Source organism: Brachycentrus maculatus, unplaced genomic scaffold, assembly GCF_059751285.1.
Source record: "Brachycentrus maculatus isolate JH-2025_06_01 unplaced genomic scaffold, ASM5975128v1 h1tg000109l, whole genome shotgun sequence".
NCBI lineage: Eukaryota > Metazoa > Arthropoda > Insecta > Trichoptera > Brachycentridae > Brachycentrus > Brachycentrus maculatus.
In genome coordinates, this window is record NW_028280862.1 from 215556 (window position 1) to 359734 (window position 144179).

Genomic DNA, 144179 nt, shown 5'->3' on the forward strand with positions numbered 1-144179 from the left:
CTTTTGAAAGTATAGATTTATTTAATATATTGTTATCCTCCTTGAAATATGTACTTTCTCAGCATTTCTTCTCCATGTTATAATGGATAAATTTAAACGTTGTGTTTCACTCTCTCTTACAGCTCGCCGATAGTGTTTGAAGGAGACGTGTATTTACTAGTGCTTACATCTTGTTATTATTTTATTTTTTATTATGATTTTATGTTATAAGACTATTTGTTACAAAACTTTTTGTTTTTCTATTAGTGTATTCATCAGTGTATTTTTAATTTTTATATTAGATACTTTATATATATATATATTAAATGTCTCATCTTAAAGGCTTCAGCCGTTCAATAAAAAAAATAAACTAAAATATGCTTGAATGTGGACGAGGCGAAAAATATTTGAAAATAGAGAGAGGTGTGGCGTTACATTCTCTCAACCCGATGCCACCATACAAATTGAGGAATATTTATTAGTTTTGTTTATTAATTTTACTTTGCGACAGCCCTGCCGAAAATAATTCCAGATTGATGGGCGAAATGTTGTGTTAGCGACTGCGGAATGGGATTGGGAGTTGTTTGCCGTTATTGTTAGGGCTCACGCATTCAGCAGGACTCTGCTATCTCTAGGTAGGTGGAGAGGATAGAACGCGAGGTCAGAACTCTGTTATCTACCTTTAGACATTCTACCAACCTATGAGATTACAAATATAATGCTTCAAATAATGTTTAAAACGACTCACGGCAATACCATACCGATTTTTAACAAAGAAATTCATAATCATAATACACGAGGATATAACAAAATACATGTGGAGCCGATAAAACAATGCTAAATTTGGAGCAAGGTCCTTAAAAGGGCAGAAAGTGATGTTTTTGCATTTTGAAGAAAAGTTATTGTTAAAGATTGATAAAGACTTAGAAAGGAGAGTGAATGCTGGGAACAGAGTGAATGGTGCACTAAAATCAGTTTTAGCAAATAAAAATCTATCAGCGGAAGCTAAACTGGCAGTACACAATGGAGTTCTGGTTCCAACCCTTATGTATGGAAGCGAAGCATGGAGTTGGCAAAAGAAGGATGAAAGCAGACTGAATGCAGTCGAAATGCGATCCCTCAGACGAATGTGTGGCAAAACGATGTTTGATAGATGTTCGGATGATGAAATAAGGAAAAAATGTAAGGCTGAGATAAGCATCATCGATAAAATTAAGAAAGGTGTGTTGAGATGTGGAGCGTATGAGTGAAGAAAGAACGGTTAAACAAATTTATGGAGCGAATGTAGTTGGAAAAAGAAGCAGAGGACGACCGAGGAAAACTTGGCACAATCAGGTATGTCAAATACTTGAAAGCGGCCGGGTCAGGAGTCGTAATAATCGTCGGGTATGTATGAGGAGATGCATGAATGTAGAAGAGGCAAAGAATGTTTGCAAAGACAGAGTGGTGTGGCGTTCGATTCTCTCTGCCTACCCCTGCGGGGAAGCGGCGTGATGATTAGTTAGTTAGTTAGTCAATATTTTTCAAATGGAGAAAAAACCTTCAGGTTTTACCTAAAAAGATCTGTTGCACAGTAAAAAGTCCAATAAGTGGCTTGATATTTATTTTTAATACATTGCATTATATTTTTAAACATTGAAAACGTTCTCCTGAAAAATCAAGTTTTTTGATTTATGACGTTCTTGAAAGGAGTGAGTGATATATAAAATATAACCCATTCAGGGATCCAAAATGAATGATTTGAAAAAATAATTTAAGGAAAGATATACATGTAGTGATTAGTCATATTTTCTTATTTTGTTTTTATCTTATGTTTTTTTTTATATTTTCTCATTTGTTTATTTTAAATATGCTTCTTACCTTATGTTTTTCTCATTTATTTGCTATGCTTTATATGCTTCTTATGCCTATTTATTATACCTGTTTATTGTTTTCATATTTTGCCAAGTATTAGTTTTGGTTATTTAAAAAAAATCTCTTTTGTTACTTCATTATTTGTGTTCCAGTCTTGTTAACCTTAATCCCATGTCCCAAAATGAGAAATAGAAATTACTCATCGGGAATATTATATAAATGACTTATGTATGTAACATGTTTTAAAAATAAATAAATAAAATATCTCTAGGCAAGTGGATAGAACGCCAGATTTTCTCGGGCAAGTTTTTCCTTGCTCATATTTCCAACTGCGTTCGCCTCATATTTTTTATTTACTGTTATTTCTTCACTCGTTTGTTCCACATGTCCAAACCATCTCACCACACCTATCTTTCTTAGGTATTAAATAACTTTAAAATTCTAACCCTTATGTGCACCCAATGGTGCATAGGTGATCAGCCCTCCGCTTCAGGTACCAGTCCAAGGTAATATTGAATATACATATATTATCGACGGCCTCTACGTAAAGTACTCTATCTGCAAATCTGCAACTTTACAGGAGAGAACTTAGAAGATTTTTTCAACGTATTTTTTTTTTTAAATTAACGTTTTTATCTGAAATTCTAAACTAGTATTATACATTCAAAAACACGATAAAATAATGTATTTAAAACTTTATGCCTTGTCAAAATTACGTAGTTCGCGTTTTAGGAGTTCAGTTCATTTCGACAATTCGATGAAGATAGCGTTTTATACGCCTGAAAACTAGGCATAATTTATTTTATATATACTTACTTATTATTTGTTTTTTTTTTATATTTGTAGATAACGGTCAGTAGATAACGTACACCAAATACCTCAAAATTGACAAAAATGTAGTTAGAGCACTTTACGTAGGGCACGTCGAAATATTAATTTAAAATTTAAACCCTTTCCGCAAAAACTTGTAAAAAGGGAGTTTACTGTACTGCACGCTTTCCTAGATGAGTCAAGATTTGAAATTGTCCTGCAAAACATTTTTTTTAAATGCTCTTTTTCGTAGACGCTTCATCTTCCATTCCGCTCGCTATTTATTTAAATTAGAGCATTTTAATTGTCGCCTCACTACGTCATCAGACAAAGGACCTTCGCATTGTGAATTTTAATTCGACAACAGATGTCACCAGAATGCTGTGGATTTAATTTTACCATGTTATTACAAAAGTTTAAAAAAACTGACAAAATTTATAACCACGTTTTATTTTTTTTGTCCGCCTCCGTAGTGTAATGGTCAGCATGCTCGGCTACCGTTCTGGAGGTCCGGGGTTCGATTCCCAGGGGGGGTCAAATAAATATAAGTGATTTTTTTCACTCTTATATTAATTCAATATTACCCTGGACTGGTACCTAAAGCGGAGGGCTGATCACCTTTCCTTCTTGTATTAACGATCAAGATAACACTGCGTTTATATAATGCAGTGCCCTATGCATCATTGGGGTGCGTATAAGGGTTTGAATGAATTTTTTTTTTATTTACATTAATTGTATATACTTATTTATTTCAAAAACAGTTAAAAACATATTCAAAATATTTTTGCAGAGACCCACCAAGCCACGTTGTGCGTCTTGTCGGTGGAGTTTTTTTTACATACAATTTTTTAATTGTTTTTATCCATTTTAACTTAATATACACACAAAAAAGAGAGAAAAAATTTTAAATATACACTATTTTACAATTTTCAAAGAATTAACTCATTTACCCATTCCTTTATTTTGCCTTTGTTCCATATTTTATTTTGACCTCTAACCTCCGTCGGCGACAAATCAAAAATGTTTGGAACGATATATTGCAGTGTTCGCTTCAGTGTGTTATTTGATTGTATTCATAAGGCCAGATTTTTTCAAGTCGCAACTTAATTTTCCCCATTTTATTTATTGTTTCGGCATTCATTTCGTGGTAAGACAACTAACGACTAGTTTCGGAAGCTATGCTTCCATCTTCAGGTCTAAATATATGTTCATATATGTTTATTTCGACAAGAGATGTCACCAGAATGCTGTGGATTTAATTTTACCATGTTATTACAAAGGTTAAATAAAATGCTGTAAAAATTTATAAAAATGTAAAACTCTGTCATTTGACGGTATTTTATTGTTTAAAGCCCAGACTTCGTGAAGTCGCAACTTAATTTTCTCTCATCAATATGTAACTTTGTTTTAAAATCACTATAATATATTTTTATAGTGATTTTAAAACAAAGTTACATTTTAATTATAAAATGGGAAATCACAAAGTGCTTCAAATTTACATTGTATTAATTTTCTATATTTTGTTTATTGTTTCGGTATTCACTTTGTGGTATGACATGATAAAATTGTAAAAGAAAAACACTTGTTTTTTTTAGAAGTGTAATATATTGACTTGGTAAAAATGACTAACTGCATTGATGTTTATTTTGTTGCCAAGCAAAAGTGACTTAAACGGCCCTCCTGAACATTCAACGTTTTGCTAGTTGGTCACTTTCTCCCGTACGACTACGATATATTCTAAAAAACAAAAGAAATCAATATAAATTCTTTAAAAAATCTGGGTGTGATTAATTCTGTGTTTGCGAATATCGCCTTAATTGATCCGTATATATTATAGACCTGTAAAAGAGACGAAGAAACTATGATATTATAAAGGGTGCCCGGGATTATTAAATACATACAAGTTACAAAAATCAATTTCATTTAATTTCATCATGCAAATAATTTAAAATTACAATAAAAGTGAAATTTCCCGTGCCGAGGGCACATTTTACGGTACTTTTTTTTTGACTATTTGAAAGAAAATTGAAAATGATATGCAAGAAAATACGTCATGGCCGAATGATGCGATCAGTTTCAGATCTACCCGCTTCCATTATCCAATTTATGAATAGCTCTTTTACACTTGGTTATTCTTTTTAATGACTTTATGGATATTGATAGCAGGTTGTACAACTTTATGGGATAATAATAATAATAATTCAAAGTTATTGGTATAATTGTTTCATCAATATCAGAATGGTGAACGTAACATAAGTCTATTATTTCGAGAAATAAAAATACTTTGCGTTTTGATCCACTCACATTTTTATTAACCAACTAGTTTCGGCAACAACCTGTTGCCCTCTTCAGGGTTTAATTTATATATAAATTAAACCCTGAAGAGGGCAACAGGTTGTTGCCGAAACTAGTTGGTTAATAAAAATGTGAGTGGATCAAAACACAAAGAATTTTAATTTCTCGAAATAATATATGAATATGATCCACAAAGTTAATGCTTTCAATATTCAAAACGTAACATATAAGTCACTTATGTCGGCCGATGACAGTTCGTAAGCCTTATAAATGCAGAGAATTCCATTCATGTAAAAAATACTCCATCTACATTTTTTTTTAAATATTCACATACTTAATTGAATAATTTTTAAATAATAATAATAATAAAAAAACCCTTTTCCACACCCCAATGGTGCATAGGGCACTGCGTTATATAAACGCATTGTTATCTTGATCGTTTACACATGAAGGAAAGGTGATCAGCCCTCCGCTTCAGGTACCAGTCCAGGGTAATATTGAATAAATATTACAGTGAAAAAATAACTTTTATTTGTTTTACCCCCCTTGGGAATCGGACCCGGGACCTCCAGAACAGTAGCTGAGCGTGCTGACCATTACACTACGGAGGCGGACATAATTTTTAATATCTTTAAATTGTATTTCATTGTCCTAGGGGTTAATGGGAATAAAAACATATTTTTCTTGGACAGTAATTTATTTTTGGAGACAAATATTAGGTACATATATTTTTTTATTTTATTTTTTATTCATTTTTGTTGTTGGTTGCAGGAAATAAGTTGTGGTAGAGTGGAGGTCGAATCTAGACCCTCTAAATGTTTTCAATTTTATCTAACCTAACACATATTTAATTTTCATTCATTCAAACCCTTATCCGCACCCCAGTGGTGCTTAGGGCACTGCATCATGTAAACGCATTGTTCCTTGATCGTTAACACATGAAGGATAGGTAATCAGCCCTCCACTTCAGATACCAGTCCAAGGTTATATCGAATAAATTATAAGGGTGAAAATATCACTTATATTTATTTGACCCCTCCCCCCCTGGGAGTCGAACCCGGGACCTCCAGTATGGTAGTCGAGCGTGCTGACCATACACAACGGAGGTAGACTTAACAGAACACTTACATACGGTACTTAACTATTTCTACTTTTCGTATTATTTTTTTGACATCTCATCAAAGATGAAGAAGAATATGGAAGTCTGGGCATTTCGACCGTCATAGGGTGGTTTAAGTGATCATTTTACACACGTGCAACATTCACCGATTCATCTTTGATGAGATGTCAAAAAATAATACGAAAAGTAACTCTTATAATTGGAGATAATCCAGATTTGTGAACAAGTATTTGTTTCACTTTTATTTATTGTTTCGGCATTGACTTTGTGGTAAGACATGTTACAATGATTAAGGAAACACTTGTTTTTATACCGCTTGAGTTTTATTAAAGACTTCTAGTTTCGGAAGCTAAACTTTCATCGTCAGGTCTGAATAATAACTAAAATAAAATAAAAATGTTATTTTCTGGCGTCTCTCATGTGTGTGATTATAATCCAAGATTCGGACCTCACATACTAATATAACAGTTTCTGCTTAGTAAAAAGCTTCTTTACATCTCACCAATAGATGTCTCTAGTGAAGTTCTAGTGATTCAAGAACAAGGTTTTTAATTGGTTCATACATATAGAGCTTCCAAGAATTTGAGTAGTGTGGTTGTCAATAATGGGTAGAATTGGTGAATGTTACACGTGTGTAAAGTGATCACTTAAACTAGCCTATGACGGTCGTCAGCCCCGTAAATGCCCAGACTTCCATATTTTCCTTCATCTTTGATGAGATGTCAAAAAATAATAAGAAAATAACTAAAATATAAATTTTTTCTTTAAATAAAGAGAGGGGTAAGTTAGGGGGAGGGGGTTAGTCAAGGGGCGGAGTTTGAAAATAAAGGAAAAATGGAAAGCAAAGGTGAAAAATTTTGAAACAATATATTATTTAATAAATTATTATTACACATAGTTCTTATAACTAGTTAGCGTCCGGGGATACAAAGACTTATTTTTTGATGAACCAAATTCTGTGTAGACATGGTTACGTCATAAAATCCTGGGTGATGATTCAGCCGGACATCCGGTAACGTCATGAGGATTAGGTACGTCACAAGCCCTTATCAGTTCTCCGTCCAGTAGTAAGAGGCACACTGGGCGCAGAGAATGACAAGGGATCGGTGACGGTACAGGCAAGATGGATGCTGCGCAGCATACAGAGTACAGTGCGGGAGAGCCACTCTTCGTAAGGTCTTCGGTAGCGATGTGATGAATCGGAAGACTGATCGGGTTATTCGAATGATTTCATTCGATTGACTGATGACCTATTCAGAGGATATAATAAGACAAATCGCTCATTTCTTTGAACAACGTCATATATCAAAAAACTTGTACACAAACATAACTAAATCTTTTAAAAAACGTTAGAAATGTCGAATCTTAACATTTTTTATTAATTACTATTAGTATAGGTATCTCAATTATATATGAAGCATCTCTCGTTCATATAACGCTCACTCCTTTCAACAACGTCATATATAAAAAAACTCGATTATTCAGGAGATCGTTTTTAAAGTTTAAAAATATAATAAATGTATTCAAAATATATACATCAAGCCACTTATTGAACTTTTTAATGTGCAACAGAGATCTTTTGAGGTAAAACCTGAATGTTTTTTCTCCATTTGATAAATATTTAGTATAAATATACTAAATTCTTAAATAAGAAAATAATTAAACAAAACCTTTTCTTCAAAATGCAAAAACAACACTTTCTGCCTGTAGCGGGTAAATATTATGTTAAAAATATGCCGCTTTTGCTGGGATAGTGTACGTTTTCTGGGCATTCCGAAAACATGCACAACTGAAAATTTATAATTTTTTATATATATGACGTTCTTGAAAGGAGTGAGCGCAATGTTTATTTATAAAACTTCTTGCACATAATAAATATTTCGCATATTATACAGGGTTATTGGTAATTCGATGTATGACATTAAACGTACAAATTACACAAAAAACATCCTCGTTTCACAAGCTTTCCAAAAAGATATAAAACCAATATTTTTATTAGAAAAACACATTAAAAACTAATTTTAACTACTACAGATAATACAAGAAAAAACATAAACATTTATATTATTTGCTACATACACATATTATTATGTACTTAAAATTGTAGTGGTTATTCTCACCACAGGATTCATCTACAATTCGCTTCTTTTTGTCGAAGTCGCCATACTTTTGCATGTTTTGCATATTTTCCTTATCTGGTTAAATATTGCTAACGGTACATGAATATGTACCTACAATAAAAGTGCGAGCGAGGTATTGCTTCAGGCTGAGGGTTGGGCACGACGAGATGAGGGACAGCTGTTTCGCCTGCCCGCAGTGGCCAGATGCGTTACGTCACAGGGACACTGGGCGGAGAAGTGGTTCCCAAACGTCAGCAGCCATCTGGAAATCGAATGGGGAAAATGTTAGCCGAAACTAGTTGGAAATGCATGACGGTCTTACATTTCGTTAATAAGACATTTTCACTGACAGCACACTCGATAGAAAACAATATCTGATGACCTTAAAAAAATGCTTGAGACATTACTGTCATCTTGGATACTTTCTTCTTCATTCATCTAACCCTTCGACTTGAGCGTTGATCTTTCCCTTTCCCCCTTTTCCTCCCTTCTTTCTCTCTTCCAGGTATTTTTTTTTTTCATTTTTTTTATTTATTTTATTTATTTCTTTAATTAGCTTATATTACCTACACTAATATAAACTATTATTTACGCTAAATTAACATCATATAAGTATCTATATTTACATCTTTGTACCGTAAACAAAACATTTATTTTTAAATTCTTTCAGACTCTTTTCATTCTTCATACATTCAGGCATCTCATCATACATTTTTAAACCCTAATTTCAAATCAAATGTTTACAAATTTACAATCTGGAATAGCACAAGTATTTCGTATAACTCATTTATATTTTTTTAAATTTATATCATTTAATAAATTTACATTTTTAATAGAATTGAATACAGTTTCTATGTATAAATGATACAAATGGCAAACATATAATTCTAGTTTCGCTGTGCTTCTCCAAAAAAGAGACTGAGCTCTTGTGCTTGGAAAGGGACTTACACTTAAGGTTTATTGTTTTATTTGATTAATGGTATAATAGTCTCTTTCTTTTCTTTTATATATGTGAACTACTTGATTGATGTAACTATCATGTGAAATTCCCAAATAAAGAAAACATATTAAAATTAAAATAAACATAATACCTATTTCTTTTAACATATTGAGAACCTGTGTATTTCTAGTAGCTACTCGTGTCTACAAAAGGTCATCGCACAGTGGCTCATCAATATACAGTCTAGGCCCCATGCGGTCGCTACTAGGGGTCCGGCCACCCCGCTAGCGAAACCGGTAATTGATTATTTGGATATTGTTACTAAAAAAAAACACATATGAACGAAACTATCCCTCTTCGACATCTATAATCTAGCTTGTATTGAATGGGCTGAATAGGGCCAACGATTTTTTTAAATTGTGTATTTAATTATTTCTTGGCATGACGCACGAAGGGTGGTTACTCTGTATTGTCAATGCTCGTTTTAAAACGAGATTTTAATTAAGAGGCATCGCGATATTGTATTGTACATTCATGCGTAAAATATTTATTATGTCATAAATTTTTTTTTACTTTAATTAACATATATCGCTCACTCCTTTCAACAACGTCACGTTTCAAAAATCGTAAATTTTCAGGTGTGCATGTTTTCGGAATGCCCAGAAAATGTACTATATCCCAGCAAAAGCGGCATATTTTAAACTTGATATTTACCCGCTACGGGGCAGAAAGTGTTGTTTTTGCATTTTGAAGAAAAGGCATTGTTTAATTATTTTTTTAAATATTCTTAATATTTTTCATATGGAGAAAAAATCTTCAGGTTTTACCTAAAAAGATCTGTTGCACAGTGAAAAGTTCAATAAGTGGCTTGATATTTATTTTTAATACATTTTATTATATTCTTAAACTTTAAAAACGATCTCCTGAAAAATCAAGTTTTTTGATACATTACGTTGTTGAAAGGAGTGAGCGATGTATGGGATTGATTTCATAATTGTTTACAGGGATATTTGCCAACGTAACTCCAGCCCGCATACGCACAATAGTCCGTATTAATGCCCCGGACTTCCCGGATCTAGCGGGTAGCCGGTATCGCACACATGTACCCGGATAACAATGACGGCACCGCCTAAATCCCGGGTAGACAAATAATTGGTTTTAACAGGAAAATTATAACGTACGACGCTCCTGGGTGTCCTATTTCCTTGTAAATCCGCCAACATGCTATAGATGGTAATTTTTATAGTACACTGAACTCCATCTTTACGATTTTTTATACGATTTAAAAATGATTAAAGAAAACACTTGTTTTATACCACTTGAGTTTTATTAAAGACTACATGTTTCAGAAGTTAAACTTCCATCATTCAGGTCTGTATAATAACATATTATTACTGTCAGTTATTATAGAGACCTGAATGATGGAAGTTTAACTTCTGAAACATGTAGTCTATAATAAAACTCAAGTGGTATAAAACAAGTGTTTTCTTTAATCATTGTAACATGTCTTACCACAAAGTTAATGCCGAAACAATAAATACGATTTCAAAATATCACTATGTAAAAATAGTAAAAAAATAAATAAAAATTAATACTAATTTGGAATTTCCTTCATCCCTCGTATATACTTACTACTCAATACTATGCGGATAATGTTTATAACGTTTGATTTTTCTATAGATTTATTTAATTAATTATAAATTTTTAAAGTTTTTTTTTTATAAATAACATTAAGTCACAATAAAATAGTTACTCAGTTATGATAAACATTATTACTTTATATATTTAGATATTACTTTGTATTGATCACAAAGAGTAAACCCACTCACAAGCAGGAACAGGCTATAAAACTTATAAAATTGGAGTCAAAGTGGGAATATTATACGTTGAGTCATTTAGGTTTCCTCGCGCAGCCGGTCGTGTATTGTATATTTGCGAGTACATCCTTAAACTACATGGACCAAATCATTTCCTACATGCGCTGTAGCAGATACGCCGAGTCGAAGGGAAGAGCGGTAGATAGAGTGGATGGAGACTGACCACGAAGAAGAAAACCAATCATAAAGATTGTAACCCACGAAGAAGACGTTTAATATAAAATTAAGACACCTATAAGTCCCAATGTACGATAAATCGCAACTTTATTTTTATTAAAGTCAAATAACATTTGATGCAAAAACACTGTTTTTGCATTGAAAAAAAAGTTTTTGTTAGAAATAAATATATTGTTTAAAAAATGAGAGTTATTTAATTGTCAAGGGTTGAAAAATTATAAATATATTTTTACAATGTTTAAAAAAATAAAATTAGAATTCATATTATATACTATTTTTAAAAATGTATACGGAGACACGTCTGACACCTCGTGCGGCCGATCGCTCAACGAAATGTTTGTTTGCGAGTACCCCCTTAAATCCATCTGTTCCGAATTTTAACCGCGCCAACATTTCGACCGGAATCCGCCAGACCCGGTGGTATTATATATTCAGAATCGCAAATCAAAATATTACGCGATTACTTAGTGTTTTAATAAACCCGCATAAATCGCCCGAGGGGGGTGGGTAGGGGCCGCCTCCCTCAGGGCGGGATTTATTTATTTGATCCAAGGCGGGGGCGGTTAATAATATTTTGATTGCCGGCCGCGCCGGATTAAGGTTGCGGAACACCATCGAGCTAATCACGGCGGGGATTTCCCGACTGCTGGCGGGAAGACTGGGCCGCGGTTTTAAACATCAGAATTTAAAATATATAAAAAAAACAGGAGAACCTAGATCATGGGTGGCCAACGTTTTCAGTAGCCGGGCCAGATTTTAGATATGAGATATCCTACCGGGCCATACAACAAAATTAATAATTTATTATTCAAAGCAAATAAGATTTATATATATATTTATATTCTGTATATATATATATATATATATATATATATATATATATATATATATATATATTTGTAGGAAGGTTATTGAAATATTTGATTACCAAATTATTTTATTGCATTTTTCTATTGTCAAGTCATTTTAGTATCCCGAAGATAAGCTGGTTATTCCGAAACCGGTCATGGAGCAGTGTTTTAAGCGGTATTACACAAAATGAACAATGAACGATGAAGAGAGTGAGAAAAAATTAAATAAATAAAACAGATTTCGCCGTTTACTCATCCGGTCTTCTTCAAAATCTCTTACTTATAACCCTTATCCGCACCCAATGGTGCAAAGAGCACTGCATCGAATTGACGCAGTGTTATCTTGATCATTACTTACATGAAGGCAAGGTGATCACTCTTGCGCTTCAGGAACCAGTCCAGGGTAATATGAAATAAATATTACAGTGTAAAATCACTAATATTTATTTTCAACCCCCCCTGGGAATCGAACCCGGGACCTCCAGCGCGGTAGCTGAACACGCTGACCATTACACTACGGAGGCGGACAAAATCAAATCAAAATCAATATCTCGGTCAGACAAAATATAAATACACATACATACTTACTTGTATATTGTAAAATGTCAGTTACCCCTTAACGTGCTTAGTACGGCGGTATACCCAGCGCCGAGAGTGGACTTCACTCCGGCGAGGGTCGATGTAATATGAAACGAGGTGTCGAGAGAATAGTGGTAATAAAACTGAATTATTACCCGAGGAACGGGGAGGAGAACGAACACTTTACCCGGAAAATAGGAGAGTCCACAAAAGGAGCGGAGTGTACGAGAAATAATCAACGGGAGAATTGCGGAAATTAAATATTAAATAATACGGGAATATTTCGGGAGTGCGGTGCCATTGTTGTATGGGTCTATCTGCGAAAATGATTCATTTTAAAGGTAACTATCCGTTAGGGCAGGGGTTCCCAATCATTTACAACCCGCGGCGCACTTCCAAGTTTAGTATTTTATCTACTTTAGCAAGCTATTAGGAATAGATAATGTGACCAAACACATATGTATATATATATTATAGTCGAAAGAAATAGGTATCTACCTACAATAATAGAAGTTGGGTAGAAAGATGCTAGCTCTCAAAATAGAAATTGTTGCTTTACCCGTGAATATTTGTGGTTTCGGATAGTGATAAGAGGATCGACTCACGGCGCCCCTCTTGACTTTCTACGGCGCACCAGGGCGCCGCGGCGCACACTTTGGGAACCCCTGCGTCAGGGCGTTTCTGCACTACCCGTAATTTTACTGTCCGACAGTCCGGTTTTGAAAAATGAAAGCGACTACGACTAAAAATATATTTTACTATTCTTTCTTCACTCATTCGTTCCAATTCCACGAATCCAAACCATCTCAACACTCTTTTCTTAATTTCACCTATAATTCTTATCGGAACCTTGCATTATTTGCTTATTTCACCATTCGAAAATTGCGCGTGGCGAGACGTGTTGCCATTAGGGCTGCCGGTCGCTTACTGAATTCTATGGTTGCAAATAAGGCCTTAAGAAAAAACTAGAAAGTAAAATTGTCACCCCTGCGAAATTACCTTATTTGCAGTTAAGATAGTTCTGCGTTCATGTGACGATATTATAATTTAAACACAGATGTAGGTACTATATATAATTATAATATTCATGAATGTATTTTGATGTATTATGTATACACTCGGATTCGAGGGCCCACACAAGGTGAAAATGTTCCTTAAATTTGCGTCAAAAACAAAACAAACCCTTATAAAATTACGTTATGGGTTTTTCGCGCGAATAAACTTTCTCTCACAAGTCCACACGGTGACTAGTAATTAGTGGTACAATGAAAAATCGTAAAAAATAAATAAATGAGGAATGAACTGAAAAAACTAAAATTATGGAAAGATATTTCGCCCACTCCTTTCAAGAACGTCATAAATCAAAAAACTTAATTTTTCAGGAGAACGGTTTTAAAGTTCAATAATATAAAACAATGTATTAAAAATAAATATCAAGCCACTTATTGAACTTTTTACGGTGCAACAGATTTTTTTAGGTAAAACCTGAAGGTTTTTTCTCCATTTGATACATTTTTAAAATATTTAAAATAATAATTTAACAATACCTTTTCTTCAAAAAGCAAAAACAACACTTTCTGGCCTGTAGCGGGTAAATATTAAGTTAAAAATATGACTCTTTTGCTGGGATATAGTACATTTTCTGGGCATTCCGAAAACATACTCAACTGAAAATTGACGATTTTTTATTTATGACGTTCTTGAAAGGAGTGAGCGATTCGTTTTGGTGATTACTTATATTTTCTCTTTTTTTCTTTAAACATGTTTTTTTTAAATTACCTAACGTCCAAGTGACTCTGAAATCTTGCTACGGCTTATGCAACACCGTTTATCATGTCCCTATTCAGGCTTCAACTTTATAAGTTTCATAGCCTATGCCTACTCGTGAGTGGATTTACTCTTTATGTTTAAAGTTACTATAATTTCATGTAATTCATGAGTGAAAATTCTAGGCAAAAACACTCGCTTTCTTTAAACATGCTTCTTACCTGATGTTTTTATATGCCTATTAACTGTACCATTGATTGCTTTATATTTTACATTTTGCCCTGGGTTTTCTGGTTTGTTTCTTGATTATCTGTTGTCTGTCAGTCTTGTTAACCTTAATCAAATGTTCCAAAATGAGTAATGGAAATTACTCATCGGGAATATTATACATATGACTTATGTTCGTAATATGTTTAAATAAATAAATAAATACTGGTGTGGCGTTTTACTATTGGAAATAGTTCCAAGTACATTCGCATCGTAAATTTGTTTTACCGTTGCTGGCTTACTCATTTGTTCCACATGCCAAAACCACACACTCCTTTCTTAATTATGCTTATCTCACAGCATTGCATTCCTTCCATATTTCACCATTCGGACATGTAGCTCACTTCTTTCAACAACGTCATGTATAAAATAACTAAATTTTTCAGGATATCGTTTTTAAAGTTTAAAAATATAATAAAATGTATTGGAAATAAATATCAAGCTACTTATTGAACTTTTTACTGTGCAATTGATCTTTTTATGTAAAACCTGGATGTTTTTTCTTCATTTGAAAAGTACTTAGTATATTTAAAAAATTAATTAAACAATACCTTTTCTTGAAAATGCAAAAACAACACTTTCTGCCGTGTAGCGGGTAAATATTAAGTTAAAAATATGCCGCCTTTGCTGGGATATAGTACATTTTTACACAACTGAAAATTTACGATTTTTGATATGTGACGTTGTTGAAAGGAGTTAGCAATGTATCATACGTCGTTTTGCCGCACATTCCTCTGAGATCGCATTTCTACTGCATTCCACCCACTTTCATCCTTCTTTCGCTAACTCCATATTTCAATTCCATACATTGGGGTTGATACCAGGACTCCAATGTGTACTGCCAGTTTAGCTTTCCCGTTAAGCTTGATTTCGAAACTACTAATATTTATTTTGACTATTATTGGCAATCGTTTGCCCATGGCTGGGCAAAGGCAATGCCCTGATAAGGCAAATGAATCATTGGAAAGACTTCAACTAATTTAAGATTCCTATGACGCAAGAACCGCTTCGAAATGACCTAACCAAAAGGTAAAATAAACAGTCGTTGTTGTCTCAAAAAATCTATATTCCGATTATATACATACTAATGCGACACTCGAAATGTATTCACTGTTTTTATTCAAAGTTTGTTCAACCTTTGCATTACAATAAAGCGTTTACATAATTTCCGTTGAACATTGGTCACCTAAATTATTATTCGTTCGATCCACCAAAGGTTGACCTGGTGTAAAGTTCACTGGCAAGAATTGTATAATTTTTATCGGACCATTTGAGTAAAAAAAAAAAAATCAATTTTGGTAGTCGACGTGCAGGATCGAGTACAGTAAAACCTCGATATAACGGACAAAAAATCCAAATAAACGTAATTAAAAAAAAACAATAATCTGTTAATATTGCAATTCAAGAACAAGGTTTCTAAATTGGTTCATATATATATAGAACTTCCAAGAATTTGAGTAGTGTGGTTGTCAATAATGGGTAGAATTGGTGAATGTTTGAGTGTCACTTAAACCAGCCTATGACGGTCGTCAGCCCCGTAAATGCCCAGACTTCCATATTCTTGTTCATCTTTGATTAGATGTCAAAAAATAATATGAAAAATAACTCCTATAATTGGAGATAATCCAGATTTGTGAACAAGTATTTGGATACCCTCAAAATGTTTTTTTTTAATTATTATTGACGCATAATGTAGATACCTTCTAGTTTAGTCACACCGAGTACAATGAGTGTGTTTTGTATAGTGAACACAAAGTGTAGCATCGTCCAGTGTAAATATGTGCCGAAATCGTAAATTCTTTAATGGGCAAATAGAGCCGGGCCGGTGCGGTGGTGTCCAGGGTTGGCGGGTGGGGCGGGTGGGGCGGGTGGTTTTTGGGGAGGGGGTGAGGATTTAGGCGTTGCGTAAACACTAAGTCATCTCCTTTTATAATGCTCACATAATGTTAAGGCGGGCCGGTCTCATTAAGCCATAATGGCACATAGGACGGTATTGAGAATTATACTGAAAAATAACGAACGAGCGACACGGTGTTTCAATATGCGAGGAATGAAAATTTGGACGCACTCAAAATGTTAAAAATGCGAATCAAATAACTACAACATTTTGAGTGTGTCCAAATACTTGTTCACAAAATCTGGATTATCTCCAATTACAGGAGTTATTTTCATATTATTTTTTGACATCTCGTCAAAGATGAAGGAGTATATGGAAGTCTGGGCATTTACGGGGCAGACGACCGTCATAGGCTGGTTTAAGTGATCATTTTACACACGTGTAACATTCACAAATTCTACCCATTAATGACAACCACACTACTCAAATTCTTGGAAATTCTACATATATATGAACCAATTTTGAATTATTATTCTTGAATCACTAGAACTTCACTAGAGACATCTATTGGTGAGATGAAAAAAAGCTTTTTTCATCTCACCAGACTTCCATATTCTTCTTCATCTTTGATGAGATGTCAAAAAATAATACGTATACTTCGACTTTTGACACGACCTTTTTTTATTATTTTAGGTTCTTTAATATTCACGTATTTAAAAAATGTCGCATCCATGTACTCGCCTTTCACCATTGGTCGCAGCTGCTAAAAGAAGATACATACACCTGTTTGTTGCACGGCCACTTGTGGTATTGTGCAGTGGGAGGGACTCGAACCTGGACCCGCCCCGCGACACTCGACTCGCTCGGCCACTCGAGGCAGGTAGCGGACGGAACAGGTAGATTTATTATTTATATATTGGTGGTATTATATACACCATAGCAGTTTGCGATTGGTCGGCCGGTATAATTACGAGTGTGTTGTAAGTACCTGTTCGTAGCAACGCGACGGTTGCCAACGACAACGGTTGTCACAACTGAACATAATCCCGGATAGTGCGCAAATACAGTGTGGTCCTGATAACCGGCTTGCTTTTCACCCTTAACCCTTTCAACACTATAGGGACATATCGCTCACTCCTTTCAAGAACGTCATAAATAAATAAAAACTTGATTTTTCAGGAGAACGTTTTTAAAGTTTGAAAATATAACACAATCTATTAAAAATAAATATCAAGACACTTATGGAACTTTTTACTGTGCAACAGATCTTTTTAGGTAAAACCTGAAGGTTTTTTCTGCATTTGAAAAATATTTAGTATATTTAGAAAAATTATTTAACAATACCTTTTCTTCAAAATGCAAAAACAATACTTTCTGCCCTGTAGCGGGTAAATATTAAGTTAAAAATATGCCTCTTTTGCTGGGATATTGTACATTTTCTGGGCATTCCGAAAACATACACAACTGAAAATTGTTGATTTTTGATTTATGACGCTCTTGAAAGGAGCGAGCGATATTGTCCCAGAGAATTTCTAATAATTACTTAAATAATTTAAATGCTTACAATTGCATTGGGATCTGGGATTTTAGTACTGTACGGTCATAGGTTCGTGGAAACAAGTCCAAAGGTGTCTGCTTTGTTGCTGTTTGTTGTCGGTTTTTTTTTTCTTTTTTATTATCATAAAATACTGTTGGGACACATACGACCCACTCACCAATACTATTGGGACAATATGTCCCAATTATTATTTTGCAAGAATCATTAAATAATGCGATCATTTTTTTTTAATATTTGTATTTCCCGTCAAACTAAATTAGCAATAAATATTTCGTGCTTTAAATATTACATGAATTATTAAAATAATAAAAAATCGTATTGAAAGGGTTAAAGCCCAATGTTCGTTAAATAGCAGATTGATTTTCTTAAAATCCAAGTAACATTTGACGTAAATATTTTTTTTTCGTTTTTGTATTGAAAAATATGTTATTCATAGAAATAAATACATGGTTTTTAAAAGAAAAGAGTTATTGAAAGGTAATGAGAATATATATGAGGAGATGATGCATGAGCGTGCAAGAGGCGAAGAATGTTTGCAAAGACAGAATGGTGTGGCATTCTATTCTCTCTGCCTACCCATTCGAGGAAGCGGCGTGATGGTTAGTAAGTTAGTTAGTCAATCTTTAAAAAAAAAATTGTTTTTGAAATTCGCGGGAATCGAGCCCGCGACGTCACTTTCGCAGTCGAGCGTTTATCCAACTACGCCGCGGCGCCTGTTGGAGTGTTTATTATTTTTCGTGTGGCATTCTATTCAATCTGCTCATCCCTGCGGTGAAGCGACGCAATGGTTTACTTTAAAAAAAAAAGTTAAATTCTAGCTCACGTTACCTGGCATTGATAGTTCCGTTTAAATAACTAACTAACTAACCATCACGCCGCTTCCCCGCAGGGGTAGGCAGAGAGAATAGTACGCCACACCACTCTGTCTTTGCAAACATTCTTCGCCTCTTCCACGTTCATGGATCTCCTCATACATACCCGCCGATTGTTACGATTCCTAACCTGACCACTTTCAAGTAATTGGCATACCTGATCGTGCCATGTTTTTCTCGGTCTTCCTTTGCTCCGTTTAAATAATTTATGAAAAATATAATCACCATCATCCTGATTGTTGTTAGAATTGTTCCATTACGGTATCTGTAAAAAAAAAATTATACAAATTAGGAATATTTATGTGTAAAATAATGAAGACAATTCTAAAGGGTAATATAATTGATTTTATTTAAACATATTACATACATAAGTCATATACATATAATATTCCAAATGAGTAATTTCTATTTATCATTATATTACATTTAAGTTCAACTAAATATTAATATATTATCTACCATTTAGGAGTTATTTTTACATTTAGACATCTCAACATAGATGAAGAACCCAGATATGTGATACAACGTGTACAAAGATTTGGACACGCTTAAAAATGTTCTGAATAAAATCATCCGGTCAAATTAAAAGCTGCATAAAAATTTTAAATTAGTAAAAAGTTCAATAAGTGGCTTGATATTTATATTTAATTATCTTTATTATATTTTTAAACCTTAAAAACGATCTCCTGAAAAATCAAGTTTTTTGATATATGACGTTGTTGAAAGGAGTGAGCGATATGTAAACAAATATTTGGACACACTCAAAATGTTGCGAACCCAGATTTCTATTAAAAAAAAATTCGATTACATTGGTTTACGTTTCCTGTGAAGTGGCTGAAGTGCGCGCGCACAGGTTGAGCTCGCTAATGACCGATCAGAGTTCGAATTTTAGCCGAGCTGACGAGGCTGGCAAATGGGTTTATGATTCAAACTCGCCCCCCGACTTGCGTACCCCCGCGTGTGCGTACGTACGTACGGCACATGGGCGAGCACGCACGTAATGCGGTAAAACGTACACGGCGCGATTGTTTAGCGCCGGAGCTGTTTTTAATCGGCTCGACACGTGGCCGTGGCTCTATATGGCCATTCAGCAGGTAGAGCGTTCGGCTGGAGCGGATAACGAAGATAAATGCGGGTTTAAATAATGCCGAAATTTACATAACATTGTTGGAAAAAATATTGCCCAGAGCGAAAATGGGCGACTAACGTTTTTCGGGGTGTTTGTACGGTGTGGTGTGTATTTTTTTTTACGGGTTTTGGATACATACTAAGGTACAGTAAAATTTATTTATATATGTATATATATACTTTAAATATACTACTACTACTACCATCACGCCGTTTCCCCACAGGGGTAGGCAGAGAGGATGGAACGCCACACTATTCTGTCCTGACATAAACTCCTCGCCTCCTTCACATCCTTACATCTAGTCATACATGCCCTCCGATTACGCAGACTTTTGACACCGCCAGATAAAATAAAATAATTCTTTAAATATATACACAGAAAAAATCTTATTACGTATTATTTGATCATATCAGTACCTTATTTATTTTTTTACAAAAATGTTAATAAAATTAGTATATAACCACTCACCGAGATTTTTACGTCTACCGGTTTCGAGACGTACCCGTCTCTTCGTCAGGACAATCACTAACACAGCATGCAAACAATACTACCCTTCACCACCATAGCACCATTTACACACTCAAAACTACACAAATTGTCTAACACATGCGATTTTTGGTCGACCCGAAGACCAACATGCACTATAGTTTTCAATACAGACATGCGTTACGAGCCGAGGTTAAACGTATACGTTTAACCTCGTTATACGTTTAACCTCGGCTCGTAACGCATGTCTGTATTGAAAACTATAGTGCATGTTGGTCTTCGGGTCGACCAAAAATCGCATGTGTTAGACAATTTGTGTAGTTTTGAGTGTGTAAATGGTGCTATGGTGGTGAAGGGTAGTATTGTTTGCATGCTGTGTTAGTGATTGTCCTGACGAAGAGACGGGTACGTCTCGAAACCGGTAGACGTAAAAATCTCGGTGAGTGGTTATATACTAATTTTATTAACATTTTTGTAAAAAAATAAATAAGTAAAAATGACTAACCACAAAGTAAATGCTTTAAATATTAATAATATTGAGAATATCAGTACCATCCGGCACTGAAAAAGGGTTACAAAAAATTAAATAATACGGAGATCTCGATAAATCTGTTTACATTTTCTTTACTTTTTTATTTGTGTTTGATTCTTGTGTATTGTTTAACTATTGCTCTGACTATGTTTTTTATATTTTTATTTTTATTTTTACTGTATTCCACTCTTATCTTGGTGTGATTTTACGTATCTTATTTACTTTGTTTCAAAATTTTGTTATTTTTGTAGGTACCCTACCCTGTTAACATTGATCATAGAATGAATAATGGAAATTACTCTTGGGGAATATCTTCGCAGCAATAAGCCCGCCAATGCACTTTTATTCTGTACTTGAAGTTAAAATAAATAAATAAACACATATTAATACATATATGACGGTCGTCAGCCCCGTAAATGCCCATATTCTTCTTCATCTTTGACGAGATTTAAAAAAATAATATGAAAAATAACTCCTATAATTGGAGATAATCCAGATTTGTATAGACAAGTATTAGTATTGTATATTAAGTACAAGTAGTCAGAGAAGTATTTGGACACACTCAAAATGTTGTAAATTAAATAAATAAATTTCATTATTTATTGATTCGGCATTAACTTTGTGGAATGACATGATTATTTTATTAAAATTAAACACTTGAATAATCCACTTTATCGTTTTATTTTTATTTACGACTAGTTTCGAAAACGACAATTTCTTCTTCCCTTCTTCGTTTGCCCTCCTTATTATCGTCTTTTGTTAATTTTTGTTTCTTTTTAAATGTCAATTTGTAATTTATGTTTTTTTAAATGTTCAAGTACTATCTGCCCACTGATTGCAAACGGCTATATTTGGGTATCAAACGTTTTGATCAATATCACTAGTCCGTCTTTGGTCGGTTGGAAGATATTGCTTTTTAGCAATAAGCCCGCCAATGTACTTTTTATTTTCTGTACATGAAGTTTAAATAAATAAATAAATAAATAAATAAATTTAATGATGCGCTGAGAAGTTAGTCCAGATTCTACACCCTTAGATAAATTCTGGCAGACTAGCTTAAATTTAAAAAAAGGCAACAACAAAATTTGCGAATTGTGTTTCAATTTACTTTCTAAGTGACCGGGGTACTGATTGATGGTTTCGGCTATTAGTTAGGGGTGGGGGTGGCTGGCGACTAGTGGGGGGAGGGGGTGACATGGAAGAAATGTGTAAGTCACCCTGTGCGAGAGGGTCGTCACTGTGACCGGTACTGCATTACGTAGCGCATGTGTGAAGGAAGAAAGATCTACATAATTAATTAGACAAACTGACGCGTTAAGTCTTCAAGGGAGTATCCAAGAAATATTCTGAACTGAAAGTTTGTATTTGTGGGGGATGGATATCAAAACTAGCCTGAATTCAGTCTTAATTTGACAGTAGTATTAAGGGAGGGAAAAAAATCACGTTCATAAATTTTTCGCATATTTCAAATGCCGCATTTAACACTCACAAAGGGTTGTTACTGAGACGCTATTGATACCTCAAACAAAGATGAAGAAATGATCGAAATGGATATGAGTCTAAAAATTTCAACAAGGAAATTAACAGCACTGAGATTAATCAGTTTTAGCAAATAAAAATCTATCAGCGGAAGCTAAACTGGCAGTACACAATGGAGTTCTGGTTCCAACCCTTATGTATGGAAGCGAAGCATGGAGTTGGCAAAAGAAGGATGAAAGCAGACTGAATGCAGTCGAAATGCGATCCCTCAGACGAATGTGTGGCAAAACGATGTTTGATAGATGTTCGAATGATGAAATAAGGAAAGAATGTAAGGCTGAGATAAGCATTATCGACAAAATTAAGAAAGGTGTGTTGAGATGGTTTGGACATGTGGAGCGTATGAGTGAAGAAAGAACGGTTAAACAAATTTATGGAGCGAATGTAGTTGGAAAAAGAAGCAGAGGACGACCGAGGAAAACTTGGCACAATCAGGTATGTCAAATACTTGAAAGCGGCCGGGTCAGGAGTCGTAATAATCGTCGGGTATGTATGAGGAGATGCATGAATGTAGAAGAGGCAAAGAATGTTTGCAAAGACAGAGTGGTGTGGCGTTCGATTCTCTCTGCCTACCCCTGCGGGGAAGCGGTGTGATGGTTAGTTAGTTAGTTAGTTAGAGATTCGTATTCAAAATGTAAAATTTTCACGTCGAATGGGATATAAATAAAACTTTCATTCGTTACCAACTTACGAAAAACGTTGTTTTAGTAAGTTGGTAACAAATGATGTCACAGAAACGAATCCACAGTACTTTACAGCTCTATAAAGCAGATACATAACGGGATACGTCCCATAACACACCCGATGACGTAAAATTTGATGACGTATAGCGGTGTCCGTTTTCGTTTTATTAAAATATCTCAAGTTTAAACCTTCGTATCTCCCTTAGTTCTCTACAGATTTCAATAAGAATGTTACCGATAGTTTTGCGATTTTTCATATTAATTTATTGGCCAATAATAATACATCACGAAATTGATCCGTGCACTCAATAGCTGTCGTAAATATATAGGTATTTTGCATACATTAGTGCCCGCGCGCGCGGGGTCTAATTGTACCCCGGCGGATTGCCTCGAGCCAGACGCGCCGTTTACTTCAATTTTGGCCGCGATTTCAATGGAGAGTAGTATTGGACAAGTGCCTAATTCGCCCGTCGCGCTTAGCATAGAACGCCAGTTAACCGAATTTTGTAATGGTCGCGCATTCAATAGCGAGAGATTGGATCAAATAGGTGTTTTTTTAAGACCAAAAATATTGGTTCGCTCTGATCATTGGATCGATCTGCCGTGTTCTCGCAATGAAAAAACACGTTGTTCCAGCGCAAAAAAACTATTGATATTGTAATTTAATTAATTATTTTGTTTTATAACAGACTATTCGTTGATTCTCCGCAGAGGTAGGCAGAGTCAATAGAACGCCACACCAATATTTCTTTGCAAACAATCTTCGCCTTTGAAATTCTGAATCCTGCCAAGTTTTCCTCGGTCATCCTCTGCTTCTACTACCAATCACATTCGCCTCATAAATTTGTGTTACTGTTCTTTCTTCACTCATTCGATTCACATACCCAAACCATCTCAACACACCTTTCTTAATTTGAAAGACAATGCTCATCTCAGCCTTGCATTCTTTTGTAATATTACACCATTCGGACATTTATCATACAAACAATATTAATATTGTATTTAAATTCAAGAAAGATTTATTTTCAATTGGTCTGGGTGATTGTGACGTATTTTTCACGTTTACCTTCCCTAACTATCCTACCTGCAGACAAGCCTCTTATGGCTTTGCGGATTAAATAATAATAATAATTTTGGATGATTTATAAAGCGTCATTTTCGTAAAATACTACCTCAAGGGCGCTTATACAGAATGGATTATGAAATAATAATGTTAAAAATATAAATATATATATATATATATATATATATATATATATATATATATATATATATATGTATATATATATATATATATATATATATATATATATATATATATATATATATATATATATATATATATATATTAAAGAAAAACGTCGTCAATCCGCTGAGTCTGAAGGGGGTATTCGGCTGTCCAAACTCAAAACACAGTAAGGGACATTTTTTGTAATACGTTTTTTATTGCATTTTTGGACTAAGTATATTCTACTTAGTCCAAAAATGCAAAAAAAAAGTACTGCAAAAAAAAATGTCCCTTACTGTGTTTTAAGTTTGGACAGCCGTATTATTCCTTTACAAAAATTAATATCACACATTAGATAATTATCAGAAAGTGAGCGAAAATTTACATAATTATTACTAGACGCTTGGCACCCTCGCTTGAAGCAAGAAGTACCTTTGTAAAATACATGGTTATAAACGAACCCTTAGTCCTAGTCTAGAGTCGGTCGGTTTGGTGCAAACTTCAAGGGTTATAAACTGTAGAAAACACACACGTATAACTATTACATTGTTTGACTAGAATCTATACGGCCCGAGAGTTCGTCGGAGCGAGAGAGTTGGTTGCGAATCGGTTGCGCGGTTCCAACTTCATCTTTGTTTCTCTTTCGGACGTTTAGTACATATTATATATAATGCGGGGTAATTACTGCAGCTAGGTAACTCTTACATAAACCCCAGTAGTCGTAACTTAATTTTCTCTAAATCCAGGTAACATTTTACATAATTGTTTTTTTTTTAAACACCGTTTTTGCATTGAAAAAATAAGTGTTTCTTCGAAATAAATAGATGTTTTTGAGAAGAAATAAGTTAATTTTTTTTTTTCAAAACATTCTAAAAAAATCATTTATAACATTTTTTTTAAATCGCGTTCGGAGATACGTCCGGGTTCTCGCGCAGCCGATCGCATACTGAATCATCCAGATTCCTCTTAAATAAAATGTGGTGGAAAACTTAAATGTAAAATTGTGAGCTATTTGATGGTACAGTTTTTCAAATATTAATATTTTTTTTAAATCATGAAAAAAATCCTCGATTATTTCAACGGTTTTAATGTACATATATTTGACACATATACAGTTAATGGATTCCAAAGTTACCTAGTTGGAGTATATGAAACAGTTAATTAAAATATCGAAGAACCAGTAAAATATCAACATTTCAAGTGTGTTCAAATGCTTGTTCGCAAATCTGGGTTTCTCCATATAGGAGTTATCTTAACAACATGAAAGTCTGGGTATTTAAAGGACTTATGACCTGTCATAGGCTGGTTCATCATGTTTTCAGGCATCTCCCAGTATGTAGAATGTTCCTTTTAGGATCTTGCATACATTTAAAATAAAGGGTCTACCATATATTCTTCTTCATTTACGCATTTACGTTGAGATGTCAAAATGTAGGAAAACATTGATTATCCGTACATAACCGTATCTGTTTTTTGGTTATGCGATAGAAATGATATTCGTTTTGTTTTCCCGGTTTATATTATGTAAAGTCGCATTTAACAGTATGAAGGCTCTGTCTGGAAATCGGATTTATACTCGATGAAGACCAAATGCCGCCTATACAATGCCTGCATTGCTCCTGTTCTCTTATACGGCTGTGAAACATGGCACCTTACAAGGGCCCAGAGTAGCCGTGTACTAAGCTTCGAGAATAGGTGTCTGCGGAGAATCTTAGGCGTGCGGTGGTTTGACTTTGTGAGGAATGAAGAGATGAGGCGTAGGACGCAGCAAATCTTGGTCACAACTGTCGCCAAGAAAAGGCGATTCAGTTGGCTTGGCCATGTACTCCGCATGCCTCCCGAGAGCCGCGATCAAGCTTGCCTCTTTTACAAGGCATCAGGTTCGGCCGCCCAGGACGACCACTGCTGACCATTCGTCGGCAATTCTCGTCAGAACTTCGGGACGCGGATCTGACTTGGGAGGACGCAAGGGAGCTGGCAGCCGACAGAAAAGCCTGGAGACAGTTTGTGGACTCCATATTTAATGCTTCACCTAGGAAGCGGATATGGTTTAATAAATAATAGAGTCGTTCATATCAAATTGCCAATTATATCAGAAACTAGAATTATGCAATACGCGAATTTGTGCATTAATCAGCGCGATATCTTTAAGCGAACGAATTCAAAACCGAATTCATTCAAAGACATTCAATTCGGTGTTTTAATTCGAACGGCCATGTCTACAAATAACGTGGTATTATTTAGTCTCTTCAGACTTCCTCTCGAAGCAGATCAGGTGGGGAGGCAGGAAGCGAGCGAGGCGGGTATGCCTGTACCGTTTTTGCAGCGGATCCGGCTAGAGGTCTCCGAGGGGCCGGGGGAAGTTGAAGATAAATGAAATGTGGGGGGAGGACCCCGCAGGGAGTTTAATGAGGCGTACCGTGACCCCCCCCCCCCCTACCCGATGTAAACAGGAGCACCGTTTCTTCGGGTCATTTGTTGAATCTTCGCCAACTTTTGGTGTGATTAATTAAAGGACCAAACTTGCTATTGTTACTTCGGCGGGTACGTGTGTGATGTGAAAATAGGGTGTAAATCCGCTATTCGTTTTCCCGTCGGCGAGCGAAAAACGTTACTCGTCATTCGTACTGGATCGTGACTTTGCAGTAGGATATTTAAGATTTTATTAATTTATTATTATTTAAGTTTTCCTTGGGAAATACCACTGTTTCTTAAAATCGATTGTGACAAGTTTCGATGCATTCCGCATCATTATCAAACACCGTTTGTGATATTCTGAATATTATTAATATTTAAAGCATTTACTTCGTGGCTAGTCATTTTTACTTATTTATTTTTTTACAAAAATGTGAATAATATTAATATATAATCACATTTTTATGTCTACCGGTTTCGAGACGTACCCGTCTCTTCGTCAGGACAATCCATTTGTGACGCTTAGTCTAAATTTTAGAGTTGCGTCTACAGATTTACGGAACTAACGACATGCCATAGGCTGATTTAAGAGAAACCCAGATTGCTGAACGGGGATTTGGACACACTCTAAACGTTGTGGACATTCCATTGAAACGACAATCACCGGGGTGGGTGGGTAATATTGCCACCACCCCTGATGAGGGTTTAATCAAACGCATTAATCACGGGGCGGCGGCTGGCGCTGCGCTTCGGCTGCCTCCGCGATGGATGGACGCGACAGCCGATTGGGTACAATATCATTTCATCATTTCATCGTTCATCGGAATTCTGTTACTGTCATGTGACGTCACGGATTGTCTATATATCCTCCGGGTCTACAATTAACTTAATATACTTAACACATTCGACATGGTAAAGTTTGTTATAGAAATGTAATTTAACGGGAGCGATATTAGATCGATATATCGACCCATACTTAAAAGAAAGACAATAAATTAGACGTCTTACAAGTGTTTTTTGTATATAAAGCTGAAGGTAACCGAAATGTGCGACCGGCTGCGCGAGAAGCCACACGTGTCTCCGCGCACATATATTTTTAAATGAATTTATATTGAAATATTATTGTTTTTTTTAAGAATATAAATTGATTTTATTAACTCGTTACCTTTCAATAACTCTTTTATTTTCAAAACCATATAATTATTTCTAAGAAAAGCTTATTTTTTCAATACCAAAACGGTTTTTTAGGAAGAAAAAAAACAATTCCGTCAAATGTTACCTGGGTTTAAACCCTTATCCGAACCCAATGGTGCATAGGGCATTGCATCATATAAACGCAGTGTTATCTTGATCGTTAGTATGTAAAGGAAAGGTAATCAGCCCTCCGCTTCAGGTACCAGTCCGGGGTAATATTGAATAAATATTAGAGTGAAAAAAACACTTATATTTATTTGACCCCCCCTGGGAATTGAACCCGGAACCTCCAGTACGGTAGCCGAGCGTGCTGACCATTACACTACGGAGGTGGACTAATATTTTGTAAAAAAAATTAAGTATGTCTGGTTACATCGTTTTCTGGCTCCGTTATATTTTAGAGTGTACGAGTATGTACGGTTACATCGTCCTCTGGCAGCGTTACATCATCCTCTCCCGTTCCTGCAGACGCAGTCTGCAGGACGTAATACAGTCGCGGGCTGCCAACGTCTGACGTAAATGGTGACGTGCGTGTGACGACAATGCCGACCGTCGTGACGTTAAATCACTGCCCGATATCAATCCCGTGTCGGTGCCAATGTGACGCGATGGCAGCCTCCAGCCCAGCTGCGCCTATTTATTTGTGACTTAGCAGTCACAGGAATCTCGAAGGTGTTAAAGTAAAACCTGGATATAATGGACCAATATAACGGACTAATATAACGGACTGGGGGGTGGGGAGGTGTCCGTTGAAGTCGAAGGACTATTATATGAGTTGACGGTCGTCAGCCACGTAAATGCCCAGACTTCCATATTCTTCTTCAACTTTGATGAGATGTCAAAAAATAATATGAAAAATCCTCCTATAATTGGAGATAATCCAGATTTGTGAACAAGTATTTGGACTCAAAATGTTGTAAATAAATTGTCTTCGGACATTCGTCGCGAAGTGACGTTGCTGTTTGCTATTTTCTTCTTCTTTTTTTTAATGGCTTTTTACCCATCTTGGGTGTTATAGCCAGTGTCGAGTTATTGCTGTTTGCCGAATCAAGATCTGTTTGCTGTTTTGAAGTTTGCTAATCTTTTTCATAATCAAATCTAACGAAAGAAATAAAAGTATATTAAAGGCATTTCTCATCTCACCATAGATGGCTATTGTGCACTCGCGCATACTACGTTACTAGTTTGATCAATATATCTAGAATTTTCGAAAATTTGAGTAGTGTGATCGTCAATCATGAGGGTGACTGAGGAATGACTGAGGAATCAGAGAGGATGGAACGTAGTGAATAGTATTGTGAACGTTGAGTAGTGAAATTTAAAAGAAAACCCTTGTTTTTTTACCACTCGAGTTATACTTATTTTATTTTAACTAGTTTCGGAACCTATGCTTTCATCTTCAGGTCTAAATATAAACTGAGTAATGAAGTAACTAGCGTGAGGTGTAATGAAGTTTCATATCGCTCACTCCTTTCCAAAAAACTTGATTTTTAAGGAGAACGTTTTTAATGTTTAAAAATATAAAACAATGTATTAAAAATAAATATCAGTCCACATATTGAACTTTTTACTGTGTAACAGACCTTTTTAGGTAAAACCTGAAGGTTTTTTCTCCATTTTAAAAATATTTAGTATATTTAAAAAAATAATTAAACAATACCTTTTCTTCAATATGCAAAAACAACACTTTCTGCCCTGTAGCGGGTAAATATTAAGATAAAAATATGCCTCTTTTGCTGTGATATAGTACATTTTCTGGGCATTCCGAAAACATGCACAAATGAAAATTGACGATTTTTTATTATTTATGACATTCTTGAAAGGAGTGAGCGATATGTACGAATATCCCAAACAGAGCACAGCCGCCTGTATTCGCAGCGCCCTTGTCACACTACCACCGCACCCGCACGTCACACACGGAGCGGGTGCGGAGCGGTGCGGAGCGGGTGAGGAGCGGTGCGGAGCGTAAGCCAGGTGACGCGGGGTGACGGGCGCCCGACAGGCCGCCAGATGGGGACACGGCGCGCTTTATTGGCCCGGGTTTATATTCATTAGGCCCCGCGCGCACGGGGTCGATTTATTTCCGCGACGCGCCGTCGGGAAAGCCGAGCAGCAACGTGCGATAGGCGACAAGTATTGCGAGACATTTCTCATGGTTAGACGGTGGTAAAGACATTATTAACGCACTGTGATTTTCGGATCATACCTCGAATGTCCCAAATTGTAATATTTAATACTGCTGAAAATTCGTCGGCAGTTCTCGTCAGAACTTCGGGACGCGGATCTGACTTGGGAGGATGCAAGGGAGCTGGCAGAAGACAGAAAAGCCTGGAGACAGTTTGTGGGCTCCATATGCTCCACCTAGGGAGCGGATATGGTTTATTATTATTATTTTTATAATGTTGAGATAATAGATGATGAACAATAGATGTCTCTAGTGAAGTTCTAATGATTGAAGAACAACGTTTCTCAATTGGTTCATATATATAGAACTTCCGAGAATTTGAATAGTGTGGTTGTCAATAATGGGTAGAATTGGTGAACGTTACACGTGTGTAAAATGATCACTTAAACGCCAGCCTATGAGGGTCGTCAGCCCCGTAAATGCCCAGACTTCCATATTCTTCTTCATCTTTGAGGAGATGTCAAAAATAATATGAAAATAACTCGCATATAATTGTAGATAATCCAGATTTTGTGAACAAGTATTTGGACACACTCAAAATGTTATTATATTAGACATAACAGGTTTAAAAAAAAACACACGATGTTGAAAGAGTTCGCAGTACTACATTATAAGAAACTGACATATCCATACTTTAAGTATGAAAATATACGATTTCTAGGAATATGAAAATATAGAGAAAGACGTCGCAATGATACGGGGAATAGAGCGAAATGCCGACGGAAACACCGATAAAGGCAAAGCGTACAATCCTTTTCCGCGAACCGCCATTTTCCTCGTGTATCGCCCCATTCCCGCGCCGCGTGTTTAGCGTCGCAAACCGATGCCGTGCCGACACACGCGCTAATATCCGGCGTGGGCGTGTGCGTGTTCCCGTAGCCAAACTTAAACCTACCCGTTACGTAGCGATGTAGTGAGTAGGTAATGTGTACTTTGTAGGTAGGTACTTACGCGAGTACCTACGTGCGAGATGCTGCCTCTGCGGGCGTCAGATTCGCCCCAGAAGAGGCCTTAGTATATTTGGAAAACATAGCGCCAACAAACCTACTTCAGCGTTCTTCTTTCCGACCGAGTTTCTCCAGGGTATGCTTGGCTACAATAGTTAAGAGACTAGAAGGAAAGTGTATTTTATTACGCATTTTTTTCGATTGTTGCGCGGTATGATCGATAATCCTGAAATTATCCGGAGCATTGGTCTGTATGTTCCCGATAGTTACCTTAGACAGCGTCGGCATAGATTGTTTCACATTCCTATACACAGGACCAACCTGCCGATGGTTAGTTATGCCTGTAGGAAGAGCTACCGCTATATTGAATAATATCACATTGGATATTGATATGTTCCATGTGTCCGAAGGAGTTTTCCGAAGCGGGATTCTTCTACACATTTAACAAGAGTCTTCTAGCTTACTTTTTAATTTGTTTTTTTAATGTATACGCCTTAAATGTTAGTTTGTAATGTATATATTAATTATTGAATACATTTAATTGAATTCTTGCATTGAACAAAGGCCTCCCTCTTGGACTTATTGGTATTAGAGGTAGCTCTTCCTACAGGATGGTTATGTCTGTAGGAAGAGCTACCGCTATGTTGAATAATATATTGATCTGTTCCATATGTCTGAAGGAGTTTTCCGAAGCGGGATTCTTCTACATCTTCGAGTCTTCTTGCTTACTTTTTAATGTATACGCCTTGAATATATTGTTTGTAATGTATATATGTATTAATTTTGAATAAAAAATTGAAAAATTGAAATAGAGCTTGCGATATTAGATTCACTGATGCGGATCTTCTAAATGATCGGATCATATGTACCTATATAAGTTTTATGTATGTATAAAATAGAAACTATTTCTCATACAAGGTATATAATAGGACAAACAATATTGAGGGACTATTCCCACTTTTTGGTAAAATCTATCTAACTAACTAACTAACCATCACGCCGCTTCCCCTCAGGGGTAGGCAGAGAGAATAGAACGCCACACCACTCTGTCTTTGCAAACATTCTTCGCCTCTTCCACGTTCATACATCTCCTCATACATACCCGCCGATTGTTACGACTCCTAACCTGACCACTTTCAAGTATTTGGCATACCTGATCGTGCCATGTTTTTCTCGGTCTTCCTCTGCTCTTTTTTCCACTTACATTCGCCTCAAAATCTAAAATCTATCCATATTTAATTAAGGTTTTACTTAGTAAATACTTATTGCTTTATATTTTAAATTTTGCCCAGTGTTTTCTTATTTGTTTTTCAGTCTTATTAACCTTCATCCCATGTCCCAAAATGAGTAATGCAAATCACCAATAGGGAATATTATGTATGTGACTTATGTACGTAATGAGTTTAAATAAATAAATAAAATATTAATAAAGTCCGGGCCTGACCCCTGCCCCAGTCCAACGTTCATGACAAAGTACGAAGTCGCTTTTCCGAAATAATACATCGTAAATTTGGCCCAATCGTGTGTTTGCTGTTTCGGCGGGTTGCGTCACCAACGATATTGATGACTGGATGATACGATGCGTACGCTATCGCATTTTAATAAAACAATGAGACCTCCGGTGAAATTTGTCATTTTAACAAGTAATGACCTTATCGAATACAACCAGTACAAATCAAATCAAATGGATTACTGAAAATTCTGTATATAAACGCGTGAATTCTTTAATGCTGATTGACGATCGCTTTCTAACATAATGAATATACGGAAAGTAGACTGAATGCAGTCGAAATGCGATCTCTCAGAAGAATGTGCGACAAAACGATGTATGATAGATGTTCGAATAGTGAAATAAGGAAGGAATGCAAAGCTGAGACAAGCATTATCGATAAAATTAAGAAAGGCGTGTTGAGATGGTTTGGACATGTAGAACGAATGAGTGAGGAAAGAACGGTTAAACAAATTTATGAGGCGAATGTAATTGGGAAAAGGAGCAGAGGAAGACAGAGAAAAACATGGCACGAACAGGTATGCCAAATACTTGAAAGTGGTCAGTTTAGGAGTCGTAACAATCGGCGGGTATGTATGTGGAGATGCATGAACGTGGAAGAGGCGAAGAATGTTTGCAAAGACAGAATGGTGTGGCGTTCTATTCTCTCTGCCTACCCCTGCGGGGAAGCGGCGTGATGGTTAGTTAGTTAGTTAGTTTTTATTAAGGTAGAAGTGGTCGGGTATTCGCGTCTCTGATTGTATAATATTAATGTTAGGAAATCTAGTTAGTCAAGTCATGAGCGGGCGCACTTCCCCGTAGCGCCCTGCGTCATTATTAAATCATATTCCGCTACTAACTATTTTCACCCAAACCCGGCGTTGTGCTCTAGCGGGTGAGTTATTTGTTATTGTTTTAATAACCACCCGGTACCGTATTTATCGTCGACGCGAATCCGAGAAGGTGGCAGGAGACGTTCGTCTGACGAAGACTGACGAGATGTGTTAAAAAATTATTACTTCTATTAATTATTATTATTACATATAAATTTTTAGGAAATAGTGGTACTAATTAAAATGGGTAGATTTTATTACAAAAAATATGTTTAGTGCTAAATGAGTTAATATATTATTTCATTAATGGATTCAGCAGTCACTTTGTGGTAAAATCTATCCATTTTAATTAATGTTTTACATGGTAAATACCCCTATTTCTTAAAATCTACTGCGACACGTGTTTCGATGTATTCCGCATCATTTTCAACGGTGTTTGAAAATGCTGCGGAATGCTTGAAAACACATGTCACAGTAGATTTTAAGAAATAGTGGTATTTACATAGTAAAACATTTATTAAAAATATATTATTTACCTATACTTATTTTTTCATAATAGAATGTTTTGGCATGTTAATAGCGTGTTAAGAATTAACTTAAATTAAGAATTAGTAATATCAAATTATTTCTCATGAGAGATACATGGAAATAAAAGAGATCTCTAAAAATGCGAAAAAATCCGTTACTTTGGGCTATATATTGCATCGAGGTTCGACTGTATTTGTGTGAGGGTGCTTATTCTATATACTGACTCGAAATATGGTTTACAGATTTTTATTTTATTTTGATAACACAAATTACACATAACACAAAGACGATTTTTTAATAAATTTCATATGCATATGCCTTTAGCTGTTTGCGAGTGATTTACGCTATAACAAACAAAATACGTTATAATAATAAAAAAGAATGTGAGAATTGATAGAGAAATGAAAAAAAACATATGAACAATTAGCTGCAATTAAAGAAAATATAAAATAAATTATTCGATCAACATTAATTAAGTCACATTAAAATGTGGTCATTAAAAGTGGTTAAATTAAATGTAACTATGAAATATGGATCATTTTCATATTCACACACATACATACACACATGTATACACATACACATACATACATAACACAGCAACATTTTGAGTATGTCCAAATACTTGTTCACACATCGCTCACTCCTTTCAATAACGTCATAAATCAAAAATCGTCAATTTTTAGTTGTGCATGTTTTCGGAATGCCCAGAAAACGTAGCAAATAGGCATATTTTTAACTTAATATTTACCCGCTACAGGGCAGAAAATGTTGTTTTTGCATTTTGAAGAAAAGGTATTGTTTATTATTTTTTTTTAAATGTACTTAACATTTTTAAAATGGAGAAAAAACCTTCAGGTTTTACCTAAACAGATCTGTTGCACAGTAAAAAGTTCAATAAATGGCTTGATATTTATTTTTTAAAACATTGTGTTATATTTTTAAACTTTAAAAACGTTCTCCTGAAAAATAAGTTTTTTAATTTATGACGTCCTTGGAAGGAGTGAACGAAATCTGGGTTTTCCCCACAGATGGGATTCTATTCTCTCTGCCTACCCTAACAAGGAAGCAACATGAATACACGCATACATTAATAGACTCTAAAAGGAGGCATTCCGAATGTTGTAGAAACATTATAAAGACGGTTAGATGTCAGAATTATCTTCCATATAATATACAAAGTTGCGCTTCTAACCAAGTTCGAGCCGACTTATAATTTCGCCGTCATATCGCCGTGTGCAAGGGGGTTTACACATATGTACGTATACATACGTGCGTTCGTAATCCGGTTACCGAATTCGCTATTCACCGCCTCGAGCAGTGAATACGCTACCCGCAATTGGATACGAAGCAGGATCCTTCCGTCTGCTGCTGTGAGACCTTTCACAACTCGGCCACATTTCGCTAACAACGTACACCGATATTTGAAATACAGTAAAACTTCGATATAACAGACTGATTGGGGGGAGGGGGTGTACGCTGAAGCCGAAAGTTTGTTATAAAAACATAGGTTTTAAATATATCATTTCTTGTTGTTGAAAATATGAACATTGTATTTAGATATATATGAACAAAACAAAATTATATTTTTGGTCTTGGGACACTCGTCGTGAAGTAACATTGCTGTTTGATATCGATGTGCTTGCTTTCGGTAATCCTGTCTTGAACAAGGAATGTTTGCGCTTTTGAAGTTTGTGTTTTTTATTTAAATATCAACTCTCTAAATTTTTTAAAAACTTTCTTATTGGTGTTTCGGTCTTGTTAATCTTAACTCCATGTCCCAAAATGAATAATGGAAATTACTCATCGAGAATATTATATGTGACTTGTGTGTTATATGTTTTAAAAATAAATATATTATTTATTGATTCGGCATTAACTTTGTGGAATGACATGATTATTTTATTAAAATTAAACACTTGAACATACCACTTCAATGAATTTTATTTTTATTTACGACTAGTTTCGAAAACGACAGATGTTTTCGAAACTAGTCGTAAATAAAAATAAAACTCATTAAAGTGGTATATTCAAGTGTTTAATTTTAATAAAATAAATTAATCATTTTATTAATTAATTTGGCAGTCACATTGTGGTACAATCTATCCATTTTAATTCAAGTTTCTATTAAAAATGGATATATTTTACTACATAAACAATATAGTTGAACTTCGTTATCTGACGAACAGTAAAAAAATTACAGAATTTTTTGTCCGTTAAATACAGGTCCGTCATATCGAGGTTTTACTGTATTTACATTACGTCAATCCCATGTGCGGCGGTGGAGTTATCGCGCGTTGCACGCGGTTGCGGTCGCGCAGTGTGAAAACACACTAAGTCAGTCTCCAAGTTTCGCGAAACTTTTAGCAATACCAGCTCGCGTGTGAGGGAACAATACCACTTCTGGTTTTGCGGCGTTTTCTGCTTCATCGTGCAAATTTCTAATGCAATTATCCGATGTCACCCGAACCGTTGATGAAAGAGATCGCGGTGGACGCCAGGGAGAATCACTTATCGGGTTGTTCAATCTGACGTAGAAGCGATTTCGTTCAATCCATAAATTCCTACTTCATATTATTTTTTGACATCTCATCTAAGATGAAGAAGAATATGGAAGTCTGGGCATTTACGGGGCTGACGACCGTCATAGGCTGGTTTAAGTGACTTCATAGGCTGGTAATTGGTAGCCCCGTAAATGCCCAGACTTCCATATTATTCTTCATCTTTGATGAGATGTCAAAAAATGATCCTCCTCTAATTGAAAAAATCATCCTATAATTGGAGGTAATCCAGATTAGTGAACAAGTATTTGGACACACTAAAAATGTTGTAATTCCTACTTCTGTAACAACATCGACGAAGTTAGTACAAAAGTCCAAGTGCCACTGTGCGAAGGAAAGAAAAATAAGGGAGTAAGAACATTAAATTGGTCAGGTCATGAGTCGAAATAATCGGCGGGTATATATGAGCAGATGCGAGGCATTTACTAAAAATATTCAGGCAAGTAAGGTCCGATGCCTTGTGGCAGAACCGCCGCGGGATTAAACTGTGCCTTCTGCAATGATTATTCTACTACTGACCCTTATCCGCACCCTATGGTGCGTAGGGCACTGCATCAAATTGACGCAATGTTTAATATAAGAAAGCGAGATGATCAGTCCTGCGCTTTAGGTATCATTCCAGGGTAATAATAATGATTAATCTTCACCTCCTTCCAACCCTCATCCGCACCCCAATGGTGCAAAGGGCAATTCATCATAAAAAACATCTGTAGTTTTATCTTGATCGTTAACACATAAAGGAAAGATGATCAGCCCTGCGATCCAGGGTAATATAGAATAAATATTAAGAGTGAAAAAATCACAAGGGAATCGAACCCGGGACCTGTAAGAGCGTGTTGACCATCACACTACGGATGCGGACAAATTAAATATACCAAGTAATAATTATAATGAGCAATTTACATAGCGATTCATGGAAAAACACTTTAAAAGAGCTTTAAAGTGTATTTAACATTTTTCAAATAAGACATTTACGTATAGATAGTTACGCAATGCATATACCTCATCATCTACTGTAAATTTACATAAACGTACATTTTACATTTACGTAAACATTTCGTAACATTTCCGCTAGCACAAAAATCCACCACAGCAGTTAAACGAATCGCTTCCGATGTTTTCTACAATCCGATTTTTTTTTCATATAAAACGGATTTAAAGCCCAGAAACGTCACGTCTCCCCGAATCAACTCTGGCGTGCTATTGTTTAGATAGGAGGGGGGGAGGCTTTGAAGGCAAAATACGCGACGGGGTCGGGAAATAAACGGAATGATACAAAAAAGAGAGTAAAAGAAACACAGCGTCGGAGCTGATGGGGATTCGATCGTGATGGATGCGCGCGGGTCGGGTACGGAACGCGGAGGCGCCCGGGGCTAACATGCGCGGGTGCGGAAACCGACGCGGGAGAGGAAAAACGAATTGAAAGCTCAAATAAAAAAAATACAAAAAAAAACACTTATCGGCGGATTAATCCGCAAAGTGTCCAACTCCGGCCGGGCTTACTTTGCAAAGAGGAGTAAAAAATAAATGAACTACAAACGGTATTTATTATTTCCAAAAATAAACTTAATTATGAAAAAAAAACTTCATAGTTCAAATTGGAAAAACGAGCAGAGTTAGACCGAGAAAAACTTGCCACGATCAGGCATGCCAAATACTTGAAAGCGGTGTTAGGAGTCGAAACAATCGGTGGGTATGTATGAGGAGATGCATGAACGTGGAAGGGGCGAGGAATGTGTGCAAAGACAAGAGTGGTGTGGCGTTCTATTCTCTCTGCCTACCCCTGCGGGGAAGCGGCGTGATGGTTAGTTAGTTAGTTAACTTCATTGTAATTTTTTTTTATAAAATACTCGTAATAATATAATTTTGTAATCAATTACCCAAATTAACATAGAATTTTGAAATGGGTGTATACGTTAGCGAACTGCGTATAAAAATATGTATGCGTTTTAAATATATTCAATGAGAGGTCAAAATAAGCATAAATAATAATTGTAATAAAATGGATAGTAATGGTTAGCGTGTTTAGCTACCGTGCTGGAGGTCCGGGTTCGATTCCCAAGGGGAGGGGGTAAAATAAATACTCTAATATTTAATATTTATATAATATTACCCTGGACTAGTCCCTAAAACGCAGAAGTGATCGTCTTGCCTTCATGCCAGTAACGATCTAGATAACACTGCGTCAGTTCTATGCAGTGCCCTATGCACCATTGGGTGCGGATAAGGGAAAGGAGAAGAAATATACTTTACTTCTCTTTGGCTCCGAATGCTGGACAATGTATAACACCTATTCTATGCAACTAGAAACTGCTGAAATGCGAATGCTGGAGTGTCTCTTAGAGATAAAATAAAGAGTTCACGCATTTGTGGAAGCCTGGGTATAAATTGGCGTCAAAAGTAAGGCAGTGAAAAGGCAATTGAGATGGTATGGGCACATAGGACGCAGAGAACCTGAACATATTGTATACCAGGTGATCGCCATGGATCTTCCTCGAAAGACATCTAGAGGAAGACCAAAATATTCATGGATGCTGCAGAAAGATAACATGATTCGAAGGCATGGCCTAGGTGACGTTGTAAATGATAGAAGGACCTACAGCCTGAGGACGAGGAGAGCTGACCCCAAAAATCTACAGACGATAAGCTGGGATGGAGCTAGGAAGAAGAAGATGTTTCTTACCGAATACAAGCAAAGTTAAAGATATCTATCTACATCACGCGTTATCTTCCAAATGCGATTGATCTTCAAAATGGAGTTCAAATTTTTGAGATCTTCTTCACTTCTTCAAACCCTTATCCGCACCCCAGTGGTGCATAGGGCACTGCATCATATAAACGTAGTGTTATCTTGATCGTTAACATATGCAGGAAAGATGATCAGTCCTTCGCTTGAGGTAGATTTTTCAGACAGTTAAGTTAATTTATTCGAAAACAAAGTACTGAATATTTGTAGCTTAAAGATTGAATAAAGAGAGACCGCGTTTACTTTTAGTGATTTATTTTACAGAGAAGAACAGGAGAGGCAAAATCAAAAACGTCCCATTCATGGGCACTCTCCCCTACCATTCCAGGCTAATATTGAATAATCTTGAAATCAGATACGAAAAACATCGGAGTAAAAAAAAAATGCTTTTTTTGAGTGACCGAAATCATATAAAATATTTTTCAGTTATAACAGGTTTGGAGTAGCCCTTACCGATGCACAGTGAGTGGCAATTCAGTGAATAAAATATGGAATCGCGCAAGGCAATTTCACTCTGTATAATATGGGCTGTATTAGTAGTACCTACTGTAGCTTCGAGTGGAGTGTGCCGACGGAAAAAATATATACATTGGAAAAACCTGGTACGTTTTTTAAACATCACTTTAATTTATTAGTGCGAACACCGAAAAAAAACTCTCAATTCATTGGATATTTATGGGATTTAAAAGGTCTAAGTGCTTTATGTACCTGTATTTCTACGTAAACGTAACACACAAATATGTATATTCGTTATGCTGACAGAAAGGTCTCTTTTTATGCGTATTTTTTAACGCGATTTTATAGTTACGCGGTGTATATTTCGCGCTAATAATTGAGCCGAATATAATTTGTCCGCCTCCGTAGTGTAATGGTCAGCATGCTCGGCTACCGTTCTGGAGGTCCCGGGTTCGATTCCCAGGGGGGTTTAATAAATATAAGTGATTTTTTCACTCTAATATTCATTCAATATTACACTGGACTGGTACCTGAAGTGGAGGGCTGATCACCTTTCCTTCATGTGTAATCGATCGAGAAAATACTGCGTTTATATGAAGCAGTGCCCTATGCACCATTGGGGTGCAGTAAGGGTTTTATTTTATTATATAATTTAGAATAATAATTTTCGGCTTACGAAAGTATTCATAAATTTTAACATTCGTGTATACTTATAATAATAATATAAATATGTCTCTTTAAAAATAAAACTGATTGTTCAAAGTTGAGAGATGAGTATTTGAATTATTTGATTCGATTTGTTTACGCAAAAAATCCTGCTGTACAATTTCCGCTTCCATTGTGTGATGGTCAGCGTGTTTGGCTAAGTCCCGGGATCGATTCCCAGGGGGGGAAGGGAGATCAAAATAAATGTAAGTGTTTTTTGATGATTTTTCGCTCTAATATTTATTTAATATTACCCTGGAGCGCGGTAGCGCACCAATGATCATCTTGGCTTCATGTGATAAACTATCAACTTAGCAATGCCCTGTGCACCATTGGGTGGGGATAAGAGTAAATAGTAGTGCAATAGTAGACTTTTGTATGTATCCTGTTAAAACAGAAAATCAAGTATTTACAAAACCTAGTAAAAAAAAAAGATATTAAAACCAATGTATTGTTTTTCAAGTAGGTACCTTTTTAAAGTATATATTAACTATTTATGCGCAAAAAATTACATATTTACATAAATAATACAAAAGACGATTTATATGAAAAAAAATATTCTAAAATCTTTGGTTCAACAACTTAAGTTCTAAGCGATACCGCCCCCCGTTGAGCATTGGAAAGATATTCTAAGAGATACAAGAAGTCCTAGGACACACATAATAGAAATAATAACTTTTTCATCTTTTTTATTTTTTAAGTATTTAATTTAATTTTTTATTATAATTTTTTTTTGTTTTCTGCTAGTCAAGTATTTTGTATTTTTTGTATTTTATATTAACACTTTTATTCTAGTTCTACTTATAATACCCATACCCTTATACCCTTTACTATGACCTAAAATATATTGTATACCCACACACATATATATTATATTAGTATTTATATTATGCTGTTTGATGCAAAAAAATATATATCAAAGAAACAAAAAGGAAGTGGGCAGTATATTTGTATTCCTTCCATCTCTGTACAAGGGGTGTCTGTCCTGAATCGACGTAACACTTTAGCGGAGGTTCCCGACTAGAAAAAGTTTGAGAACCCGTGGTCTACGATATATGTATGTAATCGTATTTTAAAGTGCAAGCGATGTGAAATGACCGCCCAGCGACGAGTGCAGAGTTCAGAGATCGAGTAATTGAATTGGAAATACGGAACATATTTATTTGAAACGGGAAAAATACACATATAGAACCAATTGATTTCGTTTTTATTTTTTACATAAAAAGATTATTAAATCGGCATTCATTAAACCCTTTCGATAAAATGGGCAAAGTGTGTTTCCTTTATGGGCGCTTCAAACACTTAAATTAACATAGAGTTTTGAAATGGTTAAAAGGTTAGCGAACTGCGTATAAAAATATGCATGTTTTTTAATGTATCCGATTGGAGGTCAGAAAAAGAAATAATAATAATAATGATAACGCCATTTTCGTAAAATACTCACTACCTCAAGAGAACTTCGCTATGTTATTATATGATGCATTGTTTATTCCTGAACAAAATAAAAATTATGTTTATATTATCCACTGACACTGCGTGATGGAATTGCATTTTAATATATTATTAGATTAAAACCAATATTTTTAGCTTTTGCACTTTATTTTTATTTGACCAGCTACCGGGTTTCGTCTTTACCGACATCATCAGACTGGTGGGAGGCTATACAAATTGTTATGTTATATATAAATTATATAACATAATAGATTTATATTATCCACTGACACTTCGTGATGGAATTGCATTTTTAATTTATTATTAGATTAAAACCAATATTTTTAGCTTTTCCACTTTTTTATTTGACCAGCGACCGGGTTTCGTCGTTACCGACATCATCAGACCAGTCTGATGATGTCGGTAACGACGAAACCCGGTCGCTGGTCAAATAAAAAAGTGGAAAAGCTAAAAATATTGGTTTTAATCTAATAATAAATTATATATAACATAATATCAACTATATAATATGTTATTGATAATATCAACTCCTGCCTTGTTTTATATATAACATAACAATTTGTATAGCCTCCCACCAGTCTGATGATGTCGGTAACGACGAAACCCGGTCGCTGGTCAAATAAAAATAAAGTGGAAAAGCTAAAAATATTGGTTTTAATCTAATAATATAATAAAAATTATGGTTAAAATCGAATGTTTACTTTGCTTAATAGCGTCAGACTACCTAGTAAATTTGTCGCGTCTAGCACATTTAATCATCGGATGTTCTTATATATTTTTTTATAAATATAGAAAGGAAGATAGATACAAAGGTAGAACATAGCTACTTCGACAATTCGGAGTGAAATTAAATTGGTAAGTTAGCATTAAAACTTACTTAGTTTTTTTCAAAATTTTTGATGAGGTTTGGTTCTCAAATAATATTTGTATTTATGTGAAAGATCTTACCTTATATTCGAATAGGGCAATATAAAAATCCACATATCCTCGGCGCCTAGCAGAGATTCAAAGGATGACGGGATAAAAATCTGTAAATAAAAATATATAATTATTAACAAAACAATCAAAATACACAAAACGCTCACTCCTTTCAAGAACGTCATAAATCAAAAATTGACAATTTTCAGGTGTGCATGTTTTCGGAATGCCCAGAAAATGTACTATATCCCAGCAAAACAGGCATATTTTTAACTTAATATTTACCCGCTACAGGGCAGAAAGTGTTGTTTTTGCATTTTGAAGAAAATGTATTGTTTAATTATTTTTTTATAATCTATATAAAATTTTCAAATGGAGAAAAAACCTTCAGGTTTAACCTAAAAAGATCTGTTGCATAGTAAAAAAAGTTCAATAAGTGGCTTGATATTTATTTTTACTGCATTGTATTTTATTTTTAAACTTTATTTTTAAACGTTCTCCTAAAAAAATCAAGTTTTTTTTTATTTGTGACGTTCTTGAAAGGAGTGAGCGAAACGACACATTTTGGTTGTGTCTTTGTCAGGGTCACATCGGATTTTCCTCGAGAAGATGTATTTTAAAAATAAAAATCCTTACGTACGCGATTCAATAGTGGCTTTATTCGGGTGCAACCTCCGCAGACTTGCCAGGGGGCACACTTAAAAATCGCTGACGAGAGCTCATTCACCGACGCAGGCGAGATTCGACCCTAAGGGTGGGGACGGAGATTACTCGGCGCCCCTATTTCATATTTCCACCCCGACAAGAGCGATCCGCAGCTTCGGGAGCTCGCCTCGATCGAGTCTTTGATGTATGGAAATATATTCATGGACGTATGACACCATGAAGTGTGTGTATTATACATCTTCTGACTTCTTCTCTGTAGGTAGGTACAAAAAGACTTTGAATATATGATAAAATCATAGCGGTAGAGAAACAGCAACGTCACTTCACGACGAGTGTCCGAAGACAATAAATACATCTATTTATTGATTTGGCGTTTAATTTGTGGAACTCCATTTTAATTTATGTATTAATTTTAAATCAAACACAGATATTTTGAGTCTACTAGGTTGTATTTTACTAACAAAAACACATAAAAAATAATATTGTGACAATTTTTAATGTGTTTTTGTTAATAAAATACAACTTAGTAGAGCCTCAAACAATCTGTGTTTGATTTAAATTGATATATAAATACATAAATTTTTCAATTTAAGATTTACATGGTTAAAAAAAACTGTGTGTCATAAAATCTATTATGACACACGTTTCGATGCATTTCGCATCATTTTCAAACACCGTATGTGAAGGTAAGTCTAAATTTTAGAATTTTTCATTAATCGATTCGGCAGTCACTTTGTGGTAAAATCAATATTTTTAATTCAAGTAAATACTACTATTTCTTATTGCATTCAGCATCGTTTTCAGTGTTTGAAAGTGATGCTGAATGAATCTTAACACGTATCACAATAGATTTGAAGAAAATGTGGTATTTACTAAGTAAAACTAAAATTAAAAATGGCAAAATTCTACAGTTGTGTCCTTGGTACGTTGAAGGTTGAAGAAATAGCGGTACTTAGTAAAAAACACAATTTCTTCAACCTTAATTTATGGTTTAAACCCTTACCCGCACCAAAATGGTGCATAGGGCACTGCATCATATAAACGCAGTGTTATCTTGATCGTCAACACACGAAGGAAAGCTGATCAGCCCTCCGCTTCAGGTAATAATATTGAATAAATGTTACAGTGAAAAATTCACTTATATTTATTTTACCCCCCTTGGGAATCGAACCCGGGACCTCCAGAACGGTAGCCGAGCGTGCTGACCATTACACTACGAAGGCGGACATTCCTCCATTACTGCGAATAATAATTTTACTTCCACCGATAGCATCGGGAGAAGATTTCAAACAAACGAAATTGTTCAAATCAGACATAGACAATGGCTGTAGGACCTTCAGATAATCAAAGGACATAACAACAGCCAAGCCCAAACTATAGAAATATTCCACAATAAGTTTTTTTTTCTTTTCATCGGGATAGCATCGGGAACCATGGGACCAACTTGAGAGGCGGTTTAAAGGAAATGGGATTATCTTAGAAAAAAGGTGTTCCATAAATATCAATAGAAATCTAAATACAATAAAATAATTATCTTCACCTTCTTCGTTTACCCTTATCCGCGCCCCAATAGTGCATACGGCACTGCATCGTATAAATGCAGTGTTATCTTGATCGTTGTTAACACATGAAGGAAATGTGATCAGCCCTCCGATTCAGGTACCAGTCCAAGGTAATATTGAATAAATATTAGAGTAAAAATATGTATATATTTTTATATATTTGACCCCCCCCTGGGAAGGTAGCCATACGTGCTGATCATAACACTATGGAGGTAGACAATCATAGCAATTATAAACTCTTTTATTCGCATTTTTCGGGCATCAAAACGGATTGTATGAAAGTGAAGCATGGAGTTGGCAAAAAAAATGAAAGTAGACTGAATGCAGTCGAAATGATGTAAGGAAATAATACAAGACAGTTATAACCGTTATCGACAAAATTAAGAAAGGTTTGGACAATTGAATCGAATGAGTCATGAGGCGAATGTGGTAGGTAATAGAAGCAGAAGACCAAAGAAAACTTGGCCCGATCGAGAATTTCAAATTCTTGAATGTGGTCAAGTCAGGAGTCGTAATAATCGGCAGGTATGTATGAGGAGATGCATGACTGTGGAAGAGGGTAAGATAGTTTTCAAAGACAGATTAGTGTGGCATTGTATTCTCTCTGCCTTCCCCTGCGGGGAAGCGGCGCGAAGGGGTTATAATTCCATAATTTGTTATAAATGAAAAAATATTCGTGATTCTATTGTCTTTTTTTGTTACAGCTGTTTCGCTTTACGAGTAAGTGCATTGTCAAATTGCATAAACAAAATGGAGTTCTAGATTTTTTCATTTGAATATACTTATATGGAAATATCTTATTTAAAAAAAATACATATAACAAAAGCAAATATTCATTATCCGTTATCATTAAAAATGCCGTTGGATAATTGTTAGTAAACTGATATTGATATTCATGCGACAGAAACAGGACGTAATTTTTAAAATATTTTCACAATCTTATCTGGAACATCCTGTAGGTGAATACGAGTAACGTACAATCTGTATATTTATATATATATATATATATATATATATATATATATATATATATATATATATATATATATATATATATATATATATGTATATATATATGTATATATATATATATATATATATATATATATATATATATATATATATATATATATATATATATATATATATATATATATATATATATATATATATATATATATATATATATATATATATATATATACATATATATATTTACATATATATATATACATATATATATATACATATATATATATACATATATATATATACATATATATATATACATATATATATATATATACCCATATTTGTATATTTTATGAACAGATTGTATTGTATATTGCAAGTAAAAGTGAGGGCAGACTTCGCCCCATACACCCACACCACAAATAAAATATTCCACCACATAATTTTAAAATACCATTCACTTTAATCAAAGCTTTTTTACAACAAGAAAAATAATATTCTTCAAGCCCCTACCCTCGAAGTTAAGTGGCTAATATGTATGACTACCGTGAATTTGGTTCCGGAATCGTATCCTGGGATGATCAAATTAAATAAAAACTAATTATTTATGAAAATAAATAAATTATGTAATTAAGGAATCATGGACTGATACCTGAGGCAAATGGTTATTTGTGGTAAAGCACCTTTGAGGTAATAATATAAGAAAATGGTGTAATATAAATTATAGAAAAATTCTTAATTTTAATTATAATTATCTCTAATTTATTATTAGATTAAAACCAATATTTTTTACTTTTCCACTTTTTTATTTGACCAGCGACCGGGTTTCGTCGTTACCGACATCATCAGACTGGTCTGATGATGTCGGTAACGACGAAACCCGGTCGCTGGTCAAATAAAAAAGTGGAAAAGCTAAAAATATTGGTTTTAATCTAATAATAAATTAAAAATGCAATTCCATCACGAAGTGTCAGTGGATAATATAAATCTATTAAATAATTATCTCGCCTTTTAATTTACGGTCAACCTGGTAATGCAGCCATCAAATGCAATGCGCTACGAATCTTTGCATGTATGTAGATAAGGGTTAGATGTGAAGAAAAATATGGAATTCTGGGTATTTACAGGAATATGGCCTAAGTGTAAATCATGTTTTCAGGCGTTTCCCAGTATGTAAAAATCCGGGGTTGCATACGAATAAAAAAGGGTCTCGGCTGAATAAAAGCTTTCCAACATAGGTGGCCTCTGTGAACTCGTATGTACAATGTCATAAGATAGATCAATATACCTAGGAGTTACAAAGATTTGAGTAGTGTGGTTGTCAATCATAGGTAGGTTGGTAAATGTTGCACGTGCGTAAAGTGATCACTTAACCAGCCTATAAGAAGTCATAAATAAATACCTACACTTCCATATTCTTCTTCATCTATGTTGAGAGTTAAAATAACCTCCTAAGTAGAGAATTGTTTGGACACACTCAAAATGTTGATATTTTATTGGTTCTTCGATATTTCATACAATGTGTTGTAATATTACAATGTTGTGAACTGTTTTTAATATTTTTTTTTCAAAAGTGTAGTGAAAATTAGTAAAACTTACGTTCTTCCTTTGTTGAAATTTCAGTCACACAAATATTTTCAGTATGTAACCGTATATTTTACTCAAAATTGTAACTTTTACATTCGGTGACTATTTCATACACTGGGGAAAAAATATTTCCCATTCTCAAAAAAGATTTTCGCGACACTTTCAGTAGAAATCGGACACAAAAAAAACACAACGACACAACCCGTTCTCCACAACGTCTTCTAAAGGTGGAGACTGACCGGAGTATTTCGTCGTAACATAACGTCGTAACATCGCTCGCGGCGAGCATCTGAAACTATGGATGGAGCGAGCTCGGCTCGCTGTACTGACTATACGAATGCTCGCATCGTAACGTGAAAATTCAGTTTTTTCCACAACATTCGGCGACGAAACCACTAAACCGATTGATAAATTAAACACAGCTAGGCTTGATCCGCGATCGGCGATATTTTAATTCTCGGTGCGGCCGTCTCGCTCTCATCACTAGCGGTGAAGAGGGATGCACGACTCGATTTGGGAGTATGTACCATATGTATATCGGCTTGTCGGACAAACATGGCAATAGATAAAGATGGAGAACGCCAGATAGCTGTTTAGGACAGCGCGGTGTGTACACAACAATAAGGGCTCGTTCGCACGGTCGAAAATTGAACGCGCGTTTTCCGAAATCGCACGACAAATCGAAAGAAATACCTATTTGCAATCAATACAATTTTGATAGTAGATTTTAGTTAATTACTGACATTTCTTGGTGGAATTGCATTTTATACAATAAAATAACAACTGTGATTTATTCCACTTTTTTATTTGACCAATGACCAGATTTTGACGTTACTGACATCATCAGATTGGTGTTATACAGATGTTGTTGTATTATTTAACTATGATAGTACTCACAATAATTTTAATTTATATTTTATTGACATCTTAACATAGATGAATATAGATGTCTGGGCATTTAAAGGGCTTACGACCGTCATAGCCTGGTTTAAGTGTTCACTTTACACACGTGTTTACACAGGACTTCTAGCTTGTAAAATTGTTACGTTTTGGTGCGATTTAACGATTTCATATTGGTTTAAAACAGGATTGGTCACGTTTTGTCGCAACTTTAACTAAGATTTCGATAGAATACAGTAAACAACAGATTTGCATTCAAAGGATTTTTTGTGCAATACTGGAAATGTAACTTTTTGGTGAGGACCTCCACAAATATAGTAGTACGTCATTTAGTAGATCCGAGAGATCGTGCGAGCGAGCCCCCACGACGCGACGCGACAACGCAGAGTGGTGGCCGCTGCGATAACGCCAGATAACGGATAGCTACAGATAACAGTGTCAGTATTCGGCGCTAACCGCCAACATGGGCCCAGTAAGTGATATATGTACCACGCATCATAATGTTTGTATACATCACTGTATAGTATGTAACATGTGATCGGTGTCGCACATTGAAACGAGGGAACACGGGCGGGTACTTGATGACTCGGCAAAATGGAAATGTTAGCACTGAATATTAACACGCTCCTTATTTTTTTTTACATCTCAACATAGACGAAGAATATAAAAGTCTGGTATTTACGGGGCTTACGACCGTCATATTTGGTTTAAGTGATCACTTTACACGCGTGTAACATTCACCAATTCTACCCATTATTGACAACCACACTACTCAAATTCTTGGAAGTTCTAAATAGATGAACCAATTTTGAAACATTGTTCTTGAATCATTAGAACTTCACTGGAGATATCTATTAGTGAGAAGAAAAGAAGCTTTTTATGAAAGCAGAAACTCTTTTATTAGTATGTGAGGTCTGAATCCTGGATTATAATAACACACATGAGAAACGCCAGAAAATCTCATTTTCATTTGTATTATTTAAGCTTATTATTTGACCAGATAATTTATTTACAACATTTTGAGTGTCCAAAATGAAATTATTGAAGATAATCCAGATTTTATTAACAAGTATTTGGACACACTCAAAATGTTGTAAACAAGGAAAGTATGTAAGGCGGAGATAAGCATTTTCGATAAAATTAAGAAATGTGGATTGAGATGGTTTGGACACGTGGAACGAATGCGTGAGGAAAGAACGGTAAAAATGTGATCAATTAACCAAGCCTATGACGGTCGTGAGGCCTGTATTTACAGGCACCCAGACTTCCATATTCTTCTTCACTAATGTCTTATTCTTCTTCTTCTGCATCTTGTTGTAGGCCTTGTGGCCTGTTTTTAAGAGGGATTAGCCTCCTGCGATGTCGATTCCCAGCTATCGACCCATCTCTCTGGTGGTCTGCCCGGGAGTCGTCTACAACGGGGTTGGCCGTACAGTGCGATGTGGGGGAGTCTGGATGGAGTCTTCACCAATGTGATGTAAAAAAACTCCTAATTGGAGATAATCCAGATTTATGAACATTATTTGGACACACTCAAAACGTTGTAAATTTATTATTTTTAGCAAAAAATATCAAAGCCTCGAATCCTTCTCCTCACTGCAAAAGTCCGACCGGGCCACAGCCTTCTAGACGTACTCATAACACGTGCATACCAATATGACAAGCACAATAAAGTCCCACGACGAAAAAGTGAAATGACGTCAGGCGGAATGGCCACAGTATCAAATGAATGTCAAAGTTGAAAATCATCCCCCAATGTGTGGAGTCGTGACGTCAGCGGGGCGGGGTCGCCGACCTCGCGAGTGGACCATAATGATGTCACATACACACACGTGCACCGAGGACTGGGCACCTACTGTCCGATCAGGGTTGGCGCATTTTCCGACCGGACGTTCCGAAGGGACACATCATATTGAAAGATTTATGAGGAAAAAGATATTAGGGCGTAAAAAATTTATATATTTCGCATTTTTAATAACTTTTTTTGGTTCACACAGAAGAAAAATATATAATTATTTGATCCTTTGGTTTTTCCTTTCAGTCAAAATTGGCGACGGGGGTGTTTTTCGCCGATTGAAGACTGCAGCGATAAGATGCCCGTGAAAACTTAAAAATTACACGTAAACGATCGAAGGCTTAGATATATATATATATATATATATATATATATATATATATATATATATATATATATATATATATATATATATATATATATATATATATATATATATATATATATATATATATATATATATATATATATATATATATATATATATATATATATATATATGAAATAATATTTGAAATTGAACTACATTACTTTCTTTTTCTTCTAAAAAAATCGCCAAAAATGCAGTCTATTATGTAGAATATTCTGATGCAGGACACCGCTTAACATATATTCCTGGTAACTGTAATGGGATTACGAGTACTTTTGAAGTAAGCAGTCTTAGATTTAATATTCAAATTATAATGAATTATAAAAAGTGAATTAAATACATTTAAAAACAATTTAGAATATGTAAACTTGTATATATTTTTTACTGTATATCAATTGAACATTCCTTTCAAAGGCAATCTTTTGGCATCCTTTGAGGACCAAGAGATAATCATCTTCTGTGGTCTCAATATTGTAGATTGGTCATACGCCACCTTCTTCGGCTCCTCTTTATGAAGAGATTATATATCAAGCCCAATGATGCATAGGACGCTGCATCATATAAACACAGTGTTATCTGGATCGTAAACACACGAAGGAAAGGTGATCAGCCCTCCGCTTTAGGTACCAGTCCAGGGTTATATTGAATAAATATTAGGGTGAAAAAAATCACTTTATTTATTTGACCCAAACTCTGGGAATTGCACCCGGGACCTCCAGAACGGTAACCGAGCATGCTGACCATTACACTACGGAGATGGACAAAATTGTAGGCGATGTACTAAAGCATATTTACAACTAACTAAAAAAAAACTAACTAACCATCACGCCGCTTCCCCGCAGAGGTAGGCACAGAGAATCGAACGCCACACCACTCTGTCTTTGCAAACATTCTTCGCCTCTTCTACATTCATGAACACACTCGACGATTATTACGACTCCTGACCCGGCCGCTTTCAAGTATTTGACATCCTTAAATCAATGATTAAGGAAAACACTTGTTTTATACCACTTGAGTTTTATTAGACTACATGTTTCAGGAGTTAAACTTCCATCATTCAGGTCTGTATAATAATAATGATGGAAGTTTAATTTCTGAAACATGTGGTCTTTAATAAAACTCAAGTGGTAAAAAAACAAGTGTTTTCTTTAATCATTGTAACATGTCTTACCACAAAGTTAACGCCGAAACAATAAATAAAATATCCTTAAATCGCATGTAATTTCTTTTATTGCAACATCTAATATCGGCAACCCTGATCGTGTACATATGGTATCTACATACGGGCATGGGGAGGCGGTAATACGCCATGCGGCACTTGATGTGTCATTTCTCATTTCCTAATATAGATGGTTCGGCAGACCGGCCAGTGTATGACATGTATGTTACATGCAACACGAGTACATGTGTGTAGTGTACCCGCGCTGCTCATGTCGCGGTCATGTCATCATTCAGTTAACAGGATTGCGCTGCAGTCGAAGCTGCCGTACATACTTGATTTGATGATGAAGTCAGAATCAATGGGCGGAATATGTTGCAAGACCCTACAAGGTTGTCCCCTAAAATGTTGAGATGGAGACCTTTGGAGAATAAAGGAGACATCGGAAGACCTCAAAAAAGATGGTCGGACGACATGGCCGCTGATTAGAAATTGGCTGCAAGCAGCAACAGATCGAAAAAAAATGGAAGGCTACGGAAGAGGCCTATATCCAGCAGTGGAGGACTGAAGCTTATCATTCTTTCGCTTCAGGGACCAGTTCAGGGTCATATAAAATACATATTTAAGTATATTTATTGTAACTGCAGACAGTTGGTAAAATTCCAAATTGAATTGTTGGGTAATATATACAAAATTTAACACGGTAATTGGATTGAATTCTACTTTTATTTACATATACGCTATGTAACGCGTTTCGTCTTATTATCGCGTGTTTGATAATGTCTTCATAAGACGAAACGCGTCACATACCATATATGTAAATAAAAGTAGAATTCAATGCAATAACCGTTTTTAATTTTGGATATTACCGAACAATTTACATACATACATTAAAACAATTTTTTTGGTCATTAGCCCCGTAAATGCCCATTTTATATTATTTTTCCATATTTTCATATTATTTTTTGACATCTCATCAAAGATGAAGAATATGGAATTCTTCTTCATCTTTGATGAGATGTCAAAAAATAATATGAAAATAACTCCTGTAATTGGAGATTAACAAGTTTTTGGACACACTCAAAATGTTATTTTTTTACCCCCACCCTGGGAATCGAACCCGGGACCTCCAGAACGAACCATTACACCACGGAGGCGGACAAAAAATTGTAATTACTGTATAATTTAAAGAATGAAATATTTACGTCCATTTTTCATACTTTTAATCCGCTATTTTCCCAACAGCTACCGACTGGGTAGCGAGAAAAAATTAAAAGCTTCCAAGTCCACAAAGGTAGGTAGGTACCCACACGCATTGTTCTGCGTCTAATACAGGCCCGGGAGGGAGGTGGGGGCGGATGAGGTTGGTGACATTATTTATTATTATTTTCCCGCGCTAGCTACTAATGCACGACTTCCTAATTTAAATTTGCCGGCGGCGATGTAGAGCGCATATTCACGTTTCGGTATAAGCGCGCGAGAGCGACGGAGCTTCGCTATTCGTCCGCCTTTCGAGATGTGCACGAATGGGGATTCGTGCACATCTCGAAGGGCAAACTTATTTTTTTTGGGAACTTTTATTTACAATGCGGAACGACGAGCGGTTTTAAAATGGCGAAACAATAAGATTTTTAATTGTAGACATTTAGAATTAGAAAGTTAACGCGTTATCGATGCCCGAATGTGAGGCTTGAGGTGTATGTGTTGAATGCTTAAAACTGATAATATCTGCAAAAGTTCTCTCCAAGCGTTAAAATTTGATCATGATTTTTTTCGTAAGACAGTAAAGCTAATTAAAAACATATTTTTCTCCATTAAAAAAACTTTAAAAAATCAATTACTGAAGTATGTTTTTAATGAGTCAGTTTCATAATTAATTAATCAAAATTAGCCAAACCCACTAAATATAAACCAGACAAAACAGTATTTTTTGTTACAGGCACAAAAAAACTTTGAAATTAATTTAATTGCTATCATTTATTTAAAAGTCCCTTTTTTCTTATTATTTACGGCCTTAGTAAATTTTACCAACAACAAAATATATAAAAATGAAAAGATATAGAGATACATAAGTGTAGTAAACATTTCATTTTTGAAATTAAAGAAATATGTACTAAGGAAAAGTGATTTATAATGCTGTTCATCGTCGAGTTATCAAAAAGTCGGTAGGGATATTGGTCTGCAAAGGGTAGTACGTGTATGTAATTACGATTGCCGTAAAGAATTCACAAGTATATACATTATAGACACGTGTATCGGAATCCTATTTTTGTATTAAAAAATGTCCCCATTATTATTTCTTTTTACTTACGTCATAATCATACAATAGATTTTTGACAGTTTTTTGAAAATATACAAATAAACAAACAAAAAAAAAACAAAAATGAGGACATGGGTCCTTTGAAAATGAAAGGACGCCAAAAACGATTTTGTTTTTCAGCAAACCATTAAAAATTAGATATAATATTTACGAACATATATCGCTCACTCCTTTCCACAATTAATTTAAGTTTTATTTAGTGAATAGCACTACCGAATCATTTTGTCATATATCAATCACTCCTTTCAACAACGTCAAATAGAAAAAAAAACGTAAATTTTCAGTTGTGCATGTTTTCCGAATGCCCAGAAAATGTACTATATCCCAGCAAAGGGGCATATTTTTTAACTTAATATTTACCCGCTACAGGGCAGATGTGTTGTTTTTGCATTTTGAAGAAAATGTATTGTTTAATTATTTTTTTAAATATACTCAATATTTTTCAAATGGAGAAAAAACCTTATGATTTTACCTCAAAAGATCTGCTGCATAGTAAAAAGTTCAATAAGTGGCTTGATATTTATTTTTAATACATTTTATTATATTCTTGAACTTTAAAAACGATCTCCTGAAAAATCAAGTTTGACGTTGTTGAAAAGAGTGCGCGATATATGAGACACAATGCACCATCCGTGGATATGCATAGGCATCCTGCATAACCCGGCCGTAATCAGCTGAGAGGTTTTTCTCCAGCGTAGTGGATTTTCATTTTAATGAAAGAAAATGTCATGCTTCCCGGGCGGTTTAATTAGAGGGGGAAGTTCTCTGAAGGAAAATTGTCTCCCGCGGTACTAAATATATTCAGTGTGCAAATTAAAATTGTTCAACGCGGTAAAAACTGTTTACGGGGGGCATCATGTTTGATTAAAATGGCGTAATTTTGATACATTATGCATTTTTCACTTCAGCGTAGGGCGAGATCGTTTGGCCGCGTGGAGAGAATGGATCGCGAGAGAGCGATATATATTTTTTAAAGCGTGTACGAAGCGACACAGTTAAACCTCGATATAACGGACTAATTGAAGAAAGGGGGGTGTACATTTCCTTTTTTTTTAATTGAACGGCTAAAGCCTTTAACACAATACATATATACAGTAACTTATATAAAAATACACTAAAAGAGAAACAAAAAGTCCTATAACAAATAGTCTTATAACATAAAATAATAATAAAATAACAAAAAGTAAGCACTGGTCAATACACGTCTCCTTCACACATTATCAGAGAGCAGCGAGAGAGTGAAACATAGCGTTTAAATTTATCCCTTATAACATGGGGAAGAAATGCTGAGAAAGTACAGATTTCAAGGTGGATAACAATATATTAAATAAATCTATACTTTCAAAAGCATTGGAAAACATGTATTTGTATACATATATGGTATGTGTTAATGATATAAAATATCTTCTCTAAAGTGGTATGGACATGTGGAGCGAATGGATAACGAGAGAATGACAAAAAATTACAAGTGGCAAATGTGAGCAAGAGAACAGAACGAGGACGACCGAAAAAGGCACGATTAGATAAAATCTGGTGTTGTCAAAAGTTTGCGTAATCGGAAGGCATGTATGACTAGATGTATGGATGTGAAGTAGGCGAGGAGTGTATGTCAGGACAGAAGAGTGTGGCGTTCTATCCTCTTGAATTTCAACTGATTTTAGTCGATATTTTAATCAGAAGGAAAATTGTATCTTGGAGTGGAGTTCCATTCTTTCTGCGGGAAACGGCGTGATGGTAGTAGTAGTAGTAGTATATTAATAAATAAATAAAAAAATTGATATGCGGATGGGTTAAAATTCAGTAGCTACCCGGTGAAATTACACACTGCCGAAACACTCGACAAAATTCGTCATACATTATTTCACAGATGGGTCGTTCAACAAAGAACTCCGCGCTCTCAATTATATCAGGGCAGTGGAGGGGATAGGAGATCGGCCGAGTGGGGGCGGGGGGGGCGGGAGGAGGAATGCTGTGTTGTGTAACTTTTTAATTGGAGAGTGGGGTCCAGCTGACCCCTGCCGCTGCGGCTAATACAGTGAGGTCACAAGTCAAGAGAAACGCACGAGAAACGGCGTAATCTCTGGTAGTGTAGGACGCAAAGTGGACCCGTAACGAGCACGCGTCGTTCCGTGTGTCTGTCAACCGTCACGACATCTCGCCGAAGGAGTAAGCAGAAAGGACAACATGTCACAAGTTTTTTAATCTGTTCAGGAGTATTTCTTTCTTATTTTATCTTGATCGGGTCCGTTAGAGCGCTTGTGCACTTCACGGAATTTTATTGTCCGGCAGTGCACAAGCGGGTTTAGGGTCGCATAACCATCGAACTAACTTTTTGACACATTTAACGCCAAACTCGCATTAATAAAACTCAGTTGGCTTCCGGCAACGCACAGAGCCGGTCGTCGGGTCACACCCAACTTTCTTTTAGAATACATATTGGATTTTTTTGTAACGATAATAATTATATATATAATTATATTTTTAAGTAAAGCATAATATTTTCTAGCAAATCTCAAGTTTTTTTCCACGTTAACTAAGGCTTAAATTATTTTTGAAGAATAAATAAACTGAAGAAGAAATGTTTTGTAATATATAAATTAATACAATCGGATTCTCGTTTATTTTTTTCTTTCTTTTGCAGAGCAGGTTAAAAGAAAATCAGAGTGCCTGGATTTTAGAATTTCTCGAATCTCTATAAACGAATTTTCACAAAAATAAAATATTTTTGTAAATCAGTCCAAATACAGTTGACAAGGTGACAAAAAAATGCATTTAATTTGTACATATTTTCAAAAAACGAGAGCATATTTTCTAAACGTTACAATCGCTTGAAACATATTAGAATGAAAAAGATTTACCAATTTTTAAGACGGAAAGATTTTACTAATGATCAGTATTGCAGAGGGTTACTGATTTTTTTTCTTTAGATTTTTTGTGGTAGCAATGACCAAAACACGTGTTGATAGTTAATAGCTTCCATAACTAGCGTCCCGGTACGCATATCATGACATCAGCCATTCGGTTTCGGGGCATTAACAGACGCCGTCTTGTAATGGCCGTGTCGAGTGACGATAAATATCCGGGGAACTAACTCGTCTACCACGTGGGAAGAATCGTATTTCAGACAAAAGTGTACCCAATTTCTTTTAAAAAATGTTGGTAATCTATGTATATAGTGTCATTTTCAAAAATGCTACAAGTTATTTTGGTGGTTAGGAGATTATTGCAAGTTAGTCGTACACATTTGGACTATAGAGTTGTGACTAATGGCATTTTTTTTGCTTTTCGATTACACATTTCTCGTCTTTTAACGTCCCAAAGGCATCGCAAACGATATTTGATACCTATTGTATATTTTAATACTAAAACCAAACACACATTTTTTAGGGTGAACAAAGTTGTATGATGTATTTTTTTAAAAACATAAAAATATTAAATAAAAATACGTCGTAACAATTGTTTCGCCTTGTTATGGCATTATCAAACTAAATGCCCTAACAAGGCGAAACAATTGTCACGAATTATGTTTACTTATTAATGTTTCAAAAATAAAATGTACAACTTAGTAGACTCTAAGGGTGGTGAGACTGATCGGAGCATTTCGTCGTAATGTAACGTCGTAACATCGCTCGCGGCGAGCATCAGCGAGCATCCGAAACTATGGATGGAGCGCTCGACTCGCTGTCTGACTATACGAATGCTCGCATCGTAACGTGTTACGTTACGACCAAATGGTTCCGGTCAGTCACCACCCTAAGAATAAATGTATGATTTTGATATTTAAAATATAAATTATGAAGTTCTGCAAATTAAACGCCAAATCAATGAATACAAATTCACATTCAGTTTTTATGTCTTAAAAATGATAGTACATGTGTATAGTTAATAACAAATTAATAAAATTAATCCCTAAAAACAATACAACGAACAAAGTAACGAAAAACTATACAATCCCATCCGGTTAATAGTAACAGTCAGTCACATCTCTATATATGAAGATATGTATATTTTTTCAATGTTATCCCAGTATTCAGCTTATAAAAGTTGTGCAGCAAAAGCCTGTAATTCCTACGAAACGCATTTTTCTCCATTAGCGACAAATAAATCCATATTAAAATAGCATCCCGGCACATAATCATAAATCATTTTTTTTTTGACTGCTATAGATTTATTTTACATACCGCTCACTCCCTTCAACAACGTCATTTATAAAAAAAATCGTCAATTTTCAGTTGTGTATGTTTTCGGAATGCCCAGAAAATGTAATATGTCCCAGCAAAAGCGGCATATTTTTAACTTAATATCTACCCGCTACAGGACAGAAAGTGTTGTTTTTGCATTTTGAAGAAAAGGTATTGTTTTTTTTTAAATACAAAATATTTTTCAAATGGAAAAAAAACATTCAGGTTTTACCTAAAAAGATCTGTTGCACAGTAAAAAGTTCAATAAGTGGCTTGATATTTATTTTTAATACATTTTATTATATTTTTAAACTTTAAAAACGATCTCCCGAAAAATCAGGGTTTTTGAAATACCATATGACGTTGTTGAAAGGAGTGAGCGATATAAAGGACCAATTGCAGTACGCCTAAAGAACGCCTGTTGGCATTGGGTGTTATCTGAGCTCGTCTTAAACCAGATAACTCTTTTATCTAATAAAAATATGAGTGTATTGCACCCTTCTGAAAATATGCCACATATTATACACGAATTTAGTAATAATGCACATTTTGTGTTTGTATGCTTCAGTTTATCGCTTTGAATTAAGGACACGTGGAACGAATAAACAGAGAATGATATCGGCTGTCCAAACTCAAAACACAGTAAGGGACATTTTCTTTGTGCAAAAATGCAAAAAAAAACATACTACAAAAAAAATGTTCCTTACTGTGTTTTAAGTTTGGACAGACGATATGTCTCTTAGGATAGTACATGATCGGTCAAGAAAGACTTGACGCGACCAAATCAACTACTACTACTACCATCACGCCGATTTCCCGCAGGGGTAGGCAGAAAGGATGGAACGCCACACTCTTCTGTCCTGACATACACTCCTCGCCTCCTTCGCATCCATACATCCAGTCATACATGCCCTCCGATTACGCAGACTTTTGACAACACCAGATTTTAGGTTCTGATTGATCTGATCGTGTCTTTTTCGGTCGTCCTCGTTCTGCTTTGCCGCTCACATTCGCCAAATGTTTTTTTAGTCATTCTCTCGTTATCCATTCGCTCCATATGTCCATGCACAAGAACTCTTCTCTCACAAGTCAATATTGTAAGTGAAAAATCACATTTATTTTGACCACAAACTAGTCAAATAGATCGTAAAATTAAATCATAACATAGTTACACGTATATTATTAAAGGGTTGCAGCACACAAAGCGATAATGCTTACGGCAAACCATATCCATGCGCACAGTAGATCAACCCCTTTTAATATGATCCATAACTCAGTCCCATAGCTGAAATTTCGCTAGGTAGCCGCTCAGGCGGGGATTATCGGCGAAACGATTGCCCATACATATTTATCGTTATTGAATTTCCACCCCAGGCCGGCACATATAAATTATACGAGACTGGCATATTGTTCCGCCAGACGTGGCGTGACCTTGGCGGAGAATCCCTGTACCGCCACGCATGTATGCGACTACACCAGCGGTCGGCAAACTTACTAGCCAAAGAGCTAAATATGCACATTACAGCGAATATTTTTTTCTTAAGAGCCAAATCTGTTTGCAGCATGTATGGGACTACACCAATGGTCGGCAAACTTAATAGCCGAATAGTCAAATATGCAACACATGGTTAATTTTTTAGTTGAGTCAAATCTGTGTGCAACATGCATGGGACTACACCAGCGGTCGGCAAACTTATTAGCCAAATATGCACATAGCAACGGTTAATTTTCTTCTCGAGAGCCAAATCTGTTTGCAGCATGTATGGGACTACACCAGCGGTCGGCAAACTTATTAGCCAAATATGCACATAGCAACGGTTAATTTATTTCTCGAGAGCCAAATCTGTTTGCAGCATGTATGGGACTACACCAGCGGTCGGCAAACTTATTAGCCAAATATGCACATAGCAACGGTTAATTTTCTTCTCGAGAGCCAAATCTGTTTGCAGCATGTATGGGACTGCACCAGCGGTCGGCAAACTTATTAGCCAAATATGCACATAGCAACGGTTAATTTTCTTCTCGAGAGCCAAATTTGTTTGCAGCATGTATGGGACTACACCAGTGGTCGGCAAACTTATTAGCCAAATATGCACATAGCAACGGTTAATTTTCTTCTCGAGAGCCAAATCTGTTTGCAGCATGTATGGGACTACACCAGCGGTCGGCAAACTTATTAGCCAAATATGCACATAGCAACGGTTAATTTTCTTCTCGAGAGCCAAATCTGTTTGCAGCATGTATGGGACTGCACCAGCGGTCGGCAAACTTATTAGCCAAATATGCACATAGCAACGGTTAATTTTCTTCTCGAGAGCCAAATCTGTTTGCAGCATGTATGGGACTACACCAGCGGTCGGCAAACAAGCCAAATATGCATATTACACCTATACAAATTTATCTTGAGAACCAAATCGGTTTGGATTCTAGTATGTACATCTTAATTGTAATTTTTGATCTTTATTGAATTACGGGTTCACCCAATAAATAAGACTTGATTACATACTTAATAAAGATTCATTGGTAAAAATCTTAAGAAAGTAAGGTATCCTAGCAGCGGTGGGCTGCAGGGGGCTCGGAGGGGCTCGCGCGAGCCCCTTGTTAAATTTGATTTGGGCCGGCGAGCCCCTTGTCAAATTAGGGGAAACCAATATTCTCGTATTATTTTTTTAAAAAATAATGCGAGAACATATATGTAAATAACTCCTGTAATTGGAGATAATCCAGATTTTGTGAACAAGTATTTGGACACACTCAAAATGTTGTCAATATTATCGGATTAATTCAGTACATAAATATAATTTCAATGATTGGTTTAAATTGTATTATGAAACATACAATTTTATATTACTTGAAAAAATATTTAGTATTACATATTTGAATTATTATGTATTTTGGGTAGTCGTAACAAAATTATACACCTCCCCCCTCCCCTAAAAACCGCGAGCCCCTTGCTAAAAAAAGGGCAGCCCACCCCTGTATCCAAGTCAGGTTTGCATGTCGTTAATTATAGCACGTTTACAGTTTCACGTCAATAAGACGATTTCTCAGTTTGCTTTTAATAAGGTTCATGCTTGATAAAGATTGTCCGCATGGATACGTAGAGTCGAAGAGCCTTCCCGCGGACATGTGTGCCGGAGTCGCACTTAAGGGTCAAAGAGCCGCGTGCGGCTCCCGAGCCACACTTTGCCGACCTATGGAGTAGGGTACTCCTACTGAACTCTACTACCCCTGTTGACGGGCCAGAGATCCCAAAAATGCAGCTCGGTTCACTATAATAATAATAAATTTGGATAATTTAAAGAGCGCCATTTTCGTAAAAGGGCATTTTATTAGATTTATTTAGATTAATATTTGTGGATATAGAAATTAATTACATGCTATATCCACAAATATTAATCTAAATGTATCTGTCTTTGCATTGCAATCTTCGCCTCTTTCGCATTCATGCATCTCCTCATACATATCCGCTGATAGTTCCGACTCATATACGATGTTTGAAAATGATGCGGAATACGCGAAAACAAGCGCCACAATAGATTGTAAGAAATAGTAGTATTTACGAAGTGTAATTTAAATTAAAAATACAAAAATATTCCCAGTATTACATAAGGTTATATTTTGACCGGAAGCGGACGGCTGATCACGGCTTTCCTTCACGTGTTGACGATCAATATAACACTGCGTTAATATGATGCAGTGCCCTATGCACCATTGGGGTGCGGATAAGGGTTTGAATGACTCTTGAGGTAGAGTCATTATTATTATTTCTAATCACCTCGCAGTATTCGTTTCAGTATCAGTTTCGACTATTTAATTAGACGAGCAAATAAGGCCCCGCGCGACATTTTGAGAGCCGCCGAACACGTGACTATCCCGTCGGAGGCACAATGCGCGCGCACACACGGCCGCACGAACAAACAGCACTCGATCCCCGCGCAGATGTCCGATCGTTCAGCAAACAGGGCGACTAGGAGAGCAGCACAATACAGCGCAGTGGAGGGATAAAGGATAGTGTATAAAGGGAAGAAAGGAAGAATGGGAAAGCGCAGGGGGGGCGCTCATTGAGAGGATAAACAGATGTTTCTTATCCCGGTAGCGACAACTAGCTATCGAGACGTATTGCTGTGGGACTGCTCAAAGGGAGATCGAATCTGTTGCCATGCCGCGACAAACAAAATAGTCGTCAATGACTCATTTCAATTTTCAAGGCCTTTTAGAGTGACTAGCTGACTAGACCATCACGCCGCTTCCCCGCAGGGGTAGGTAGGCAGAGAATAAAACGTTATATAGATAGAACATCCTAGTATTTGAGTAGTGTGGTTGTCAATAATGGGTAGAATTCGTGAATGTTACACGCGTGTAAAGTGATCACTTAAAAACCAGCTTCCATATTCTTCTTCATCTTTGATGAGATGTCATAAATAATAAGTTGACAAGCACCATATGCCCTATGCTCCATTGCGCGAAGAGCGAGAGGCCGCAAAATAAAAACGTCCTAATTTCAATCGATGGCCAACTACCCCCTCCACTTCCGCAAACAATTAAGATTTCTCCGGAATCGTGGATTTTTTCCTCACCCGACACGTACCTTGTCTGATGGTGATAAATTGGCCGGTGGGGTCCGGACGGGTGGAGTCCGGACGGGTGGGGTCCGAGACACCCCGACACGGGAATCCAATTTGTGGCCCAGAATTGAGAGTAATAGACAGCTGGTCTTCAAGTGTTTGCGTGTGTGATTAGCGGAGAATCGTTGCGTTTAGTCATGTGCGAAAATTGAGTGAGTGCGATCCTGGGGACGCGCGTGTGGTGAGAAGATGAGAATATATGTGTGCACAAGAGGATTAGCGCGGGAATAAGAGCAAAAAGGTTCACGGTTTATCCAGTATCACCAGTCTGTTTATAGATGATTGGAAGATATTGCTTCTTAGCAATAAGCCCGCCAACGTACCTACATATATACTGTACAAGAAGAAGTTTAATAAATGAATAAATAATAAAATGTAAATATGCTTGTTCAAAATCTTAAAATCATCACCGACGGCTTTAAAATGATGCATTAGAATACGCGCGTGTTTTCATGCAATTGCAAATGTTTTTTTTAAAAACTGTTACAGGTAAAAAAAAAACATGCTTTGTTATAATTTTAAGCTTTATACCGCAATGGCAGCGCCAACTGTTGAACTTAACAGCGACATACGCAATACTGCACATTGCTCATAGCGGACGGCTTGCTTCTTGACAGCTGCTGTCACATAGCATTTTTTATTTTTGCGTTGCCGTTTCGAACCATTTTTTTTTTCATTTTCATTGCTCTTACAATGCTCTAAGGATTGCGAAATTAAACATATTAGTAATGTGTGCTTTCTATTTTTTTTTTCCATTTAACCAGTCCATTGAGCCACGGCGACGCGAGTACGGGCACACCAAGTAATATAAATAAATGGTACGGGTTACAAACGCCAGTCTCTACCTATTTTTTTTAATGCTCGGTCTTGCAGCAGACGTAGGGGGGATAAACTCGAAACGACTCTAAAGCCATGTCGCAAAATAATATAAAAATCGAGATCGGGTCTCGCTACATGCCGATAGACGATACGACCCGCAGACGCTAAGGTTCGGGGGTGGATTACCGATTTTATAACCCTAAACATGTGTGTGCATACGGGAATTCGAGGGGGTGAGTTGCAGATACACAATAACCTGCCGAGGGTAGGTTTTACGGCCCGTCTCCGCGAAGGGATGACGTATGTGAATAAAGAAATCGAAATAGGTACGCGCAGTAGGTATATCCTTGATTATCCGAGGTAAATTAGTTCATTAATTGATTCGGCAGTCACTTTGTGGTAAAATATATACATTTTAATTTAAAGTTTTACATGATAAATACCACTATTTCATAAAAATCTATTGTGACACGTGTTTTGATGCATTCCGCATCATCCTGTGGTATTTACAGTACTAAGTAAGTCTTAATTTTTTTTAAAGATATTATAATCTATGAATGCTACACTCTCCTTATCAATCATTCATCGTTTACTTTGTGTAATACCACCTACCACACCACTTCACGACAAACGGTTTTGGATTAACATTTGAATTATCAGGTCAAATGCGGTCTACATTTGACCTGGTGAAATGGTTATTTCGTAACCGGTAGTCATGAAGTATTGTTTTTAAATTGTATTAATAATAATAAAATAAAACCCTTTACCGCACCCCAATGGTGCATAGGGCACTGCATCATATAAACGCAGCGTTATCTTGATCGTTTAAACATGAAGGAAAGGTGATCAGTCCTCCGCTTCAGGTACCAGTCCAGTGTAATATTGAATAAATATTGAGTGAAAACATATTATTTAAATATGTATTTCGTAAAAAAAAATTAATAAAAAATACACAAAGTGAACGGTGTGACCAAAACACGCGTCACAATAGATTTTAAGAAAAAGTGGTATTTACTAAGTAAATCTTACATTCAAAATGGATAGATTTTTACCATAAGATGTCTGCCGAATCAATTAATGAAATGATTTTTAGGCATAAACAATTATTTCCATTAATTTATTTATTTAATCATCCATAAATGTACAAATATCAATTAACAATACTGTGAGCACTCTGAATGCGCGGCACAATAGCCCGAATGAACACTATCAGCACTGCAACTGTTTTGAATTCATATTAAAATGCAAAATACCATATCGACGGCCCCTACGTAAAGTACTCTATCTGCAAATCTGTTAGATACTTTACAGGAGAGAGCTTAGAAGATTTTTTCAACGTATTTTTTATTATTAATTTAACGGTTTTATCTGAAATTAAAAACTATTATTATACACTAAAAACACGATAAAATAATGTATTAAATCGTTTTAAAACTTTATGCTTTGTCAAAATTAAGTAGTTAGCGTTTTAGGAGTTCAGTTCATTTCGAAAATTCGATGTAGATAGCGTCTTATACGCCTGAAAAGGCTTAATTTTTTTATTTATTTATATTTGTAGATTACGGTCAGTTGATAACGTACACCAAATATCTCAAAATTGACAAAATGTAGTTGGAGCACTTTACGTAGGGCACGTCTATGTGACATTGCTCTATCATCAAGATTAGAGGTCAGGCAATTAAAATCAACGTGACCGCAGAAGAATACCGGAAACGGATAATACTGTTCGTTGTACTTATGTTCAGTGCTTATCGCTCTGATAAAAAACTATTTATTTATTTATTAAAATTATTTATTTATAATTATGAATTACATATTTATTTATTTTAACGTATAAAATTAGCCATATAATAATTTAGCATATAAAACAGCCTTCCTGGAAGACCATCGAAGAGATGGAAGGATAGCTGGGCATTAATATCACAGGAGGAGTTACTATCTTTAGAGAAAAAAAAACAGATCTTCAGATCCAATATAAGGAAATTGGTGAGAAGCGTTTTCATCAATACTTGGTAGGAAATAATTTTTATTTCATTTGAAAAATATTAAAAGGGTGTTTTTTAAGAACAATTTTAAACGAAATAATGTAGGTAAGAGGTAGCATTTTAAAATACATAAAACATTTAAACCGGTAGTCACGTTGTAGTGTTTTTAAAGTGGTATTACACAATGTGAACGATGAATGATAAGGAGTGTTAAAACATTTAAACTTACCAGTCGTTAGGACGTCTGCATTAGAGTTTGAAGAAGACCTAGAACAAAAAAAAGATATTATAATTTTACACATTTTAATACTACGCTTGATTCTACCTATATGTACATTAAAATTTTGCATGACTTAAGTTAATCAACCAATATAGGAGAACCACATATCGCTCACTCCTTTCAAGAACGTCATAAATCAAAAATCGTTAATTTTCAGTTGTGCATGTTTTCGGAATGCCCAGAAAATGTACTACTTCCCAGCAAAAGAGGCATATTTTTAACTTAATATTTATGCGCTACAGGGCAGAATGTGTTGTTTTTGGTATTGTTTAATCTTTTTTTTAAATAAACTAAATATTTTTCAAATGGAGAAATAACCTTCAGGTTTTACCTAAAAAGAACTGTTACACAGTAAAAAGTTCAATAAGTGGCTTGATATATATTTTTAATACATTTGTATTATATTCATTAACTTTAAAAACGTTCTCCTGAAAAATCAAGTTTTTATTTATTTATGACGTTCTTGAAAGTAGTGAGCGATATGCATCTTCGTTCAGAGATATCCTATGCTACGATTAGCATTTTAGGTAAAAACAATGCATTTCAATTATAAAATAATGTTTTTAAATGAACACTTGAATTTTAGTATAAAACATATCTATGTCACTCGTTTGCATTATTTGGTAAATATGTACAAAAAATCATATCGCTCACTCCTTTCAAGAACGTCATAAATCAAAATACTTGATTTTTCAGGAGAACGATTTTAAAGTTTAAAAATATAACACAATGTATTAAAAATAAATATCAAGCCACTTATTGAACTTTTTACTGTGCAACAGATCTTTTTAGGTAAAACCTGAAGGTTTTTTCTACATTTGAAAAATATTTAATTTATTTATAAAAATAATTAAACAATACATTTTCTTCAAAATGCAAAAACAACATTTTCTGCCCTGTAGCGGGTATATATTAAGTTAAAAATATGCCTCTTTTGCTGGGATATAGTACATTTTCTGGGCATTCCGAAAACATGCACAACTGAAAATTGACGATTTTTGATTTATGACGTTCTTGAAAGGAGTGAGCGATATGTTCGATCCTGGAGGGACGTACAAGCTATTTGGTATTGCATATATAATACGAACTTTTTTATCTAAAATTTATCAACTTTTTGGATGGTTTTTTGGAGCGTTTAAACGACAGAAAAAAATCATTTTAATAATAATTGCGCTTTTGAAGTTTTGAGACATTTTTTGAGACACAGAATTTGTGATTATCGTGGCCGCTAAAAACTGTTTACATGCGGCGACACCAAAATTTAATCATGTATAATATTAACAGGACATTTTAAATTTGTTAACATTTAATAGGATTTTTTGTCCGTTATATCCGAAGTGCGTTAAAAAGAGGTCCGTTATATTGAGGTTTTACAAAAGGTTTTGCACGTACAGTGTTTTTCATGAAAAAACCACAATTTAACAATTTGTATTTTAAAAATGTAAATATGATGAGGTATGTATTTGTACGAGTAAGAACGAATCCTACTTATAATTAAAATATAACTTTTTTTAAAATCACCATAAATATTTTACTATAACTTCATTATAATGTCTACCGGTTTCAAAGCAAACCGCGTCTTTTTCAAGTCTTAAAAAGAAACGGTTAGCTCCGAAACCGGTGAACATTATAATTAAGTTATGATAAAATATTTATCGTGTTTTTAAAACTAAGTTATACTTTAATTATAAAATGGAAAAGCACGAAGTTATTGCTTCAAATATAACCATATAACTATCACGCCGCTTCCCCGCAGGAATAGGCAGAGAGAATAGAGCGCCACACCACTGTCTTTGCAAACATTATTCGCCTCTTCCACGTTCATCCATCTCCTTGCAAATACAAATTATTTAGAATCCTACTTAAGTCTATAGAATGGTATTTTCGCGTTAGATTGTCTGAATCTAGAAAGGATAGAAAGCCAGTGCAAAACACAAGGACAGAATGGCCGGGAAGACGGGAGGACTTCCCATTTCCCGCTCATCCCACTTCCGGTTTGTTCGTAACGTAACGGAAGGGGAGGGATTGATGTAACAAGGAGTATTAGGCTGGGAGACCCGAAAATATTATACGGGTATATAAGATGTATGGATATTATAATAATTTTTAATATACAATAAATATATAAAATAAGTATCGCATGTTGCAAGAATGTCGTAAAGAAGGGTGTCAAAAATTATGATCATTTAACCCAGTCCATGACAGGTCGTAAACCCTGTAAATACCCAGACATTCATATTCTTTATCTATGTTGAGATGTTAAAATGTAAAATAGACCCTTTTTTGGAAAAAAAAATGATTATCTGAATCGGAGTGCATGTATGACTAGATGTATGGATGTGAAGGAGGCGAGGAGTGTATGTCAGGACAGAAGAGTGTGGCGTTCCATCCTCTCTGCCTACCCCTGCGGGGAAACGGCGTGATGGTAGTAGTAGTAGTAGTAGAATAGGGTCTGATCCCAATTGTTTCAAATAATAAGAGTTCAACTGAACGTATAGGATTTTATTATATAAATGAGTTTTTGCAGGTATATTCAAATAAAGTATCTGGAACCGTTGGTTGACACCTCATTCCACTACACACTTCGCTTACTCCTTTCAAGAACGTCATAAATCAAAAAACTTGATTTTTCAGGAGAACGTTTAAAGTTTAAAAATATAACACAATATATTACAAACAAATATCAACCAATTATTGAACTTTTTACTGTGCAATCTTTTTAGGTAAAACCTGAAGGTTTTTTCTCCATTTAAAAATATTTAGTTTATTAAAAAAAAAACAATACCTTTTCTTCAAAATGCAAAAACAACATTTTCTGCCCTGTAGCGGGTAAATATTAAGTTAAAAATATGCCTTTTTTCCTGGGATATAGTACATTTTCAGGGCATTCCGAAAATATGCACAACTGAAAATCGACGATTTTTGCTTTATGACGTTCTTGAAAGGAGTGAGCGACTTGTCAAATACCGAGTACAGTCTGTTCACAGTTGTTTGACATCTATTTTTTTTAAATTCTTATTTATACTGCCAAATAAATCATTAAAAAATAAACTAGAGGTATAATAACTGTGAACAGACTGTACCTCTACATATATAAGACAATGAGAACAGCACGATGTTTACAAAATATCTCCCGATAACGCCGAATTCACTTTCACGAATGATTACTACGAAAAAAAATCTCAAAAATCCACGCAGAGGGAGAAAAAAAGGTCCTTTAAAATAGTCCTCGAGCCCATCTTACCTACATTTTATACTTCGAGTGCCCCCTTCCTACCCGCTTCGCCCCCCGCGCTCGCCATTGTTCTGTCCCTTCCCCCCGGCCTTCTATCCTCTCGGGCATTGTGAGCGAGGCGAACGAGGGCTAATTTCAATGGAATCCCCGTCCAAAGGATGTTTCCTCGGCGCACACGTGTAGATGAGATACCGGGAGATTAAGAAGACGCGTTCGCATCCGGAAGGCGTATATTACGGGGGACCCTATTCTTGAATCCGGCGATGAATGGATGTAGGTCAAACGATCTCAATTTCTATTATGATACAGAGATAATACATGCTATGAACTAATTTTTCGATTAATTCACAATAATATAACAGTAAATATTCGCGATATTTTGAGTGTGTCCAGATTTATTCACAATTTTTGCGTTTGTGAATGTTATGAATAAATAACTGGTCAAAAATACTAGCAAATAAAAACAGGTTCAATTGAAGCATAAATATAACATCCGAAATTTAGTAGTACACGTGTATAAAGTGAGTTTGAGAGAATTAAAACCTTTTCTCAATCAAACATAGATGGCTGCTGTGAACTCATATGTAGTGTGCCATGATTGATGATACTCTATTTAGGAGTTTATCTAGAAGTTTCGAAAATTTGAGTAGTGTGGTAGTGTCAATCATGGGTAGAATGATGAATATTGCACGTGTGTAAAGTGATCACTTAACAGCATATGACAGGTTATAAGCCCTGTAAATTCCTAGACTTCCATATATACATACATCCATACAATTATGCTGAGATGTCAAAAAGAAAAAAAATCCTAGTTAAATTTCGATAAAACAATTTTTTTACATTACCGCTACAGACCCTTATCATAGAGTGATTAGGGGACTGTATCAAATTGAAGCAATGTTTATTCGATCGTTAATTTTATGCAGGCAAGATGATCAGTCCTGCGCTTCAGTTACAAGTTAATAATAAATAAATGGTAATGTGAAAAAAACATATTATTTTTAGACATCTCATCAAAGATGAAGAAGAATATGGAAGTTTAAGCATTTACGGGGCTGACGACCGGCATAGGCTGGTTTAAGTGATCACTTTACACACGTGTAACATTCACCAATTCTACCCATTATTGACAACCACACTATATATTTACATATATGAGATGATCTTTAGAAAAAGACTAAAAACACATTTGTTTGCTAAATCATTTCCACCATAATATTTTCCCCAATTCATTCACCGTGAAGCGCCCTTGAGGTATTTTTTTACGAAAATGGCGCTATATAAGTTATCCAATTTTATTATTATTATTATTATTTATGAACCAAATTAGAAACCTTGTTCTAGAATCACTAGAACTTCTTCCATATTCTTCTTCATCTTCGATGAGATGTCTAAAAATAATATGAAAATAACTCCTGCAATTGAAGATAATCCAGATTTTGTGAACAAGTATTTGGACACACTCAAAATGTTGAAAAAACACATTAATTTTGACCCACCTGGGAATCTTTTAATAAGTTTTCGCAAACCTAACACCATTTGATTCGTAATTCCTGCGCAATTTATAAGCGTTCTCTGCGGGGCCAAGACAGTCCTAGATACCTAGCGGAGATCGGGTATGAATGTGCGACAGTCACCGGAGCATTAATTCCAAGTAAAGTTTTCATATGTAAATCTTGCGGGACCGAACGTGCAGGGGGTTAAGGGGTGGCAACACGTCACTCCCGCGCCCCAATCGGCCACGGGGCGCAAATGGAAACTTGGCTAGTTACAAAGTTAGGCCGGCGCTATTTCTACTTTACAATTATGAATAACGTAAGTTCTAAAATGACGAGAGGACGATATATATACATATATCGCTCACTCCTTTCAACGTCATATATCAAAAAACTTGATTTTTCAGGAGATCGTTTTTAAAGTTAAAAAATATAATGAAATGTATTGTAAATAATTTTTTACTGTGCAACACATCTTTTTAGGTAAAACCTGAATGTTTTTTCTCCCTTTGAAAAATATTTAGTATACCTTTTTAAAAAAAATAATTAAACAATACCTTTTCTTCAAAATGCAAAAACAACACTTTCTGCCCTGTAGCGGGTAAATATTAAGTTGAAAATATGCCTCTTTTGCTGGGATAAAGTATATTTTTTGGGCATTCCGAGAACATGTACAACTGAAAATTGACAAGTTTTTATATATGACGTTGTTGAAAGGAGTGAGCGATATAGGAGTATTACATATGTAGTTCCAAACCCTAATGTATGGAAGCGAAAAATGGAGTTGGCAAGAGAAGGATGAAAGACTGAATGCCGCCGGAATGCGACCTCTCAATGCTGCAAAACCATGTATGACAGATGTTCCAATGGTGAAATAAGGAAAGAACGCAAGGCTGAGATAAGCATTATCGATAAAATTAAGAAAGGTGTGCTGAGATGGTTTGGACACAGTTATAAGTAAAATATAAATGAGATAAGCATTGTCGATAAAATAAAGAAAGGTATGTTTGAACACGGTTTGGTTTGGACAAGTGGAACGAATGAGTGTGGTAAAGAACGGTAAAACAAATTTATGAGGCGAATGTAGTTGGAAAACGAAGCGGAAGAAGACCAAGGTAAACTTAGCACGATAAGGTATGCCAAATACTTGAAAGCGACTAGGCTTAAAGATGAAAAGTAGGTAGGAGCTGTTTCTAATTTTTAATTATTATTTTTTTTATCAGTGGGAACATAGACATAAAGGGGTAAGCTTAATTCTTTAAAATTAAAACTGAAAATGGATAGATTTTATTACAAAATGACTGTCGATGTTGCTTAAAAATGACACATCTTTCTTAATTTTATCGATAATGATTATCTCAGTTTTGCATTCCTTCCTTATTTCACTATTCGAACATCTATCATACATCGTTTTGTCGCACATTCTTCTGAGAGATCGCATTTCGACTGCATTCAGTCTACTTTCATCCTTCTTTTGCCAACTCCATGTTTCACTTCCATACATTAGGGTCTCTCGGCATTGTATGCCCAATTGAAAGCTATACACTTCACAAATTCTCAACTCATGGCTATCGAGTGGATTCAAGTTGAAGGCAACACCCGCAGATCTATATTTCATATATATAATTTTTGACATACGCGTTATACGGTGGTCTATCTTAGCCTAGTAAGTGCTAGTTCGTGTAAGCGCCGACGTGCGTCGCGACGCCTCTAAACTGTAACTGGAGGGGGGGGGGAGTAGATTTATACGGAGCATTTTTCTACATTAAGCCCGGCCGCGCACGCACGGAATTTCAGTTTCTTAGAAAGGCCCAGAAAGCGTACAGTCTGTACAGCCGTTCCAAACTGAATTTTAATACAACATTTTGAGTGTGTCCAAAAACTTGTTCACAAAATCTGGATTAAAGTAAAGTGATCACTTAAACCAGCCTATGACGGTCGTCAGCCCCGTAAATACCCAGACATCCATATTCTTCGTCATCTGTGTAGAGATGTCAAAAAATAATATAAATACCACTTATTGAACTAGCTTCATATAACTTATTTTTCTAGCTTTGTAAACGAATCGACCTCGAGAACAGCTGTTGGGCTAGAGATACGCACATCGATCCCCGACTCCATTAGATTAGATGGACCGCCGCACCCCTATTTCGAATATGAGGTCGCAGGCTAGAGACACACAATTTGGGGGAGAAATACTCCGTCACGCGGACGACGCGATAATCTTAATTTGACCAATTAGCGTGTAGCCTTTTATTGACGAAGAACATATTTTAATTTTTGTATCTTTATTGCATTGTATTTTATTTCAAATATCATATACATACTAAATTATACTTATAAATTAAAATGGATAGATATCACCTCAAAGTGACTGCCGAATCAGTTGATGAGTTATTTATTATTTACCGTGCCAAGTTCAATATATTATATAATTAATATATATAAAGATATATATATATATATATATATATATATATAATATATACATATATATATATATATAATATATATATATATATATATATATATATATATATATATATATATATATATATATATATATATATATATATATATATATATATATATATATATATATATATATATATATCGTAGTCATACAGGAGAAAGTGACCAAGTGCATTTTTTTACAAAAACGTGATCATTGACTATTTGATATCTTACTAGCTTAATATTGCCCTGAAAAAATCCCAAAGAATTTTTAACTTGGAAGTATAATATATTGACTTGATAAAAATGACAAACTGCATTGATGTTTATTTTGTTGCAAAGCAAAAGTGATTTAAATGGCCCTCCTGAACATTTTACGATTTGTTAGTTGGTCACTTTCTCCTGTACGACTACGATATATATATATGTGTAATTCGCATAAAATATATCATAACGCAATTTTAGACATTTATAATATACTAAATCGTACCGAGTGCAGCGTTCCCTCGGTGAATCATTGAAAAGTGATTAAATTATACGTTTGTAAGTCGTGAAACTCAGTCGTCTGATGATGCGCCCTTAAAACCACTCCCCAAGGCAAAAGGGAGTCGCTAACCGATCGATGGCTGCTGGCGCACCCTTTCTTTATGTACATTCGGTACATTGACAGTATATAATATACCTACATATCTCACGCCTAGATCAAAACTGTATCATATTTTTTTTAGATAATCACTTATTCGGATTCTACAAACGAAGACGCATTGAGCTCACTCCTTCCAACAACGTCATAAATAAAAAAAACTTGATTTTTCAGGAGATCGTTTTTAAAGTTTAAGAATATAATAAAATGTATTAGAAATAAATATCAAGCCACTTATTGAACTTTTTACTGTGCAACAGATCTTTTGAGGTAAAACCTGAAGGTTTTTTCTCCATTTGAAAAATATTTAGTATATTTACAAAAATAATTGAACAATACCTTTTCTTCAAAATGCAAAAACAACACTTTCTGCCCTGTAGCGGGTAAATATTAAGTTAAAAATATGCCGCTTTTGCTGGGATATAGTACATTTTTTGGGCATTCCGAAAACATGCACAACTGAAAATTTACGATTTTTTATTTATGACGATCTTGAAAGGAGTGAGCGATATGTCACACCAAAAAATCTGAAAATCCGAATCAATAACACAAAATCTGTATGAATCTTTCCAACATTGCATTCGTACTGTAGTTAAAATGTCGGACGACGAAGACGTGATTCCTGGTTCTGTGATTTTAACAAATTACTGCTTAAAATTGGAAATCAATGGATAAAAAATATTGATGTCATTTATTGTAACAGATATTTTAATCACTAACTATCAATCCGTCCGATAAATTATTAAATGGTGTTATTATTATTATTAAGTGTCGGGTTGTAGTCCCGTGGTTAGTGTCGCGGACTCTTAAGTAAGAGTTTCTCGGTTCGAATCCACTCTACCACAATTTGATACCTATTTCTAATAATGAGCCGCTTAGGCTCACAGAAATAGTATGAAATTGAAATATTTGTGTAAATAATAAAAACACAAATATTTCTCTTTTAATAAAAAAATAAAAAATGGTAAAATGTTAAAATACCCGCATTTTCTCCACATAGTGCCAATCCCCACAAGTTCCCCGCAGTTTGGGGAATTTCCCACAGATTGGCAACCCTGTTCTAACCTAAAATTGCATCCGACTTCGGATGGAGCATTCGGAACGAGCGGCTCGGCTCGGTGTACTGACTGCCTGAATGCTCGCATCGTAACATGTTACGTTACGACCAAAGCTTCGGTCAGTCTCCGCTTAATGCGAATGCTTAGATGGCCAGGTGGAGTGTCTCTGAGAGATAAAATAAAGAGTTCACACATTCGTAGAAGCCTGGCTGTAGCTACCCGACGAGCAAAGAAAAAGACCCCCGTGTCAGTGCGGTCAAGCCGACACAAAAGGGATTTCTTATAATGTTGTTTTATTGGCTAATAAATTCATATGAAAAAGCGTTTTAAAACGACGATTGGCTCGGATTGGCTTGTGCTTTTGTCCATCTTTCTTCGGATCGGTGCTCTTCATCGGTGCGTGAACGCGTTGCGCGTAAATTCCATCACGCTAAACTGTCGTAGTCGCTTTTATTTTTCAAAACCGGACTGCCGGACGGTAAAATTCCGTGTAGTGCACAAGCTGCCTATCGGTACGATTTCTATTGAAATCTGTAGAGAAGTAAGGGAGATGTGAACTTTAGATATTTTAATAAAACGAAAAACGGACACCGCTATACGTCATCAAATTTTACGTCATCGGATGTGTTATGGGACGTATACCTTTATGGATCTGCTTTGTAGACCTGTAATAGTAGTAGTGTGGATTCGTTTCTGTGACGTCATTCGTTACCAACGTTTTACGAAGGCGAAGTTTGCACAAAAAAAGAATGAATGAAAATATTGATTATATCGGCTGTTATAAACACAAAACTAGTCTTACACAATCCTTTATAGGTTATGTATAGAGTATGTTAAATTATATATTCCTCCAGAGTGATAGCTAGACTGGCAGTACACAACGGAGTCCTGGTTCCGACCCTAATGTAGGGAAGTGAAACATGGAGTTGGCAAAAGAAGGATGAAAGTAGACTGAATGCAGTCGAAATGCGATCTCTCAGAAGAATGTGCGACAAAATGTATGATGGATGTTCGAATAGTGAAATAAGGAAGGAATGCAAAGCTGAGACAAGCATTATCGATAAAATTAAGAAAGGTGTGTTGAGATGGTTTGGACATGTAGAACGAATGAGTAAGGAAAGAACGGTAAAACAAATTTATGAGGCGAATGTAATTGGAAAAAGGAGCAGAGGAAGACCGAGAAAAACTTGGCACGATCAGGTATACCAAATACTTGAAAGCGGTCAGGTTAGCAGTCGAAACAATCGGCGGATGTGTATGAGTAGATGCATGAACGCGGAAGAGGCGAGGAATGTTTGCAAAGACAGAGTGGTGTGGCGTTCTATTCTCTCTGCCTACCACTGCGGCGAAGCGACGTGATGGTTAGTCAGTTAGTTTAGAGTGATAATACCCTATTAACAGGCGATACTTCGTCTCGCTATAGACGGACAGGCCTCTCCGCCGGATCCGCATTCTGTGAGCAGGACGCGCGTCGCTAATTGGTCGGCAAACAGGGGTGCGAGGAATCCGGAAGCGGCCGGACACTTCCGGTCGGCGCGGAACTACATTTCCGCGTCGGACTTGTTGGGAGAGTTCGGTGTGAGAGAAGAAAATGTAATGGATTATGTGGTGTTTGGTGATTAAGACGAGAAAATTGAAGAAATTGATATGTTTGAATTGTGAATGAGGAATGGAGAGATCAAAGTAGTGGGCAGCTGTAACAGGGAAGATTAACCCTTTCCGGTCCCCCAAAATTAAAAAAAAAAAAACTAGGCAGACATTTACATTCCAATTGGAAAAAAATCTGTTGTCCTCTGCTCCACATACTGTTGTTTAATAGATACGAGTGACAAAAATATAAGCTTGGAATTTAAATAAATAATACTAATGATGAAAAAATATGTCGAATAACATCCGACATGGGACCTAAGAAGAAAAATCGATGTCGAGTGAGATTCGACATTGGACCAGTAAGGGTTAAGGGTCCATAACAGGCCTGGCCAACCCAAATGGCACCCCGGGTCGCATCGTGACCTTAAATTTTTCTAAGGGCCGCATACAGACGGTAATATTTTTTTTTTAATTTTTTAAAAGTATTATAAATTATTTGAATGCAGAGGTAATCTAGAAGTACTATCAGGGTAATTGTGAAAAAGAAACATTACTATGACCAGATGTTAGAAGAAAACAAACATTGAACCAAAAAAAAAGTGCCTGTATAGCAGTGGCGGTACTTCCCTAGAAGCCCAAAAGCCCGGCTTGCCAAACAACTCCAAATAAAAATAACTAAATCTAGACCAAATGATTAAAAATACATAATTAATGTATGACTGTTTTTAAATTATCGCTCGCTTATATGATTATTAAACACTATGCATGTCATTATATGGCGATGGTACTTATTGGTGATGGTTGATATCTGGGGAAGATATTTTATTATAGTGAACATTTTCTTTATTTAAAGTTACATGTACCTTACAAAAGTTACATGTAATACATACACATAATAATACGCACTTATTTTTACAATGATTACAATACATTGTTTATATTTATAATACTTTCTGGGTGCTTACTATACTGGGAATGATATGAGGTGAAGAAATTATAGGTACATCATATATTCACGAATGTGAAAAATAATTCGTTTGCCTTACTGGTAAACTCTAGGCACGCCACTGCTGTATAGTAATAAATATTTTTATCAATTTTAACAATCAAAATAATTTATAAGAACACATAAATCAAACAATATTACCAATTTTATTTCAAATAAAACCAATATATCGATGGCCACTCATTGCGAGATTTGAGTTTATTTTCACCAGAATATGGTATATGCATTTCATGTACAATACATGCTTGTATGGGAGAGTAGGACCGACAGTCTACTAGCAAGTGTGACTAGAAGCTAGGACTGTATGCCAGGGTCACGAATGGAAAAATCAGAAGTAACATGCAGCTGAGACAAGTATAATTGGAAATAAGTCAAAAGTCTCTTATATGACTTGGCAGCGCGGAGCGAATCGTCAATTTAGTCATCGAATGCATCGGTCGTTTTGATTAATGTGGGACACGAACCCGCGACTCCGGGGAGTCAGGAACCGGGCGGCATAGCTGTCCCCGACGAGCCATTCCCCTGGGAAAAGGGGTAGGTACAAACAAAGGCGGCCGGCGTCGGATTGGTAATGATCACTAACAGCCGAGTGACGTCACTTCCTACTTAGCGGCGTAAACTACAACTTCCGGACCGGAGTGCCGCGATCGCTGCGCCGACTCGATGAGCCGAGATTATAATAATAAAACAAACGACGCTTTTTCGACAGTTTTGGCGATAATTTTGTTGACATCTCGACGTAGATGAAGGAGAATATGAAAGTCTGGGCATCGCGGTTTCCTCCCAGCGATGAGCAAATCCTGATTGGTCCACAATAGATCATTTCTCCCGTTCCCAACACAGATTAACGAACAAACATCCTCTTAATAATCTTTAAACCCTGTACAAAATAAGCAAGGTACTACTACTACTACTACCATCACGCCGTTTCCCCGCAGGGGTAGGCAGAGAGGATGGAACGCCACACTCTTCTGTCCTGACGTACACTCCTCGCCTCCTTCACATCCATACATCTAGTCATGCCCTCCGATTACGCAAACTTTTAAAATAAATAATAAATGCAATACATTTTTTTAAACATTTTTTTTTAACACCGTTCTTTTTCAAAACCTTGTAAAAAAAACTGTAAAAATGGAGTAAAATAGTATATTTTTTACACCCTGTAAAACAAAATAATAAACTGTATAATTTATCATGTTAGTTTTGATCGCCCGGGTTATTTAAGTACTTGGTTCGGCATTTTTTATCTGCGAAACAATTGGTCCAGTACGGAAAATACACATTTTTAGTACTTTTATGAACACCGTATAATAATATATATTTTTTAATAACAGGTCTTTAAAAAGTGGTAAAAATATAACGTTTTTACTCTCTTTTGCAGTCTATAAAATAAAGCCCGGAAAAATTCTTATATTTACAAAAAAGATCCCACAACGGCATGGCCTGTGTGTGGGTATACATTTTATTTTGCTAATATGAACTGCAATTATTTGATTGTAACAGAAAACAAAAAATAAAAAATATGAAAATGAAAAAAGTTAACAAATACGTGTGAACTATATGAGTTATGAGTTTAAAAGTAGCTTTTTAGATCTGTTTTTTTTTTAATAAATAATTTAAGGAAAATTTTTAATCTAAATAAATTTAGATAATTAATTATATAGTCTTCGTGGAATGAATGAAACAGTTTAGGAGGTATGAAAAATGAATGTATTTGCGAGAGTTTGGATTTGCAAAAAGGGATTTCTATGATATAAAATTAACATTGTTTTTAGAAAACTAATTTTATTTCATAAATATGATGAAGATTTTTTTTTAAATCTCCGATGTATTAGTATTTTAACATATCTTTCGTAACAAAAACAAATGCCATTGTAAAAACTTTACAAAAGTGTTCAAAAAGCTTTATTTTTTAACGAAAATTTATAATAATTAACTCATATAATAAATAGTACAGTATTTGGCTATATCACCATTGGATGTGACAAATTAATAATAATTAATAAATAACAATAACTTACATGTTTCGAGATCTCCGATGTCATCAAATTTTGGTTAATTTTCACAATATAAAAAAACGCTAATTTATTTTCTGATGGAAGATGACACCACAATGTGCTTTTTTTTAATCGTCTTATTAGGAAAATTTTAGTACTTAGACTTCACTATTTTATTCTTTATAAAGTTTTCTTCTAGAAATAAAAATATTTCTTATTGTTCCCTGTGTTATGTTGCATTTTACAGCTATCGAAAAACCGTTAAACATTTTAAAAACACGTGGTGACAATAATAATAAAAAAAACACGGTAAATTGCGAATCGATTAAAAACACTATTAAAATATTGTATATCGATAAAAAAACATAGTAGGCACACCGAAAATTACGAAAGAATTATGACCGTAGAATTTAAAAATTATTCTAATTATGTCGTTATCAAACGCGGAAGAAAAAATGGCGGAATAGAAACAGCGAATCATTTTCGCAGCGTCCTTGGCGAGATGAAACAATTTCTGGAAATAGAAATAAACGAATATTTCATAGCACGAATATAAAAATTTCGTATACGTTTTAATATTCATCTTGGAAGTGTGTAAAACATCGCGTAAAACAATATACAAAGCCGGCGGGGTGGTGAGAACATTTTCAAAATTAGGAGGGAAAAAGAGACGCGTCGGCGACGAGCACGGACACCCTTCCCGGGCGACAATCGCCGCAAAACTGATTTTGGTTTTCATTGCAAATGAACCGAAAAGCTCATGAGTGTTCGAAAATTGAACGTCGCCACATTACATATTGAAGAGCGCTGTTTCTCAAACTATGTGACTATAATTTTAAATAAAAATAAAAATAATTGAAGAATTTATTCATGAATTTATAATAACTTCTTACACGATATAAATCATAAAATTTCCACTCGATATTTTCCATGAATAAATAAAGAACAGTCCAAAAAAAATTTACAAATTTTCAAAGCATGGCTAAATTAAATTTTGAATTATAGCGATCGCCTAAGATTTTCACTCCTGAATTACATGAAATTATAGTAACTTTAAACTAAAAGAGTATATCCACTCACGAGCAGGCATAAGCTATAAAACTTAAAAAGTTGAAACCTGAATAGGGTCATGAAAAGCGATGTTGCATAAGTTGTAGCTAGATTTCAGAGAACTGAATTTAAAAAAAAGTACACGCCTAGTCCAGTCTTGGTGGCATGTACGTATTTCCTCAGATTATTTCTATGAAACTCATATTAATATTATTAGCATTAATGATTTGTTGTACCACATTCTTTATAAAAATTTGTACCTCTAATCTTACTTAAATCCTAAATTTGTACTTACTTAAATCCAAAGCTTCAAAAATTACGGTTTCTTAAAAAAAAAATCATAATTTTAAGATACATATATTTATTTTATTTAATAGTACACAACAAAGCTTATTGTAAACACCGGTTTTCTTTTATCATTCAGTCTTACTTATTATTCGGCTATTATTTGCGAAAATCCAAAATGGCATAAAATTTGTTTTTACACAGGCATTATAAGCAATATTACATTTATTTAAAAAAAATAAAGTAACCTACTTCTTAATATCGAATAAATTCAATAGAAAGTTTGAAAATTAACTCTAAAATCGAAAACTTGTTATTTTAAAAGACTTATCTAATTAGAGGTGAAGTTGCATCGATTTTTTACTAATCCACTCTATGACTTAACAACTTGAATCAAAATAAGGTAAATAACAATTTTTTAAATTATAATAATTAAAAATATTGAGGAATAAGATATATTTTTTTAAATAAACTTTGAACATTGAAAACTACGTATTTCTTGGTTCATTCTCCTTACCCACAACAAAATAACAAGTTAACAATACGATTCCTGACTTTTCCTAAGTTATGAACATGATTTGTAAATTGATTCTCCTTGGGAATTGAACCTTTTGTTAAATTAAGTTACTTTTCCATTAAAAGTTGTTCGGGAATATTTCTTACAATGTCTCCGAATCAAGATTATGATTTTGAACAATAGCGTACATTTTACGGATATGAATATGGTGTGAAATTTTGGTAATATTTACTTGTATACTTGTTATTTCATTGTATTATATGGAATAACCGCTTATTAGAACAATAATTCCATTTCGCTTCGAATGGTGCCTTGAGTACCTACTTCGGTAATGGTAACATCTACATGGAACCCAGCGCTATATATACAGTGAAAATACAAAACATCAAGGCCTAGTATTTATGAAAATTATTTATCTAGGTAACATTTGACGTAATTGTTTTTTTTTTTAAGTACAAAGTTTTTCTTAGAAAAGTCTTTAAAAAGAAAAGAGATACTGACAGGTTATGAGTTGGAAAAAAAACTGACAGCCGGCTCTATGCGTTGCCGAAAGCCGTTGGAATAAGAATGAGAATGGAATGCCGCACTCTTCTGTCCTGACATGCACTCCTCGCTTTCTTCACATTCATAATATATATATATATATGTATATATATATATATATATATATATATATATATATATATATATATATATATATATGTATATATATATATATTTATATATATATAAATATATATATACATATATATATATATATATATATATATATATATATATATATATATATATATATATATATATATATATATTTTTATATATATATATATATATATATATATATATATATATATTTATATATACATATATATATATATATATATATATATGTATATATATATATATATATATATATATATATATATATATATATATATATATATATATATATATTTATATATATATATATATATATATATATATTTATATTTATATATGTATATTATATATATATATATATATATATATATATATATATATATATATATATATATATATATATATATATATATATATATATATATATGTATATATATATATATATATATATATATATATATATATATATATATATATATATATATATATATATATATATATATATATATATATATATATATAAATTTAAATATTCAAATAATTGAATTGAGAATCGGTGCTCGTAAAGGACATTACTAAAATAAATCCCCCGGATTGGCCGACGGGATAAGCAAACAGTCTATTGAGGCGTGTTTTTTCTATGTGCGAAAAGATAACATGGTCGGATTTTTTCCCCAAATTCGCAAAGGAAACACAAACACGAAACACGTGTGCGCCAGACCCTCCAACCTTCAACGGAACGCAAAAAAAACTTCCGTCATTCACATATTGCGTTCAAAACTTTAAAAACGTGTTTCTTTAGAATAAATATAGTAATAAATATGATATATTTATGTGATGCGTAACTGACAGAATGATGACATGATGATGTTACTACTACTACCATCACACCGTTTTCTCAGGGTTAAATAGAGAGGATGGAACGCCACACTCGTCTGTCATGATTTGATTTTCTAAATCAGTTAGACCAAACAATGTTTGTTCTGTCGTAACTAATTACAATCTATATTTATATAATTCGATTAAATGATTGGAAAAGTTGCATTAAATTTTATTTAATTTATATTTGAACCCCATGGTAGACGATTCCCAGGCAGACCACCAAAGAGTTGGTTCGATAGCTGGGAATCGACACCACAGGAGGCTAATCCCTCTTAAAAACAGGCCACAAGGCCTACACCAAGAAGAGGAAGAAGATATTTGGATATAATTTTTCTTAATATAAGGCTTGACATGAAGTGAGTTCCGGGACCTTTTTTGTTTTAAAAAAAACCCTGATAATGTCTATAAAAAACTCCACCAGGGTGATATCGACCGTTAAAAATTAAACAAAAAATCATTACTCGGACACAGCCTGGAAATTTGACAAGCCAATGTTTTTTTCCCTGTTTTAACATAAATGTGTTCTAACGATTTAAGGATTATGTCCCTAAATCCGGTTGATAGTTAATATAACGCAGCCTCAAGTAATCTGCGTGCCGGGTTGATTATTGAAATCCCAAATTAAATCTGTTTAAAACATTTTGTTTGGCTCAAAAGGGATGCTCGGCCACAAACAAAACAACCTAATTGCAGAAATTCCAGCCCCTCAAACTACCCTAAAAGGCATTTCATTTGGTGTGCCAAATAATGTTAACGCAACGTCGGGGTGGGTCGGAAAACAATATTGGATATTTGGAATACCGAATACCTCACTTCGACACAAAGATGGTCGAAACAATATTGTACATATTTAGAAGGTGTAGAATTTGATGGATAAACAGTTGTTAACTAAATATTATATTAAATTGTTGACAGGGGATTATTATTTTAGAGACGTCTCCAATAGCGTTCATATTTGCTTCATAAATCAATATTGTACTTGCCACAAAATGGAGGAGTTTCACTAGAGAGAGACCAATTTTTATACAAAAACTCTTTTTTTGGACTGTTCTTTTTTAGCATGGAATGCGATATTTCCATTGTCTGATATTGAACTCAAAATACAGCTAAATGATGTGTTGGCTGTATTTTGAGACAAAATCAGACACCACAAAAATATTGATTGGTATATCATTGCAATTTGAACAAAGCAAGAACTGGAAATTGCGGTTTTTAAAAATAAATTTAAATATTTGAAGGGAAAATTTTATGATTTTAGGGATTTTCCCAGGATTACGTTTTTCGTCGTTAGATGAAAATACTACTTTCTTACTATGAAGAGTGATTGGCGTTACTCTATTTCTAAAAACATATATGTTGAAAATAAATTGTATTATCAAAAGATTGTAGGTAGGTACTAGGATACTAGGAAATAAAACTAAAAAAAAAGTAATTCATACTATTTTATCCGAATTTTTATTTGCGAAGGGTATATTTCCGTTACTCTGGATAATCGAGAGTATATTGTGCTTTAAAAAAAACTGAAGTACATATTTCCGAATGTTTTGTTTCCATTATATAATAAGCAGAAGTTAACGAGTTAAAAACCTATCAAGTACTCACATAATTAGTAAATCTCTTTCCATGTACTTTTAAAGAGTGGAATTTTAATTTAGTGAGTAGGTACTCCTATGCTCCCCTATTTTTAACAGTTACCCATGAAATGAAATGATTTACGGCCATTAACGAACACAGATCTTTCTCGCTCTCGAAAATCTAGAAATCGAACATTTCCGAACGCGCGCTCTAACATTTTGAAATATGGCCGCCATTTCCGAAATGAGTATCGAACCCGATGGATTTTCAACATTTCACTATCTTTTTTTCACTACGGAATAGGAAATGCGCCAGCGGAATGAATGTGAAACAATATTTCACGTGCACTGTAAATATTTGCTACAAAAAATAATAATGTAAAAGTAAACATACCAAATGGACGCTAGACGTATAACCACCATCAGTTACTGCCATCTGTGTATCTGTTGAAAAAAGAAATAGTAACATTAGTTTTGCGTCTTTACTAATAACATTTATTGAATTAAATATTGATTATTTTTATTAATACGTAATTCGAGGGACTTTAAAGCAGTAATCAATCAATTTTATTTTAAATTTAGTAATTACAATATTAATCTTTAAAAAAAAAATTTTTTCAGCATAAAACTGTAAACGATGTATATATACGATAAATTTGACAGGTCAGCCACCCGGGGGCGTAGCTCAGATGGTAGAGCGCTCGCTTAGCATGTGAGAGGTACCGGGATCGATACCCGGCGCCTCCAACTCTCTTTTTTTTATTTTAATTTTTTTTAACCCTTTTCATTAAAAATATAACTCATATAAAATAAAATGTTTTTTTTTTTTTTAAAGTAATATAAAAGTAAATCTATACTAATTTGTATAATAAACTAATTTATTTTAGATAGTAAACTCAAAACCGTTCGCAGTCGATTGTAGTGCGAGTAGAAAAGAATACTTTTCTTACTTATTTACTAAATGGTTATCATTAAGGCGACTATTGTTTTAAAATTGTGTTATATGCCGACTGATAAATATATACTTAGTATAATAGGGATACGTTTTTAACAAAAATCAATCTTTGAACTTTTCATAATTTATTATTATTTATTTTTATCAGATACTGGATTATTCAGATAGGCAGAATGGTGAACGTTACACGCGTGTATAAAGAAATCGTTCAAGCCAGCCAAATTCCATGTCTGAGAACTTTGTTTTTCTCGTTTCCCTTGTTATTAATTGTTTTTGTAACTTAGTTTTTTTGAAATATTATTAACTAATTTTAAGATATGAATGATCGTTTAATTCTAAATAAATATAGGTGTGTAACTTATTGAAGAATATGTGAATCGAAATGTATGCATGACCCTGAAGAAACCGTAATATACTATTCAAAATGTACCTGATATTTTATAAATCATGACGTCAGATCCAGTATTTCTCGCTAGAGTACCGAAAGCCGATATATCAGATTTTGATAGTCAAAAAGTAAATATTACTCTCCATTCTGAATGGTATGGAAACTAACACAGTTAACGACTATTCGGCTGTCCAAATTTAAAACACAGTAAGGGACATTTTTTGTAGTACGTTTTTTTTTGCATTTATGGACTAAGACTCTACTTAGTCCAAAAATGCAAAAAAAACGTACTACAAAAAATGTCCCTTACTGTGTTTTAAATTTGGACAGCTGTATTATCCGCTGGGTAATTTTTCGTAGTCATACAGGAGAAAGTGACCGAGTGCATTTTTTACAATAACGTGATTATTGACTATTTGATATCTTACTAGCTTAATATTGCCCTGAAAGAAATCCCAAAGAATTTTACACTTGGAAGTATGATATATTGACTTGTTAAAAATGACTAACTGCATTGATGTTTATTTTCTTGCCAAGAAAAGTGACTTTAATGGCCCTCCTGAACATGTTACGTTTTGGTAGTTGGTCACTTTCTTCTGAACGACTACGATATAATTAACCCTTAATTACTCGCACGAAGAATATACATAACTGCTTATTTTTTATTAAATATATAAGATAATAAAACTTGCTTATTATTAATGTCCGCCTCCGTAGTGTAATGGTCAGCACGCTAGGCCACCGTTCTGGGGGTCCCAGGTTCGATTCCCAAGGGGGGGGAGTCAAATACATATAAGTGATTTTTTTCACTGTAATATTTATTCAATATTACCATGGACTGGTACCTGAAACGGAGGGCTGATCACCTTTCCTTCGTGTGTAAACGATCGAGATAACACTGCGTTTATATGAAGCAGTGCCCTATGCACCATTGGGGTGCGGATAAGGGTTTTTTTTTTCGCATAAAAAATGAAGCATTTTCTGCTTCGCATTTGATATTTAGTTCATGTTATTTCTTTTATATATGATAAAATCAATAAAGCACTTTAATAATATAATAAAATAATAAATTTTATTATATTATTAAAGTGCTTTATTGATTTTATCATATATAAAAGAAATAACATGAACTAAATATCAAATGCGAAGCAGAAAATGCTTCATTTTTTTTATGCGAAATTTCTTTGACCCCATGCGAGTAATTAAGGGTTAATATATCAACTCCCGCTTGAAATTCTCAAGTCTATTTCTGTGGAATTTCAACTCGGAGCTTCGTTGATAGTTGAGCGCCATTTTCTTCTCTAGCGTTGCATAGAATTTAGCCATTCTTCTTGCTAGTTACCAGCGAGTTGCATTAGTTTTCAAACTGCACTACGTCACTGCGAACTCCTTGAATTGAAGATGGCTCAAAACTATTTTGGCGAAATTGCCAACTTTCCAAACTAATTGATACTTCTAGCCTGCTTACTGCGATATGAGGGCTGAGTGTTGCATTATCTTTTCAGGTATACGACGTACTAATCATTATCATAAAAAATTGAATTGAATCATAATAAGGTAATTTCCTTTGCCTTCCTTATTCCCATCAATTTGTAATTTATGTTTTTTTTTAATGTTCAAGTACTCCTTATTATCATCTTTTGTAATACTTATATGTTTTTTTAAATGTCAATTTGTAATGAATGTGTTTTTTAAATGTTCAAGTACTATCTACCCTCTGATTGCAAACATCTATATATGGTATCAAACGTTTTGATCAATATCACTGATGTCTGTTTTTGGTTGGTTGGAAGATATTGGTATTTAGCAATAAGCCCGCCAATGTACTTAAAGTTTGAAGTTTAAAAAAATAAATAAATAATGATTGGTACTGGAAAAAAAACGTAAACTCCAAAATATGCAAATTTTGACTCAATGATGCATATTATAAAGTTTCCAACGTTCTATAAAATGGCAAAATACACTAAGTAGTTTGAAATGTCATATACTTATAAGTATGTGGTTTTAAAAGTAAATTCTACTTCAAAGTTTAATATCGCGGTACATAAATTAGAAAAGGCATCTATGGACAGGTAGCCAAACTTTATGTTGTCACTACTTGACAATAGGTGGCAGTAAATAATAAATATTTGTGTTCAAAGTAATAAAAGTTCGAAGCAATAAAATTTTTATTTGTTCTGAGATTTGCGGAAGTACATCCGCATAATAAAGATTTCCGCATAATACTGCGTTGAAACATTTAAACACAAGTGTACACTTCACATCTACTTATTTTTTTAAACGTTAAATTATTAATTTGTCCGTCTTCATAGTGCAGTAGTTAGCGCTTTTGACTACAATACTGTAGGCTCCGAGTTTTATTCCCGGCAAATAAAGTAAATATATTATTTTTTAATTTTTTTATGGATTAAATAGTACCCTGAATTGGTACCTGAAGCGGAGGGCTGACCACCTCTCCTTCATGTGATAACGATCAAGATAACACTTCGTTTATAGGATGCAGTGCCCTATGCACCACCGGGTGTGGATAAGGGTTTGAAGATTGAAGATAATCTCATGAAATTCTTCAGTGAAAATTTCTAGGCACAAACACTCGCTGAAAATAAATATAATGGGGAAAAGTTAAATTTAAATTATTTTCTCCTCTCTGGGAGCCGAATCTGGGATCTCTAGCACAGTAAACCAAGCCCACTAAACACTATACTAATGGAAGGTAATGGCACGTTATATATATATATATATATATATATATATATATATATATATATATATATATATATATATATATATATATATATATATATATATATATATATATATATATATATATATATATATATATATATATATATATATATATATATATATATATATATATATATATATATATATATATATATATATATATATATATATATATATATATATATATATATATATATATATATATATATATATATATATATATATATATATATATACCGTAAAGTGGGTATACATTGCACCAAAATACTGCATTTTTTCAAAAAATTGTCTATTCAGATCAGGTTTTTTACTTTTTCTGAGGTTTCAACTATTGCAATGTAATAACACATATACCGGTAACATGTCTGACACATTTTTAAATTTTTATCTATTTTGCCAATATTTTTTTTTAATATTTATATTTTGGTGCAAAGTATCCCGGGGTAAAGTACAACTTTGCACCATGATATTTTCTCTACACTTTTCGTACTAGAATCCAAATTTATGCAAAGTAAAGGCTATCCTACAAGTTTCATTGCACCTCGTGAAGGGTTTTGGCTCACAGTTCGCTAAATGCAGATTATATTATTGTATAATTATGGAAAAATAAGACACTTGATAGAATTTATTTTTTTTAAATATTAAAAAATCTAACAAAAATGTTTTTTTTCCAATACTGAAGGTTTAAAATTATATAAAATAAAAGGTGGATATTAAAACATATCGTTCTGCATAGATAATAGGAATTAAAATTAAATTAGGTCTAAATATGGTCAAGTTCCGGGATGGTAAAGAAACCTCTTTTGGATTGCATTTTCGGTTCTTTTATGGTACCCACTACATCCTTCCAAGAATATTGAAGAACTTTCCTCTCCTGCATGGATTTAACAGCTCTGTTTTTTTTTCTTTATTTCCAAAATCTGTCCCGGAAAATTTTATCCTTCATAATGAAATACGACATATTCTCCCACCTTCTTTTTTACTGGTCCTAATGACACTGAGGAACAAATACGATAACTGGTTTCAGTCATCGTTTTTGTTCTTCTCCCTCTTCCTCAAAGCTTCCGTGTGAACTATTATCAGTTAATGCTAGATATGCTGGAAGTTTCGATGCGGAAGGTGGGATCATTGATGTAGTTGATTCAGGTGGCATTTGTGTCTCGTCAACGTTCATTTCGACATTTGGATCGTGAGCAATGCTCTTACCTGGTTCTATCGGTATCGTTTTCCTGCGTTTTAAGACTGAATTCTTTGGGTTGAATCTGTTTTCTTCCAAAAACTGTTGAAAACTCTGGCGCACGTCATCGTCATACGCTTTTAATGGCAACCGATTAAGCAACTGACTAGTTTTAGCAACAGTCAAGGTTTTATGTCTTTGCAAAAATGATCTTATCCATTCAGAGCCTGGTACGATGTTCTTTAATATTCGTACTCTTCTGCCAAATCTATCCAAATAGGCTATTAGAATGTAGCGAATGTTAAAAACACTCACTGGGAAATCGTACTCACTCATGTCTACTATGCAGTTTACGAAGGATTGCTCTTCGCCCTTGTCACATATCGGAGGTTTTCCCACAGGTTTTGTGTGCTGACCTTTGAGTTTATAGTTAATCGTCCTTCTGGGGATTTAGAAAAATTTTTCAGCCTTTCTTTGACTGATTGTACCATTTCGAATAGCCTCCAAACACTGCTCCACTCTCTTCGGTGTAAAACCGCAGTATCGTCTGACATAAGGCCGCTGTTTGTGTGTTCTTGACATTTTTGAAAAAAAATATACCATCAGGAATTAAGTAAGTACACTAAACCTATAGATATTTAGCAAAAATGTCAAGTTGTATTAGCCGTTTTAAGACTTTTGATCAAATTAATTAACTATGGCCCTTTGTGGATACTTTGCACCAGGTGCAATGTTACCCCAAATGTAGTCAATACAAGTAAGTTCTTAAAAAAATATAATTTTTACATAAACTTGACAACGTAACCAAAAAATACAATATTTGAGAAAAGCAGGGCCTTCCTACCTACGATTTAGAGACCACTCACTTGTTGTAACTTGTTTCAGTATACTGATTACATTGGATTTTTTCGGACACAATTTTCAGACAGAAAATTTTCTTTACGTTCAGACAGGAAATACGCATTGAAGCAATAGCGACCGAATGTTACTTCTTTAAACTAAAAAGTAGATTGAAGTGCCATCTATCAGAAACAATAGAAAAAAGAATGAAAAATAACATGTATCAGAGATGACCAGCTCCACAATTTCTTTACAGAAGGTGGTGCAAAGTATCACCCATGGTGCAAAGTATACCCACTTTACGGTATATATATATATATATATATATATATATATATATATATATATATATATATATATATATATATATATATACATATATGTATATAAATAAATATATATATACATATATATATATATATATATATATATATATATATATATATATATATATATATATATATATATATATATATATATATATATATGTATATATATATTTATTTATATACATATATGTATATATATATATATATATATATATACATGTAACGAGAATTTATACACACGAGTGTATGTATAAAAACCGCATTATTTCGAGTGCGTCCAAATCGTTATTCAAAAATTGTGATATTTTACTGAGTTTAATTTTTTTTAAGTAATGGTGTAGGTAAGCAAGATTTTTTATTTATAGACATGTCAATATCACATATTCTTCTTTGTCTTTTTTGGAGAAATCAAAAAAAAATCTTCATATAAATAAATCTAAAAAGTGAAGCTAAACTCGAAAATTATGAAGAAAGGTGTGACACAAAAAAACATTGTCATAAATATAAAAAAAAATCGTACAATATTTCTTGGTTAAAATGTAACTTTGTTTGAAAATCAGTAAGTATATATATTTTTTATTATAACTTATCAGTCAGTATTAATCAGTCTTAATAAAGAAGAGGTTAGCTTCGAAACCGGTAGACATTATAATTAAGTTATAATCAAATATTGTAAGTGACTTTAAAACAAAGTTACATTTTAATAATAAAATGAAAAATCCCAAAGTTAGTGCTTCAAATATAAATTTAAAAATAATATTTCAAAGCTTTTAAAATTTCAACTTTTAACGACCACGATTGTATATGACTTTGAAAAGTGTGTTTTTTTTTAACTCCTTGAAGTAGTCTCGGCGCAGTACTTCGACCACCCTTAAAATCTCGTCCAATTAAGTGCAGGAAGGCATCGGAAATTTATAGAAACTGAACGACGGCGGAGTAACGAATGGCGGCATTGCAAGGCGCAGCCTTAATTCGTTGTGAAGCGCCTGAGGGGCAGGAAAATTACTGAAGACACCCCTGACTGGCACCCCGAGATGTCGCAATGTCGCATAGTATACCTACAACGCGAGCTCCCTAAAGGATAATACGGTGCGACCTGACAAAACTAGCATTTGTATGAGAAGGGAATTTTATCTGAGCAAGTACGATGGTTGCAAGCAGTGGCGTACTTTCCATACAGACAGATTATCAGTACCTACCCTAATTTTTTATTTTTATTTTTCTTCTTGGTGTAGGCCTTGTGGACTGTTTTTAAGAGGGATTAATTAGCCTCCTGCGATGTCGATTTCTAGCTATCGACCCATCTCTTTGGTGGTCTGCCCTGGAGTCGTATACCATGGGGTTGGCCGTATAGTGCGATGTAAGGGAGTCTGGATGGTTCCATTCTCCTCACATACTATTGTCTCCTTCGTTGCCTTCCCCACCTTACGACACCTTCGATCTCGCATATTTCTCTGATCCTGGCGTTTCTTATTCTATCTCGAAGAGTCTTGCCTGATATGCTTCTTAGAGTCTTCATTTCTGACACTATAAGCGCGTTTTTGTGCCAATGGTGATTTCTTTTATCGCGTATGTAACTATAGAGAATCACAGATACAAAATAGGCAGGGGCGTGCCTTCCGTATAGGTGGAAAATTAATAATGTCTCTAATTGAGACGAAGCACCTATCGTTTTTATACGAAAAAAATGGAAGGCCATCCCAGGACTTGCTATCTGTCATTTGGATGGCTTCATTGATCACGTTCACCCATTAATAAACATCCGTATTGCCTATCCTAACATTTAAAAACGCAACCAGTACCTTATTAATAGTACCTACCTTACCTTATTACCTACCTCTATTGCCTACCCTTGTAAGTAGTACCTAGCTTACCTTACTACCTACCTCTACTGCCTACCTAATTAATTCTCTGTGCACGCCACTGTAATTACGCATAATTATATTTTTCCACCATTTATTTATTATTTATGTTGAATAAAGTTTGTTTTCAGTTTATGTTTAAAAGTGGTGTGAATATTCATTATTTTGTCTTTATAATATTAAAATAAACACAACTGGTTTCGTTAGATGTGCAAAGCTCATTGCAAATTTCTTAATAGCGCCAATTCTATACTATATGCTTAACATTATGTTACGCGAATTGCCTAACTTAGGCGTTTAATTTTTTTTTGTGTGATGTGAATTTAAAAAAAAACAAATGTTTTGTCGGCTTGAAATAAATATGAATATATAGAAGATGTGAATAATTATTTTGTGATAAATAATTAAATACATATGTTTTTAAAATAAAAAGTATGTTTTGATATACACGTACTTATTTTGCATTCAAAAGAGAGATTTCCATTTAAAGTCAAAAGGAAACATTTCGAATGATGCATAGAGTACTGTATTTGATGTATTTTAAGCTTTATAATGAATAAGATATCACACAAGCGTAATTGGAATACTGTTGTTACAAGAATTGAACCACAGGCCTCATAAATTGTAGCCTAAATTGAGCTGCAAAGGAGAAATATAAAATAATATAACTTTTTTTTCATTTTTTATCATTGCATTTCAGAAAGCACACCTGCATTCGTTAAGTTGCAACTTAATTTTCTCCATATATTTAACGGGTAACATTTAACGTTTCATTAATTGATTTGGCAGTCACTTTGTGGTAAAATCTATTATTTTTAAAGTTTAATTTAAGTTTTACTACCATTATTTCTTAAAATCTACAATGACACGTATTACGTTGCATTCCGCGTCATTTTCAAACACCGCATGTGTTTGAAAATGATGTGAAATGCATCGAAACACGTGTCACAGCAGATTTTAAGAAATAGTGGTATTTAATAAGTAAAACTTATATTAAAACATTAAACGTAATTAATTTTTTTTCATAAGATAGTTTTTCTTGAAATAATTATATGGTTTTGAAAAGAAAAGAGTTAACGAACGGTAAGGAGTTAAAAAAATGTGTAAATATATTTTTTTCTGTATATATTCTAAAAAACAAAAAAATATCCAATTGCATTATTTGAAGAGATCGGGCGTGATCAGTGAGATATATGACCTCTCCGGTGGTATCCCGTGGACTGAATTCTGTGTTAGCGATTATCCCCTTAATTAAGTCGAGAGTGCATTAATTTGTAAAAGTCACGATTAGCTTCTGACTGGAAGATTCAAGCTGTTTCTTAATATGGAAAAATTGCAAGAGAAATTAAAATGTATCTCGACGATTAAAACAGCGATTAATACCAATTTATATAATAAATAAAAGCTCGGACTAAGTAGGAGAGAATGACGTAATAAGACAGTGGCGAACCGTAAACTTTAAACGAAAAGAAAGCTTTAAAGAAAGCTTTAATTAAAAATGTTATTTTCCTCTTGTTCAAAATTTTAAATCTTCGAAAGCAATCGTCGATTACTTTGAAATTTTGATACAACGTTGCATTCGGATACGAGAGTGTTTTGACTATATATAAAAATAACTATTTTTGTCCGCCTCCGTAGTGTAATAGTCAGCACGCTCGGCTATCGTTCTGGAGGTCCCGGGTTCGATTCCCAGGGGGGTCATATAAATATTAGTGATTTTTTCACTGTAATATTTATTCAATATTATCCTGGACTGGTACCTGAAGCGGAGGCCTGATCACCTTTCCTTCATGTGTAAGCGATCAAGATAACACTGCGTTTAAATGAAGCAGTGCCCTACGCACCATTGGGGTGCGGATAAGGGTTTTATTATTATATTATTAAAAATAACTAACTAACTAGTTATCAAGCTGCTTCTCCGCAGGGGTAGGCAGAGAGAATAGAACGCAACACCAATCCGTCTTTGCTAACAATCTTCGACTTTTTCACGTTCTTGCATCTCATCGCCAATTATTCTGACTTCTGACCACTTTTAAGTACATATTTGAAATATGTACTTGATAGTGGTCAGATTTATAAAAATATTTATTATCATTATCATTATATATACTATCATGCCAAGTTTTCATTGGTCTTCTTCTATTAGTAATCAAATTCGCCTCACAGATACACACACAATATTATAATATTAGTATTTATATATGAAATTAGTTATATTTATTAGTAACCAAAATTTTTAATCAATTCGACATCACATTTAAAATTGTTTCAAAATATGAAGTGATCTTTTTAAGCTTGATTTTTTTGTTCCTGCTGATTTCTTCATCCCTAACCCTGGCATCCAGTCCTAGCTTCTAGTCACACATGCTATGTAGACTCTTAGTCCTACTCTCCCATATATACTTCTCCAAGTATTCTCTGCACATTTCCTGACTACTTTTTTTAGAAACTGTCTTTCTTTATTAACTCAACTACATACAGTCATACAGGAGATTGATATCTTACTAGCTTGATATTGCCCTAAAAAAATCCCAAAGGATTTTAAAACTTGGAAGTATAATATATTGACTTGTTAAAAATGACTAACTGCATTGATGTTTATTCTCTTGCCAAGCAAAAGTGACTTAAATGGTCCTCCTGAACATTTTACGTTTTCTTAAGCCGCTTGGGCCTTACCCGTGATTTAACGGTCCGGCAGTCCGGTTTTATATGTATATATATATATATATATATATATATATATATATATATATATATATATATATCCCCGTGATTTAACGGTCCGGCAGTCCGGTTTTATATGTATATATATATATATATATATATATATATATATATATATATATATATATATATATATATATATATATATATATATATACATATATATACATATACGTACACTTATATGAATGCTTGTGTGTGTTATACAGTGACTAACTGTTTTAGTAACACAATGCTTCGCTCTGGTAGAGCCGGTACCTGCTATAACGTACCTGCTGGCCAACAGTGTAATGGGGTAGTTTGACATTTCGATGCCATTTGCTTTGGGAGTAACAATAGAACGGGGGATGTCTACCCGGAATGGCATTTCCAAATGGCAAGGGTATCAAACACCATAAAAAACCTTTGACGTACTTCCTTCTTAGATAAATGTGGTTTTTTCATGTGACGAATCGAATTTTTATGATAATATGTCTACAACATTTTGAGTGTGTCCAAATACTTGTTCGCAAATCTGGATTATCTCCAATTAGGAGTTATTTTTCATATTTTTTTGACATCTCAACACAGAATATTATTCTTATGGAGTATTTTAAAGTATTAAAAACATGTTAGATAAATTTTAAATAGATTTTTGTACGAGTTAAAATACAATCTATAATATTATTATATGCGTGTACATTTAGACTTTTTAATTTTTTTTTAGCAAACGACTTATTTTGTGGTAAAGTAATGTAAAATCATCATAATATTTTTAAACATATTATCTTTTGAAATCTTAACATAGATGAAGAAGAATATGAAAGTCTTGGAATGGATTGGATTAATCCAGATTTGTGAATAAGTATTTAGACGCACTTAAAATGTTGTAAATATTTTTAACCATATTTTTACGAACAAAAAGGAAATTTGTAGAATTTTTACATGAATTATTGATTTTTACACTTTTTTATTAAAAAATACTCCATAAAGTGATAATATCGTTAAAAATATAAACATTTTTTAACAAAGTGCATAATAAGATGGTAGAAATATATTCGATTAATTTAAGAGAATTTTTAGACATTTTTAAATAAATTTTTGAGTCAAAATCTTTTAGTAGCAAAATGTTTTTAAACCATATTTTTTCAATTTAAAAGTGTATTTGATAATTTTTATAGTAAAAATTGATAAAAACACTTTATCGTTAAAAAATTCTCAAAAAAAAGTAATAATATCGTGAAAAATATAAATATTTAGAATAATAAAGTATTATAACGTGGTAAAAAAAATATTTGATTAATTAAAGGGTATTTTAAAGACATTTTAATACGAATTTAAAAACAATATAATTTGTAATGAAATTAATATGCGTGTATATTTTGACTAATTTAGTATTTTCTAGCAATTGACGTATTTTTATGTAAAATTTATCACCATGAAATTATTAGCCATATTTTTTTAAACAAAAGGGAAAATTTGATGAAATTCTTAAATAATTTTTACACGTTTTCGTTAACAATTAACACGCATTAAAATATTCTAAGTTAGTAAAAACATACTCCTTTATTTTAAAGGTATTTAAGATATTTAAATACGTATTAAATTACAATATTTTCCAATGAAGTCAATAAGCATGTATATTTTAACGTATTAAGTATTTTGTATTAAAATTGCGTTGTTTGTAACAACGTTTATTGACATATTATTTCTGAACCATATTTTTACAATTTAAAATCAAATTTGATTAATATTTAACAATAATAATTTATTTAACGGTTTTTCGTTTCAAATACAAACAATAAAGTGAAAGTATTTTCAAAAATATAAATATTTTGTATTCAAAGATACTAAAAACATGTTAATTAAAAAGTATTAATTTAATGGTATTTTCATCCATATTTTCTGAGAATTTGGAGAAAATTTTACATGAATAATTTAGTTTATCACTTTTTGCTAAAAAAAATCATACAAAAAAGTGATAATACTCGTATCGTTGCGAATATAATATAAATATTTTGCAAGATATCGTATTTTAAGGTAGTAAAAACATATTTCTTGAGTCGATTTTGGACATTATGTTATTTTTAATAACATTTTCTATTTAAACAGCGCATATTAAAGTATTTCATATGTAATAACTTAGCTCAATGTGTTTATAAATAAATAATGTAATAAATGAAACATTTTGTACTCACCTGAGCGGCGCACAAGACTTGGTCCTCCGGCTGTCTGTAGGCGAATCGATAAACCGTACACCGTATTACAGTCGGGAGCGAAGGGAAGGGCAGTAGAGGCAGAGCGGGGGATGCTGGCTACAGGGGAGGGTGGAAAAGGCGGATCAACCCCCTCTGAACCCACCCCCGACCGCCCTGAACGTAGAATTACTCCGCACTTTACGAAATTATGCGAAATATGAGAAATATAAACGCGATGCTCATTTCGGGACGATTTAATCATTTTTAAAGTAGAAAAATGACGCTTAAAAGGTTTTGAAAATGGGTAAATTTGTGGCTTTAATTTTACAAATATGGATACATTTTTTTAAAGTTAAACAATAAACTGTATTCTCTTAAATTGATAGAATTATTTAAAAATAAATTCATAAAACAATACGATTTAAATGACAAATATGTTAATTTATTTTTTAAGTTGAAATAAAGATCGGAATGTTATTAAATAGAAACATTTATTTAAACCTTAATTCGAGATTGAAATGAAAAACACGTATTTATTTTTTTAAGTTAAAAAACAAACTAAATATTCTTAAATTACTTGATAAGTTTAAGAATAAATTCCTAAGATAATATGTTTTAAACGACAAATATGTTAATATTTTTTAAAGTTAAAAAAAACTTTATGAGCATAAAATACAAGATAAAATGTTTTCAGAACATCATTTATTCCATAAAATAACGTGATTTAAATGACAAGTATGTCTATTTTTACGTTAAAAAGAAAATAAATGTTTATAAATTACTAGATTAATTTCATACTAAATTATTATAAAAAAATATATTTTTTAAATAATTTAAAGTCAAAAACATATTTTTTAAATGATTATTTTTAAGATGAAATTTTCAAATAATTCTATCGTTAAATAAATGCTGAGAAAACACTATTTTCCCGATATTTTAACGAAAATTAAAACGTAAAAATAAATGTTTTAAATTTATCTAAATATTTTTAAACGTTGTAAAATTATTATTGAAAATCTGATTTTAAAAAAGCGAGATAAAATTTAAAAACGAAAGAGTGAATTTTCCTTTGACAAGATAAAATTTTCAAGATAGTCAAGTGTGCAGACATACCTCTGAGTGGAGAAGGATGCATTTTAAAGTGTAGCATACGGAAAATTTAATTTAAGCGTTTCTTCAATAATTAAAGGGAGGAAAATATGTGCCGTGAAAAATGCGAACGCATTAAAAGCAGAGGGGTGAAACGTACCCGCGGTAAAATTGCATTAGGGATGTTTTCAGGCGAGGTATAATTATGAAGGTGAATTTTGATAAATATTTTTGAATTTTTAAAATATTTTTTATGGTATTTTAGGGGATATTGGAAGCGCTGGATGGGAATGTGTTTACGGCTGCAGAATCGATTGATTGCTGGGAAGTGGTGAAGATCGAACGCGCGAAAAACACGACGTCACAGAGCACGCTCTCCCGACGGGTAGCACGGGCGCTCTGAGATGTGCCCTCCAGGGGTGGCCGTTTTATACCCTCCGTGAGGGGGAGGGGGGAGGGGCGTGGCGATCAGAGGGTTGCCATGGCGACAGGGCAGACGGCGGATGACGGCACTATAGGCTGTCCAGCGGGAAAATGGGAAATCGAAAAAGTTTTTTATTATTTTTTTTAATAAAGAGAAATGTATTTTTATTATTTTCACAAATATTTCAATTTCATACTCTTTCTATTAAATTGTGGTAGAGTGGGTTTGAACCAAGAACTGACTTAAGAGTCCGTGACACTAACCAAGGCACCACAACCCGACTTGGTAACATTATTCAAAAAGCTGATAATTTTTTATGATATCTTTATGAAATGGATTGAAATGTTGTAAAGTTAGCCATTTACTTGACAAAAATAATGAATCCATAATTTATTGTAAAAAAAACACCTTCTAGAATACATAAGTTTTTTTTTAACACAATATTTATTCAATATTACTCTGGACTCATGCTTGAAGCGGAAGGCTGATCATCTTTTCTCCATGTGTTAACGATCATGATAACACAGCGTTTATATTACGCAATGCCGCATGTACCATTGGGTGTGGATAAGGGTTTTAATAAATGAATGATTTAAAAAACTTGAGAAATTTGCATTATATCTTTTCGAAATTCGTTAAAAAATCGCAAAGTTTGCTATTTTTAAACGAATTACGAAAAAATAAATAATTGATACTTTTAATAAACGTTTATTTTATAGACACTATTGTGTGCAGAAAAAATCACTTTTATAATAAGGTATTTTTTTCTAGGATGCTAATGCAAATATTTGTTGAATGGTAAATGAATTGAGAATTATTTCATTTCATACAAAAAATTTTCGTTCATTGTATTTTTTATTCATCTAAATGAAATAACAATTTGAATTTTAAGAATTAATTATTATTGTATAATAAAGAAGAAACGGGAGATAAAAACAAAAAAAAACACAAAGAAAAGCATTTTTAAAATTCATTATTATGATATAATTCACTAGCTAGACACTTCGATTCCTCTTCCTCTTGCCTCTTCCACATTCTTGCATTTTCTTGTACATAATAATAATAATAATAAAACCCTTATCCGCACCCCAATGGTGCAAAGGGCACTGCATCATATAAACGCAGTGTTATCTTGATCGTTTACACATGAAGGTAAGGTGATCAGCCCTCCGCTTCAGGTACCAGTCCAAGGTAATATGAATAAATATGACAGTGAAAAAATCACTTATATTTATTTTACCCCCCTTGGGAATCGAATAAATTTCTTGTACATACCCGCTGATTATTCCTATATATTGTATATAAATAAAATATTATACTTTTAACACACATACACGCACATATAAGTTTATTGAAATAATTATATAATAGTACTATTTCTTCGAGTACTTTGAAAATTTTTAAGCCTGTCAGTACAAAAAAAACTTATTTAAACTTAATAAAAATAAATTGTGTTGTATTGTAATAATTTTCATTCAGCTTGAAATTTAGCAAGAGTCTCGATAGTACTAAAATAATTTTCTTACTACATTTACTAATGTAAAAATATTATTATTATCATATTAAAAAAGTGAAAATTAATAAAAATAGTATAAAATGACTCCTAATTGGAGATAATACAGATTTGATATCAAGTTTTTGAACACACTCAGAAAATTATAATGTCAAAATATATTAACCGCTTATTAATTTATTTATTGAAAAAAAAACAGAATATTTACAGAAATAACATAATATAATAAAATTTAAAAAAAAATCAATTCCAATTACAGGTTTTCACTTAAGTAATCAAAAAATAAAAACAAACTGTCATGTACATAAAAGTATAACTATATAATAAACTTATATTACATGTTTTTATAAATAATAAATTTTTTATCACTCACTCCAAACCCTTATCCGCACCCTATGGTGCATAGGGCACTGCATCATATAAACGCAGTGTTATCTTGATCATTAACACATGAAGGAAAGGTGATCAGCCCTCCGCTTCAGGTACCAGTCCTGGGTTATATTGAATAAATATTAAAGTGAAAAAATTACCTATATTTATTTGACCCCCCCCCTGGGAATCGAACCCGGGACCTCCAGTATGGTAGCCGAGCGTGCTGACCATTACACAACGGAGGCGGACAATTTTTTTTTAACAAATAGTCAAATTTCAACAATATTTCTTTTAAACGTATTAAAACAACATTTAGAATGAACAGAGTATAAAAACGAGTCATCTCGCTTGAAGCAATATCGAAACCCTTTTAATTTGAGAATTTTTCATACACTTTTCCCCTTCTAACATACCTGGGAACACAGTTCCATACCGAACATTACATCCGTCTCAACTCCGTCTAAATTTCGAAAAGCCTAGTCATCAAAATACGCCACAAAGTAAAAATATCCACTAAACTCAGAAAACACACAAATAAAATTGGATCACTTTTTATAAATTGCCTGAGAACTGGACAGAGAATTCACCCCTAGCGGATTTTTAAATAATATAAATATAGCAAAGACGCAAACCGGAACTGTAGGGAGAAAATGTTCCCGACCATTTTCATGTGATTTTATCCCCTAAGCAAAAATGACTTTTTCGTAATTTTGAAATTTTGTGAACTTACTATTTTAGTTGGAACTTTTTCATGAGTTGCAAACGATTTTTTGTTTGTTTCTTTTATATATCGCTCACTCCTTTCAAGAACGTCATAAATCAAAAATCGTCAATTTTCAGTTGTGCATGTTTTCGGAATGCCCAGAAAATGTACTATATCCCAGCAAAAGAGGCATATTTTTAACTTCACATTTACCCGCTACAGGGCAGAAAGTGTTGTTTTTGCATTTCGAAGAAAACGTATTGTTAAATTATTTTTTTAAATGTACTAAATATTTTTGAAATGTAGCGAAAACCTTCAGGTTTTACCTAAAAAGATCTGTTGCACAGTAAAAAGTTCATTAAGTGGCTTGATATTCGTTTTTAATACATTGTATTATATTTTCAAACTTTAAAAACGTTCTCCTGAAAAATCAAGTTTTTTTTATTTATGACGTTCTTGAAAGGAGTGAGCGATATGTACATCACGCCGCTTGTTTGCAAAGGTAGGCAGAGAGATTAGAACGCCTCACCAAGTTGTTTCGCTTAGTTATGGCAATTTTGCCATATATAATAAATAGGCATATTTAAAAGAAATAAATGAGAAAAACATAAGGTAAGAAGCATATTTAAATAAAACAAATGAAAAAATAAAAAAATGAGAAAATATAACAAATGAGAAGATATAAAAAAAAACATAAGGTAAAAACAAAATAAGAAAATATGACTAATCACTACATATATATCTTTCCATAAAGTACTTTTTCATTTTATTTTTTAACATCTCATCAAAGATGAAGAAGAATATGGAAGTCTGGGCATTTACGGGGCTGACGACCGTCATCGGCTGGTTTAAGTGATCACTTTACACACGTGTAACATTCACCAATTCTACCCATTATTGACAACCACACTACTCAAATTCTTGGAAGTTCTATATATATGAACCAATTTAGAAACCTTGTTCTTGAATCACTAGAACTTCACTAGAGACATCTATTGGTGGGATGTAAATATTTCATTTTGATGACTTTTTCATTTATTTTGGATCCCCGAACGGGTTCTATTTTATATATGTCAGGCAGCTGGTTAATTTGGGTATATGCAATATATTTTAAGGACCTTACTCCAAATTTAGTAGTATTTATCGGCTCCACATGTATTTTGTTATGTCCTCGTGTATTATAATTATGAATTTTTTGTTTAAAATTGGTATGGTGTTTGAAGTATTTCTGTGTCTTATATCTTGTACGTCACCAAATAATGTATTAATTGTTATGCGTGTGCTTTGCTGGGAGGTGTTTTCTTGTGTTATGTGTGAGTAATTCTTCAATGCATATGTAAGAATTGTTTTAGCATATAGTTTTTTCACTACAATAAGTTTTAATTTGTAATTTGTATGTCATAAAGATAGATGTCTCTTTTCACCAATAAATTTTAAGCACTTTTCAAATAAATGACCAAACTTTGTACAGGAATGCTTAAGGCTCTTAGAAAGTTTATAATAGTGTAAGTTTGAATGGAAAATATGGCGTACATACATATAAAGAAATATTTTTATATTTCGCATTGTGAAAAGTGATATCCGTTATGAGAAAATGGTTTATTTATTTTTACTATCTGTATCCGGTCAGGTTTACTATGGCTCAGTCTGGATAAATGTAAAATATGTAATAAAAAGCACGTTTTAAATGCCTTTAAAGTAATGAAAATGTTTAAAACCTATGAATCAACCATTAAAACAATCAACCGTAGATACTGCCGTGAACTCACATGCAAAGCAACATGGGAATTATATCATAAATATGTATATATATGCATTTGGAGTGTGTCCAAATACTAGTTCACAATGTCTGACCAATAGATGTATCTAGTTAAATTCTAGGGATTCAAGCACAGTGTTTCAAAATTGGATCATGTATGTATATAGAAATTCCAAGAATTTGAGTAGTGTGGTTTTCAATCATGAGTAGAATTGGTAAATGTTACACGTGTGTTAAGTGATCACTTAAACGAGCCTAAGACGGTCGTTAGCCCCGTAAATACCCAGACCTCCGTATAAACGACTCTAAAAACATCTCTATATTCATTCAAAATAATGCGAATTAATTTTCCATAAATTGTTTCAATACTTATAATATAATTTTTAATTTCAGATGTAAACAACTACGTATTCAATATATGTATATTATTTTGAGCCACTAAAAGTTCCTGAAAATTTGAAAGCAAAAAAGCATAAATGATTATTGTTCTTTCATCATAATTTCAGGAGCCCTGAAAGTCTTGGCAATTTAATGAATTTATTTGACTGTCGTCAATATTTTTTGATCCTGTAAAATCCCAATTAACCTGGAAATAAAACTATTTACATGTTATGAACATTTTTTTAAATTTATGATAAAAAAATGCTTAATTTTTACATTATTTGCGCCGGGTGAATGTCCTAGGTTAGCAGTGGTTTGAGGTGTCGGAGGGTGGGTGAGTTTCTGAACTACACCCATAGATGGCAGTAAGTGAATTAGTTTTGTGTTTTCTGTATTTTAACAAAAAAATGCGTTTTTAAGAGCATAATTTGCACTTAATATGTGTTTTCGTCTTAAATTTAAAACAAATTATATAATTTTATTTTATTTGTCTCGAATAAACCTGGTGGAAATATAATTACTAGTTTTATTATTATGATTTTTTATTTCATCACATTATTTACAAAATTACACCAATATGCCTCAGTTTTTGGATTATTTTCGTAACAATCTCTTTTCTATCTTTATGTTATATTAGATTTTAACTACCTTTTGTTGCCTACTTTGAAAAAAAGAATTTGTCGTGTATATTAGATTAAAAACAAGGAAAAAAATATTTTATTATATTTTCTACCTATACAATGCTTGCATTGCTCTTTTTCTCTTATACGGCTGTGAAACATGGCACCTTACAAGGGCCCAGAGCAGCCGTGTACTAAGCTTTGAGAATAGGTGTCTTGCGGAGAATTTTAGGCGTGCGGTAGTTTGACTTTGCTAGGAATGAAGAGATAAGGCGTAGGACGCAGCAAATCTTGGTTACAACTGTCGTCAAGAAAAGGCGATTCAGTTGACTTGGCCATGTACTCCGCATGCCTCCTGAGAGCTGCCATCATGCTTGCCTCTTTTACAAAGCATCAGGTTCCCGACCACTGCTGACAATTTGTCGGCAGTTCTCGTTAGAACTTTGGGACACGGACCTGACTTGGGAGGATGCACGGGAGCTGGCAGCCGACAGAAAAGCCTTTGCAGTTTGTGGACTCCATATGCTCCACATAGGGAGCGGATATGGTTTAATAATAATAATAATATTTTCCAGCACGTTATATATTTTAGATTTATAACTCTCTCATATCACTCACTCCTTTCAAGAACGTCATAAATCAAAAATTGACAATTTTCAGTTGTGCATGTTTTCGGAATGCCCAAAAAATGTTCTATATTCCAGCAAAAGTGGCATATTTTTAACTCAATATTTACCCGCTACAGGGCAGAAAGTGTTGTTTTTTACATTTTGAAAAAAAGGTATTGTTTAATTTTTTTTTAAATATACTAAATATTTTTCAAATGGAGAAAAACATTCTGGTTTTACCTAAAAAGATCTGTTGTACAGTAAAAAGTTCAACAAGTGGCTTGATATTTATTTTTAATACATTGTATTATATTTTTAAACTTTAAAATCGTCCTCCTAAAAAATCAAGTATTTTGATTTATGACGTTCTAGAAAGAAGTGAGCGATATGTAGCATGGCTTTAAGTGGTGTTGAATTAATACGAAAATATTAATTATTATTTTTTTGGATTTAGCTCGGTTTGATGGCTTAACTCTCCCGTTTTAATATATAGCAACATTCGTCTTTAAAGGAATTTCAATTTGGATTGCTTCAGTGTTGCGTTTAAAAAATAATATTCACCGCGCCTCTGGCATGTGGGTACATGGACATTTAAAATAGGGACTCGACTCATTTGTAACATTTTGAGTGTGTTTAAATATTTATAAAATTAAACAACTTTGTTTTAATCACTTTTTTTATTATTTGTACATTTTAACCAACCGGTTTCGACAAAAACCTTGTCATAATCAGGGTTTATTAAATTCTAAAACATTAAAATACTCATAGTTCATTACATTAAAAATAACATTTAGGAGTTTGTAAATAATATATTTAATAGATTTATATTATCCACTGACACTTCGTGATGGAATTGCATTTTTAATATATTATTAGATTAAAACCAATATTTATAGCTTTTCCACTTTATTTTTATTTGACCAGCGACCGGGTTTCGTCGTTACCGACACCAGTCTGATAATGTCGGTAACGACGAAACCCGGTCGCTGGTCAAATGAAAATAAAGTGGAAAAGCTAAAAATATTGGTTTTAATCCAATAATATATTAATATATTTAAATCATATTTTTTTAATCATACTTTCATATGGTGTACGTGTGGAAGTTTTTGGTAAGGGAATGTAATTAATACCCTTCAAGGAATCCCTGAAGGACGCAGACCCCCAGGCAGACCTCCAAAAAGATGGAAAGACAGCTGGGAGTCAACATCCCAAGAGCTACAAGCGGAGGCACAAACAGATCCCTAGGATCTACAAAAGGAAGAAGAAGTAAAACTTAAATAAATAATGGATAGATAGATGTACAAACTGATTGTCAAAAAAAATAATGAAAACTTGATATAATGAGCTGCTATGTGGAACAAATCCATAATTTGAACCCTCAAAATATTGAGAATTTCATAATTTTGAAAAATTATTAAATAAAGTAGGATCTTAGGGGTTTCTATTGAAACCTGTAACCCCATAAAATTGTTTTAATGATAGATTTTTACACCCTATGCGGAATGCAGAAAATTTATAATTTAAAATTTATTGTAGATTAATTTATTTGTTACGGAAAATTTAAAAAATAAAAAAATAAATACATACGAACTGATTACAAATCAATTTTATACCAAATAAAAAAAATACCTTTTAAATATCTCTTTGCATGTTGAAGCATATTAAACATACATGAAACATATTAAGTATAACTTTTATTTTTTTATTTAATATATTTACATTTTTATTTATAACATAATACATTTGAATCATTTATACATATGGAGAACTTTTGTATTTCGATTCGCTGTGCCTTTCCATAAAAGAGACTGTGCTCTTGTGCTTGGAGAGGGACTTACACCAGTGGTTTAATGTTATATACTAAAAAATATTATAGTTTTTTTTTGTATATTTTTTCAAGATTTAAATGTATAGAGCTTTAATTTTTTTCTTAAGTATTTTTATATCATATATTTTTTATTTCTTTAGGGAGTTTATTGAAATGTTTGATTGACAAATATTTGAAGTTTTGCTGAAATTGCTTGGTGTTGCATTTTGGAGTAGAAAAATAAAAATTAATATGCATTAAAATTTTCGATTATAAAATAAATATTTAGATTTATACAATTTTACCATACAAACATTATCAAAGAAATTTGGTATGTAATTTATCCATCACGAGTCTTGCAATGATGGATGAAATTCTCAAATGAACTTCGTGATATGGAAGTTCGACAGTATTAAAAAAAACTAAAACGAAAAATTTTCAGACTTTAGACTTTAGGCGCCTAATCTTTTAAAGTCAGTGTTCTGCATAGCATCCGTGCTATGCAGGTTGCAGCTCGCAGGCGCAAATTACTGCAAACTACCATTATGCAGTTTTTAACGTCATTCTGAACATCGGTTTATGCATTGCTAGCTTCAAATGGACGGGAGATGAAACTGGGACATACATCTTCTTACACATGTCCAAGTCAAATGTATCCACATATGCTAAAACATATTCTCTTGCATAATTACTAGCGGTGTAGTAAAACATAAGTGTTAAAACGCCAAATCGATACTGACAAAAAGCACTCAGATTTTTTAAGAAATTCGTATGTAAACGTTTTTGATGCACATAATTTATTTTTTAAAACTATTTAATATTAAAAACTTATTCTTGGTGTAGGCTTTGTGGCCTGTTTTTAAGAGGGATTAGCCTCCTGCGATGTCGATTCCCAGCTGTCAATCCATCTCTTTGGTGGTCTGAAAAAAATCTTATTGAGAAAAGAAAGACATCCAGACCTAAGCGCGGCCGATCGCGTTCTGTATTTGAACGTTCAAGATCTCAGCCTTAAGTATGGTTTGAACCAAAACCATATTTTCAAAGGAATAACCCTTAAAGTATAACTTTTAAAGACTTGTCTGCAGGTAGGACAGTAAGGATAGGGAACGTAGATGTGAAAAATACATCACAATCTCCCAGACCAATAGAAAATAAATCTTTCTTGAATTCACAACATAAAAATTATCAACAACAATTTTAGTGTGTCCATACCATAAATACTTATTCACAAATCTGAATTATATCCAATTTAGTTTAAGTCATCACTTAAACCAGACTATGATGGTCTTAATCCCCGTAAATCCCCATACTCCCATATTCTTCTTCATCTATGTTGAGATGTCAAAAAATGAAATGAAAATTATCTCTCAGCCTTACACTCTTTCTTTATATCATCTCCATTTGAACATCTATCACACTTCGTTTTGTCACACATTCGTCTGAGGGATCAGTCTATTTTCATCTTTCAAGATTCGATAAATACGTAAACGAATGAACAACTGACTACTTCACTCACTACTACAGTATGGCATTATTGCATGGGGAGGCTCATACAACAACATACTGAACTCAGTGATAATAGTACAGAAAACCATAATTAAAGTTCTTTAAAAAAATAAAACAAATATCCAACAAAATTATTTAAAAAAAAAATTCAAGTCCCAAATATAGAATCCATTTATTAAAAAACCACAATGTTTCAAATACTAAAAGGGTGACAACTATTTAAATTTAACAAAAAGTTTATCATCGAGATTCTCAAACGATTTTTCTAATCCAAAATGCAACACCAAGCAATTTCAGCAAAACTTCAAATATTTGGCAATCAAACATTTCAACAAACTCCCTAAAGCAATAAGAAAAATAGATGATATAAAAATACTTAAGAAAAAATTAAAGCTCTATATATTTAAATCTTGAAAAAATTTACAAAAAAAGACAATTATATCTTTTATTATATAACATTAAACCACGAGTGTAAGTCCCTCTCCAGGCACAAGAGCACAGTCTCTTTTATGGAGAGGCACAGCGAATCGAAATATAAAAGTTCCCCATATGTATAAATGATTCAAATGTCTTATGTTATAAATAAAAATGTAAATATATTAAATGATTAAAAACGAACAAATAGTGTTTCGTTATAACTATCAATTTAATTTGAGCTAGCCGCAAGTCGGGTAGAAAATGTATGAGGATATGTCCATTTGCGGAATGTTTTTCCATTATTCTTACCCCAAGAGCATTACGAGGGATGATGGATTGCGCTGTGGCATGGGGTGACTATTTTTTATTGCTCTGAAAAAACAAATGTATACATTTTAAGGGTGGAAATCTAGAAATCCACTGACTACAAGTTCTGTCGACTACAATGAATTACCGATTGATCGATCATTTTTCGAGATTATTATCATGTCATCATGTGTCGGGTTGTGGTCCCGTGGTTAGCGTCGCGGACTCTTGAGTCTGAGTTTCTGGGTTCCAACCCACTGTACCACAATTTGAAACCTATTTCTAATAATGACTCACAGAAATAGTATGAAGTTCAAGTATTTTTGCAAATAATGAAAACACAAATATATATATCAAGTTGATTTTCAAGTTAAATAACAAGTTAATTTTGTTTAGACCCAGGTTATATTTAACGTATTTGTTTTAAAAAACCGTTTTTGTATTGAAATGTAAGTTTTTCTTTGAAATAAATATATTGTTTTGAAAACAAAAGGATTGTTGAAAGGTACAGGGTTATTTTTATCTTCTTCTATATATCGTGGGTATACCTACTGGCAAAAACGTTTACTCTAAATAATCCCTTAATAATCACTGTTATTTAAAAAAGCCTGAGTAAAATACTCACTTTTAAACTAATAGTTGAATTTCCTTTTAAACCCACAAAAATATGACATTTTAAACTACGACTGAAAACGTTGAAACTTTATAATATCGTAGTCATACAGGAGAAAGTAATCAACTAAGAAAACAAAAAATGTTCAGGATTCTGTTAAATTCAAGTCACTTTTGCTTGGCAAGAAAGTAAACATCGATGCAGTAAGTCATTTTTAACAAGTCAATATATTATACTTCCAAGTTTAAAATCCTTTGGGATTTTTTCAGGGCAATATTAAGTTGGTAAGATATCAAATAGTCAATGATCACGTTTTTGTAAAAAAAATGTACTTTGTCACTTTCTCCTGTATGACTACGATATGCATCATTAAGTCCAAATTGCATATTTTTGAGTTTTTTGCGAGTAAACCAACGATACATTAAAAAAAAACAAAATCCATTTTTTATTTAAAAAAATGTACTTTGAAAACGTCTAGCCTCTAGCGCGGCCGTTCGTCATTAGAGACACATTTTTATTCTTAATATTCATTATCGATATATTATGGTCACCCTACACGTTGCGTCAAAGAATGTTACCTTTGCCAATGTATGGAGAGCGCCCACGGAATGTTTTTAATTAAAAATCTGTCTCTGGACTGACGGACATATGGTACAACAGACACACGAACAACACTTTAGAAACAACTGTATTAAGGGCTGTTTCTACAATATATGGGTTTGGTCAAATTCGAAGAGAGTTACTAGCTGTTATAGAATGGTTAGTGTAAAAATTTCCTGAAACAATACATCAATCCCATCACTGAAAATGAAAAAAAAAACAATTATCTTCCATTTTGTAAATTCCGGTGGTTTTAAAATAAAAAAATCAACACCATTTGGTGTGTCCAAATCTATATATATATATATATATATATATATATGTATATATATATATATATATATATATATATATATATATATATATATATATATATATATATATATATATATATATATATATATATATATAAATATATATTACAGGAGTTATTTACAAAAAAAAAACAAAAAAAAACTTCTTTACATCTCACCAATAGATGTCTCTAGTGAATTTCTAGTGATTCAAGAACAAGGTTTCTAAATTGGTTCATATATATATATATATAGAACTTTCAAAAATTTTAGTAGTGTGGTTGTCAATAATGGGTAGAATTGGTGAATGTTACACGTGTGTAAAGTGATCACTTAAACCAGCATATGACGGTCGTCAACCCCGTAAATGCCCAGACTTCCATATTCTTCTTCATCTTTGATGAGATGTCAAAAAATAATAAGGTTTGTTGGATTGAATTCTACATTCATTTATGTATATGTTAATACGTGACGCGTTTCGTCTTCTTAGGACATTATCAAACACTGAGTATTTGATAATGTCCTAAGAAGACGAAATGCGTCAGGTATTAACATATACATAAATAAATGTAGAATTCAATCCAACAAACCTTGTTTTATTTTACCTTATTTTATTTTATTGGAAGGAAGAACAACAGTTACAATATATGATACATACAGAATACAAAAAATGAAAATCATTAGTACCTATTACAGTTCTTCACAACTATGCATAAGAGAAGTCTATATATAGGAAGAGACATGAGACAAGGATGGGATAGAGAGAAAAGGAAATGGCAGTGATAGGAAAAGAAGAAAAGGAAAGGACAGGGAATAGAATTACCCTTTTAAGTTTATAAGATTTCGAACAATTTAGCTTTAAAGTTCGAAAGATTGGAGTAGAACATATCAAGGTGGGTACAACATTCATTGAATTTCCCACAACTTCGATAAATAAAGGAATTTTTTAAATAGTTCATTGATGGTGCTGAATTAAAAACGGGATGACTTTGTGATGATTTTGGATATATTACCCAATAAGAAAAATACCGTCCAATCTCCCCCTTAAGACGCCACAGGTGACCGCCCAAACGTCTTATTCCTCTTGTCCAAATCACCCCTCAATATTTGCCTACCACCAATATGTTTCATTCACCCTTCAATGCGTCGCGTGAAATCACTTATCCGTCTGCATTCGAGATGCTGGACCACCCCGAGATTGCGCCCTCGGGCCACGTGTGCGCTGCCACAGCACTGTGCCACCTGACCGGGTACCGGGCACCCGTGTCCGACGTCTGGCGTAACATTTGTCTGGCCGGTTTCTCCCATCCTATCCCACCCTATTTTCAATATCACCCCCCGTTTATACGGACTTCAAATAGATATGCCAATGGTTTTAAACATGTGTAACACGATTTTAAATAGAATTTTTTAAATAAAAATTAATATTCTCAATATAACTCAAATATTGAAAGCAATAAAGCTCTAATATTTAAAGCATCTACTTTGTGGTTTATTTTTAATTTAGTAATTTAATTTTAGTAATTTTTACTTCTATATTTTTCTTACAAAAATGTTAGTTACAACATTTTGAGTGTGTCCAAATACTTGTTCACAAAATCTGGATTATCTCCAATTACAGGAGTTATTTTCATATTATTTTTTTGATATCTCATCGAAGATGAAGAAGAATATGGAAGTCTGGGCATTTACGGGGCTTACGACCGTCATAGGCTGGTTTAAGTGATCACTTTACACACGTGTAACATTCACCAATTCTACCCATTATGACGGTCGTAAGCCCCGTAAATGCCCAGACTTCCATATTCTTCTTCATCTTTGATGAGATATCAAAAAAATAATATAAAAATGTTAGTAATATTAGTATTAACCCACTCACCAATTTTTATGTCTACCGGTTTCGAGACGTATCCGTACAAGTTTTGTTACAATGTAGTTTTGAGTGTATAAATGGTGCTATGGTGGTGAAGGGTAGTATTGTTTGCATGCTGTGTTAGTGATTGTCCTGAAGAAGAGACGGGTACGTCTCCAAACCGGTAGACGTAAAAATCTCGGTGAGTAGTTATATACTAATTTTATTAACATTTTTGTAAAAAAAAATAAGTAAAAATGACTAACCACAAAGTAAATGCTTTAAATATTAATAATATTGAGAATATTATAAATATATATTATTTCATTAATTGATTTGGCAGTCACTTTGTGGTAAAATCTATCCATTTTAATTAATGTTTTACTTCGTAAAAAAAACGTAAAAAAAATTACTTATTAAAATTTCCAGGAGTGATCAGGTCTTTAAGAACAGTGTCCGTCGATGGTTACTTAACATTGGAAGGGACAAGGTAGAAAGTGAATTAATTAAAGTCCAGGTGTAATTATCACATTGAAAAACCTTAAACTATAAATTATTTTTGTATCTCCTGTATGTTATGTTTATAATCTAATCATTAAAAAAAATATATATATTAAAAATTAAAAAAAATATATATATAAACTATGTATTACCATGTTCGTATTCGGCTGAACACAGGCCATGCCTAAAGAGCCGTAATACGTATAATAAATGTGTATATGAAATGAATATGTATATTGAATGTATCTATGTATTATGAAAATAAATAAATAAATAAATAAATAAATAAATAATAGATTATTATTTCGACAAATAAAAAATAATAAAGAAAAAATAAAGTTAATTTTTTCAATATTCAAAACATAAAATATATTATATTTACGGATGTGGAATCGCAGTCCAAATATCAATTGCAATGGTTAGCGCAGTATCGAGTAAGCGGAACGCATGACCGCCCGAAACGTCCATTTGATATAAATTTTTCATATCATTGACATCTGCAAATTACAAAATGGGGTTTCGGCCGCTTCCGTTTTTTCTTCATCATGGCAACACAGAAGTACCTACAGTATCAAACAGATTAAATGAAACATAACTTTTTTGTTGTATTTTCGTAAAAAGTTTTGTAAAATCTTTTGTTTATTAGTTGTAAAAAGTAATAAACAAAAGATTTTTAAAAACTTTGTTGTCCTGGTTCCAACTCTAATGTATGGAAGTGAAACATGGAGTTGGCAAAAGAAGGATGAAAGTAGACTGAATGCAGTCGAAATGCGATCTCTCAGAAGAATGTGCGACAGTACGATGTATGATAGATGTGCGAAAGTGAAATAAGGAAGGAATGCAAAGCTGAGATAAGCATTATCGATAAAATTAAAAAAAGGTGTGTTGAGATGGTTTGGACATGGAGAACGAATGAGTGAGGAAAGAACGGTAAAACAAATTTATGAGGCGAATGTTAGTGGGAAAAGAAGCAGAGGAAGACCGAGAAAAACATGGCACGATCAGGTATGCCAAATACTTGAAAGTGGCCAGGTTAGGAGTCGTAACAATCGGCGGGTATGTATGAGGAGATGCATGAACGTGGAAGAGGCGAAGAATGTTTGCAATGACAGAGTGGTGTGGCGCTCTTTTCTCTCTGCCTACCCCTGCGGGGAAGCGGCGTGATGGTTAGTTAGTAAGTTAGTTTTTGTATAACAAATTAATATTTAATATGATCTCATTTGGGCTCTCTTCTTGGCATCTATTTTATAAGGTTTTGGCACGTAGATGCCTATTTTTTCGTCTCGAAACCATACCTGAATTATGGGACAAAAAGAGCTTTTACACCGTAGTGCAATCAATTTCGGAGAGTCGATTCTTACAGATTGCCGATAGATTTTCAATTAGGTTTATGTCTGGCAGAATTCTTGACCAGTCCAACACAGTTCATTGTTTTCTGTGAAAAATTTCATAATTTTTTTGGAATTGTGGCAGGGGGTTATATCCTGCTGAAATATTCCATTACCATTTGACCTTCGTTTTTGTATCTCTGGTAGTATCTTTTCCAGTAGAATTGGGTGATACTTCTCGCTATTCATCATCTCAGTCACTGAAAGAAGCAGCCCTGGTCCATAATACGAGGAACACCCCCAAAACATTTTTATAGGGTGTTGAAAATACGAAAAAACGTTTTGTTTAAATTAATCTGTTCGATACTGTACCTTCAGTATAGAAATTTCTCTGTCGGTAATGGAGAAATTTCTCGGTAAGTGAGATAGATTTTTCTGAAAATGGCAACATTTTGTGAATTGACAAATTGACAACTAAATTATGATCGTAGTCCAGTGGTTGACAAGTTGAGCAGAGGAAAATTCAAAATGTTGTAAAAAGTAACTAGCCGCATGGGTAGGCAGAGAGAATAGGACGCCACACCTATCTGTCTTTGCGAACATTCTTGCTTCATACAATATTTCGACTCCTACTTACCTGACATATTTGATTATGCCAAGTCTTCCTCTGCTTCTATTATCAAACACATTCTTATCATAAATTTCTTTAACCATTCTTTCTTCACTCAGTCGATTCACATGTCCAAACCATCTCAACACACCTTTCTCAATTTTTATCTCAATCTTGTATTTTTTCCTTATTTCACCACTCGAATATTTATCATACATCGCACATTTGTCTGAGAGATCACATTTTGACTGAATTCAAACTGCTACATAAAAAATAAATATCGCATTTTCAGGCGATTCTCAGCATGTAAATTAATCTGGGGTTCGGATCATGAATATATCCAAAGTGTTTCTGTTTAATTAAAGTTTTCTCAATCCAACATAGATGACTGTTGTGAACTCATAATTACTGTGTCATGAGATTGATTGGAGTTTCGAAAATTTAAGTAGTGAGGTTGTCAATCACGGGTACAATGGTGAATTTTGCACGTGTGTAAAGTGATCACTTGACCATCCTATGACATGTCATGACCCCTGTGAACATCCAGACTTCGATATTCTTCTCCATCTATGTTGAGTAATAAAATTATAAGTAGGAATTCTTCTTACCCTTATCCGCACCTGATGGTGCATAGGGCACTGCATCATATGAACGCAGTGTTATCTTGATCGTTAACACATGAAGGAAAGGTGATCAGCCCTCCGCATCAGGTACCAGTCCAGGGTAATATTAAATTAATATCAGGGTGCAAAAAATCTCCCCTCCTGAGAATCGAACCCGGGACCTCCAGAACGTTAGCCGAGCGTGCTGGCCATTACATTACGGAAGTGGACAAGAGTAAAGTTAATAAGACTTAGAAGAAGAATATATTTCAAAGCTCTCGATAGTATAAAGCGATGACGTTTCACCGGAAATGCTTCATATATGAACATGGAACTTCGTCTACCATTTTACAATATGGCGTCTCTATTTTCCCGCCATCGGAAGTGAGCTAGGTAAGATATCTATAATCGTCTAGCAACTTCTCTATTCAATTGGTTTAGTTAGTTTATATTACCTTAAATGTTTTATTTTTCCAAATAGATTGATTGAATTCATTTTTTTACAGTCCTCCATAGTGTAGTGGTTAGGGCGCTAAGCTACCATGCTGGTGGTTCCGGGCTCGATTCCCAAAACAGTCAAACTAAATATTAGTGATTTTTTGGTCTAATATTTATTTAACATGACTTGTGCCTGAAGCGAAAGGCTGATCATCTTTCCACACACAAAGATAACACTGCTTTTATACAAGGAAATGCCCTATGCACCATCGGATGCGGATTTCAATATGAAGATATTAGATTAGGATTTAATATCGTAAAAGTGATAATTTTTTTATTTATGTACATAATACAACGAAATTACAAGTAATTAAGGGCATTATTTTGTTGATATCTCAACATAGATGAAGAAGAATCATGTTTTTAGGCGGTCCTCAAGTATGTGAATTTAATCCTAGATTCAAACCTTGCAAACAAAGAGAAATAGTCTATTCTTAATAAAAAGATATCCCTATTTCAACATGGATGGCTTTTGTGAACTCATATGTACTGTGTCATGAGTTTGATCAATATATACGAATTCTAAAAATTTGAGTAGTGTGGTTGTCAATCGTGGGTAGAGAATAGTGAATGTTGCACGTGTGTATAATGATCACTTACCCAGCGTACGACAGGTCTTAAGCCCTGTAATATCCCGATTTCGATATTAAGATGCCAAAATGAAAATGAAAAAAAAAAACTATTTTTAATTTAAGTATTTTTTTTTCTTTATTTAAAATTCTTTTGCATTACATAAATTCAAAAACAAAAAATATTTATAAAAAAAATGAATACAAATAAAGATCCCACAAAGGCATGGCCTGTGTGTGGGTATACAAAATAAATAGTCATAGTACAGGGTATAAGGGTATAGGTTTCTAAGTATAATTAGTTAATACAAAATACAAAAAACTTAATTTAAATACAAAAAAAAAACTTGACTCTCAGTGAGCAAATTTTTTTTTTTTTTTAATTAAAACTTAAACATAAAAAAGATGACAAAGTAAAAAAGTAAAAAGCTAGCGATCATGTGCTAAATGAAAAAGGAACTTAAATCTGTCTCTTTTATAAATAATCCAAGCAAATTTTTAAATTTACACGAACTTAGGGAATTAACATCTAACATTACTTTACGTTAATGACTTAAATTAAAAATGGATAGATTTTGCCATAAAGTGACTGCCGAATCAATCAATAAAAAAATCCTCATTTCATTTCGATATCACATGTTTTTTAAAAAAAGAAATAATATCCTAAGAGTCTTATTTACAATTCGGAAACTAAAAATGTTCTGAAATTACTTTTTTACGTATAAAAAGTATTTAAAAATATGTACATACATAATTTTCCTGTAAATTGTATACGTTAAAAATCACACTAAGGACGGTGTAGTCTAGGTAGGTAGGTGAAAACCCGGATAATACGAACCTGTTATTCTACGAAACGTCAGGATTTCCGGATGACTGTCTTCCGCTTCCGTTTCGGCGAGGAAATGGAGATAAATATCGAGAGAAATGCACCCTTGGTACGGAAACGGTTAAGGGCTGGAGCTTAAAAGCTCAAAACACGTGTCCCTGAATTTTAATGATACGTGAGGAAAGCTTGCGTTGGAATTTTATGTGTTTTTTTGATAAAAACGGTTCAAGGGGTAAATTCTGTTATACACACGCATATCAAGAAATGTGTTCGTATAATAATATTATAATAAAACCCAATGGTGCATAGGGCACTGTGTCATATAAACGCCTTGTTATCTTGATCGTTTACACATGAAGGAAAGGTGATCAGCCCTCCGCTTCAGGTACCAGTCCATGGTAATATTGAATAAATATTACAGTGAAAAAATCACTTATATTTATTTTACCCCCTTTGGGAATCGAACTCGGGACCTCCAGAACGGTAGCCGAGCGTGCTGACCATTACACTACGGAGGCGGACAAAGGTTCGTATAATTTATTTATTTTTAAAACACATTTCATACATAAGTTATGTATATATATATATATATATATATATATATATATATATATATATATATATATATATATATATATATATATATATATATATATATATATATATATATATATATATATATATATATATATATATATATTTATATATATATATTATATATATATATATATATATATATATATATATATATATATATATATATATATATATAATTCTCCCGATGAGTTATTTCTATTCCTCATTTTGGGGCATTGGATTTAAGGTTAACAAGACTGAAACACAAATAAGTAAACTCAATAATAAATAATAAATCCCTTACCGCACCCCAATGGTGCATAGAGCACTGCTTCATATAAACGCAGTGTTATCTCGATCGATTACACATGAAGGAAAGGTGATCAGCCCTCCGCTTCAGGTACCAGTCCAGTGTAATATTGAATAAATATTAGAGTGAAAAAATCACTTATATTTATTAAACCCCCCTGGGAATCGAACCCGGGACCTCCAGAACGGTAGGCGAGTATGCTTAGTAAACTTAAAAAAGATAAAAAGTAAAAAAAAACAACAAACGGGGATAGTAAAATGGCATATAAAAAAAACATAAGGTAAGCAGCATATTTAAAAGAATCAAATAAGAAAATATAACTAATCGCCAAAATAAATATCTTTTCATAAAGTATTTTTTCAGTTTATTCAATTTAGATACCTGACTGGGTTCTATTTTATTATTATTATGACGTATTAAGAGACTCTCTCCCTAGTCCAGTGGTTAGTTGGTTGGCTACAGTTAATAGGTCCCAAGTTCAATTCCCGGTGGGTCGGAATAAATATTTGATAACATTAATTAATTTCAGTATTTAATCGAGTAACATGATGCTAAATAACTTGACTCAATATTGGATCTACAACATTTTGAGTGTGTCCAAATACTTGTTCACAAAATCTGGATTATCTCCAATTACAGGAGTTATTATCATATAATTTTTTGACATCTCATCAAAGATGAAAAAGAATATGTTCTATATAAATGAATTAACCAATTTTGAAACATTATTCTTGAATCACTAGAACCTCACTAGAGACATCTATTGGTGAGATGAAAAGAATCTTTTTATTGAGCAGAAACTCTTTTATAAGTATGTGTGTGTCAGCCTATGACGGTCGTCAGCCCCATAAATGCCCAGACTTCCATATTCTTCTTCATCTTTGATGAATGTCATTTTTTTTTCAATATTACCATTATAATAGATGGAGTACCATATGCACCATTGGTTTCGGATAAGGGTTAGAAGAAGTAAATATTGTTTTATTTATAAAGTATGATTCATAACTTATTTTTATAAAATATTAATAGTGTAAAACATATCGTTGTCGTACAGGAGAAAGTGACCAAGTGCATTGTTTTACAAAAATGTTATCATTGACTATTTGATATGTATCTAGTTTAATATTGCCCTGAAAACATCCTAAAGGATTTTAAACTTGGAAGTATAATACATTGATTCGTTAAAAATGACTAACTGCATTGGTGTTTATTTTCTTGCCAAGCAAAAGTGACTTAAATGGCCCTCCTGAGCATTTTACGTTTTGGTAGTTGGTCACTTTCTCCTGTACGACTACGATATATGGTCTGCAAGTACGTATAACGTACCTACATAATTATGTTAAGCCACGTAGTGAATTTACAATAACACGTAAAACTCTTATTTAGCACGTTTTCTGAGAACGTTATTAAGATAAGACTTCCAATATCGATCGGCAAACATGCTTCATATTCGCTTCAGAAACAAAGTTCGTATACAAAGTCTTCTTAGAACAATGGCTGAAAATGTTTTCAGAGTAATCAATACTTAAAAACACACCTAGACGCTTTTAAAGTGTGCCATATTTAACTAAACGTGCCCCACAATAGGACATTAAAAGCGAGAGAGATTTTCTACATATTTATATTGTATTTTATAGCGGAAATATTGTTTCAGAACGCAATTTTTATTTTATTTTATTGTGTGTAAAATAGGGTTGCGTAAAACTTAGTTCGATGTATGAAAAAAATTTAATATACATTAAAAAAATCTTTTAAAGTATAATTTATATTTGAAACACAAACTTTGTGATTTTCCATTTTAATTATGTATATCTTTAAAACTAGATTAAACTTAAAGGTATCTGTTATATACAACATTTGTACAATATCGTAGTCATACACGAGAAAATGACCAAATATATTTTTTAAACAAAAACGGGATTATTGACTATTTGATATCTTACTACATAGCTTAATATTACCCTGTAAAAATCCCAAAGCGATTTTAAACTTGGAAGTATAATATATTGACTTATTAAAAATGACTTTCTGCATTGATGTTTATTTTATTGCCAAGCAAGGGTGACTTAAATGGCCCTGCTGAACATTTTACGTTTTGTTAGTTGGTCACTTTCTCCTGTACGACTACGATATATACAATATTTATTTATTTATTTAAACTTCATGTACAGAAAATAAATAAGTACATTGGCGGGCTAATATTCCCCTATCATAGTCGTACAGGAGAAATTGACCAACTAACAAAAAGTAAAATGTTCAGGAGGGCCATTTAACCGTTTTTACACTTTTGTCATCAATTAAAAACAAGGAAATAATATATTTATGATAGTGATTATTTTTGTGTGAATAGAGACGTTTATGAATATTGAAATGAGGAAATAATATTTTAGAAAATTCTTAATCTGAAGATTTTAAAATTACTTAAAGCAGTTGGTCAATTTTTCCACGCATTTATCAACGAAAACATGCAGATAATCACTTTTGATTCTTAGAATGAGATTGGAAAATTAGTGACAGATTCGTAATATTTATTCAAAGCATTTTATTTTATTAATTTACACTGAGAACAATTTTTTTGGAAAATAAAGTAAAAAAAAGTTTTTTTTTTCTCCTGTATGACTACGATATATGTAATTTCCAATTCTTATTTCGGGACATGGGATTAAGGTTAACAAGACTGAAACACAAATTATAAAAAACAAAAAAAATATAAAAAATAAACAAAACTAACACAGAGTGAAATATAACATATAAAACAATAAACTGGAATAGTAAAAAAGCATATAAAAAACAAAAGGTGAGAAACATGTTTAAAAGAAACGAATAAAATACAAATATGAACGAACGAATATATGAGAAAATGTATCTAATCACTAACACAAATATATTTCTATATGTTACCACAGATATATAAGAAAATAAAAAAAAATAAAAAGCTTCTTTACATCTCACCAATAGATGTCGCTAGTGAAGTTCTAGTGATTCATGAACAAGGTTTCTAAATTGGTTCATATATATAGAACTTCCAAGGATTTGAATAGTGTGGTTGTCAATAATGGGTAGAATTGGTGAATGTTACATGTGTGTAAAGTGATCACTTAAACCAGCCTATGACGGTCGTAAGCCCCGTAAATGCCCAGACTTCCATATTCTTCTTCATCTTTGATGAGATGTCAAAAAATAATATGAAAATAACTCCTGTAATTGGAGATAATCCAGATTTTGTGAACAAGTATTTGGACACACTCAAAATGTTGTAGATATATAAGTATTTTTTTACAACATTTTGAGTGTGTCTGAATACTTGTTCACAAATCTGGATTATCTCCAATTATAGGAGTTATTTTTACATTCTTTATTGATATCTCAACAAAGTTGAAGAGGAACACGCAAGTCTGGGGATTTATAGGGCTTACTACCGTCAAAGGCTTGGTTAAGTGATCACTTTACAAACGTGTAACATTCACCAATTCTACCCATGATTGATAACTACACATTCTCACATTTTTTTAACTTGTAAATATTTTGATAAAACTCGCAACACAGTATGTGTGACCTCACAACAGCCATCTATGGTGGAATGAAGAAAGCTTTTATTAAGGAGATACTCTTTCCATGTGTATGTGAGGTCCCAATCCTTGATTATATTCACATACTTGAATTGTTTTTTCCTCATTCATATCAACATTTTTGTATGTGTGTTTTAAATGTTTTAAAAAAACATTTTTTTTGGAAAATTTTATTATTTTGAATAAAATGAGTATTATTTTTTGACATTTCATCAAAGATGAAGAAGAATATGGCTGACGACCGTCATAGGCTGGTTTAAGTGATACACGGGTGTAACATTCACCAATTCTACCCATTATTGACAACCACACCACTCAAATTCTTGGAAGTTCTATGTATATGAACCAATTTTAAAACATTATTCTTGAATCACTAGAACTTCACAAGAGATCTATTTGTGAGATGAAAATTAATCTTCCATATTCTTCTTCATCTTTGATGAAATGTCACCAAATTAGTTGAAAATAACTCCTTTAATTGGAGGTGATCCAGATTTTGTGAACAAGTATGTGGACACACTCAAAATGTTGTAAAATGAGATCGTTTGTACTAGTACAGAGTTGTATTTTTTTTAGTTTTTTTTTATATTCTCTCTTAGTTTAGCAAAACCCTATTCATACAAATGTGTCACTATTTCTGGAACAATTATTAAGAAGAATTGAACAGAATGTAACAAAAAATACGGTGCAAAAAATATGTGCAGAAAATAATTGTAAAATAGTGGAAAAAATAATTTAAACATAGTCAAAATATTTCGTGTTATTTTTTATGTAAATACAATATAATTAATATAGTAAGATCACTTAAGTGAAAACCTGAAATTGGAATTTTATTATTTTTATTTTACTATATTTTGTTGTTCGCCTCCGTAGTGTAATGGTCAGCATGCTCGGCTACCGTTCTGGAGGTCCCGGGTTCGATTCCCAGGGGGGTTTAATAAACATAAGTGATTTTTTCACTGGTACTTGAAGGGGAGGGCTGATCACCTTTCCTTCATGTGTAAACGATCAAGATAACACTGCGTTTATATGACGCAGTGCCCTATAGACCATTGGGGTGCGGATAAGGGTTTTATTATTATTATTATTAAATGTTATATAAGCTAACTAAAGAAATAAAATAAAAGTAATTTCAGATTTTTTAAAGCTTAGTATATATATATGAATTTAATTTGTAGCCATATTTTTTGTAGCACTCTGTATATAATCGAGGTATGTTAAGGTATTTAAAGGGAACAAAATATGAAATCAGCACAGTACTAACAGTGAAAATGAATAAGTCAGTTCTACAGTTTGTTATTTGTGCCACGATTATTGGGTAAGAAATATTTTAAATATTTAATTTTTTAACTTTAAAAATTAAACACTTTTTATTAAAAAAGTGTTTTTTTTAAATTTTTTTTTTTAATCATTTAATATATTTACATTTTTATTTATAACATAATACATTTGAATCATTTATAAATATGGAGAGCTTTTATATTTCGATTCGCTGTGCCTCTCCATAAAAGAGTCTGTGCTCTTGTGCTTGGAAAGGGACTTACACTCGTGGTTTAATGTTATATAATAAAAGATATAATAGTTTTTTTATATATTTTTTTTAAGATTTAAATGTATAGAGCTTTAATTTTTTTCTTAAGGATTTTTATATCATCTTTTTTTTAAATTTCTTTGGGGAGTTTATAGAAATGTTTGATTGCCAAATATTTGAAGTTTTGCTGAAATTGCTTGGTGTTGCATTTTGGAGTAGAAAAATCGTTCGAGAATCTCGATTAAAAAATTTTTGTTAAATTTAAATAGTTGTCACCCTTTAGTATTTGAAACACATTTTTTATATTTCCAATATTTTATTTTTTATATTTAAAGCCTATTTTTATGTATAAGGCAGGCGCCGTGGCGTAGTTGGGTAGACGCTCGACTGCGAAACTGGCGTCGCGGGTTCATTTCCCGCCAATTGCAAAATTAATTCAAGAAAGATTTATTTTCAATTGGTCTGGGTGTTTGTGATGTATTTTTCACATTTACCTTCCCTATCCTTACTGTCCTACCTTTGTGGGTTATTCCTAAATATATATATATATATATATATATATATATATATATATATATATATATATATATATATATATATATATATATATATATATATATATATATATTTATATACATATATATATATATATATATATATATATATATATATATATATATATATATATATATATATATTTTATTTTGGTAATATTTTCAATTTTGAACAGTAAATCTCCTTAAGCCTTCTATGCTTTCAAAGTACCGCGTTTGGCTACCATGCTGAAGGTCACGGGTTGTATTCCCATGGGGGTCGAAATAAATATAGGCGTTTTGTTCGTGTTTTGTTCCGCCTCCGTAGTGTAATGGTAAGCACGCTCGCTACCGAAGGGGCTGAAATAAATATAAGTGTTTTTTCACTCTAATATTAATTAATTAATTAATTAATTAATTCAGTCTAAATAAAAATAAATGATTTTTTTTTCTAACTAATATTTATTCAATATAACCCTGGACTGGTATCTGAAGCGGAGGGCAGATCACCTTTCCTTCGTGTTAACGATCAAGATAACACTGTGCTTATATAATTCAGTGCCGTATGCACCATGTAATGGTCAGCACGCTCGGCTACCGTTCTGGAGGTCCCGGGTTCGACTCCTAAGGGGGGTAAAATAAATATAAGTTATTTTTTCACTGTAATATTTATTCAATATTACCATCTGAAGCGGAGGGCTGATCACCTTTCCGTCGTGTTAACGATCAAGATAACACTGTGCTTATATAATGCAGTGCCCTATGCACCATTGGGGCGCGGATAAGTGTCTGAATTGTTAAAAATGACTAACTGCATTGGTGTTTATTTTGTTGCCAAGCAAAAGTGACTTAAATGGCCCTCCTGAACATTTTACGTTTTGTTAGTTGGTCACTTTCTTCTGTACGATTACGATTTGTGTAATTTTTCCTTGTCCCGGTATGGGAATGCGGAAATAACGCAAAGCTGAGATAAGCATCATCGATAAATCTAAGAATGGTGTGTTCAGACGGTTTGGACATGTGGAACGAATGAGTGAGGAAAGAATGGTCAAGCGAATTTATGAGGCGAACGTATGTCACATACTTGGGCGTAACCCGAATTCGAATACAAGGATAACAATCAATTATCACTCTTGACAATGGAATCGTAAAAAAATATGTTTATTCAAACCCTAACCCACACCGCAATGGTGCATAGGGCACTGCATCATATAAATGCAGTGTTATCTTGATCGATAACACATGAAGAAAAGCTGATTACCCTCAGCTTCAGGTATCGTCCAGGGTAATATTGAATAAATATTGCTGTGAAAAAATATTTATACATTCTAAAAGGTGTTTTTTTTTTCAATTAATTATGGATTCATATTTTTGTCAATTGAATGGCTAATTTTACAGTATTTAAATCAATTTTATAAAGATATAATAACAATTTATCAGCTTTTTGAATAATTAGTTACCATGTCGGGTTGTGGTCGCGTGGTTAGTGTCGCGGACTCTTGAGTCAGAGTTTCTCGGTTCGAACCCACTCTACCACAAGTTGATACCTATTTGTAATAATGAGCTGCCTAGGCTCACATAAATTGTATAAAATTAAAGTTTTTTTGTAAATTGTAAATAATAAAAAAAAAAATATTTCTCTATTAAAAAAATAAATAAAAAAGGAGTCGGAATAATCAGTGGGTATATGTATATATATATAAATATAACATGAGGAGATGTATGCATGTGGAAGAGGCGGAGAATGTAAAGATAGAGTAATGTGGCGTTCTATCCTCTTTACCTATTTTTGCGGAAAAACGGCGTGATAATAAGTTAGTCATTTTATTAATATTTAGAGGAAGACCGAGAAAAATTTGGCATGTATGTCGAATACTTGTACGTGGTCATGTCAGGTGTCGAAATAATCGGCGGGTATGTATGAGGAGATGCGTGAATGTGGGAAGAATTTTTGTGAAGACAGATGGCGGTGAGGCGTTCTATCCTCTCTGCCTACGTTTGCGGAAAAACAGCGTTATAGTAAGTTAGTCATTTTATTGCTATTTAGAGGAAAACGTTGCAAATCAAGCATTTCAAATACTTAGGAGTGGTCAGGTGTATAAATCAAGATGTATGAATGTGGAAAAGGCGAAGATTGTATGCGAATACAGATAGGATGATGACATTATTGTTAGTCAGTTAGTTGTTCATTTTCTACTAACCCTTATATGCACCCAATGGTACATACGATACTGTATCGTATTGACGCAGTGTTATCTTGATCGTTACTTTCATGAAGGCAAGGTGATCACGTGTGCTTTGCTGGGAGGTGCTTTCTTGTGTTGTGTGAGAGTTATTCTTAAATGCGTATGCAATTTGACAAAAATGTTAATGTCTTTTTTATTTTTCATTACAGATTGGCTTACAGTATGCCGCTGGACGAACACCCTCCAGATGCTATAAAAGAACTCACTCCTCGTTTCAAGCCGATCTTTGAAGGATCATTTCTCACTGGTGATGACGTCAAACTAGACTTTGAAAGCGGACCCATTAAATTTGCTTCTGTACTTGATAGTCCATCAAAAACAGAGACCAATACGGATATTTTCAAACCACCAACTGATACAACTAAAAAATCAAATGCTGATAAAGGTTTGAGAATAGTTGAAGTTAAACCAAATTTTAAAGAAAAACCTACAAAATTTGTTACTGAAACCGATAGTCCATTGTTAATTGAAACTAATGCTAAGGTTTTTAAACCAGTACTTGCAACAAATTTGAAATCAACTGCTGATAAAAATGGTCGTTTTGGTGATGATGCAGATAAATCGGACTTTGAAGAAGGACGTATAAAATTTGTTGCTGAAACCGTTAGTCCATCAAACATTGAAACTAGAGGTGATGTTTTTAAACCACTAATTGTTTCACCTTTGAAATCCGTTGCTGATAATACTTATCATATCGCTGATGATGTTCATCTGGTAATCGAAACTAATCCAACAAGATTAGCCGGTGAAACTGAAACTTCTTTCGTAACTCCAGTTCAGAAGTCAATTGTTGACAAGAGTCTCCATATTGATGATGATGCTTCAACGTCTGCGAATAGAAAACCAAGAGCCACAACGCTTCGTGATACTGGTAAATCTATAACTGGTGATGCAGAAGCCACGGAAGAACAAGTTGGAAAGCAAAAAGAAAATGGGAATTCAATGGTAGTAAATAAAATGTATGATTACATAGATTTGACGATTCCTGAAAATAGTGGCAGGTTTTCAGAGGCTGAAATATCAAAACGATCTACCGTTGAAAGACAACTCGTTGATACTCAAAGCGACATACTTTCAACTTGTCAATTTTTCATACCAACTGCGGCGACATCTTTAATTGACGACAGCTTTCAATTGGCAAAGGATGGGAATAAAAATGATTTTAAAACAGGAAGTCATAATTTTGACGATGATTCAGAAGATATAACATTTGATGAATCATTTTCTATAAACCCATTTCCAGAATACAGCGATAAGATTCCTGAGGTCAAAATGACGAAACGATCTTCAGACGATCAAAAGGATGACGATTTTCAAAGCAACAGGAACAGAAATGGTCCTTTCCTACCATCTTTGGTGACATCCATCATTGAAGACAGCTTCCGTTTGGCAAAGGATGTGAATAAAAATGGTTTTAGAAGAAGCAGAAATGTATTTTTCCGTGATTATAATCCGGAAGGATCAATCCCCGATGACGTCGACGAAGATGCATCTAAATTTTCAGCATACGGCTTATTTGGTATAAAACCAGAACAAACCTATGTTTCGCCTTATCCAAGCAATGCCTTAAGGTCTCAAATATTGGAAAATCAAAGAATTTCTGATTTAAACCGAGAAAATATCGGAATAACTAAACTCCCAACAAAGACAACTTCGAAGCAATCGATAACCGAACTCTCAAAAATGACAACGTTAAAGGAATTGAAAGCTGATGAGTCAACAACTGAGATCCCAACAAGGACAACTTCAATGAAATCGACAACTGAACTCCCAACATTGATAACTTTAATGGAATCGACAACTGAACTCCCAACAATGACAACTTCGATGGAATTGACAACTGAACTTCCAACAATGGCGACTTCGATGGAATCGACAGCTAAACTCCCAACAATGGCGACTTCAATGGAATCGACAACTGAACTCCCAACTATGATAACTTTGATGGAATCAATAACTGAACTCCCAACAATGACTACTTTGAGAGTATTGACAACTGAATTCCCAATATTGATAACTTCGATGGAATCAACAACTGAATTCCCAACATTGATAACTTCGATGGAATCAACAACTGAATTCCCAACATTGATAACTTTGATGGAATCAACAACTGAACTCCCAACAATGACTACTTTGAGAGAATCAACTACTGAACTTCTAACTATGACGATTTTAAAGAAATTAACAGCCGGATTCCTAACAATGCCCACTTCAAAGGAATCGATGACTGAACTCCCAATAATGACAACTTCAATGGAATCGACAACTGAACTCCCAACAATGACAACTTCTATGGAATCGACAACTGAACTCCCAACAAAGGCTTCTTCGATGGAATCGATAACTGAACTCCTAACAATGAAAACTTCAATGGAATCGACAACTGAACTCCCAGCAATGACAACTTCAATGGAATCGACAACTGAACTCCCAAAAATGACAACTTTGAGAAAATCGACAGCTAAACTCCCTACGTTAGAATTCTTGGAGTCATCGACAGCTGGGATTTCAACAACGAAAGGATTGAGTAAATATGATAAAGTCACAAATAAGTATTCTACAGAAAACTTTGAAACTAAAAAGCGACGCCTAGAAACCCCAACAGAGAATTACGAGACCATCAACGTAGATGAAAAGGATAAAATTGGTAACATAAAAGTAAAACTGTTGAAAATTAACGAATCAGTCTCATCAAAACATCCAAAGGAAATAATAAACAATCGTTTCGAAGGCAAGGAGAGTACTGGAGCTAAATCTGAAGCATGGGTTTGAACAGAAACAAGACAGCTCAAATGAAACACATAATAATACTTATTCAGGTATGATACAAAATTAAAATATCAATGTAAAACTAGTTGGAGTTAAAAAATTCAATGTTGACTTAACAAAAGGAGATACTGGTATCAAAGAAGCTTATCCCGACCTTGGCTTAATTTGGCTTATTTTTTATTCAACTATTATTTTAACTCTTTTAAAGGTGTCTTTAAAAAAATAATTAACATTGTTTCACCACTTTTAATTAATACAATTTAACCTAACGGTTTCGACAATACCTTGTCATCATCAGGGTTTATTTAAAAAAAAAACATATTGAACATTAAAATACTCTCACCAAAAACTTCCACACACTCCATAAAAATCCTAAATAAAATGAAAATGTGATTTTAAAAAAATGGAAAAAATCACATTTTCATATGGTGTACGGAGTGCGTGGAAGTTTTTGGAATCGTAAGGGAAGGGTAATTAACAATAACCTTATGAGTATTTCAATGTTTTACAATTAGTACATAAACCCTGATGATGACAAGGTTCTTGTCGAAACCGGTTGGAATAAGTGTACCAATAAAAAGTGGTTAAAACAAAGTTGTTTTATTTTATAAAGTTTATAAAATGTGCCACAAAGTATCTATGAAAAACATTCAAGAAATTTATTTGTTATAACTGAATTCACTTCTCCGTTTGCTCCATTGTTTGCAGCATCAATTTTCCTCATCGTTATCGATCTATCCATCCCTAAGCATTTTTGGAAATGTGGTGATCATATTTTAAGAGCACTGAGACGAAATCTTGTAGTACACCTTTATGAAGTTTGGAAAATAATTGAAAATGGTAATAATTTTCAGAAATGGCTGGTGATTCTGTTACGAACCAAGGACAAGAAATATTTCTAATATTAACATTGATGTTTGGTATATTTCTCAGAAAAATATTTGTTAGATTATTTTGTGTTTATAAAACTTGTAGAACTACTCGTAGAACTAATCGTAGAACTTGTAGAACTCGTAGAAATAATATTTAATACATTATTTTGGATTGTAAGTAAGGGTAGATTCTACGAATATTAATATAATTCATGTAATAAACGTTATATATCAATTCACAATTGTTTTTATTTTCTAAAAAAAACTAACTAACCATCACGCCGCTTCCCGCAGGGGTAGGCAGAGAGAATAGAGCGCCACACCACTCTGTCCTTGCAAGCATTCTTCGCCTCTTCCACGTTCATGCATCTCCTCATACATACCCGCCGATTGTTACGACTCCTAACCTGACCACTTTCAAGTATTTGGCATACCTGATCGTGCCATGTTTTTCTCAGTCTTCCTCTGCTTCTTTTCCCATTAACATTCGCCTCATAAATTCACCTTATCATTTTATAAAAAATATTACAAAATATTTTTTTTTATATTTATTTTATTTTATTTTATACCCTTACCCTTTGACTTCCATCCTCACACACACACTTCCAGTCTTCACTTTTTATTTTATTTACTTTTTAAATGTTTTATCTCTTAATGTTTTTAAAGTAATTATAACGAGAAATGTGAAATTGTTTAATTAGCTTTATTATTATTAATGTAATCTGTCCGCCTCCGCAGTGTAATGGTCAGCATGCTCGGCTACCGTTCTGGAGGTCCCGGGTTCGATTCCCAAGGGGGGTAAAATAAATATTAGTAATTTTTTTCACTGTTATATTTATTCAATATTACCCTGGACTGGTACCTGAAGCGGAGGGCTGATCACCTTTCCTTCATGTGTAAACGATCAAGATAACACTGCGTTTATATGACGCAGTGCCCTATACACCATTGGGGTGCGGATAAGGGTTTTATTATTATTTTTTTTAATTATTTTTTTTAATGTAAAGCTGTACAATTCCCAAATAAATAAAATGAAATAAATAAATAATGAGCTCAAGCATTCGTGGGAGCCTGGCTGTAACAGGCATCAATAGTAAGGTAGGGGAAAGGCAATTGGTATGGTATGGGCACATAGGACGCAGAGAACCTGAACATATTGTAAACCAGGCGATCGCCATGGATCGTCCTCCAAAGACATTTTTTTTATAATTTAAATGCATTGTATACATTTATTTAAAGAACAATTATAAACATATTTAAAATATTTTTTACAGAGACCCACCAAACCACCTTGTGTGTCTTGTCGGTGGAGTTATTTTTACATACATTTTTACTATTCTACTACAATTCTACCCATTATTGACAACCACACTACTCAAATTCTAAAATTCACTTAAACCAGCCTATGACGGTCGTCGTAAATGCCCAGACTTCCATATTCTTCTTCATCTTTGATGATATGTTAAAAAATTATATGAAAATAACTCCTGTAATTGGAGATAATCCAGATTTTGTGAACAAGTATTTGGACACATATATAATATATATATATATATATATATATATATATATATATATATATATATATATATATATATATAAATATATATATATATATATATATATATATATATATATATATATATATATATATATATATATATATATATATATATATTTATATATATATATTTATATATATATATATAAATATATATATATATATATATATATATATATATATATATATATATATATATTATATATATATATATATATATATTTATATATATATATATATATATATATAATATATATATATATATATATATATATATATATATATATATATATATATATATATATATATATATATATATATATATATATATATATATATATATATATATATATATAACGTGGTAATATTTTCCTTTTGAAAATTAAGTGTAAATAATATGTAAAGTGGGTGTATAATAATAAAATAAACAATGTGTTGCTTTGTAATTAAAGTTTATTCTTAATTTATCTTTATAATATGTTTCTATCTATCTATCTATCTGATTCTGACAGTTAACCATATTATCGGAAGTCTTTTGTTTAATTCTGTGCGACGCATACGACATCTGGTGGTAGAACTGTTTTATGTAGGTACTATTTGTAAGTACTTAATAAAATGTATAGGTAGGTACCTAGTTATTTTATTACATATATATATATATATATATATATATATATATATATATATATATATATATAATAATAATAAAACCCTTATCCGCACCCCAATGGTGCATAGGTCACTCTGTCATATAAACGCGGTGTTATCTTGATCGTTTACACACGAAGGAAGGGTGATCAGCCCTCCGCTTCAGGTACCAGTCCATGGTAATATTGAATAAATATTACAGTGAAAAAATCACTTATATTTATTTTTATACTTATACTTGCTCGCTAATCTGGATTATATATATATATATATATATATATATATATATATATATATATATATATATATATATATATATATATATATATATATATATATATATATATATATATATATATATATATATATATATATATATATATATATATATATATATATATATATATATATATATATATATATATATATATATATATATATATATATATATATATATATATATATATATATATATATATATATATATATATATATATATATAATTAGCGAGCAAGTATTTGGACAGTTTGAAAATAATGTGAACAAGTATAGTTTGTATGTTCGAGATAGGGGTGTTATGACGCGGACATGTGTACGTTCGTCTGTGGGGTAACATTGATCACAAGTTGCCGTCTGTACCGACTCACCCCACTCTCCCCTAGGCGGATAAATCATTCACAGGCGAGTCAGGGGAGGTCAGGGCAGACAAAGCCAATAATGGCTTTGTAAGGAGTGAGACAATGGTTGGGTTATTTTGATTATTTTTTTAATTAAACGAATCTAGGTGATAACGCAAAAGTACAGAAGAAAACTTATTATTAAAATCATCCTTAAAAAAATTCAACTTTTCCTTCCAACCATTTATTTCAGGAAGCTGAACTTTTGGAGCTACGAGAAATCTATTGCCAACAGTGTCTAAAATATGTTTTTATGCACCAACATTTATTTCCTACAAATAATAATAGATCTAGCCAAATAATTAATAATTTATTAGAAATCCCTTTCTGTAAATCCAGACTTGGGCAAAGACAGTCATTTTTTATAGCTCCAAAACTGTTCAAGTTATTCCACAAAGACTATTTGTTAGATGATAATTCCTTAAGTTTGTGTAAATTCAAAAATTTGCTTAGATTATTTATAGAAGAGACAGATTTTAACTCCTTTTTCTTGTAGTATATACTCGCTAGCTTTTTACTTTTTCATCTCCTTTTTATGTTACTTTATGTTTTTATGTTATTAAGTTTTTAATTTTATTTAAAAAAAAAAAACTATTTTCTGAGAGTCAAGTATTTTTTTTGTATTTCATATTTTGCACTATTATTCTAGTTATACTTATTAAACCTATATACCCATTACTACGACTAAATTAAACTATATTGTATACCCACACACAGGCCATGCTTTTGTGGGATCTTTTTTTGTATTCATTTTTATTAATATATTTTTTGTATTTGAATTTATGTTTTGTAGTGCAAAAGAATTTTAAATAAAGAAAAAAAAGCTTATTATTATTCTTTCATTGACAAACTTTTTCTTTTTAAACCTTGTTATATTTTTTGTGATCACCTGTTTATGAAAACATCTGTCGTTTTCAAAAAGTCGTGTGTGATGAAAAAAACTTATTGACTGTTTAATGTTTAAAATAGTACAATGATTAAAGAAAACACTTCGTTTTTTACCACTTGAGTTTTATTATAGACTACATGTTTCAGAAGTTAAACTTCCATCATTCAGGTCTGTATAATAACTAAAATATAAAATATAAAATTGTTCTATAAATAAGTAGAGGGGAAAGTAAGGGGAAGGGGTTAGTCAAGGGACGGAGTTTGAAAACAAAGGAAAAATGGAAAGCAATGGTGAAGAATTTTGAAACAATATATTACTTAAAATAGTAATTGGCTAACATGTATTATTTTTTGAAAACTCATCAAAGATGAAGAATATGGATGTCTGGGTATTTACAGGGCCTATGACCTGTCACAGGTTGGTAAAGTGATCACTACACACGTGTAACATTATTCGCCACCCATGGTTAATAACCACACCACTCAGTTTTTAGGAACTCTTAGATATATTGATTTTTTAAATATTATTTTTGACATCTCATCAAAGATGAAGAAGAATATGGAAGTCTGGGCATTTACAGAGCTGAAAACCGTCATAAACAGGTTTGAGTGATCACTGTACACACGTGTAACATTCACCAATTGTACCCATTATTGACAACCACACTACTCAAATCTTGGAAGTACTATATATATGAACCAATTTCGAAACGTTGTTCTTGAATCAAAAGAACATCACTAGATACCTTTCCTTCATGTGTTAACGATCAAGATAACACTGCACTTATATAATGCAGTGCTCTATGCACCATTGGGTGTGGACAAGGCTTTAAAAAAAATGTGAGCTTTACTCTGAGCGTGTTTTTTTAATGTTTTCCTTCAAATGTTTTCTTCAAAATCTTGTTCAGATCTCGCGCAATTTCTGATTTCCGGGGTTTTACTGTGTTCACATTCGTTTGAAAATGCCATAACTGGCCGAAACAATTGTCACAATAATATTTTTTGTGTTTTTGTTAATAAAATACAACTTAGTAGACTATAAAAATCTGTTTACAACATTTTGAGTGTGTCCATTTGGACTATTTTAGTATTTATTTGAAGTATTTACTTGTTCACAAAATCTGGATTATCTCCAATTACAGGAGTTATTTTCATATTCTTTTTTGACATCTCATCAAGATGAAGAAGAATATGGAAGTCTGGGCATTAAATATTGGGTAGAATTGGTCAATGTTACAGGTGTGTAAATAAATCACTTAATAAAAAGCTTCTTTACATCTCACCAATAGATGTCTCTAGTGAATTTCTAGTGATTCAGGAACAGGGTTTCTAAATTGGTTCATATATACAGAACTTCCAAGAATTTGACTAGTGTGGCTGTCAATAATGGGTAGAATTGGTGAATGTTACACGTGTGTAAAGTGATCACTTCAACCAGCCTATGACGGTCGTCAGCCCCGTAAATGCCCAGCCTTCCATGTTCTTCTTCATCTTGATGAGATGTCAAAAAATAATAAAAAAATCTTTGTTTGATTTTAAATAATACTATGATACATTACTAAATAATAATACTTATAAATAATAATAATAATGTTTAAAGTTCTGAATTCGAGTGTGTAGTCTAGACTGGTGTAATTTATCTGTGACTAGTCGGGAGTTGAACCCCAGCTGCGGGCTACCAAGTCGTGCGTGGTGAAGTGATGCTTCTAAACCGACTGTCAAATGCAAACAAAAATTAGCATACTTCTTACAAGAAAACAAACAGCGTATTGTTCCTTCACAACTCTCATACATTTCTCTCATATCTTTCATTATTATTTCCCTTACCCTCTCGTGCATATAAAATAAAATCATCTCAAAATTATTAAGGAATTTATGTAGGCAGACAAAGTCTACGTAATCGGAGGACTAGATGTATGGAAGCTTGGAGCATATACCTCACTCCTTTCAACAACGTCATATCGGTCACTCCTTTCAAGAACGTCATAAATAAAAAAACTTGATTTTTCAGGAGAACGTTTTTAAAGTTTAAAAATATAATACAATGTATTAAAAATAAATATCAAGCCATTTATTGAATTTTCACTGTGCTACAGTACTTTTTAGGTAAAACCTGAAGGTTTTTTCTCCATTTGAAAATATTTAGTATATTTAAAAAAAATAATTAAACAATACCTTTTCATCAAAATGCAAAAACAACACTGTTTGCCCTGTAGCGGGTAAATATTAAATTAAAAATATCCCTCTTTTGCTGAGATATAGTAAATTTTTTGGGCATTCCGAAAACATGCAGATGAAAATTGTCGATTTTTGATTTATGACTTTCTTTAAAGGAGTGAGCGATATGTCAAATATTGTCAATTTTCAGTTGTGCGTGTTTTCGGAATGCCCAGAAAATGTACCATATCCCAGCAAAAGCGGCATATTTTTAACTTAATATTTACCCGCTACAGGGCAAACAGTGTTGTTTTTGCATTTTGATGAAAAGGTATTGTTTAATTATTTTTTAAAATAAACTAAATATTTTTCAAATGGAGAAAAAGCATTCAGGTTTTACTTAAAAAGATCTGTTGCACAGTAAAAAGTTCAATAAGTGGCTTGATATTTATTTTTAATACATTTTATTTATTTTAAAACTTTAAAAACGATCTTCTGAAAAATCAAGTTTTTGATATATGACGTTGTTGAAAGGAGTGAGCGTTATGTCAGAACAGAAGAGTATGGCCATTCTCTCTGCCTACCCCTGCAGAAAATCAGCTTGATGTTTGCAGTAGCAGCATTTTTCATTATTAATTTAATGTATTTATTTTATAGGAAAGTTTTTGATAATGATGTAGTTTTATAAGGTGTTTCATAATGAAGGTGAATACATGTTGCTCTTGATGATATTTATTGCTTTTTTTTCTGACATCTCATCAAAGATGAGGAAGAATATGGAAGTCTGGATATTTACGGGGCTGACGACCGTCATAGGCTGGTTTATTTGATCGCTTTACACACAAAGATTTTAAAATAGTTGTATTCACGTATAATCCAAACGTATTCAAAAATACAATTTCGCAAAAGTCTTAGCTTTGTACGATGGTTTTTTTTTGGAATTTTCCTGTGGGCGTGGTCATGGGTGGCCACTTCCCATAGGCGTGGTGTCTCCAGAACACCCTTGCCTGCGATTGGTCGCCCCGAGAGGGTGGATTTTCCAAATAGGTCGGATATAAAAACTCGGAGAAGAAAATTGAATTTTCCAAACGGCCGAATGTTATTTACAGAGAGACATGTTTATTCGTGGATTTCAGAAAAAGACTATTTTCAGGAATTGGTGTTTTTCAAGACTTTCAGGATAATTTCGTTTCAGGAAGACGTTCTGAATAAATAATTTGTGCTTATATAATACTCTGTGTAAAGCAATTTAAATGTATTTCCATAAAATGGATTTAATATTTAGTATATTTTGAATGTTAAAAGGTGTATTATGTTTTGACATCTCATCAAAGATGAAGAAGAATACGGATGTCTGGGCATTTACGGGGCTGACGACCGTCATAGGCTAGTTTAAGTGATCACTTTACACACGTGTAATATTCACCAAGTCTACCCATTATTAACAACCACACTACTCAAATTCTTGGAAGTTCTATATACACGAACCAATTCAGAAACATTGTTCTTGAATCACTTAAACTTCACTGGACCTCATATACTGATATAAGAGTTTCTGCTCAATAAAAAGCTTGTTTTCATCTCATCAATAGATTTCTCTAGTGAAGTTCTAGTGATTCAAGAACAATGTTTCAAAATTGATCACACATACCAGTCTATAACGGTCGTCAGCCCCGAAAATGCCCAGACTTCCATACTCTTCTTCATCTCTGATGAAATGTCAAAAAAATATATAAAAACTGACTCCTATGATTGGAGATAATTTAGATTTGTGAACAAGTATTTGGACACACTAAAAATATGGTTTTAAGGTGTGTTGAGATGGTTTGGGGGTGTGAATCGAATGAGTGAATAATGGATAGTTAAAGAAATTTATGCGACAAATGTGGCTGGTTATAACCAGATAAACTTTTATAGAAACAGGTAAAGACTGAGGAAATCTTGGTATGATTGAATAAAGAAAAAATGTAAAAAAAACCTTTTAAATTATTTTTTTAATCGAGAATATTAAAGAAAGGTGTGTTGAGATGGTTTGGGCATGTAGAACGAATGAGTGAGGAAAGAATGGTAAAACAAATTTATGAGGCGAATGTTAGCGGGAAAAGAAGCAGAGGAAGACCGAGAAAAACATGGCACGATCAGGTATGCCAAATACTTGAAAGTGGCCAGGTTGGGAGTCGTAACAATCGGTGGGTATGTATGAGGAGATGCATGAACGTGGAAGAGGCGAAGAATGTTTGCAAGGACAGAGTGGTGTGGCGCTCTATTCTCTCTGCCTACCCCTGCTGGGAAGCGGCGTGATGGTTAGTTAGTTTAGTTAGTTAGAATATTTGTGCGAATATTATGTTCAAAAATACTTCAATTTCATTCTATTTCTGTGAGCCTTAGCTTCTCATTATTAGAAATAGGTATCAAATTGTGGTAGAGTGGGTTTGATCCGAGAAACTCTGACTCAAAAGTCCGCGACACTAACCATGGGCCCACAACCCGACACAAGCTAATGTGTTTTTTTTAAAACATACCACAAATACATGAATGTGGTCTGTTCAGCAGTTGGAATAATTGACGAGTATGTGTGAGGAGATGCATAAATGTAGAAGAGGCGATGATTCTTTGCAAGGCAGATTGTGTGGCGCTGTCTTAACTCTGCCTACCCCAGTGGAGACTGTAATATTTTAATTTTAATGACCTGATGGAATGATTATTCCGAAACCGGAAGTCACGAATTAGTTTTTATTAAAGTGTTACACAAAGTGAACGATGAATGATAGGGAGAGTGTCATATTTATTTACAACATTTTGAGTAAATAAATTATCTGGTCAAATTAAAAGCTTAAATATTAAAAATTAAAATGATATTTTCTGGCGTTTCTCATGTGTGTGATTATAATCCAGGATTCGGTCCTCACATACTAATAAAAGAGTTTCTACTCAATAAAAAGCTTCTTTTCATCTCACCAATAGATGTCTCTAGTGAAGTTCTAGTGATTCAAGAATAATGTTTCTAAATTGGTTCATATATATATAGAACTTCCAAGAATTTGAGTAGTGTGGTTGTCAATAATAAGTAGAATTGGTGAATGTCACACGTGTGTAAAGTGATCACATAAACCAGCCTTTGACGGTCGTCAGCCCCGTAAATGCCAAGACTTCCATATTCTTCTTCATCTTTGATGAGATGTCAAAAAATCATATTTATTTTATTTAACGGGTTGTGGTCCCGTGTTTGATTAAGATTCGGGTTGTGTTATTTTGTAATTTTATTAAACACGTATCTAAAACTAACTAACTAACTAACAACCACTTCCCCGCAGGGGTAGGCAGAGAGAATAGAACGCCACACTACTCTGTCTATGCACACATTCTTCGCCTCTTCCACGTTCATGCATCTCCTCATACATACCCGCCGATTGTTACGACTCCTAACCTGAATGTATCGGGTACGTCTCGAAACCGGTAGACATAAAATGTCGGTGAGTGGTTACATACTTATATTATTAACATTTTTGTAAAAAAATAAATACGTAAAAATGACTAACCACAAAGTTAATGCTTGAAATATTAATAATATTAAGAATATAGTAGTCGTACAGGAGAAAGTGACCAACTAACAAAACGTAAAATGTTCAGGGGGCCATTTAAGTCACTTTTTCGCAAGAAAGTAAACATCAACCCAGTTAGTCATTTTTAACAAGTCAATATAATAATAATTATAATAAAATTGGATAACTTATATAGCGTCATTTTCGTAAAAAAATACCTCAAGGGCGCTTCACGGTGAATGAATTGGGGAAAATATTATGGTGGAAATGATTTAGCAAACAAATGTGTTTTTAGTCTTTTTCTAAAGATCATCCCACTCTCACTATTTCTAACCATTGGTGGAAGAGCATTCCACGCCGTCGGTCCTGCAACAGCAAAGGCACGCATGCCAAATTTAGTGCGTTGGTTGCGAGCTGGTAAGATAACTTTGCCCATTGCAGATGTTGTAGCCGATGGAAGCGTGAGACGTCTATCAACCAATTCATCTGGAATACACAGCTCCTTAAGATACTCTGGAGCCATAGTGTGTATTGATTTATACATGAGTAGGCATTATAATATATTATACTTTCAAGTTTAAAATCCTTTGGGACTTTTTCAGGGCAATATTAAGCTAGTAAGATATCAAATAGTCAATGATCACGTTTTTGTAAGAAATGCACTTAGTCACTTTCTCCTGTATGACTACGATATGAACGTATCTATTTACGATATTACAAAAGCCTTGTTCACTCTTGCAGAGTCTGAATCCATTATAATATTTAAATATCCAAGACGTCACCTCTACCCCCATATGTAATATTTACAGCGTCGAATATGAAGTCTCCATCCTCCCTTGTATGGGAAAGCTCGCAAACAAAAGTTTACCCAAAGCCTGTAATCCGACTCTCGTAACATCCGAATTCACCCTTTCAATGCCACGTGTAGTTAACTGTTGACAAATATATGTCCCGTGTCACTAACAAGTTACGGGCCAGCCCCATAGACAGTCGGGAGGAAAACGCAGTAACCTGCATTTTGTATAAAAATAAATAAATATTTCTTGCATGTTAAGCGCGATTTAAGGTTCTGATTGATCTGCTTATGCCAAGTCTTTTTTGGTCGTCCTCGTTCTATTCCCCTTTCATATTTGACATTAGTAATTTTCTTGTTATCCATTCGATCCACAAGTCCATACCACCTTAAAAGCACTATAGAAGATAGTAATGTTACATTTATTGATTTGGCGTTTAATTTGTAGAACTCCATTTTAATTTATGTATTAATTTTAGATCAAACGCAGATTTTTTGAGTCTACTAAGTTGTATTTTATTAACAAAAACACATAAAAAATTATATTGTGACAATTGTTTCACCTTGTTAGGGCATTATCACAAACACATTCGTTTGATAATGCCTTAACAAGGCGAAACAATTGTCACAATATAATTTTTTATGTGTTTTTGTTAATAAAATACAACTTAGTAGACTCAAAAAATCTGTGTTTGATTTAAAATTAATACATAAAGTAATGTTACAGTCTTTTCTTGGGGTGCACAGAAAAGGTGTACTTTTTTGTGGAGATGCGAACTATTCCAGTGCAGTAATAACTGAAGAATGATGTGTTTTTTAGAGGAATGGAAAGAGTTTTCTCTTGAGAAGTGGAAAGACCATGATCGGAAAAGTATGTGAAGATAGTAATGTTTAAATGACTGAAGAATGATGTGTGTGTGGAGGAATGTTTGTTCACCTCGTGTGTGTGTGTGTGTTTAAAACGGGAAGCCAGAATAGGATATTAAAGAATTCTTACTGACAGATCGTTTATTAATATAAATTCTTACACTTTAATTACTATTGATATCAACTATTATAATTTTATCTAATTAATTATGAAACTTTGAATTAAAATATGAAGCTAAATATAAGTCCGTCAGAACCAAGCGATGCAGGCGAATCTTGCTCTCCGCGCTTTGGTTGGCCACTTTTGTTGAATCCGTTCGGGAATCTCCGTGGCGAATTCGTATATTTCAGTGTTGCCAACTTGGTAGTAGCAGTAGCTAGTAGCTTCCTCCCCTTACGGGGGTGGTATTTGGATCCTCTGCCTTTGTTAACCCAGGAAGTCCTTCTTTATTAATGGTTTTTTTTCTTCTCTTTATGTATATAACGGTGTTTTTTTTGTTTTTAAATATTAGTTACTAGTTCTCTATTACTTTAGTCTTTAAGTCATTGTTTGTGTTCGTCTTAAATTGTATTTTGTTTTTATTTTTTATTTTTGGAAACATTGTTATTTTTTGTTGTTGTGTTCTTATTGTTTTTATTTTATTAAAATTAAAAGAGGTAATGAGGGGATCCCGAGGGGTGGGGACGAAGTGTCGGCCTCTGTCCGTACATCCTCCTCCCCCCTCATTAATTGAATAGAGCAATATTTATTTCTTCAGAAATATTTTGAAGATTTTCCTCTATGTGCAGCTGACAGAGAGACTCTATAACTGCTGCGGGTGGACGGTGGGCTCAGATTCCAAAAAAAAAAAAAAAAGTAGCTAGTAGCTACACGCCTACAAATGGAATTTGTTCTCTTCTGAGAAGAGCCATGCTGTAGCTTTCGATCACAAAAGTAAAGCTAAATTTGTCAGGTACGATACTTTGCGCTCAAATCGTCCTGGCAAAATGATGTTAACACCCTTGCCATAAACAGAGCATACCTCCAAGGTTTAAATGAAAGGTTATCCGTTTATATGTGTGTTTCCACTTTACGACATTGTGTGAGACGTTGATTTCCTGCTTACGGATTTTATATCAACCCCTAAACTCGGGAGGGAACAAACTGGAAACGAATAACTAAGCATGTAGAACAAATTAGAATGCGCATTTCATCTCCTCTACTTTCAAATCCCTCCTTAAACCATGAGGATAGCGCGATAGTGCTCAATTGAAAGCAAAACCAGTATTTTTTTAAATTTTTACATATCGCTCACTCCTTTCAAGAACGTCATAAATCAAAAATCGTCAATTTTCAGTTGAGCATGTTTTCAGAATGCCCAGACAATGTACTATATCCCAGCAAAAGCGGCATAGTTTTAACTTAATATTTACCCGCTACAGGGCAGAAACTGTTGTTTTTGCATTTTGAAGAAAATGTATTATTAATTATTTTTTTTTAAATACTAAATATTTTTCAAATGGAGAAAAAACCTTCAGGTTTCACCTAAAAAGATCTGTTGCACAGTAAAAAGTTCAATAAGTGGCTTGATATTTATTTTTAATATATTGTATTATATTTTTAAACTTTAAAAATGTTCTCCTGAAAAATCAAGATTTTAGGTTTATGACGTTCTTGAAAGGAGTGAGCGATATGAAATATTTACATGATAGTTAAACAAGCAGTAAAAATTGAATTAAATTACACATTTCAATTAATTTTCTTTCATATTTTTTTTAAAAATACAAAGAATAATGAATTAAAATAAATATTCGCGATAGTTTTCATTTTAAAGTAAAAGTCGTTTACATTTTATTTTTTAAAAAACATTTTAAAAAACGCATAGTTAAATTAATTCGTTTCTTTTTCAATTATTAATTAAACGTACTCAATAGTACACAGGACACTGAATTAATACGTATAGTTCTCATTTGAAAGTAAATCTATTTAAACGCTTTGAATTGTAAAATATTTTTGAAATGAATAAATACATGTATATTATAATGAATAATTTATTTATTTTTTGACATCTCATTAAAGATGATGAAGAATATGGAAGTCTGGGCATTTACGGGGCTGACGACCGTCATAGGCTGGTTTAAGTGATCACTTTACACACGTGTAACATTGTGATTATAATCCAGGATTCGGACCTCACATACTAATATAAGAGTTTCTGCTTAGTAAAAAGCTTATTTACATCTCACCAATAGACGTCTCTAGTGAAGTTCTAGTGATTCAAGAACAAGGTTTCTAAATTGGTTCATATGTATATACAGAACTTCCAAGAATTTGAGTAGTGTGGTTGTCAATAATGGGTAGAATTATTGTGTAATGTGATCTACCCAACTACGCCACGGTGCTTGTCAGTTAATTATTAAACTATGAGTATGTTGTGACACGTGTTTCGACGACAAAATATGTTGTGACACGTGTTTCGATGCACTCAGATATGATGTCACTTAAGCAGTTGTTCAGATTCCTGGATCGTACCTTGAGTCGTAACACTGTTTTAATAAAAAGGGAATTGTATAATAGATTTCCAGGTTTATGAAATGAAACGATTGGAGTTCTTATGAGGAAAAGCTATATTAGGGGGTAAACTTGTAAATTCTCATAATCAACATACGTTAGGTTTTATTTCATACTTTACTCTTGCCTTCGACGAATACTAACTACGTATTAATTTGATAATAACGTTTTAACACTTTGAAACCCAGATGCTATTTTTATTTAATTCTTAAGTGTGATTGTTTTCAGTCGCAAATTTATTTATGTATGTATTATTTTTAATGTCACTTTTTTATTGACAGTGGTAGGGTTGAAAACAAAAACCGCCAAACAAGGTTACTTATGAAATTAAAAAAAAAAATAAAAAATCATTCAAACCCTTATTTGCACATCGATGGTGCATAGGGCACTGCATAATATAAACGCAGTGTCATTTTGATCGTTAACACATGAAGAGAAGGCGATCAGCCATCCGCTTCAGGCACCAGTCCTGGGTAATATTGAATAAATATT

The 144179-nt window shown here is 33.5% G+C and overlaps 1 long non-coding RNA gene and 1 other non-coding gene across 2 annotated transcripts; one reads left to right on the top strand and one right to left on the bottom strand.

Annotated features, from left to right (window-relative positions):
* Window positions 1–8371: 8371 nt before the first annotated feature.
* On the bottom strand, window positions 8372–80329 carry LOC148310054 (uncharacterized). The gene is made up of 4 exons (XR_015837443.1): window positions 79657–80329; window positions 66103–66140; window positions 42960–43039; window positions 8372–8440 (listed from the first exon to the last, which is right to left on the bottom strand). It is a non-coding gene; the product is annotated as an uncharacterized LOC148310054 (long non-coding RNA).
* Window positions 80330–85274: 4945 nt separating this feature from the next.
* Window positions 85275–85347, top strand: TRNAA-AGC (transfer RNA alanine (anticodon AGC)). The gene has a single exon. It is a non-coding gene; the product is annotated as a tRNA-Ala (tRNA).
* The last annotated feature ends 58832 nt before the right edge of the window (window positions 85348–144179 follow it).